This window comes from Mus caroli, unplaced genomic scaffold (assembly GCF_978045245.1).
Source record: "Mus caroli unplaced genomic scaffold, Mus_caroli_1 scaffold_12, whole genome shotgun sequence".
Taxonomy (NCBI): Eukaryota; Metazoa; Chordata; class Mammalia; order Rodentia; family Muridae; genus Mus; species Mus caroli.
The window spans coordinates 2,878,138-3,022,316 of NW_028227267.1; the positions used below are offsets into that span (position 1 = coordinate 2,878,138).

General features: G+C 39.9%; 2 protein-coding genes and 1 pseudogene across 8 annotated transcripts; 1 reads left to right on the forward strand and 2 right to left on the reverse strand.

Annotated features, from left to right (window-relative positions):
- Nucleotides 1–11,256: 11,256 nt before the first annotated feature.
- Nucleotides 11,257–77,301, reverse strand: Ngly1 (N-glycanase 1). 5 transcript variants are annotated; one of them, XM_021182229.3, is made up of 12 exons: nucleotides 77,086–77,296; nucleotides 71,908–72,022; nucleotides 65,884–66,120; nucleotides 56,137–56,302; nucleotides 49,379–49,601; nucleotides 46,497–46,618; nucleotides 45,403–45,548; nucleotides 43,823–43,933; nucleotides 37,819–37,983; nucleotides 28,013–28,198; nucleotides 12,288–12,465; nucleotides 11,257–11,919 (listed from the first exon to the last, which is right to left on the reverse strand). In XM_021182229.3, the coding sequence occupies exons 1-12, from the start codon at nucleotides 77,214–77,216 to the stop codon at nucleotides 11,744–11,746; spliced, it is 1,956 nt and encodes a 651-aa protein (XP_021037888.1). In that variant the 5' UTR covers nucleotides 77,217–77,296; the 3' UTR covers nucleotides 11,257–11,743. The 5 variants fall into 5 exon arrangements, with proteins under 5 accessions (XP_021037888.1, XP_085684475.1, XP_085684476.1 ...); XM_085828349.1 differs by lacking the exon at nucleotides 77,086–77,296 and adding an exon at nucleotides 72,660–72,840; XM_085828350.1 differs by lacking the exon at nucleotides 71,908–72,022 and having other exon boundaries at nucleotides 77,086–77,301.
- A 58-nt stretch (nucleotides 77,302–77,359) lies between these two features.
- Oxsm (3-oxoacyl-ACP synthase, mitochondrial) lies at nucleotides 77,360–88,242 on the forward strand. Of its 3 annotated transcripts, none has more exons than XM_021181716.3 (3): nucleotides 77,360–77,452; nucleotides 83,745–84,752; nucleotides 85,457–88,240. In XM_021181716.3, the coding sequence occupies exons 2-3, from the start codon at nucleotides 83,776–83,778 to the stop codon at nucleotides 85,857–85,859; spliced, it is 1,380 nt and encodes a 459-aa protein (XP_021037375.1). In that variant the 5' UTR covers nucleotides 77,360–77,452; nucleotides 83,745–83,775; the 3' UTR covers nucleotides 85,860–88,240. The 3 variants fall into 3 exon arrangements, with proteins under 3 accessions (XP_021037375.1, XP_029325081.1, XP_021037373.1); XM_029469221.2 differs by lacking the exon at nucleotides 77,360–77,452 and adding an exon at nucleotides 82,181–82,578 and having other exon boundaries at nucleotides 85,457–88,242; XM_021181714.3 differs by lacking the exon at nucleotides 77,360–77,452 and adding an exon at nucleotides 83,193–83,253 and having other exon boundaries at nucleotides 85,457–88,241.
- Nucleotides 88,243–102,899: 14,657 nt separating this feature from the next.
- LOC110309641 (large ribosomal subunit protein eL31 pseudogene) lies at nucleotides 102,900–103,262 on the reverse strand (annotated as a pseudogene).
- Nucleotides 103,263–144,179: the final 40,917 nt, after the last annotated feature.

Sequence of the window (144,179 nt, forward strand, 5' to 3'; positions counted from 1 at the left end):
GGGCATTCCCATTCAAGCCACCACATGTGGCTTGTCTTGAGTGTCATTTAGGTCTGGGCTAGTCTACAAGGGTGCTTGAATCTGGGTGGCACTATTTCATAGGCTGTGTCCTGCAATGAGTGAAAAGGGAAAAAAGGAAAACACCATGTGAACATCTCGGTTTTGTGACTATGCACACAATGTACAGCCACCTCATGTGAACATCTGTCTTCCCTGCCATGGTAAACTGGGTTCTAGCAGATGGCAAGTTCAAAGAAACCCTTCCCTTGCTTAAACTATTTTTGTCACAGCAGTGGGAAAGTAACTAATACAATGCTTAAAATCCATAAGCTCATGTATTCAATTGATTTGCAAAACATCTATCCAGTAGTGCAAAACCCAACAAAATCCATTGTATGTGTAACAGATGACAAGCCCATTGGATGAACCTAAAAAATAAAACAATAAGTCACATTGAGTCTGCACAAGGAAGCAGAACATGCTGACTTTCAAGTGAAGGTTGTTGAAATCATCACCTCCATACTCAATGTGGTCCAAGTTGTGATTCCAAATACTTCACTAAGAAGAAGTGCAGTTGAAATGTTAATCCCTCAGGTACTTCATTGTCATACCAGTAATGGCACAGTGCTTTTAGCAATAGTAATTTTCCATAATTAAAAGTTCATGCTCAGGACTCACAGGCACAAGTTAAAATGGACCCAGAGGCTCGTGTTTGGAAACCTGTCCATGCTGTGGTCTAGCCAGCAATCACCATTTGGGGAAATTCCTTGCCATAAGTGGGATGGGGAGTTCACTTGTGAAGAACAGAAGAAATGTTTGAGCTGAGAACTAACATGATTCAGTAGACTTTTTGTTTGTTTTTGTTTGTCAAGACAGTTTTCTCTGTGCAGTCCTGGCTGACCTGTAGCTCTGTAGACCAGGCTGACTTGGAACTTGCAGAGATCCACCTGCCTCTGCCTCCTGAGAGCTAGGATTAAAGGTGTGCATCATCACCACTCAGTTCAGTAGACTATTTAAAAGATCATGTGCTTTACAGTGCTATGTAGAATGTTCTGGAGAGAGACACCAGCTACAGAAACAAAACGAGGAAGTATGAGGGATTGTTTCTATATTGTGAGATTGGAAAGGAATGCGTGGAGGATAGTAATGTTTTAGAAACACCCAGAAGGGAATTGAGGAGGCACAACTGATAGTGAAGGGAATTGAGGCAAGGATTTGCCGCAAGTTAGCCTGTGGGATGCCTTGCTGGTGATCAGTCATCTGGCTATGTGATTTTTTAAACTTTAAGTGTCTACTAGGATTTCATTAGATAAGGCTACTAGGAACAGGCAATCTCTTAATTAACACACTTACTTCCTGCTAATTATGACAAGCAAGGTATAATATTTATTGCTTATTTATTTATTTATTTATTTATTCATTTATTACAGAAAGCTGGGGTTTAGCCTTGTCTTTAAGACCTCTCTTTCCTAAGCAGTGTTGACTACATCTGATCAAAGTACAGCTGCTACACGGAAGTGCTGCCTCCACTGGCAAGTTATAGGAGATAGGGGCCCATTCATGACAACCACCATCTTGCACAACCTCTGGCAGCTCTAAGAGCTCTGGGGAATAAAAGATGGGGGTAAAAAGATTTACAGTCACACGTCCTTGCAAAGTTACTGCCATCCTGCAAGGCCAAGCATATCTTCCATGGGTGATGGAAGCCCTTTCCTATTCTCAGTATATTCAATTCATCTTTACACTAGAGTGAATAGGCAATGGTAAGAGGAAGTGCATTCCTATACTAATTGCATTCAAAAACTCCAGCTGCTTTCACCCAAAAGTGCAATCCAAAAAGAGTCCAGGGAAGACCCAGTACTGAGTGTGTAGCAGAAGCCAGCGGTCTCAAACCAGTGAACCTTTGCAAGTGAAGATGTTTGGACAAAGGGGTATACTGTGGGACACACTGTAACATACTGCAGCTTCCATGGAGAGATTTTTTTCTTTTCTATTTTTATTTTTTGTTTTCTTTTGGTGTGGGGGAGGTTGCAAGAGTGGAGGGAAGATACAAAGGGATGGGGAGATGAGTGGGATGGGGTGCATGATGGGAAATTCACAAACATTCAATATAAAGTTGTTTTTTTTTTTTTAAGGCCTCAAACTTTCTGCTTACACACTCCCACTGTGATCTTGGTGCTGCACGGAGACTGAGTGGCTTATTAGGGTTCTCTAGCACGCAGCATAGGAAGGCACCCAGGCCGAGCAGGAGAGAAGAGAGGAAGACATACAGCGCCCTGCTGTTGGCAGAGCATAAAGGTGACGTCCCCAGGTGTTGCTAATACAGGAAACTGGGCTGCTAGTGACAGCATCTCAGAACTGTTCTAGGTATTTTTTAAATACTGAATTTTTTTAAAAAAGTATTTTCTTTTCTTGCCATTTATTATTTTGTCTTAGGAAATCTGGCACAAACAAAACAGGAAACCAATCAAATTACTGACATTTTTAGCTTGCATGAGTTCTTGACTAAATATGACATTTGAAATTAGGGGTCTACCCACTTTGTGTCTCTGCAGAGTAGCTCCACAGAGTGTGAACCAACCAAGCAAAGGACAAGTGGGCAGGTACTCAAGCGTAGTCTCTGCTTTCTTATCTCCTCTGCAAGCTTGGTCTGAGAGAAGAAACTACAAAAGGCTGGAATTACACCTTTTTCATTAAAACCAACAAATAAGCAAAGACAGCCAGAATGCCATGGGAAATCACAAAGACAAAGCCCATTGGTAAACTATCGAGGAAACCAAAAATAACCAAATTTAATCACGGTAACCATTGTAATCTCCCAAATGTTATCTATTAGTCTGGAAATGGCTGGCTTGTTGAGAGCACAACTTCTTCCTTGAGAAAAGGAAAGCACCAGAGACAGGGTGTAGGAGTTCCAGGCTCTAATCGTAGCTCTCACAGACCAAGGCAGGAGGATTGCCATGTGCTGAGTTCCAGAAAAAAAAAAAATATATGGACCAAGCATCTGGAAGAGCCTGAGAAGATTGAGTGCTCAATGTGCTGTGAGTACCTCAGTCTGAATATTCAAAACACACATAAACTTGGGTGCCATCACACACATGCAAAAACACTACTCCTGAGGCAAGACAGCAAGCAGGGACAGAGTTCCCGGATGCTTGCAGGTCACATCCCCTGGTATATGCAGGACCACACCAGAGAGATCCAAACTCCAGGCAGGTGGAAGGCAAGGACCAGCAGCTGAACTTGTTCTCTGAACTCCATGTTCTGTACTGTGGCACCATGCACCTGCTCGTGTGCTCGCTCCCCTCCCTTCCCACACACTCAAGACAGGGACTTCTTAATAAATTCACTAGCCTAAGTCTAAGAATTTTGACACAAAATCACTGGTGTAGCCCAGAGTTCTATCTCTCTAATGCCTCCTCCTTCTGGTGAGCAGTTCTGGTGCTATGGGTGGGATGCAATCCTCATCCTATGGTCTGATATGTCTAATGATCCCAGGCTCTAGGCACCAGCAAAATAAACAAAAAAAGGAGCAGAAATATCAAATATACATTTTCTTTTCTTCCTGGTTCAATTTATGCATTCTCATTGTAAAATATACTAAAATATACACCAACAGTTCACAGAAGGAATTATTTCATAAATAGAAGTATAATTTACTCAGTATGTAATTCATTCTGTGATGAGGGAACTAAAATTTTTATTTTTATCAGGAAGCAAGGCTTAAATACATTCAATCTGAGAAAAACAATTAACATACACTCACAAAGCAAAATGAAGTTTCCATAAATAAACTTAAAAAAAAAACCTCATGGTTTATTATGTGAAGCATTTGAGAAATCAGGTGTCGAATGGTTCTAGTTATAAGAGCCATTACTTTCTCTAAATCTGTGAACACCTAGAGTTAAGAGTCTATGGAACAAAGAGGGAGAGCAGAAAAAATGGTGCTGAGCAACCAGGGGCTGAGGTCCTCACACCCACCTATCCGGAGAGCAGAAGTCTGGTGTTTAGAGTAGGGCATGCTGGCATATATCTATAATCCCAAGGGTGAGACTGCAGCAGGAGAGTTGTGCCAGGGCAGACTCCATGCCCCAAAGGAGGGCACACATTAGGTTCTCACTGGGTCTTTGGGTAGCTCCTCTGCTTCTTACTATTTTCAGAAGACATTTTATTAAGGAAATGCTGGGCCTTCCCCCAGCAGCAGAGGGCAGGCACTCCGCAGTCAGTGTCATGAGATGCTTGAGTCCCAGCAAAAGTGCAGCTTCATTTCCTCAGCTACAAAGTTCTGGAACTCACTACCTCACAACTCATGCTACAAAGCTCTCCATCACTATTCCTCTTCAGCATTTAAAGTTTCAAATTTGAGATTACAAGAATTGTGAGATCCTTGCTGGCTATGTTTATTAATAGGAGATCAAAGGCTATCTTTGTTCCTTAAGTCTTTTATATCTGCAAGGGATATCACCCCATTTCAGACAACAGTGTTTCTCCATCCAGGAATTCAGTATGAGAATATGCCTTTGTTTCCAAACATTTACTTCCATGAAGCCTAGATCATTCCCAAAGAGTAAGCTCACTGATGTCACACAGGACATCCTGCTCTAGGTTATATTTAAGAGCAGTCTTCAGCATACTATTTATGGCTGCCAGGCTGCTTCCCTTTCTTCCTGCTAAGTCTCTTTCCTAATAGGAATGGCTTCGGTACTTATAAAGTAGTGGAAGGTATTCATCTTCCCAAGTACACTTGATAGAGAGGATACATTCCATTGTGTGGTGTTTTCTGATAATCATAAACTGGCAAGCAAATATCAAGGTGGGGACCTTATATTATAGGGTCTCTCCTGCATTGAGGATGACAAACTTCAGGTCCAACCAAATGACTGGAGCATCAGCTTGCAGAAGGATGATAATTCATTCCATGCACACAGGCTTAAACATATTCAGATCAGTAGTGTCTTAGTATTTATTTGCACAGCCAGAGACCATACAATAAACAAACTCTAAATTTCTGATGGCAGGTGCTTTTCGAGAAGGGGGTACCCAACTACCTGGGTACCAACAAGATAATGAGAGGTGCCTCTGGAGAAGGGAAGAGAGGAACAAGAGAAGAGGGTCCCAAGGAGCTCTTGGTACTGTTGTTTTTAATTAGAAGATGTAGATGAAAGCAAAAGTTTATATTACTTAAGGATTTCTTGTATCATTTATGTTTGGGGGTATATGCTCATGAGTGACAAACAGCAGGAAGCACTCTTAACCACAGAGTCATCTCTCCAGCCCCAAGTTCTTCATACTCTTGAGAGGAAAATGCATTGTTTCACACTGTACTATCTTTAGTTTTATTATTTTTGCAATTTCTTGTATTAGTTTTTAACAGTAGGATAATTAAATAATGGCAGAGGTATCTGGAAAGAACAATAAAGATAGTAATGACTTTCTTCTTTTTTCCCTTTGGTTTTTCAAGACAGGGTTTCTCTGTGTAGCTTTGGCAATCCTGAAACTTACTCTTTACACTAGACTGTCCTCAAGCTCATGGAGATCCACCTGCCTCTGCTTCCCAAGTGCTGGGATTAAAGGCACAGGACACCTCACCACCCTTTTTAAAAATAGGGTTTTTCTATGTAGTCAAACTGACCTGGGCCACTCAGTCCTGTTTCAGTTTCTTGATACTGGAATTACAACTATGTGCCACCATGGTCATAGCCTAATGATGATTTATTTTTCTTTAAACTGAGAATGCTCTAGAGGGCTGGCCAGCTCTGTAGAGATGGTTTCCCAAAGTGCAACAAGAATACACTTTTCAAAATACTCTGAGCCACTTATAGTTTGAGTTTAAAGACAGCAACAAAAACTGAGTACATTTGTTTCACAGGCAACTGGAAGAAACTGAGGAAAGACAGGAACTAACACACAGACTCTTATTTTGGTATTGATAAGAACGATTGCTGGCAGCTTTAACAACCTTTTCGTGGGTCCTACGTAGCTGCAGTGTTAAGGATGGCTGCTGCCTCTTCACAAACCACTCAGCATGTCTAACTATCTTTCCTTAAGCAACTTGTATTTTTAAAAAAATATATTAAATGGATGAAATATAAACATAAAGCTGTAAAGTGAAGATTCTCATAGGGCAGAACACTTTTACGCAAGTAACTCTTAGATGGGACTGTGCACAAAAATCCATGATCAAATAAAATGTGGGATGTATTGGTTTGAATTCGATTTTTACATTTGATCTACATGGAATCAGAATATTTAAGAACATGGGTGCAAATATATTAGAAAAGAGTGACTGAACACAATCACAAAGGAACTCACACAATATGTATTCACTGATAAGTGGATATTAGTCCAGAACTTAGGATACCCAAGATATAAGATACAATTTGCTAAACGCATGAAACTCAAGAAGAATGAAGACCAAAATGTGGACACTGTGCCCCTTCTTAGAATTGGGAACAAAACACCCAGGGAAGGAGTTACAGAGACAAAGTTCGGAGCTGTGATGAAAGGATGGACCATCTAGAGACTGCCGTATCCAGGGATCCATCCCATAATCAGCTTCTAAACGCTGACACCATTGCATACACTAGCAAGATTTTGCTGAAAGGACCCAAAGATAGCTGTCTCTTGTGAGACTATGCAGGGGCCTAGCAAACACAGGAGTGGATGCTCACAGTCAGCTATTGGATGGATCACAGGGCTCCCAATGGAGAAGCTAGAGAAAGTACCCAAGGAGCTAAAGGGATCTGCAACCCTATAGTTGGAACAACATGATGAACTAACCAGTACCCCGGAGCTCTTGTCTCTAGCTGCATATGTATGGAAAGATGGCCTAGTCGGCCATCACTGGAAAGAGAGGCCCATTGGACTTGCAAACTTTATATGCCCCAATATAGGGGAATGCCAGGGCCAAAAGAATGGGAATGGGAGGGTAGGGAAGTGGGGGGTGGTATGGGGGACTTTTGGGATAGCATTGGAAATGTAATTGAGGAAAATATGTAATAAAAAAAAACAGTGAAAAAAAAAAAAAAAGAAAAGAGTGACTGGCACGAGATGTCACTGAAGCTGGGGGTTTACAGTGGGAGGGATTGGGGCCTGAGGGATTCTTGTCCTAGAGAAGGCTTTGCCAGCTGCTCCTATATGGGAGTGTAGGCCTGTACAGATACAGGTTTTGCCAGCTACTCCTGTTTGGGGTATGGGTCTGTACCGATAGACTACAGCAGCCACCACATATCACTTCTTAACATGCATGCAAAATCCAGATGTTATCTCAAATATCTTCATTTAAAAGTTTCAGTTGAAAAATACTGGAGAGTTTGGAGCTGTGACGAAAGGATGGACCATCTAAAGACTGCCATATCCAGGGATCCATCCCATAATCAGTTTCCAAACGCTGACACCATTGCATACACTAGCAAGATTTTGCTGAAAGGACCCAGATATAGCTGTCTCTTGTGAGACAAGGCTGGGGCCTGGCAAACACAGAAGTGGATGCTCACAGTCAGCTATTGGATGGATCACAGGGCTCCCAATGGAGGAGCTAGAGAAAGTACCCAAGGAGCTGAAGGGATCTGCAACCCTATAGGTGGAACAACATTATGAACTAACCAGTACCCCAGAGCTCTTGACTCTAGCTGCATATGTATCAAAAGATGGCCTAGTCAGCCATTACTGGAAAGAGAGGCCCATTGGACTTGCAAACTTTATATGCCCCAGTACAGGAGAACGCCAGGGCCTAAAAGTGGGAGTGGGTGGGTAGGGGAGTGTGGGGGGGGAGTGTATTGGGGACTTTTTGGATAGTATTGGAAATGTAAATGAGGAAAATACCTAATTTAAAAAAAAAAAAGAAAAAAAAAAGAAAAATACTGGAGACATGCCATCACTGTGGATTGTACACAATGCCAGGAAAGAGGAAGAAAGCTGGGAAAACTATGAAGCTAACAGTTGTGGCACAGAGCTACAGAAGAAAATTCCTGGAATTTCCAAAGCTTAGGCAGCAGGATCCAGAGTTCAAGGCTAGCTTGGGCTACCACCGACACTCTGCCTCAAATCCCAATAAAACAAAATAGAAAGGCAAGGTGAGGCTCTTACAGTATTTTATAATGACTATAGTGAATTGAGGAGAGAGGTGGGTTTGGTTTACATCTTCAAAAAAGAAAATGGAAGAAACTCAAAAGAATATATAAACAGGAAATTAAACAGAAAGCAAAACTAGCTAAGGAAAATGGCCTCTGAAATGGCCACTGCATTTAGTGGCACCCGAGAAATGGACCTCACAGTAAATCTCCAGGGTTACATATGGCAGGATTGTAAACATGGCACACTTACTGTAGTTATCCATTGCTGTGTAACAATCGTTCCATGTCTCTTAAGGTCACTTATTCTCAAGGCTCTGGTACATGCTAGGAATACAGCAGTGCTGGTCCTGAGTGGCACAGCTCTGACCTGTGCAGCACACTCTCAGGAAGTGCAGCCTCAGAGCCCCTGCGAAAGGGCTAGTCAGTACTGGCTTTTAGAGTGAAGGGCCATCTCTTCCTTTTCTGGAGCTGGCTGGATTATTCCAGAGTCACAGAGGCAAGCCTTTCCAGAGTCAGCAGCCTTTAATGACGGACCTCAGAAGATCACAAGCATACATTCATCAGCTGACTGGACACAGAGCCTGCTCTAATTTTGTGTGGAATGGGAACAAGGGACTTCAGAGGCAGGGAACACTGGCTGGCTGCCACCACTGCAATTTAGCTTTTGCAAAAAAGGGAGGACATAGCTGTTCGTTAATACCATTGTTAAGTGTGTAGCCACCAAAATATTAAATGCACATATCTTTGCATATATTCTATGTGAAATATGTATAAGGATGTTCTACACAGTAAATCTAGCAATAAAAAAAGAAAACAACAGTCTGTAAATAAAGGGACAGTATAAATTACAAAACAGTGTGGTATAAAATGAGATTAATGACTTGAAATGAACAGATTTCTAAAAGTGTTAATAAAGCTAGCAGAGAGAGGCTGCACATCCATAGAGAAAAAACCCCAAGACATGAAAGCTGATCTATGCACACAGGTGAAGCCCACAGGAAGTCTTGGGAATCCCACATCAGTAGTCTTGCTGGTCACCTCTGGAAATAGTATAGGGTTGGGGGTGGAGGCAGCAATTTTGATTTTCATGACTATCTTGTTTGAATTTTTAGCTAAAATAACTTTACTAATTGAAGCATTGGTGTAGCTGCCTGTGGCCACGTGAACTGGGTTCCCCTGAAAGGTGGGCTGGGGCTGAAAGAGATCAGATGTGGAGAAAAGAGGCCAAGACAACCCTTTCTGTGCAAAGCCTCTGAAGTTTACTGAGAGTCTGTGTTAATAAAGAGGGTAGGGCCATCCCCTGCCAGCCCAATCTTGGTGCCTGGAGCCAGCCCGTAGGCGATCTACAGGGTGTGTCTCCGGAACGTCTCAAGGACCTTTCAGCAGTAAGCAGAGTCTTGGAGAAGAGCAAATAGAGCCATCAAGGTCAGAAGGCTCTACCCAGGTAATCTCCTTCTTAGTGGCAGCAAGGTCAAAGTCTGGATCAGCCTGCTTCAAGGCTGAGGGAGGCTACACATTTGAAGACTGATAAGCTAGCCTGAGTAGCAACTCATAGTGTGACATTTCTGTGACATACCCTGTCAGGCCTTACAGTAGCAGCTATTTAGTTTTTCAAAACTTTCTAGATTACTTATGAATTTCCTGTTAATTAGACTTTGCAGATTTCTAGAGTCTTGGGGATAAATGTCAAGTGTGGTGGTTCATCCCTGAAATTCTAGCAGGTGGGAATCTGAAGGGAGAGGATTGTCCCCAATTTGAGGCCAGCATGAGTTACAGAGACTCTATCTCAGAACAACATAGGCTTTTGAGGGAAGAGCAAATTAAGAAGGAAAATTAAGATCTCACTTGTACAGTTAGCTCCCACTTAGCTTTTCAATTTGGTATCTATACATTGGGGATGAGATAAAGTAGTTTTAGCCAATCTAGAGGAAACACCCATGTGTAATAAATCAACTGGACTTCGTAGTGGCTTAGTCTTCATTTCTTTCAAAAGCATTTAAGGAAGGCATGCTTGAATCTCCTAATTTATACATAAATAAGACAAAAAAACCCCCAAAACTTCTATTATTATAGACTCTGCAAATTTAGAATAGCTTATGTTGAAGTAACTGGTTCTAAAAACACTGCTGTTGAGTATCCTAGAATATCCATAAAATGGTACCCACAAACTCCTGAGTCTATGGCCTTACACTTCAGAAAGATGGGTTTGGGACAGAATCCTGCCTGTAGTGACATTTAAGAAACTGTTTGGATGGGTCAAGACTAGCTTCGTTTGTTAATGAGGGTTTTTGTGGTGAAACTATGACAAGCCTAAACTAGCTTACTGCTAATTTTATGGGCCTCAAAATTCCATGACAAGGTGAATGTTCCCTAGGGGTCTGTCATTCAGAGGCACTTAGTGTTTTGTAAAGTGCCTGACCATTTATGCTGCTACAAAAAATTTGAAGTTTGAGACTTCCTGAATATTGATACTTAAGACATAACAAGTTCAGCTACATAAGCTACTTGAAAAATTAAACAAGGTAGGTTTATTTTTGAGATAGGGTCTCATGTAGCCAAGCATAGCTTTGTATTCTTTCTTGATCCTCCTTTATTCAGTTTATCTACTCTTATATCTATTCTATTCTGTGTGTTATGGTAGAACATATTTATGAGGAAAAGCGAAATACAACTTTTTAGGAAAGGAATACTTCTCAAAAGTTGGCCTACTATTTACTGGTAAACACCTAAAGATGCTGATTTTAAATGGGAGAGATGAGGTTTAGAGACAATTGCTACTCTTTCGCTCTGTAAGATTCTAGTATTTTTATTGATTTGGTATTAAATCCTATAACTAGAAACAGATTCACGCAGCTTAAACTATAGTGACCTACTCTATAGTATATCACAGCATGTCTCAAATAGTATCTGCTTTCTGCTTAATGGTTTCGGATTTCATTCACATCACTTAATTTTCTCATACAAGACAGTTTCAAAGCCAAGAATATTTTATTCATTGATGTATCTTATAATTCAAAGGTAAAGAATATCCAAGTTTCCATGCATTATGGAACTTGCAATATATCTTTAAATAAACTGTTAGTAATAAATGTCTGAAAAACCAGTATATATTGAGGTAGTTTTCAATGTTCTTCATACCCAGGAAAGCCAATTTTTAGGCAAGGTAAGCACTGAAAAGGTATAAAGCAAAAATAATCCATTTTATTTTTTAACTGTCCATATATTTACAATGATAAAAATCTTCATGCATCATATAACATAAGAGATACTTGACTTGACAGTTATTCAAAGTTAAGAATGTTTGGACAATCTAATGAGAAAATGTTAAGTAACTAGTAGCCCCAGATCGTATCACAGTCATGAACAGCATTTAATCATGAATACCATCATTTTCACTTACAACTTTAGTAACAGTGCTTAGATTAGAATTTCATAGTTACTTTATGCCAAATTCTAATCACAGGCAGAAGTTAGTATTTAATTGAAGATTTCTTATGGTCCACACTATGAAGATATACTTTAATGAGGATTACATGATGTACAGCCAACAAAAGAAACCTGTTGCACAGGGTGGTGAACTGCCAACTAGATACACACTGAGCTAATGCACTACTGGAGGCCATGGTGGGTCGGTGATTGTAGCCAGCATTACCCTGAAGTTCAGGCTTTCAGAGGTCATTGAATGTTATAATTATTTCCAAGCCATTTTCTCCACTGTCATTTAAGCTTTGTCTAAACAGTTGGGTATGTTGCCAAGCAACATCTCCATCTCCTCTGCTTAGCTCTGCTTCTAAGGTAACTTCTGTGGCACCAGAAAAATCATTATAGGAACGTAGATTTTTATCTGTTGGAGGGAAAAAAAGAATTTACACTTGAGTTTTGGTAGTTTGAAAAGCAAGGAGAAGTTTCAAATGCACCTCTTATAGGACTGGTAGAGTTTAAAATCCCCCCTTTAAAAACATGTATTTTTCTTTATAGAAGAAATATATTCTTTGTAACAAAGAGGTTATTTTTCTTCCTGAGTTTTTTCACCACACACACACACACACACACACACACACACACACACACCAGCCTGTCTAATACAAAATGAGATGAAATGAATTTTAATACAGTTATATGAGGGACTCTTCGGTACACCTCAATGAAATGCATACAGCCCTGAGTGTCAGGCCAACAGTCACTTCCTGTGAACACTCCAGTTGGACCTACCTCCCAGCAGGTTGACTTGAGCTGTCTCAGATCTCAGTTTCCACCTCACTGATCCAGTCTCAAAGCTTTGGCTACTTGTTCTGATGGAAACAGTATCTACTTTTAGACCAGCTGACCCACATTCAAACTTCCAGGAAATATAAGCAAAAGATGATCCTTCTTTTCGGGCCAAATAAACCTAGAAAATTCGGGGCAAGTGGGAGGAACTTTCAGAAGAAATTAAATAGTGGAGAAAATGAGAGTCTTATCATTGCAGAATACTTTGAACAAAGGGTAATTAAAAATGAAAATTTCTCCACTAAAAAGATGCTTAATGCTATAATTTTTCTTGCTATTAGCAATATTTCCTTTGGTATCTTTTTGTGCATATAAAAAGTTATTATAATACATATGTCCCCTAAAGTATAATCTGTTTAGAGGTTTATTACTTAAAGCAAGCACTGAGAAGAACAATGCTGAACATGACTGTTCTTCCAAATAACTGCCCCACTGACTAATCTCAAGTCAGTATTTTAAAACATGCTTCTGATGACAGTGATGCCACAGGCTCTCAAAGAACACGACACAGCTCAGCCACCACCAAGGGCTGTGGAAGTGACATACAGGCCTGCCTTTCCAGTGACCCCCGCCCCCTTCTCACTTGAAACAGTCATAGCTTAAGGTGCTCAGGTCTACTTGCTGTTTCCAGTATATCCCTGTCACAGCCAAACTTCCTTATGTGTCATGAAACTCACATCTCTACCTGGGTTTTCTGTAGCTCAACCCCCTTACTCAGGCCTGACTGTAAGAATCTCACTCTATTCTCTTACTCTGTGTCTGTATGAGAAGAGATGTTCTATAAGAGGCCCTTTCTCACTATGCTGCACTAGCTATGCATGATAGCATCTGCTCTTGCTGCCCAACACCTCTCTCATCAGGTTTGAGTTTTAGGTCCCACGTCCTCCATGGCATCTGCCTAGTCTATGAACCTCAGACAGAAGGCTCTTGCCTTAAGTCTGTCAGTGTCCATGGTCCTTCAACACTTCATCATGCCTGGACTTGCCAAACTTTCCTTACTTCAGTGTAATTATTTGTGTTTTGTCTAATGGAACCACATCAAAAGGACTCTGTGGGTATAAGCTCTGGATTCATGGGGAAGGGGAATTTCTAATAAACATGAAGTACTTATTAGGCATTAAAGGTATGTAATTTATATAATACACACAAATGGACAGATATGCAAATTAGACTGGTTCATTTAGAAACACAACTGATAGTCTTTAGATGTAGGGCAAATGGCTGAAGGACCAACTATGGACTATCTTCCTGTATGTGCTACTCTGTTGTCTACTTCTATCATCAGGTAAGAACAACAGCGACTAGCATTTACTTGCTGTCCTTCCTCCTGGTTAAATATGCTTGTATGGACTGTTTTTGTCAACTTGACTCAAACCTAGATATATTTGGGAAGAGGGAATCTTAATTGAGAAAATTACCCTTCCAGAATACTCCAAATGACAGAAGAAAGTAGAATTTAAAGAAAAACATGTGATTCTATAGTTCTTAGTTCATATTCAACAATGTAATTAAGGTTTACATTAATATGCAAGTGGCTGAAAATAATAACTTACCAATGTAAGGTAATGTTGCCAAGTAGAAGATGAGATAGATAGTGTTACTAAATACTATGTTATGTTTATAGAAAAAAGATTCAAGGACACTAATCTGACAACATATGACAGAAGCTGTAGCTAATGATGACAATTGTATTCTATAATGAAGTATCTGGAAAATGAAGTTGCATTATTACAGATAAGGAATGATGGGGATGCGCTGAATACAAAACTCAATCATACAATCAGTGTTTTGTACCAGATATTCCAGGCTACCAACAGTTAGAAATATGGAGTAACTGAGTCCACATATATAAACACAACACCTGTCAGTTAAAAAAATACTAGAAAAATCAAGTATTGAGCAAGATCTCTGGCTTTAAACACATCTAACCTGAAAAGCTGAAAAACAAAAAGCAGTTCGCTTAGAAGAAAAAAAAAAGCAATTTAAGTTCATTGTATGAAAAATGTGAATGCTAGAGAAATTAATTTATGAAAAAATGGAGGGAAACTTTTAGCCAAGGCCACAAAATAAATTGGTTACATATATATGCATGAAGGGAAGTCTATGAATATTGCCTTGATGAGAATGTGGTAGGGCCCATGTCAGGGCATGTTGTACTTTGTTGTATAAGAAAGCAAACTGAACTAGCCCTGAGGAAAAAGCTAGTGAGCAGCAGACCTCCATGCCTCTGTTTGAATTCCTGACTTAAATGTCAGATGGACTACAAAGTGGTAAGATGAAGTACCCTTTCTTCTCCAAGCTGTTTTTGGCACCGTCTTACAGCAGCAATAGAAAGTCTAGCAAGGACAATACTCGTTAATGTGAGATGTTATCAAAATGATTAAAATAGACATACTGCATCTACTGAACAATCCGGCTCTAAGAAGGCGGTCTTGGGGGCTGGAGAAATGGTTTTGGCTCAGCTGTTAAAGAATTTCTTGTTCTTTCAGAGGACCTGGATTTCTTTCCTAGCATCTACATGGAGTGGCTCACAACTTCCTCCGTCTCTAGCTGTAGGAGATCTGACTTCGTCTTCTGCCCTCACTGCCACAGGCTCCTGCACTTATCTGCCTAGATAAATACACATAATTTAAAAAATAAATATAGGGGCTGGAGAGATGGCTCAGCGGTTAAGAGCACTGACTGTTTTTCCAGAGGTCCTGAGTTTAATTCCCAGCAACCACATGATGGCTCACAATCATCTGATCTGATGATCTGAGGATCTGATGCCCTCTTTTGGTGTGTCTGAAGACATCAACAGTGTACTCATATACATAAAGTAAATAAATCTTAAAAAAGACTTGAAAAAAATAAAAATAAATAAATATAAATCCTTAAAAGACAGCAGGAGGCAGAGGCCAGCAGATGTCTACATCTAAGGCCAGTCTAATCTCCATAGAAAGCTTCAGGACAGCGATAGCTAGACAGTAAGACCCTCCCTCAGAAGAGCTGTTTTCACCCTCAGATTTACATATTTATAGTCAACTATTGCTTTCTGTTATTGGGGTCAGATGTATGAAGCTATCAAGTGTTCCACTCAAGGTCAAGACAATCTCACTACAACATCCTCTGGTGTTCAAAATTTCCTACAGTTATGGACACTTGATTTTTGACAAAGAAGCCAAAACCATACAATGGAAAAAAGAAAGCATCTTCAACAGATTGTGCTGGTATAACTGGATGTCTGCATGTAGAAGAATGTAAACAGGTCCATACTTATCACCTTGAATAAAACTCAAGTCCAAGTGAATCAAAGAAGTCAAATAAAACTGCACATACTAAATCTAACAGACGAGAAAGTGGGGAATAGCCTTGAACTCAATGGCACAGGAGACAAATTCCTGAACACAACACGAACAGCTCAGGCTCTAGGATCACGAATAAATAAGTGGAACCTCTTAAAACTGCAAAGCTTCTGTAAGGCAAAGGACACTGTAATTAGGACAAAACTGCACCATACAGAATGAGAAAAGATCTTTACCAACCCTACATCCTACACAGGGCTAAAATCCAAAATACATAAAGAACTTAAGTTAGACACCAATAAATCAAATATCTTAATTTAAAAAATGGGGTACATAGATAGACAGAAAATTCTCAACAGAGGAATGTTGAATGGCCAAGAAACACTTACGGTTCAATGTCCTTAGTCACCAGGGAAATGCAAATCAAAACATCCTGAGATTCCATCTTATACTCATCAGAATGGCTAGGATCAAAAACTCAAGGACAGCACGTGTTGGTGAGGATGTGGAGCAAGGAACCACTCCTCCATTGCTGGTGGGAGTGTAGGCTTGTACAACCATTTTGGAAATCAATTTGGTGTTTTTTCAGAACACTGGAAATAGTTGTACCTCAAGACTCCTGGGCATATTCCCAAAAGATGTGCTTGCTCAATTATGCTCATAGCAGCTTTATTTGTAATAGCCAGAAACTGGGAACATCCCAGATGTCCACTGAAGAATGGATAAAGAAAATGTGGATCACCATGCCGGATCACCAAGCTTTACTACAGAGCAATTGTGATAAAAACTGCGTGGTACTGGTAGAGTGACAGACAAGTAGACCAATGGAATAGAATTGAAGACCCAGAAATGAACCCACACACCTACGGTCACTTGATCTTCCACAAGGGAGCTAAAACCATCCAGTGGAAAAAAGACAGCATTTTCAACAAATGGTGCTGGCACAACTGGTTGTTAACATGTAGAAGAATGCTAATCGATCCATTCCTATCTCCTTGTACTAAGGTCAAGTCTAAATGGATCAAGGAACTTCACATAAAACCAGAGACACTGAAACTTATAGAGGAGAAAGTGGGGAAAAGCCTAGAAGATATGGGCACAGGGGAAAAAGTCTTGAATAGAACAGCAATGGCTTGTGCTGTAAGATCGAGAATTGACAAGTGGGACCTCATGAAACTGCAAAGCTTCTGCAAGGCAAAAGACACCATCAATAAGACAAAAAAACCACCAACAGATTAGGAAAGGATCTTTACCTATCCTAAATCAGATAAGGGACTAATATCCAATATATATAAAGAACTCAAGAAGGTGGACTCCAGAAAATCAAATAACCCCATTAAAAAATGGGGCTCAGAACTGAACAAAGAATTCTCACCTGAGGAATACTGAATGGCAGAGAAGCACCTGAAAACATGTTCAACATCCTTAATCATCAGGGAAATGCAAATCAAAACAACCCTGAGATTCCACCTCACACCAGTCAGAATGGCTAAGATCAAAAATTCAGGTGACAGCAGATGCTGGCGAGGATGTGGAGAAAGAGGAACACTCCGCCATTGTTGGTGGGATTGCAAGCTTGTACAACCACTCTGGAAATCAGTCTGGCGGTTCCTCAGAAAATTGGACATAGTACTACCAGAGGATCCAGCAATATCTCTCCTGGGCATATATCCCAAAGATGTCCCAACCGGTAAGAAGGACACATGCTCCACTATGTTCATAGCAGCCTTATTTATAATAGCCAGAAGCTGGAAAGAACCCAGATGCCCCTCAACAGAGGAATGGATACAGAAATTATGGTACATTTACACAATGGAGTACTACTCAGCTATTAAAAAGAATGAATTTATGAAATTCCTAGCCAAATGGATTGACCTGGAGGGCATCATCTTGAGTGAGGTAACACAATCACAAAGGAACTCACACAATATGTATTCACTGATAAGTGGATATTAGCCCAAAACTTAGGATACCCAAGATATAAGATACAATTTGCTAAACGCATGAAACTCAAGAAGAATGAAGACCAAAGTGTGGACAATATGCCCCTTCTTAGAATTGGGAACAAAACATCCATGGAAGGAGTTACAGAGACAAAGTTTGGAGCTGTGATGAAAGGATGGACCATCTAGAGACTGCCATATCCAGGGATCCATCCCATAATCAGCTTCCAAACGCTGACACCATTGCATATACTAGCAAGATTTTGCTGAAAGGACCCAAATATAGCTGTCTCTTGTGAGACTATTGGCAAACACAGAAGTGGATGGTCACAGTCAGCTATTGGATATATCACAGGGCTCCCAATGGAGAAGCTAGAGAAAGTACCCAAGGAGCTAAAGGGATCTGCAACCCTATAGTTGGAACAACATGATGAACTAACCAGTACCCCCGAGCTCTTGTCTCTAGCTGCATATGTATGGAAAGATGGCCTAGTCTGCCATCACTGGAAAGAGAGGCCCATTGGACTTGCAAACTTTATATGCCCCAATATAGGGGAATGCCAGGGCCAAAAGAATGGGAATGGGTGGGTAGGGAAGTGGGGGGGGGTATGGTGGACTTTTGGGATAGCATTGGAAATGTAATTGAGGAAAATATGTAATAAAAAAATATTAAAAATAAAAAAAAAAAAAAGAAATTCCAGATAGATGAGATCCTCCACCCAACAGGATGGCTCCAGGAGAGAAGGCTTAGCATTCCCCAATACTGGTGTTCCAAGGGACTCCCAAGCATCAGTGTTAAGTATTCATCATGTAGAGCTTAATTAGCGCCTTCCAAATCACAGCACGTTTTACTGCATTTCTCACTGCTGTAGCCAGTGGGAAAAATCTGACCCACAAATTATTTCATTATCTCACGCACTAAAAGGAGGAACCCAGGCACACTGCTGGCAGGAATTATAGAGGTAGAATTTTGTTGTTGTTGTTTTAAACTGAGATGGAGTATATAAAGCTGCTCAGGTCTAGAGCATAGTGTGCTAATCTGCACTGTTTAAAAATAAATGAGGAATGAATTGGTTAAAAAAAAAAAAAAGAAAATGTGGTACATTTACACAATGGAATACTACTTAGCTATTAAAAACAGGGACATCATGAAATTTTGGAAGAATGGATGAAACTGAAAAATATCCTGAGCACAGACCCAGAAAAACACGCATGTATGTACTCACTTAGAAGTGGTATTAGCCATAAAGTACAGGATAACCAGACTACAATCCACAGACCCCCAAGCACAGAGCCCAAGGGAGGATGCTTGAATCTCACTCAGAAGGGTAAGTGAAATAGACATAAGAAGTGGATAGAGAGAGTTGGTGGGAGAGGGAATAGGAAGGGCAACAACAGAGGTGGGGATCAGATATGGGTAGAGTGAGGGTTGAGGGTGATAGGGCTGAGAGAGAAGGGAAATCATTCAGGGGCATTTCTAGAACAAGATGGAGACCTGGGATGGGAGAGACTCCTGGGAAGATATGAGGGTGACCCTGAGACTCCTAGCAACAAGAGATATGGAGCCTGAAGTTGCTATCTCCTGTAGCTAGGCAGGACTCCTAGTGGAGAGAGAAGGACACCAACCCACCCACAAAACCTTCAATCCAAAATTTTCCCTGTCTACAGGATGTATAGGGATAAAGATGGAATAGAGATTGAGGGAATGGCCAACCAATGATTGGCCCAATTTGAGACATATCACATGGGAGAAAGTCATCCCTGACACTATTAACTTAACTCTGCTATGCTTGTAGACAGGAGTCTAGCTGAGAGGCTTCATCCATCAGTTGATGGAAACAGATGCAGAGAGCTACAGCTGAACATTAGGCAGGGCTCAGGGAGTCTTGTGGAAGAGTCAGGGGAGGGATTGAGGGAGCCAGAGAGGTCAAGGGCATCACACACAGACTTACAGAGCCAACTAATCTGGGCCCCTGGAGCTCACAGAGACTGAACTACCAACCAAAGAGCATGCATGGAATGGACCTGGGCCCTACACATAGTAGCAGATGTGAAACTTGGTCTTCATGTGGGTTTCCCAACAACTGGAGCAGGCAGGGGCTGTGTCTGACTCCAACTCAGACTCTTTTGCCTGCCTTTGGACATGTTTCCCCTAGTTGAGCTGCCTTGTTTGGCCTCAGTGAGAGAGGATGAGCTTAGTCCTGATGAGACTCAATGTGCCAGGGTAGATTGATGCCTGTGCCAGAGTGGGGAGGACTGGGAGGAGAGGAGGAGAGGGATGCAATCCAGATGAAAAGTGACTAATTAATTAATGTGGAAAAGGAAAAACAAAATCAAACAAAGAAATTTTCCTACTGTATGTTCTTCTTGTAGCTATTTGTACAAGGGACCTGGGACTCTGTGATGGCACCATGTTCCCTGGAGTCATTGATATCAATCAATTTAAACTACTGGCTCTCCATTTTAGGGTTAGTCACAACTTGAATACCCCTTTAAGGGAGTGGCAACTAAAGGTTATTTAGCAAAGATAAGCCAAGGAAAGGTGTTACCAAAAGAAAGGCAGTTGGAAAGAACTAAGTCCAGGAGAAGTAGTAAAGACAGAAATAGACATTCTTGTCTCAGTATACATTTCTAAGCCCATCCAGTATATTCTTGGAGCTCACTAGTTATGTTTCCCCTGAAGTATGGGCATAAGGTATCATCATTTAAAGTCAAATTAATTTCAAACTACAAGCGTACTCTAAGAATTAACTTGATATAGTGAGTGGGTATGGGTTATAACTGTAGCTTTTATTGTAACATAAGGGTTATAAAAGCTGCTGAACATGCCTGACAGAACTGCTTGGTTCTATTTATCTATCTATCTATCTATCTATCTATCTATCTATCTATCTATCTATCTTTAGTCTTAAAGGTAGTACCTTTATTTATTTATTTATTTATTTATTTATTTATTTATTTATTTATTGTATGTCCATTACAGGTGGTTGTAAGCCACCATGTGGGTGCTGGGAATTGAACTCAGGACCTCTGGAAGAGCAGTCGGTTCTCTTAGCTGCTGAGCCATCTCTCCAGGTCAAAGGTAGAACCTTTTAAGACCATGGAAACTTAAGATATATTAAGGTTCATAGTTTTAATTAATCAATGCCAAAAATAGACACACTGCATGCAAATAAAAGGTTATTTATACTAAAGTAATATAATATAAACATAAACTAGACCCTATTCATATTTTAAAATTTCTTATAACTTTTCCATGTAGTATATTCTGTTTATAGCATTTTTATCCAATTAAATAATGAAGTGATAATTTTAGACATGGTAAGACTATTTAGTTTGGTAACTTGAAATGCATTAAAATAATAGGATTTATGTAAAGACTTTTGATTATGGTCATGTCTGTAAATAATAAATACCACCAGGATAAGAAATTCTAACTTACTTAGGAAAAAAACATTTATGAAATTTGTAAATATTTACTTGCCTAATATTTTTATATATTTTGATTTTCTTTAAGTTTTATTTTGTTTTTGTTTTGTTTTTTTATTTTTACAATGTGTGTGTCTGTGCATATGTGCATGTGTGTTAGTGTATGCTGTGAGTGCATGTGCTTGTCAAGGCCAGAAGAGGGATTTGGATTGTGTGGAGCTGGAATTATAGGCAGTTGGGAACCACTTGATGCAAATGCTGAGAACTAAACCTGCAGCCTCTGCAAGAGCAATATATGTTGGTAACCTCTGAGCACTCTTTCTGGCCCCTGTGGGTTGTTTTTAACTTCCTACTTCACAGACCAGTTTCTGCTTCCTGGGCTTCATAGTTTACAGGCTTCCTTTACTAGATGCAGATGTATATGTGCTCTGTGTGTCTAATGAGGAGGTAAGTGCTGCTCTCTGACCTCAGCAGGAATGCTGGTAAAATTTGAAATCATGGATCTTTTCTTCAGCAAACCATCCCATCCCTTTTTGGTATCTGCACAGATATCAAGGTATGTACAACCTGTTGGTAAGGTGTATAAATCATGAAATATTCAGAAAGAACTAGTGTTTAGGACTGAGAACTGCAAATCTGCCTCCTTGAGTATTTATGAGGAATGAAGAAGATTCTTGTTAAACTTCTGTGCTTGCTATGTGTCAGGATGCTGGGACTTTCTGGAGTTTGGCTTTTGGTGAGGGCTGAAGTACATATTCAGCTTGACTGCTGAGGTTTACTCTCAGTTCCCTATTCAGCCCACAGGCACCCTGCAGAGCAGCTGTACTTTAAGGGACTTTAATGTGCTGCTGGCACACTGATATTCCCATGACTCCTCTTTGAGTTGCTCTGTATTTAAACCCTCCTTTCTAAGTCACTGTATCTCTAGCTCCTGGAGTCACCTCCTTGGGCACTAGTATAATCACATCATTCACCTGCCTGAGAGCCCCATACTTCCTGACTGCACAGCTGTAAGGTGATTTGAGTTCTTGGGATCTGACACCTTTTACTCTCTAATTTCTATTCCCTTCTGCTCTGCATACTCCTCTCTACCTACCTGTCTCTGCACATGGCCTGTGTTTTCCACTCTGTGCTTTTATATTCACTATTCCCCTGTTTCTAAACACTCTGCTTCATGCCTTGTCCTGAAGCTGAGAGACTCCAGCTGCTTTTGTTTTTCCTTACAAGAGCCTACTCACATCTTATGTCTTCTGCAAAGACTTCTCTGAATCAGGAAGTTAGTGACTTTAAACAAAAATCTTCCCTCTTTCAACATCTCAGAGATTCAAATTCTTCTAGAGCGTATGCTATCATTCAAACAGCTGGCATATCTAGGCCACTTAAGGTCTTACTTAAGGTTACTATTGCTGTGATGAGACATCATGACCAAAAGCAACTTGGGGAAGAAAGGATTCCTCCTCAAGTTTAGAGTTCTATATAACAATTCATCACTAAAACAGTGAGGACAGGAACTCAAGTAGTTGATGCAGGGGCCATGGAGGGGTGCTGTTTACTGGCTTGCTCCATGTGGCTTGTTCAGTATGCTTTCTTATAGAACCTGGGACTACCAGCCCAGGGATGGCCCCACATACAAATGGGCTGGGTCTTCAAGACCCATCAAGAAAATGCCCTACAGCTGTGTATAGTGTGATCTTATGTAACAGTTCTTATTTGAGGTTAACTCTTCTCAGATGACTTTAGCTTGTGTCAAGTTAACATGAAACTAGCCAGGACAGTCATGGCCCCTTGAGGTTTACTACTTCTTTCATTCCATCCTGAATACCAAGCACATTCTGTATCTTTGTTAAGTGACTAATTGGAAAGCTTCTGACCATCTTCCGCCTGAACCCGCCTGAACCACCAAGGGCTCCAGAGTACTCTCCACGCCACAGGACCTCGGGATCACCTGGGGATCATGGGTGAGTGGAATAAAACATCAGCTCCAAAGAATCGCAGAGGGTCTTGTGACAGCAGGAACAGGGACAAAGGAAACCCGCCCGACCAGAGGCTGGAATCCCTTCTAGTCTGGGCCAGCCCCACCATCCTCTGCGTGAACCAGGCCCAGAGCGTCTAGGGCCACAGAGGACTCTGCATGCCGCAGGACCCCTAGCATACCCAGGACCTTGTGATCACAGGAGAGCACGTGGGTGACAGAAGCAACAGAGCTTCTTGGACAGGGTCCCTTCAGGCCTTCATCCTCAGCCAGGAGGTGGAGCTGAGACCCATACCCTTGGGCGCCTTTCTTGCCAGAGGAGAGTTGGCCTACAGGGAGGGCTCTGACCCCAGGACTCAGGAGGTGGATCAGAGCTCCAGACTTCTGGACACATGCCCTGTAAAAGGAGAGCTTGCCTACAGAGAGTGCTCGGACCACTGGGACTCAGGTGAGAGTTGGACTCCCAGGAGTGCTGACAGAGGCTAACAGAATCACAGGAGGAACAAACTCCAGCTAGAGACAGCTAGAACATTAACACCACAGATTGCCAGATGGTGAAAGGCAAACATAAGAATCTTACTAACAGAAACCAAGACCACTCACCATCATCAGAACCCAGTACGCCCATCACAGTGAGTCCTGGATACCCCAACACACATGAAAAGCAAGACTCGGATTTAAAATCATATCTCACGATGGTGGTAGAAGATTTTAAGAAGGGCATTAATAACTCACTTAAAGAAATATAGAAGAACACGGCTAAACAGGTAGAAGTCCTTAAAGAGGAAACACAAAAATCCCTTAAAGAATTACAGGAAAACACAACCAAACAGGTGATGGAATTGAAAAAAACCATCCAAGATCTAAAAAGGGAAGTAGAAACATTAAAGAAACCCCAAAGGGAGACAACTCTGGACATAGAAACCCTAGAAAAGAAATCAGGAACCATAGATGTGAGCATCAGCAACAGAATACAAGAGGTAGAAGAGAGAATCTCAGATGCAGAAGATTCCATAGAGAACATGGACACAACAATCAAAGAAAATGCAAAATGCAAAAAGATCCCAACTCAAAACACCCAGGAAATCCAGGATATAATGAGAAGACCAAACCTACAGATAATAGGAGTAGATGAGAGTGAAGATTTTAAACTTAAAGGGCTGGCAAATATCTTCAACAAAATTATAGAAGAAAACTTCCCAAACCTAAAGAAAGAGATGCCCATGAACATACAAGAAGCCTACTGAACTCCAAGTAGACTGGACCAGAAAAGAAATTCCTCCCAACACATAATAATCAGAACAACAAATGCACTAAATAAAGACAGAGTATTAAGGCTCTGAACAATACAGGGCAAAAGAAAAAAAAAGATAAAACAGTATACTCAGGGGGCAGATTCACTGCACATATCCAATCATGCCTTCTAGCCTTCCCTAGTCTCCACTACAAACTGACTATGCATTAGGCATCAGATATATAGCCATGACAGGATATGGCAAATGACAACGGGGCTCTGACAGAGACTAGTCTACTCTTACACACAACTGCTAAATAAAGGGCCAGGGTACAGAGTGAAAGGAATCTAAAAAGCTGACCTGTAACATTCAGTTGGCTGGGAATGGATATTAAGCCAAGCTCTGATGACAAGATGTCAATCAAAAAGGAAAATAAAGTAGGTTCTGAGAAGGAGGACAGATAGTTACAAAGAGAGCACAGAAGAAGATGAGGCTGGACAAAGAGCTAGGGTGACTTCTGGAAGAGCACCGAATTCTGGAGCAACTGAAATCTGGAAAGCATTTCTCCATGATAGAATAGAGCACATACAGGTACCATGCAGATGGAGACAAATTAGGTAACTGTTCATTTTGCTTTTAAAGGTGAGGTGCTATCACTTGCCTCCCAAAGTTGCACCAGCCTTGGTTTGATTTTCCTGCTCTTTTTAATTTCTATATTACTGAGCAATGAATTTGGAAACTATAAAATGTAGTAAGTCTCTGTGGCCTTGGGAGGTAAGAGTCTCTAACACTGTGAGAAGAGGTTGCTTGTTATCCATTGTGTGGAAGTGGAAGAGTGCTGGGAACTAGCCTACTATTCAAAAGAGCTGGCAAACAACCAAAGATGGCTGATGCCTCTAAATGGGAAAGACAAGGTTTAATGACAATTGATTACTACTCTGATTTTCTTTCATCCCTCTCCTCTCTTTCCCTTCTCTCCTCTATTCCTCTCTCCTCTGTCTTCCTTCTCTCTCTCCTTCCTCCTCCCTCCCTTATACCCCTCTCATCCTTCCTCCCCACTCCCTCCCTTCCCCTTCTCACCAAGACTCTAGTATTTTTATTGACTTAACACTAAGTTTTATAGTTAGAAACAGATTCACTCAATGATGTATTGTGCTATACTCTACATTAAATTAAAACCAGGTCTAGAATAGGCATTTCTGCTTTCAGTTTAATAGCCTTTGTAATGCATCATATCACTGAACTCCTCCTACAATGTACCCACTCTGACTACAGTGTTCTATTTTGATTCATGCACCAAAACAGAGCATGTATCCCTGCTGTTTTGAACATCTACTAATCTTGCTCATGTCCAGCTCAAATACTGCCTGTTTTGAGGAGATCTGCCCAACTCCCACATCTAGAGTTAATTACCTCAGCGTTTCCATAGCAATGCACTGCTATCCTTATTATAGCACCCTGTATGGTTGTTAAGATGGCTGTTTATGTTTTCCCTGTTAGACAGTAAGAAAAAGGACTCATATTCACTTATTTAGCTGAGAAGAAGCCTAGTGTATATAACAGGCACACAACAAATGTCTGCAGATGAACACAGGAGCATGGAAGACAAAGGAGAAGTGTGCCAGCAGAGTTGCCCTGTTTCTCAAACACTGCACCTTTTGTCACATGCCATCATTTTCTCTATTATTTTCCTTAGCAACACTGCTGGTTAGAGAGAAACATGAGTTTCAGTTTAGGAAGTACAGACTAGTTTCTGCATAGGCACAACTTCTATTCCATTGTGCTTTCTGCTTGGAAATTTAGGCTAAGGGCAGTCTTTACCAACTACAGAATCACACAGACACTGTGAAATTCTAAGTTCTTTTGCTGTTCTGTTTTGTTTTTGCTTTTTTCAATACAGGGTTTCTCTGTGTAGTCATGGCTGTCCTGGAACTCACTCTGTAGACCAAGCTGGCCTAAAACTCACAGACATCCACTTGCCTCTGCCTCCCAGGTACTGGGATTAAAGATGTGTGCCACTACCACCTGGAGATATTCTAAGTTTTCTTGTTTGGTTTTTATGCATTTCTTTAGCTAAGTAAAAATATTTGCAAAATTGCAAGCTTAACAATCCCATAACCTATTCTCAGTTCAGCAAAGGGAATCCCCACTTTATGGTTAGATGCAATCACTCATTTTTACAGATGGTGTATGTGTGTATGTGTCTGTGTGAGTGTGCATGTGGGTGCTTGTGCCTATGAGTGGGTGTGGCTCTTCCTTCATGATCTGTCTGTTTCTTTTGAAGCAAGGTCTCTCCCTGAGTGTGGGCTCATTATTTCTCAGTTAGGCTGACAACCACAAAGCCCCAGCAATATACTCCAGGTTCTGCCCACCTCAAAGCTGGGTTATAGATATGTGTGGGATGCTCAGCTTGTTTCATGGGTGGCTGAGCTCATGATTGCATACTAAATGCTCTTAACTCTTAAGCCACCCCTCCAGCCCTGAATAGAAATGATTTAGCTCAACTGTGTAATAGTGCAGCTATAGCTAAGTTTAGATACAAAAGCCCATAATTGAATTTGAGAAAGAGAGCAGACCTTCTTTGTTTCTTTGTACTGTATGGTAGATGCTCATGAACATGGCATCTTCATTCTATGACTTATTTTTTGATCTATCCAATGTCTTACAAGTGAAAATGTCCAATTAAATATTTTGTATGCTGATTTTAAAGCTCCCTATGAGGTAATTAATGTCTTGGTAGGAGTTGGGGACAGCTATCGATATGTTTGAGGCATCAGACAGATGGTTCAGTGGGCAAAGGCATCTACTGAGGAAGTGTGCTGAGCGGTGCTCAATCTCTGGAACCTACATAAAGGTGAAAGGAGAGAATCAACTTCATAAAGTAATCCTCTGACCTTCACACGTGGCCCGTGGCATGTGTGTACACTCCCTGTCCTCCAACATTATTAATAAAAAATACAGTATTATCTATTGTTGTCATGTGGTAACAGATTATTTATGGTGTTTCCATGGAATGGAGATGTTTTAAAGCAAAGCTCTCATGCCTTGTGGGTAATATGACAATGGTGTACAATCTAGGATGTATAAGTGAATGGGACTCAAGTGTAGCCTTCAGATCTTTACATTTTTAGGGTACAGACAGGGAATAACCAATACTTGAGCTCAGCTACTCACGTCCTTATGTCATTTGTGAGATATTTAGCTTTCTGGACATTGGGTTAAATCTATTAAAACTCACTAGAACCTGGTAACTAGTAGGCTGGTAATCTATGGTTGTGAAGGCATTAAATGGCAGCACTCTTACATAGTTACATGGCAGTCATGAGAGTTATTGGTCACTTGATTATTTTTTTCCTAAAAAAGAATCCAGGCAGTGGTTTAAAAACATTTGTTGCTTTGCAGAGGACCAGGATTCAATTTCCAACACCACATGGTGGTTCACAACCATCCATAACTTTAGTTTCATGTGACCTGATGCCCTCTTCTGACCTCTGTGGGTATGAAGCATGCACGGGGTGCACATACATATATGCAAGCAAAATAAAAACATAAAGTAAATGAAAAAAAATCTAATAGAAATTTAAAAGTGTTACATTTGAATACTGATAAAATAGAAATTTCCAGGATATAAGAATCGCTAATGCATTTTTGATTAAATACTGGGAACATGACTTTCTTTTCCTACTTCAAGAATTACCCAAAACAATTATATCAGTTTCATATTATATATAATTGGAAAATGAAGGCAATCTATATCTGCTTAAACAATGACACAAATTTTAAACAGTTTCATGCATTAAATTACCATGTTCCAGTCTTTCTCGACTTTTCTGAATATGGATTCCATTTTCCACACACCATTCTCCCATCCAGAAATGTTTGTGTTGTTGTCTGAGACACGAATGTAACGGTCTCTCACAATATCATAACGGAGATGAAATTGCTTAGAAATCTTTTCATTTTCAGAAGGGATGAACAGAATCTCCTTTCTCTTAAAAAAAAGGCAGAAATTCAATATTCAACATTGTGGAGACATGAAAACAAAGAGATACTATGTACAGTATAGTAAAGTATAAAACTATATAAACTCACATTGCACACAACAAGTCAAATACTGATATAACACAAGGCACTGCTGGAAAGGAAGTGTGACTAAGTGTGATTTAAGGATTACTTTTCATCATCCACTCTGGTGATCTGAACAAGAATGGCTTCTATAGATTCATATGTTTGAATACTTGGTCTCCTTTACTGAAACTATTTGTTAGAGGAGGTGGGTCATGGGGAAAGGGTTTGAGTCTTCAGAAGTCCCTTAAGATTGTCAGAGGAGACAGCTTCTGGGACAGGCGGGAGCCACAGAGCCGCTGAGGCAGCACCCTTTTGGGACTGCAGACATCCGGCACCCTCCCAGCTGGAGGACAGTGATCTGCCCTGCAGGGAGCGCCATCTTGGCTCCTGGACTCCGCCGAACTTAGTCTGCAGAGGTGAGAGTGAGGACCACAGAGGCAGACAGCTTCTGGGACAGGCGGGAGCCACAGAGTCGCTGAGGCAGCACCCTTTTGGGGCTGCAGACATCCAGCACCCTCCCAGCTGGAAGACTGTATTCTGCCCTGCACAGGAGCCCTCTGCCTCAGGAGCAGGGAGCACATCTTGGATCCAGGACTCCTCTGAACTTAGGAACGTAGTCTGCACAGCTGAGAGTGTGCACCACAGAAGCTGACAGCTTCTGTGACCTGCCAAAGCAACACAGCATCTGGGAAAGGTCCTGTTTTCCGCCTTCTTCTTCGGCCAGGAGAAGGTCCAAACGCCAGATATCTGTACACCTTCCCTTTAAGAGGAAAGCTTGTCAGCAGGGAGTGCTCTAACCATTGAAACTCAGAGGAGAGAGCCTGTCTCCCAGGTCTGCTGACAGACGATACTCAGAATCACCAGAAGAACAACCTCTGAACAGAGACAACTATAACAACTCCAGAGATTACCAGATGGCGAGAGGTAAACGTAAGAATCTTACTAACAGAAACCAAGACCACTTACCATCATCAGGACCCAGCACTCCCACTTCGCCCAGTCCAGGGCACCCCAACACACCTGAAAAGCTAGACCTGGATTTAAAAGCATATCTCATGATGATGATAGAGGACATCAAGAAGGACTTTAAAGAACTACAGGAGAACATGGCTAAAGAGTTACAAGTCCTTAAAGAAAAACAGGAAAACACAACCAAACTGGTAGAAGTCCTTAAAGAGAAACAGGAAAACACATCCAATCAGATGATGGAAATGAACAAAACCATACTAGACCTAAAAAGGGAAGTAGACACAATAAAGAAAACCCAAAATGAGGCAACACTGGAGATAGAAACCCTAGGAAAGAAATCTGGGACCATATATGCGAACATCAGCAACAGAATACAAGAGATGGAAGAGAGAATCTCAGGTGCAGAAGATTGCATAGAGAACATCGGCACAACAATCAAGGAAAATGGAAAATGCAAAAAGATCCTAACTCAAAACATCCAGGAAATACAGGACACAATGAGAAGACCAAACCTACGGATAATAGGAGTGGATGAGAATGAAGATTTTCAACTCAAAGGACCAGTAAACATCTTCAACAAAATTATAGAAGAAAATTTCCCAAATCTAAAGAAAGAGATGCCCATGAACATACAAGAAGCCTACAGAACTCCAAATAGGCTGGACCAGAAAAGAAATACCTCCCGACACATAATAATCAGAACAACAAATGCACTAAATAAAGATAGAATACTAAAAGCAGTAAGAGAAAAAGGCCAAGTAACATATAAAGGCAAGCCTATCAGAATTACACCAGATTTTTCACCAGAGACTATGAAAGCCAGAAGATCCTGGACAGATGTTATACAGACACTAAAAGAACACAAATTCCAGCCCAGGCTACTATACCCAGCTAAACTCTCAATTAACATAGATGGAGAAACCAAAGTATTCCACGACAAAACCAAATTCACACATTATCTCTCCACGAATCCAGCCCTTCAAAGGATAATAACAGGAAAAAACCAATACAAGGACGGGAAACACGCCCTAGAAACAACAAGAAGGTAATCCCTCAACAAACCTAAAAGAAGACAGCCACAAGAACAGAATGCCAACTTTAACAACAAAAATAACAGGAAACAATTACTTTTCCTTAATATCTCTTAATATCAATGGTCTCAACTCCCCGATAAAAAGACATAGATTAACAAACTGGCTACACAAACAAGACCCAACATTTTGCTGCTTACAGGAAACTCATCTCAGAGAAAAAGATAGACACTACCTCAGAATGAAAGGCTGGAAAACAATTTTCCAAGCAAATGGTATGAAGAAACAAGCTGGAGTAGCCATTCTAATATCTGATAAGATTGACTTCCAACCCAAAGTCATCAAAAAAGACAGGGAGGGGCACTTCATACTCATCAAAGGTAAAATCCTCCAAGAGGAACTATCAATCCTGAATATCTATGCTCCAAATACAAAGGCAGCCTCATTCATTAAAGAAACTTTAGTAAATCTCAAAGCACACATTGCACCTCATACAATAATAGTGGGAGACTTCAACACACCACTTTCACCAATGGACAGATCATGGAAACAGAAACTAAACAGGGACACAGTGAAACTAGCAGAAGTTATGGATCAAATGGATCTGGCAGATATCTACAGAACATTTTACCCTAAAACAAAAGGATATACCTTCTTCTCAGCACCTCATGGTACCTTCTCCAAAATTGACCACATAATTGGGCACAAAACAGGACTCAACAGATACAAAAATATTGAAATTGTCCCATGCATCCTATCAGATCACCATGGACTAAGGCTGATCTTCAATAACAAAATAAATAATAGAAAGCCAAAATTCACCTGGAAACTGAACAACACTCTTCTCAATGATACCTTGGTCAAGGAAGGAATAAAGAAAGAAATTAAGGACTTTTTAGAGTTCAATGAAAATGAAGCCACAACATACCCAAACTTATGGGACGCAATGAAAGCATTTCTAAGAGGAAAACTCATGGCTCTGAGTGCCTCCAAAAAGAAACTAGAAAGAGCACACATTAGAAGCTTGACAACACACCTAAAAGCACTAGAACAAAAGGAAGCAAATTCACCCAAAAGGAGTAGACGGCAGGAAATAATCAAACTCAGGGGCGAAATTAATCAAGTGGAAACAAGAAGAACTATTCAAAGAATCAACCAATCAAGGAGCTGGTTCTTTGAGAAAATCAACAAGATAGATAAACCCTTAGCCAGACTCACTAGAGGGCACAGGGAAAGCATCTAATTAACAAAATCAGAAATGAAAAAGGAGACATAACAACAGATCCTGAAGACATCCAAAACACCATCAGATCCTTCTACCAAAGGCTATACTAAACAAAACTGGAGAACCTGGATGAAATGGAGAAGTTCCTAGACAGGTACCAGGTACCAAAGTTGAACCAAGATCAAGTTAATGATCTAAACAGCCCTATATCCCCCAAAGAAATAGAAGCAGTCATTAATAGTCTCCCAACCAAAAAAAGCCAAGGACCAGATGGGTTTAGTGCAGAGTTCTATCAGACCTTCAAAGAAGATCTAATCCCAGTTCTTCACAAACTATTCCACAAAATAGAAACAGAAGGTACTCTACCCAACTCATTCTATGAAGCCACAATTACTCTGATACCTAAACCACAAAAAGACCCAACAAAGATAGAGAACTTCAGACCAATATCCCTTATGAATATTGATGCAAAAATCCTCAATAAAGTTCTTGCTAACCGAATCCAAGAACACATCAAAACAATCATCCATCCTGACCAAGTAGGTTTCATCCCAGGGATGCAGGGATGGTTCAATATACGGAAATCCATCAACGTAATCCAGTATATAAACAAACTCAAAGACAAAAACCACATGGTCATCTCGTTAGATGTGGAAAAAGCATTTGACAAGATCCAACACCCATTCATGATAAAAGTCTTGGAAAGATCAGGAATTCAAGGCCCATACCTAAACATGATAAAAGCAATGTACAGCAAACCAGTAGCCAACATCAAAGTAAATGGTGAGAAGCTTGAAGCAATCCCTCTAAAATCAGGGACTAGACAAGGCTGTCCACTTTCTCCATACCTATTCAATATAGTACTTGAAGTCCTAGCCAGAGCAATTCGACAACAAAAGGAGATCAAAGGGATACAAATTGGAAAAGATGAAGTCAAAATATCACTTTTTGCAGATGATATGATAGTATATATAAGTGACCCTAAAAATTCCACCAGAGAAATCCTAAGCCTGATAAACAGCTTCGGTGAAGTAGCTGGATATAAAATTAACTCAAACAAATCAATGGCCTTTCTCTACACAAAGAATAAACAGGCTGAGAAAGAAATTAGGGAAACAACACCCTTCTCAATAGTCACAAATAATATAAAATATCTTGGCGTGACTCTAACTAAGGAAGTGAAAGATCTGTATAATAAAAACTTCAAGTCTCTGAAGAAAGAAATTATAGAAGATCTCAGAAGATGGAAAGATCTCCCATGCTCATGGATTGGCAGCATCAACATTTTAAAAATGGCTATCTTGCCAAAAGCAATCTACAGATTCAATGCAATCCCCATCAAAATTCCAACTCAATTCTTCAACGAATTAGAAAGTGCAATCTGCAAATTCATCTGGAATAACAAAAAACCTAGGATAGCAAAAACTCTTCTCAAGGATAAAAGAACCTCTGGTGGAATCACCATGCCGGATCTAAAGCTTTACTACAGAGCAATTGTGATAAAAACTGCGTGGTACTGGTATAGTGACAGACAAATAGACCAATGGAATAGAATTGAAGACCCAGATATGAACCCACACACCTACGGTAACTTGATCTTCGACAAGGGAGCTAAAACCATCCAGTGGAAGAAAGACAGGGTTTTCAACAAATGGTGCTGGCACAACTGGTTGTTTTCATGTAGAAGAATGCTAATCGATCCATTCCTATCTCCTTGTACTAAGGTCAAGTCTAAGTGGATCAAGGAACTTCACATAAAACCAGAGACACTGAAACTTATAGAGGAGAAAGTGGGGAAAAGCCTTGAAGATATGGGCACAGAGGAAAAATTCTTGAATATAACAGCAATGGCTTGTGCTGTAAGATCGAGAATTGACAAGTGGGACCTCATGAAACTGCAAAGCTTCTGCAAGGCAAAAGACACCATCAATAAGACAAAAAAACCACCAACAGATTGGGAAAGGATCTTTACCTATCCTAAATCAGATAGGGGACTAATATCCAATATATATAAGGAACTCAAGAAGGTGGACTCCAGAAAGTCAAATAACCCCATTAAAAAATGGGGCTCAGAACTGAACAAAGAATTCTCACCTGAAGAATACCAAATGGCAGAGAAGCACCTGAAAAAATGTTCAACATCCTTAATCATCAGGGAAATGCAAATCAAAACAACCCTGAGATTCCACCTCACACCAGTCAGAATGGCTAAGATCAAAAATTCAGGTGACAGCAGATGCTGGCGAGGATGTGGAGAAAGAGGAACACTCCTCCATTGTTGGTGGGATTGCAAGCTTGTACAACCACTCTGGAAATCAGTCTGGCGGTTCCTCAGAAAATTGGACATAGTACTACCGGAGGATCCAGCAATACCTCTCCTGGGCATATATCCAGAAGATGTCCCAACCGGTAAAAAGGACACATGCTCCACTATGTTCATAGCAGCCCTATTTATAATAGCTAGAAGCTGGAAAGAACCCAGATGTCCCTCAACAGAGGAACGAATACAGAAATTATGGTACATTTACACAATGGAGTACTACTCAGCTATTAAAAAGAATGAATTTATGAAATTCCTAGCCAAATGGATGGACCTGGAGGGCATCATCTTGAGTGAAGTAACACAATCACAAAAGAACTCACACAATATGTATTCACTGATAAGTGGATATTAGCCCAAAACTTAGGATACCCAAGATATAAGATACAATTTGCTAAACGCATGAAACTCAAGAAGAATGAAGACCAAAGCGTGGACACTGTGCACCTACTTAGAATTGGGAACAAAACACCCAGGGAAGGAGTTACAAAGTTCGTAGCTGTGATGAAAGGATGGACCATCTAGAGACTGCCGTATCCAGGGATCCATCCCATAATCAGCTTCTAAACGTGGACACTATTGCATACACTAGAAAGATTTTGCTGAAAGGACCCAAAGATAGCTGTCTCTTGTGAGACTATGCAGGGGCCTAGCAAACACAGGAGTGGATGCTCACAGTCAGCTATTGGATGTATCACAGGGCTCCCAATTGAGAAGCTAGAGAAAGTACCCAAGGAGCTAAAGGGATCTGCAACCCTATAGTTGGAACAGCATTATGAACTAATCAGTACCCCGGAGCTCTTGTCTCTAGCTGCATATGTATCGAAAGATGGCCTATTCGGCCATCACTGGAAAGAGAGGCCCATTGGACTTGCAAACTTTATATGCCCCAATATAGGGGAATGCCAGGGCCAAAAGAATGGGAATGGGTGGGTAGGGAAGTGGGGGGCGCTATGGGGGACTTTTGGGATAGCATTGGAAATGTAATTGAGGAAAATATGTAATAAAAATATTAAAAATTTAAAAAAAAAAGATTGTCAGAGAACTCTGTTTCCTGTTTATGACTCTCAGTTGCAGTGTCAATGCCACGTCTACCTACTTGCCTGCCTGCTGCCATGTTCCCCTTCCCTGAGGGTGGTGGACTCCTTTCCTTCTGGAAATAAAAGTCCAAATAAACCCTATCTTCTGTAAGTTACCTTGGTCATACTGATTTGTCCCAGCAATAGAAAACCCATCTACCTACATACACTCATTCCCTCATTTCTACTCTTCTACCTCCATCTGTAACTATGACACTAAAGGTTACTACCAGCTTTACACTCTTTCAACTTCTCTGTCTGTGCTCCACACAGATAATAATGATCCCAAGGTGAAAACTTGATGATTGAATTGTCTCCAGATCCTGCCAAGGCCCACAAGAAGGCAAAACCATACACCATGGAGAATCAGCAATCTTTGTACTCTCAACTTGATATAACAGTTAATACTCCATCACAACATTGGGACACACTATGAAAATATCTAACAAAAGTGTATATATGCATACATGCATGTGTGTAATGTTTTAAAATATTATCATTTAGTGGGTGTGGTGGAGCAAACAATTGCAGTCAGTACTGGGAAGGCTAATGAAGGAATAAGATAGCAAGTTTGACACCAACCTGAACTGCACTGCAAGACCTTATCTTTAAAAGACAAAAAAATAGCAAAACCCCTCATCAGTCTACATATGAAAGAGAATACCTCTCTTTAGCAGAAACTGTTTATTTGCTCTCAAAGGTGAATATAAGCAAGTTATTATTTTTTAGAATTTGATTTTAGCAAGTTCTGTTTTAGCATTCTCAATTCTTTTCCCATCTTCTTCCTTTCTCCCACCTTCCTTCTTTCCTTTTGTTGCACTGAGGACCCATCACCTCAGTACCACAAAACATGAGCATGCACTTCTACAACCCAACATCTTCTCTGTTTTCTCAAAGATATTTCAGAGTGCTAACACAAACCACAGAAAAGTGTTTGGAATGATAACCTATTCTCTCATAAAGGATAACTAGCTGTCAAAATTTTAAAAAAGTATATTACTGAATATAGCATGTATGGAAAGAAGCAAAGCAACATGTAACAAGATTAATATTTCATTAAAAAAAAATAGAGACCACGCTGGTCTCAAAATTGAGATCCTCCTGTCTCAGTCTTCCTAGGGCTGGAACTACAGGCACGTGCCATCCCTCTTAGTCTTCATAAAATGAAGTTAAGATAAAACTTTCCTTTCTGGAAACAATATCAGCAATATTTTCTTCTTGCTCCAAATGTCTGTGAGATCAAGATGCAATTATTATTTAGGGTTAACACTCCTTTAAGCTCACTTTTAGAACATCCATTTGTAAAGTGAGAATCAGTGGTTTCTTTTTAAATCCATGGCAGTAAGATGGTCTCCAGTAACTGAGAAAAATCTCAAAGTTTTCAACAGGGAAAAATAAGCTCATCCTATGGCCCAGTTTGTATTTTTAAAGTTTAATTAGTGTATACCCATGTAAGAGGAAGCACACTCACTCCAAAGGAAAGGAACTGAAGACCTAAATAATGTCCCGGTTTTCAGCTGAACACAGCTGTGAGTTAAACGAGCTCTTTAATGGCTAAATCTAGATTCAGACTCCTAGCTTGCACTGTGTCAGCAGTGACTGGAACTATTTGTTGAACTTGGCTGTTATAATTCTACAGCTAAAGCAACATTACTAGCAGCCTGCCACAGATGATGGAATGAACTAAAAAGCAAACACAGAATTTACTGGGACTCTGGGACATGAAAAATGAACAATGGCATATTTAGATAAAGGTGACATAAAAGTATAATTTGTTCAGAATTGTTGAGTTGTCACTATGTAATGGGTCATTTTCCTTTCAGGCACTTTCATTATGTAGCTTCCTAGGCTCTATGTCTGCTGAATAATGCAGCAATGCTTCTTGAAGCTCCCTAGATAAGAGGCAATCTAGTGCCCTATGTCTCCCTGCACATGGACTTTCACCATACAGGTCAGTTCCAGTGTTAGGCCCTCCATTTCCATAGATTAACTGGGTGAGAGCAACCCTACCCTCAGTACTGAGGCTTGAGGACAGAGCCTCACACACGCTTGGCAAGTGCTGTTCTGCTGAGTTTCTTTCTCACACTTCTTTCCCTTTGACAAAAGTTTCACTATGGTCATACTGAACTTGAAATTTTCCTGCTTTAGCCTCCCTAATATCTAGTGATGCAGGTGGGTGGTAACAGAAACAGGTACATAATAATTCTTAGACTAAATAAAGCTGATTTTGATAGCCTTATCCACTAAAGAAACTGACTGATTGTTAGAAATGTGAGCAGAGACTGAAGGAATGACCAGAGACTCCCCCACCTGGGGATCCATCCCATCCATCCCCCCACTTTTTTTTTTTTTTTTTTTTTTTTTTGGTTTTTCGAGACAGGGTTTCTCTGTATAGCCCTGGGCGTCCTGGAAGAACAACAATATGAACTAACAAGAACCCCGGAGCTCCCAGGGACTAAACCACCAACCAAAGAGTACACATGGTGGGACTCATGGCTCCAGCTACATATGTAGCAGAGGATGGCCTATTCTGTCATCAATGTGAGGCGAGGCCCTTGGTCATCCTGTAAAGGCTCTATGCCACAGTATAGGGGAATGCCAGGGCCAGGAAGCAGGAGTGGGTGGGCTGGTAAGCATTGGGGAGGGGATAAGTGGAGAGGATTTTTGGAGGGAGACGAGGAAAGGGAATAATATTTGAAATGTAAATAAAGAAAATGTCTAATAAAAACACTAAAAAAAAAAAGAAATGTGTCTAGTTTTACTTTTAGATGGAAGAGAAAAATGAGATTTAAATTGTGCTACATATTATAAATCTATCCCTATATACTACTCATAAAATCTCCCAGGAAGAAAACTTTCATCACCGAGGACTTCAGTACACACATAGTCTAAGTCAGCCTTCTTGTCTAGAACACATACCTCTAGACCCGTCTCACCTCGGGCCACTCTCCAAGCCAATGACCCGGATACCCTTCCACCAAGTTCTCCAGGTCTTGGGGTTTTAGGAGATATAAATTCAACGAGCTCCACAATTATCCTCTGGAGAAGTTCTTTCCTTCTGCTTTCTGATAATGATAGCTGTCTCTGTAATTAATGTTTAAAATTAGAGTTTATGAGAATACAGAAGTATACCTTTAAGCAAAATAAAAACTGAAGAGTTCTTGAAAGAAATAATAAAGTTTACTAGTTAGAAAATTTAAAACTATGGAAAACTTAATTTTATATATTTTATTTTAATAAATCATTTAGCATCTATTTTAAACTCTCATGACCTGGATTATTGCAGCTTTAAAATGGGAGGTAGCACCTTCTGTTCTGCTTGTGACAGACTAGCTTGTGTTGTACCAATGGCCTCGCTATAAAAAACTATGAGATGTGTACATGTGCGCACACATACATAGATAAAGAGGGGATGGGGGAGATTGACTGGGTATATAAAGTAGGAAGCTACCAAGGAGCCAGGATGCGAGATTCTTTCAGGGGAAAACGAACTAATGTGAAGGAGCCTACTGTACCTCTTCCCCTCCCAGGGACTTGCCAGTTAGTAAGCACTATGAGAAGAGGCTGAGAAATCAGGAATAAACTGTGGGCCAAAGCTCTGAGAAGCAACACAGAATTCCTAACAGAGTGGAAGGCAGGCAAATCAAATCATACAAAATGCTCCAGCCATGCTCTCCCATTCCAGGCTAGGGTCTCTATCAAGCCTCTCTCCTAAGACTGAAAGCGAGTTCAAACTAGGCAGAGACGTTACCATACATGTCAATCTAGCATCAGATTTAGGTAGTTGGCTTCATTTTTGCTGTCAGGTAGAACAAAATTGTTTTTGAATGTACCACAAAACTGCAAATATATACAAAATACGACCAAAAGGTTATAAAAGCCTCTTCCATCTCAGATCCATTCTTTTTTTCCTCAGTAGTCAGTATAACCATTCCATGCCTTATTTTAAAAAATTATGTACATGAACATGTAGGTACATTTATATATACATATGTACACGAGTACAAGTACATCATCATACTCAAGATACAGTTTGAAAACTAAACAGGATACTTTTCCATTCTTCAGATGGGGTCTCACTACGTAGTTCATGTTAGCCTGTTAGCCTGAAATTCACTATCCTCCTACTTCAGCCTCCCAACAGCCCCAACGGCTAAGAATGCTAAGATTACAAACATTCACCAACATGCCCAGCAATGATGTGTGTGTGTGTGTGTGTGTGTGTGTGTGTGTGTGTGTGTGTGGTGTGCACATGTGCCTATCATATGTTCCAGAGAGAAGTTCGAGGTTAACATCAGGTATCTTCCTCTATCTTTCTCCATGTTACTTTTGAGAGAGGATTTCTAATTAACCCACATCTCACCATCTTGCCTAGATCAGCAGCTGGAAGGTTCCTAGGATCTATCTGTGTGTAACTCATCAAGTTACAGGTACAACCTATCACATTTACAGTTTACCCATGTAAACTATAAATTCTGGGGATCCTCATGTTTATACAGCAAGCACTTTAACTACTGAGCTATGTCCCAAGCCCACAACTGCATATTTTCTATGCAAATATTATGAATACTGAAATGATGTTTTATTCATTTTGAGAAGGAATGTGACATTTAACATATAACACCCTATAACACTTAAATGAACCATGCAAAAATTTCCATAAATAAAAAGACACTGGCCCTTCTGAGCAGACCTTGGGCACACACTCCACAGCCAGTCCCACAACACCCAGAAAAAGCTCCATTCTCAGGTGCTTTAATACACCCAGGCCCACAGGTTCACAGGACCCCAGGATCCCTGGAACTTGGCCACACCAGAATCTCAGGGTTCCAGAGGCAGCTTGACTCCTAGGAACTCTGACACACCCAGTATCTTAGGATCACAGGATCCCAGAATCACAGGATTACAGAGACAGCTGAACTGAGGAGTTCTGACACAACTAGGATCACAGGAAGGAGAGGTTCCAGTTATATATAGCAAGGGCAGGTAGCACGAGAGATAACTGGATGGCAGGAGGCAAGCTTAAGAACATAAGCAACAGAAACCAAGGTTACTTGGCATCAGCAGAACCCAATTCTCCCAACATAGCAAGTCTTGGATACACCATCACAGTGGAAAAATCAAGATTTAGATCTAAAATCACTTCTCATGATGGTGATAGAGGACTTTAAGAAGGACATAAATAACTCCCTTAAAGATATACAGGAGAACACAGGTAAAAAGCTAGAAGCCCTTAAAGAGGAAATACAAAAATCCCTTAAAGAATTACAAGCAAACAACCAAACAGGTTAATGAAGTGAAGAAAACCATCCAAGATCTAAAAATGGAAATAGAAACAATAAAGAAATCACAAAGGGAGACAACCCTGGAGTTAGAAAACTTAAGAAAGAGATCAGGCAGAATACAAGAGATAGAAGAGAATCTCAGGTGCAGAAGATACCATAGAAAACATTGACACAACAGTCAAAGAAAATGCAAAGAACAAAAAGCTCCTAATGTTTTATCCAGGAAATCCAGGACACAATGAGAAGATCAAACCTAAGGATAATAGGTATAGAAGAGAGTGAAGATTCCCAACTTAAAGGGCCAGTAAATATCTTCAATAAAATTATAGAAGAAAACTTCTCAAACCTAAAGAACGAGATGCCCATGAAAATACAAGAAGCCAACAGAATTCCAAATAGACTGGACCAATAAAGAAATTCCTCCTGTCATATAATAATCAAAAACACCAAACTGTACTAAATAAAGAAAGAATATTAAAAGCAGTAAGGGAAAAAGGTCAAGTAACATATAAAGGCAGACCTATCAGAATTACACCACACTCACCAGAAAGCTAGAAGATCCTGGGCAGATGTCATACAGAAACTAAGAGAACATAAATGCTAGCCCAAACTATTATACCCAGCAAAACTCTCAATTACCATAGATAGAGAAATCAAGATATTCCATGACAAAACCAAATTTACATAATATCTTTCCATAAATCCAGCCCTACAAAGGGTAATAGATGGAAAACACCAACATACAGAGGGAAACTACACCCTAGATAAAGCAAGAAAGTAATCTTTCAACAAACCTAAAAGAAGATAGCTACATGAACAGAATCCCAACCCTAACAACAAAAATAACAGGAAGCAACAATTACTTTTCTTTAATATCTCTTAATATCAATGGACTCAATTCCCCAGTAAAACAACATAGACTAACAGACTGGATATATAAACAGGACCCAATATTTTGCTGCATACAGGAAACACACCTCAGTGATGAAGGCAGACACTACCTTAGAGTAAAAGGTTGGAAAACAATTTTCCAAGAAAATGGCCCCAATAAACAAGCTGGAGTAGCCACTTTAATATGGAATAAAAACAAATTTCAACCAAACGGTATAAAAAAAAAAGAAAAGGAAGGACACTTCATATTGGTCAAAGGAAAAAATCTACCAAGATGAACTCTCAATTGTGAACATCTATGCTCCAAATTCAAGGGCACCAGCATTCATAAAAGAAACTTTACTAAAAAGTTCAAAGCACACATTGCACCCCACACGATAATAGTGGCAGACTTCAACACCCCAGTCTAATCAATGGACAGATCATGGAAACAGAAGCTAAACTGAGACACAGTGAAACCAACAGAAGTTATGAACCAAATGGATCTAACAGATATTTATACAACATTTCATTCAAAAGCAAAAGAATATACCTTCTTCTCAGCACCTCACAGTACCTTGTCCAAAATTGACCACATAATTTGTCACAAAACAGGCCTCAACAGATACAAGAAGACTGAAATAATTCCATGCACCCTATCAGATCACCACAGACTAAGGCTGTCCTTAACTACACAAAAATAAATAAATAAATAAAATAAAAAAAAAAAAAAAGAAAAGCCAACAGAAAGCACATAGACACATGGAAGCTGAACAACGCTCTACTCAATGATAACTTGGTCAAGGAACAAATAAAGAAATTAAAGGCTTTCTAGAATTTAATGAAAATGACACATCATACCAAAACTTATGGGACACAATGAAAGAAGTGATAAGAGGAAAACTCATAGCTCCAAGTGCCTCCAAAAAGAAACTGAAGAGAGCTTACACTAGCAGCTTGACAGCACACCCGAAAGCTCTAGAACAAAAAGAAGCAAATATGCCAGAGAGGAGTGGACTGCAGGAAACCAAATAGAAACAAAAAGAACTATACAAACAATCAACCAAACCAGAAGCTGGTTCTTTGAGAAAATCAACAAGATAGATGAACCTTTATCCAGAAGAACCAGAGGCACAGAGACAGTATCCAAATTAATAAAATCAGAAATGAAAAGGGAGACATAACAACAAAATATTATCTTAAAATAACTATTCTGTTTGTTGAATAGCAATAGCTGAAACATTAAAATCATGTTCTACAAACATCATGAATATTTATAATTTTTCTCAGTGTCCCTGAAATTAGCATTTTCTTAATGTTTAACTTCAAAGAGATTTTGCTATTTTGAAATTTTTCATATATACTTAATGAAAAAATAATTTCTCTCCTAGAAACATTGATAATCTTTTTAATGTAAACTTATTGTTAGACAATGTACACAGATACATAATGCATTTTAAATACTCTCTCACTATGTCAGGTTGTATCATATAAGGGCTTTTGAATATAATTCTTAATGATTCATTTATAATATTTTATCCTCTTTTATTATGCTTAACTCCCAAAGAATATTTTACATGTTTTGAAACAATTTAGTATTCAACATTAGATATAGGATCCTCAGTTATAGATAGTATTAAATATTCATTAATGATATTTTTAGGATATGAAAGGATATGAATATAAAAGATGAACAAATTTTTATGTATTTTTTGATTCTTTAAATACTCAATATTATTAACATGTTTGATGTATAAAATACATTTAAATAATAAAAAATTAAGAATAAAAAAGACACTGCGTTATTAAAATAGTCTTGGTAGAAAGATGTTACTACTTCAGAAATTTCAGTGGTGGATAAGAATTAGCTCACTTGGTAAACTGCCTAGAATGCCTAAGGCCCTGGGTTCCATTCTCTGAACTATATAAACTTGGGTGTGGCAGCTAGTTAACTCGAAGCGAATAAGAGACTGCAGAGTTCTCAGCACACAGTGAACACCTGTATCATACCTCTCCCCTCAAGGCCTGGGGGGTCACCGAAGAAGAAGGGGCAGAAAGTTTTTAAGAGCCACTTGTGGCTGACTGACTATAATTAACGTGTTTTCCAGACACAGCAGAGAAGCTGTACGTGTAAAACTCACAGTAGTCATGGCAGCATGCACAAGACTTGTGTATACACTCAAGCTGGCAAAATCCCAGCACTGAAGTAGGGAGGTAGGGATGAAGTCCCACCATTATCTAGGGAGCTACTGGTAATTAATAATTGCTGGGGTGAAGACAGTTTTCCTGAAGGGTGTGACACCTGGTGTAGATCAAGCTCCAGGTCAGGCCTCACATCAAGAGCACTCAGGAGGCAGAGGCAGGCGGATTTCTGAGTTCGAGGCCAGCCTGGTCTACAAAGTGAGTTCCAGGACAGCAAGGACTATACAGAGAAACCCTGTCTCGAAAAACCAAGAGTATCTGGGCAGCACACATTAGGACCAAAAAAAAAAAAAGATGATAAGAAGCGGGTGGGTAGGTGGGGGTGAGGGAGGGAAGGTGAATCTGGGGATAGTTTTGGGGTGGTAAATATCAAAATGCACTGTAGGAAATTCTTAAGGAATAAAGGTAATTTTTAAAAACTAGACATGCTGTTGCACATATTATCCTAGCACATGAGGTCAAGGATACATGAGATCTTTCTCAATAAGTAAATAAAGAGTTAAAACAGACTATCCCTGATATGTAAAATTTCAAATGTCCCCTTTACAATGACAGCCACTACATACCTGCTTATTAAGCCCATTAATAGTTTCTCGAAGTAACTCTTCTTTAACCTTGGTCCTCCTGGATAGCACCTCATCATGTTTACAAGAGTATCGCCAGGTGACATCAACTACCTGGGGTCAGTTACAAAACACAGCTATTTAACAAAAATCACAATGCTCCTTTAATTTTTTTTAAATAGCTTTATTTTTTAAATAGCTACAATGCAAAGAACTCTTACAAGTAACTAAGAAAAATATCCTGTGTTAGAATTTAAAAGCCAGAGTTGAGGGTATTGTTCAATTAAAAAAAATAAGAAAGAAAAGCTGAGCATGATAGATTACCACCATAATCCAGGAATAAGGAGGCCGAGGCAGATCCGTGAGTTCAAGGCCAGTCTCACAAGCCATAGTAAAACAAAATGAAAGTGAAAGACATTGAAAAGAATATGCTTTAATTTTTTTCAATAAAATAGTGATAAATAAAAATATTTTCACAATGTTAGATTTTCATATTGTAAAGATGCTGCCATTGCAGAATTAAACAAACGAAACTTTACCCTCTTTGCTGTATTATTACAGAAGTGATTTCTGACAGAGAGGACAAGAGAGAAGCCCAGTCTCCTCAGCCATCTTTGGCAGGGCAGTTCATTAATGTAGATGCTCAAAATAAGTCTCAACTAACTAAAACATAAAACGCTCTAAGAAGAAAATAAGAGAAAATCATTGTCACGAAGCAGCAACACTTTTCCATATAATGTAAAAGCAAAATCTTAAAGAGAATTTGACTGATTTCTTTTCTTTTACCATTTAGAACACACGAGGCAAATATTAACAACACAAAATTCTAAAAACAACTTACATAAGAACTTAAAAAACAATAAAAGAAACCTCTAAACTCAGAAGAAAAGAGGCACAGGTTTAGAAAATGAAACCTAGCACATGCTCCAGGCAGGACACTGTGTCATTAAGGAAGCACACTTGGAAAGCACAACCATGCTCTCATTGACAGGGCTGAATTTTAAAAAGTAAAGCCACAAGGCTAGTGTTAAGGAATGACAAGGACAGGAGTGGGTGGGTGGGTGGAGGAGCACCCTCACAGAGGCAGGGGAGGGGGGAATGGGATAGGGGGTTTCTGAAGGGGAGACCTGGAAAGGTGAAAACATTTGAAACGTTAATAAAGAAAATATCCCCACCCCCACCCCCGACTCAAAAAAAAAAAAAAATAGTAAAGCCACACTAAACTTTGGCAAGGATATGGAGAAACTAGCAAATCTCATGTACTACTGGTAAGAAAATAAAATGGTGCCACTGCTTTGCAAAATAATCTGACAATGACCCAGCCATTCCACTCCTAGGCAACAAGAAAAAGCAAGTATATACCTGAATGTTTGCAGCAGCTTAATTTAAGATTAAAAAGTAACTCACCCACTATTCATCTATACATAAATGGATACAAATATCCCTTGGACACCCACAGGGGACACACTGATTCCAATGACTTTATGGTGTTTACAAATGACAGAAGAAACAGCACCGTACAAATGAATGTAGCCCATATGTCAAGTACACTTTGAAGGTGTGCATTTTCTCTGATGTCCTACCTCATCTTTAGAGAATGCTATTATATAGGAAAGCTTCTTGCCCCATCCTATTTCATAAAGGAGGGGTTTGTCGCAGACATCCTCACATGCATCACAGTGTAGCCACCGCTGCTGAGATGGAGAATAGACTTCTGTCCAAACATGGTCTACTCATGTGGGAGAAGAGAAAGAAAAGGGAAGTAGAAGTTAAGTTTATAAAACAAGAATGGCTTCCAATAACTGTAAGTAATCCTCTAAGAATCATATAATAAACTAACTTATAATACTTAACATCGAGTTAATTAGCAAGAACATTTTGTGGCACACATAATTGTACAGTATTTGTATTTAAAATGTAGTCAGTTTAAGTCTTAACTAAAAATGATGTGTGCTGTGACCCTAAGGCAGGTAAAGCTTTCAGAAGAGCATCCGAACTAGCGGGCTGTGAGGAATAGATGTGACTTCTGAAACAACCTCTCCAGACTCATAGGATGCCTGACAGAGTACCTGGTTATTCATGGTCTATACTGAGTTTTGAAATGGAGTCTCATTAGTAGGCAAATGGATACCCAGGCTGGTTTCAATCCTCCTGCCTTAAACACCCTTGAGCGCTTGAGGCTCTATATTTGATTCTGAGAGAAGACTATCAGCTGAAGGTTTCATCTAATTCTAAAACAAGGAAAACCCTGGGACAGGGAAAGAGACTTTCAACACGAACCTGACATGAGTTTTTTTCTAAATGAAGAGCAAGTCCACAAGTTTTCCTTAGTGTCTACAGAATGTAGTAGAGGCTTACTACATCAACTACAGCAATCCTTTACCATGATCTCTATAGCATGTTACTACACACATTTCCATCCACACAGAACAAGGTACTGTTAATGTCACCTATAGGATAGAGTCCAGACACTGGGAATGGGGCAGCTGTGGTACAAATGTTACAGAGTCTTGAGATCTCCTGTGAGGCTGCTACTGCTGTTACCTTACAGAAGGTTAACAGAGAACTCAGGTGATATGAAAAAGAGAAAATGAGGGGCTCAGGCTGTAAACCTCAACTCCAGGTTTACAAAGCTCCTCTCTTCTCTGTCTCTTCTTCTCTCCTACTCACGCTGTACCTGTGTAATCCCACACATATCGAGCTTCAAACCCTAATGCACGGCAGCACAGAGTAAAACAATTGGCCCATTCACCACAGCGTCCACATCTTGTTTCCAAAAGTTTCTCTGGGTTGTTATATCTGGTTTAAAAAACAACAAAGATGAGAGCTGTGATTCATGATCAAAATCAAATTTTTAAAGAACTTAAATCATTTGTATGCTAAAACAACAATAATGACTTTTAGTGTCTTATTTTAAAATACTGACTTAAAACACATACCCTATATATACAGGGTACTGTGCTAGTCTTTGTGAACCATGCTTAAAAGGTAGAACTGTCTTCAATGAGTGTAGTTTACTATATGCAGTCAGTTTTAGTCTTAATTAAAAATGGGTGCTACCACTTCAAAGAAGGTAAATGCACTGATTAGCCTATCCATACTGCCACACTCAGAATCAGTATTACAAGCCATGTAACAGCTAAGATGTAGGAGAATGGCTGCACAGGGGAGTTTTCATCTTGACTGGATTCTAAAAATATTTAGTATAGGCAGGTTTTCTAAAAACTGTGATTAGGATATTCAATGGTTCTCTTGCAAGTAAATAAGCTTGCTTTGTAATTACCTTTAAAAATTACTCAATGGATTTTAGCTTAGGGCAGGGGCAGGGGCAGGGGCAGGGCAGGGGCAAGGGCAGGGGCAGGGATTTAACTCAGTTGGTAGGATACTTGACTATCATACATGGTTCAATTCCCATCACCACAGAAGATGTACATGTGTAATCCCAGGGTTTGGAAGGGAGGAGGAGACTAGGAAGGCAAAGTCATTCAAGGCTAGCCTGTGCTATGTGAGACACTGCTTCCAAACTTGAAAACCAAAACTAGGGCTGTGGGGATTAGGGATGGAGAGATGGCTCAGGGCTTAGGAACACTTGCTGTGGAAAAATAAGGAACTGATTTTGGATCCAGTACTCATGTAAAGAGCTGGGGGTATGACCATGCATACTTGTAACCCCAATGCTGTGGGTGATGGAGGCAGGATTTTGGGGGCTTGGTAGACACCTGACTCCCGGGAATAAGGTAGAGAATGGTTGACAAGACTTCATTCTCTCTGTGTGTAAACACAGCTGGACTCCTCACTCATATGCAGATATTTTAACTTAGTATAAGTTCCAGTTTTCTTTTTAATAATGACTTTTGATTAATTTCTGGACCCACTTAAAAATGTTTGCTAATTTACAAGCAAGATGTGTGCAGCATTCTCCCAAAAGTTATTTCAATTACAAATGTATCACAAGAATAGAGAGCACTGAGATTTTTACTCTGCACTGAGAAAAGCTGGTGCGTGTCTTGCGCTCTAGCTAGGCAGAAAGGCTAGCTCCAGACCCGGAAGAAAATGAATGAATTGGCTCTGCATTGAAAAGTGGGCTAAGCAGCTGCTTTGCTTAAGCTTAAGTGAATTCAGCATTCTAACTGAAAAGGGATTCAAGGTTACATTAAGGCATATTAATGAGCTGGAACATTCTGGTCTTGGGTCAAGTCAAATGGAGTAGAGCAAGAGCAATTCCTCAGTGGTGAAGCAGTGCACCAGCAACATGGAGGCCTCGAGGCCTAGCTCTGGTACTAAAACCATAATAAAACACCGCCCCCCCCCCCATGTGTTGATTCTCCAACTTTGCACAAACAACTAAAAGTAAAGCAAGAAATGATGGCATAAATACCATAAATAGCACTAACCCATACTATATTGTTAGTTTAATTCTGTTGCCTAGGGAAAAACAAACAAAAAGCCTTATAAGAGGGACTTAACTAGATATGGTACTGTAAAGGTGTTGTGTAAGTGCAAGTTGAAGAACAACAAAACAAAGCTGGTTTTATATCAGCATTGGGTACAATATTCCTTTATGTATAATGTAGGGCTGGTTCCAAGTTAAGACAAAACTGAGTACTAAACTCCACCAGAACAGGCTTTTCAAACATGTGGCATCTTTTCTTGCTGGGCAACAGAACTAAACTTCGTAACTATTGCCTATTAAGAAAATCTAACACGGAGCTTATAAGCTACAGGTTGAAAAAAGTAAATTGAAAAATTTTAATTTCCCAAGTTTAAAATGGAGATATGATTATTCAGGTTTAGTGTGCACATGTGCAATTTTGATATGTAAAAGGATAATTGAACTACACAGCAGGACTCAGTCTCAAATGAAACCAAATAAACAAGAAAAATACAGAGATTGAGATAGATTTGAAAGGCTGGAACAGAGGAAGCCCTAATTAAAACAATTTCTGCTCTTACTTTTATCCCCGTATCTGATTATTAAAGGCAGCACTATATTTACTATCATAACGGCATCACTATCACTAATATTTTCACTGTATACCACAGCACTTTCATACTTTAAAATGCTATGGATATATGTAAAAATGTATGCCTTAGAATAGGAGTCAGCTCCTATTCAAACTGCATAAAGGAGACAGTAAGGACTGGAGATTAGCTCAACTGATAAATTGCCTGCCTAACATGCACAAAGCTAGAGGCCTAGTCCCCAGCACTGGCTACATTGTGATACATGCCTACCATCTTAGCACTCAACAATTTGAGGCAGAAAAATTAGAAGTTCCAGGACAGCCTGGGCTACACAAGACACAGATATACACACATGAGGGAGAGACAGAAAAGACAGCCAGAAAACTGTCACAGGACCCATATGTCAGAGGGCTGTGTCCTAACAAAACCAGAGAATGTGGATATGGCTGGGTCTAGTCTGCCAGTTTAGTCTGCAGACTTTTGTCCTAAAGAAATATCAAGTCCAGTTAAAATGGATATTAAAAAGCTAATTTAATAATAAATCTGTTTACTATTCCACTGAGAGAGCCCCCACCTCACTTGGCAGGTACCCACCTTGGGAAGCGGTTGCTCAACTGGCAGGCATCACAGTAATGATCCTCCACATTCTTTGCACCCCACTTCAGTTCATCATCATTGGGCAGCAATGCCTCATCTCTAGATCTAGTCTCTCCACCACATTTGCTGCACACAATGTTATTCACCCAGCGAAAAAACTCCTCTTTAAACCAGTGTAGGAGCTCCAGTAGAAGGAAGTCCTCATCACTTACATTAGTACCTTGGAAGTTAGAAGAGAAACCAGTTAAGGTTTAAAGCCCCCAAAATTCAAAACTTCCTATATACTTTATGCTCAGATTGGGAGCAGAAATATATGAAAGTGTAAAATAATAAAAGCGTTCACAAAGAATATGCAAGGAATGTTAGATGCTGTGGACAGGGCTAACACACACACACACAGTAAGCTGTGTGACTGCAGTTACAGCAGAAGTGACTACTGCAGTCTCTGCTATGCAACTGACCAGAGCATGACATTGTCTCAAGGAATGGGGGTCAACATGGAATCGACCCATAAAACACAAGGGAGATAGAAAAATACGATTTTGAGAAACACAGCTTAAGTGGTAGCACACTTGCTTGATGTGTGCAAGGTCCAGAGTTTTGTCACTAGCACCATCAAATATTAATTTTGGCCGTATTAAATTTGCTATTGGATATATGCATAGGTAAACATGAAATGATAAGAAAATTATAGGTAGATGTCTGAGTACCAGATATGGTAAATATCATGCTGTTAGCTTTTTAAAGATTTATTTTATGTGTATTGGTGTCTTTCCTAGATCTAGTTTCAGATCCCACAAAACTAGACTTACAGAAGATCGTAAGCTTCTATCTGGGTACTCCTCTGTAAGAGCAGACAATGTTCTCCACTATCTATTTTTTTTTGTCAGTGCTTCAACTGTGTAATAGAATTTATCCATGGATATGCACACCAAAAGACAAACACCCAGCATATCTAGAGTGTACAGAACAGCCCCAGCAAGTAAGCATGACACAAAATATTTTGCCTAATTTATCAATAAAATATCATCTCCTATTTAAAAAATTACATTTACTCATGGATGTGTGTGTGTGTGTGTGTATGCTCATATGTGCCAGAGTATACTTGTGTACAGATCTGAGGACAACTTGTGAAAATTGGTTCTTCTTATGTGGGTCCTCAGAGAAAATCCCCAGCTTGTTAGGATGCTGGCAAATAACTCAACTTGCTGAGGTATCTTGTCAGCCCTGCCTACCTGTCCCACTGGGCTATCTTGCCAGCCTTAATCTCTACATTTAATGTTTTGAAATTAAAATAAATAAAAAAAAATCTATGAAAAAAACACATAGTATAATGTTATCTGATACATCTGATATTCATCACAGGTGTCTGAAATAGTATTCTTTAACAATACTAGGAATGATGATATAATGGGACATCTGCAAAATTGTTTCTTAAAAAGTAATTTAAGCCCTTCAGTAACAGGTATTTGCAATGCACTTACTCTTTTAAAATCAAGTAGTAAATTTACATTAAGTTGTTAAAAATCTCAACTTGTCTAGATATGAAGTAATTTAAAAATCTTGAAAAGTGTATTAAAATACAAACCATTAAAGTAAAACAAAAAAACCAAAACCAAAACAACCAAAAAAAAAAAAAAACCAAAAACAAAAAAAGTAAAACATGCTGAAAGAGGTCTTCACGGCTGCACACTTGGCTATCAATGCCATCTCATTCCTTTCCTTATAAAGAAGAGCTGGGCCACTGACACCAATACTATGGCTAGTTTTAGTTAGAATAGAATATTGCATCTTTCTATTTGCTTCAATTTCTTAAGTATGACTGGTCACACTGAAGTCTAGATTACGTGAGTTAACTTTTAATAAACGATACTTTTAAATTTTAGTTCTAAGTATAAACCACAACCCAAACGAACTTTAACTTTAAAAAAATGCGTGTGTGTGTACAGCAAAACAGAACCAATGGTAAAATGAATTATGATACATATGTGTGGGACATATGAAAAACACTTTAATTTATAGACCCATTTATAGGTGGACCAGTATAGTTCAAACCCATGCTGTCCAAGGGTCAGCTGGATTCCAGTCTCTCCTAGCTTTGTTTGATATATTTCACAAATGTAAAAGCATGGGGGAGGCGCCTACAGTTCAGCAATACGTAGTATCTCCAGGAAAGTTTATTGCTTTTAAATTTGTTAATCCCCAAATTATTTTGTAATTAAATATAATCTCAAAATTATAAAATAATTTTTCTCAAAAAACTATTTACTACAGAATTTATATGAAAAGAAGAAGATGTTACCTAATAGGCAATAGAGTCTGGCAGCTTAGCTCAGGGAACATTTGTCTGAAATGTGCAATGCAAGCCCCAGTACAGCAAACAAACACAAAACAGCTAGTACAGGTCTCCTTAAGAACTACCATGGCAGTGAGTCCTTGTCTACTGTTGAGAAGATAATCAGCACTGCGTATATCATCTACACAGCGTAGGTTTATCTGTCATTTTACTCAAAGACTAATGCACTGTGATAATAGTGCATGTTTAAAGTTTTTTTAAAGGTAAATGAACTTACTGATTTTTAATAATCAAATATCATACTCCTATAAGAAATCAATGAAAAAAGAAAGAGTACTGAAAGACAAACCTTTTTATTCTTTTTTGAGACAGGTCTTCTGTATCAGTCAAAAGATAGTTTAAAAGTGAATAAAAGGCATTTAATAAAGGTGTCACTGCATGCAATGATGCAGGCCTGTAATCTTAAGCACCCAGAGACTGAGGTAAAAAGCAGTCCAGGCTAGCCTAGATATACAGGAAAACAGTAGCTCAAAACCCAAACCAAACTCATTAAATAGAAAAAAAAAAACATTAAACACCAAGACAATATTGTCATGTCAAAGAAATTTTAAGAGAATGGGTCACCCATTTAGTTGAGACAAGTGGTTACCTAGATATTTGATACTGTTAATACATTTATGTAAGAAGCCTGTCTTTCTCTATAGTACTACAATAGTTAAGAGTTACAAGAGAACATGTTTATAACTGGACCCCAGAAGGCCTCCTTAGTGTGTGCATGTGTGTGTGCAATGCACATGTGTATGGATGTGTCACAGTACACAGAAGGCAAGCTCAGGTGTTTATCCTCGCATTTCACACTGTTTGAGTCAGCATCTCTTTTTGTAACTTGTATGGTACGAATAACTGAGCTTCTGGAAGTCCACTGTCTCCATCCCCCATCTTCCTATAGGAGTGCAGATTACAGATATATTCCACTACATCAGTCTTTGTGAATTCTGGGTACTCAAACTCAGGAATTCATCCTTGTGTGGCCATTTCCCCAGCCTGCAAAGGTTTTCTTAAAAGCATGGTTCGACTAATAATATAAAATCCAGAAATGGAAAATTATGTTATTTAAAACTTCTGAATTCTAGAAGATCCACCTAATAAATTAACAAGGAACATTGAGATAGGGAGTAGTAAAATTCTAATGTGTCTAGCAAAGGAAAGTATCAATCTAGAACACATAAGGAAAGTATCAATCTAGAACACATAAGGAAAGTATCAATCTAGAACACATAAGGAAGGCATCAATCTAGAACACATAAGGAAAGTATCAATCTAGAACACATAAGGAAAGTATCAATCTAGAACACATAAGGAAAGTATCAATCTAGAACACATAAGGAAAGTATCAATCTAGAACACATAAGGAAGGCATCAATCTAGAACACATAAGGAAGGTATCAATCTAGAACACATAAGGAAAGTATCAATCTAGAACACATAAGGAAAGTATCAATCTAGAACACATAAGGAAGGTATCAATCTAGAGCACATAAGGAAGGCATCAATCTAGAGCACATAAGGAAAGTATCAATCTAGAACACATAAGGAAAGTATCAATCTAGAACACATAAGGAAAGTATCAATCTAGAGCACATAAGGAAGGTATCAATCTAGAGCACATAAGGAAGGTATCAATCTAGAGCACATAAAACTGTCCTACAGATCAGTGATAATAATCCCTCTTAAAGTAACATCAACATCAGAAGCACAAATCTTCTCTCTGTGAAACAATGCCACATGCCATTGGCAAGAGGGAATTTGTCCAAGCAACAGGAAGCTGGTTTCATGAGCACCTCAGTGGATGGCATTCAGCACAAATAAGAGCAGACAGTAATCTCAGTGCCCATCCATGGGGAACTGTGCAAGTTAAATATACACGCAGTACAGTGTTTAAATATATCTGTACTACAACAGTTTATAGAGACCTAACAAGATGTCCCTGATATGAAAATGAAAAGTATAAAGGAACTGAATGTACATAAGATGATAAATTTTGAATAAACTCCACACAAATTAAACTACTTTCTCCATAGAATTACTTAGAAGAATGAATTTTAAAGAATTGCACCATATGTGGGACCAAGGATTGATTGACTGGGAGAGAATCTTAAGTTTTCTTTAATAATGTTAATTTTTTCTAGAACAATAATCATGACATAGTCACATTCAAAGTAAACTGAGACTTGCTAGCATTAGCATCTTCCTCAGCTTTGTCCCTACAGGTAACAGTATTCTCACTGGGAAAGTCTAGTTTGCTGAAGGCCCTGGGTTTTATCCTGAGACTGGGGGGGGGGGGGTACTATGGAGATGGGAGTGTAATTACTGAAAAATAGGATGTTAATCAAAACACTTCAATATATTTCTCATCTCAGAATATTAAAAAAGAAAATGATACATGTTAGAAACTTAATTTTACAACAAGAAATGAGGAACACAGGGAAAGAACAGATTAAGGTTAAAAAAGAACATTCCTTTTCCTAATCTTGATCCAAAACATAACAACATTGCCTGAGTAATCACAATGTAGGACAGTGAAATAAATTTCAGCACCACCACTGTGGGGGGAAGAAAGGCAAGGTGCCTTTCACAAGGTGCCTGCAGTGCACACAAGTGACTAGGACTCTGAAGATACAGTACTAAAAAATGCTTATTATAAAGCATGGCAACCACTTTCCCCCAAATACCCAGTGCGCTAATAAACAGAGTACTGAACAATAACTGGATAAAAATCAATTACATAAAAGCAAAAACCCTATAGACATAAAACTACTAACAACTAAAATCCTGAGACTTATTAATGTTACCAAACGATTATAAAGGTCAAAACTATTGTTCTGGGCTGTTTAAATGTATTAACTCATTTGTTCTTTTAATTATTTGTATTTCCAAATGGAGGGACAGAGGCAAAGGGGATGCTCAGTGTAAGTAGCAACCCTGAGCTTATACAAAAGCAACTGTTGTGGAATTATTCTGCACCAATAAATAATATCTAATAACAAAAGTGAACCTGTGTCTACCTTTAGGGGTGAATTCTGTTAGAGTCACTAAAGCTAGACATGGTGGAGCATGCCTGTAATGCCAGTACTTGAGATGCAGACGCAGTAAGATCATGAAGGCAGTGCCAGCCCCAAGCTATACACTGAGACCCTGTTTTAAAATCTAAAGAGTGTGGGTGAAGTTCCATGGAGGACCACTTGTCTCACAGATGCAATTCATAGTGTTCAATCTGTAGCACAATAAAAAAACAACACATACAAATAATACTGGCTGTATATTCCATAAAGTTCTACCTTTCCCATAAACATACATATACCAATATTATAAAAATTCATATCCAGATTAAAAATACTTTTAAGAGCAATGTTAAATAGACATTTTCCAAGGACTATATACAAATGCCCATTAAAAGATGTTCAACAATATTGGAAAGGCAAATCAAAACTGAGATGCTACTTCAGCTCTATTAACATGGTTATATATATATATATATATATATATATATATACATACATATATGTATGTATATATGGAAATATTTTGTTTTATGTAATTATCACATATATTACTATAAATATATATGACTTTATAGGTATAAACCTATAAAATATTATATATATGTATATATAATAGCTGCTGACAGAGATAAGAACTGAAATCCTGTGCACCACTGATAAGAAGGCAAAAAAAAAAAAAAAAAGGGAGCAGACACTGAAAAAATTTGGTAATTTCTCCAAAAAAAAAAATAATAAAATTAGCATATTAGCACCTTCAAGTTAAAATACCAAATAATTATAACTAGGTCTCAAAGTGATATCTGTTTATCCATTTTCACAGCAGCATAAGAGCTATACATGAAAGCAACACACGTGTCCACCAACAGATCACTAGCAAGGCAAGACACGGGTGTACACATAATGGATCACCATCTATCGCACAACAGAAGACAGCTCTACAGCATCTTGTAACATGAACACATCTTGAAGACATTACACTAAATCAAATAAGCCAAACACAATGCACTTCCATGCAATAGAGCTGTCAAGATCAGAGACAGAGAGTAGAACAGTGATTGTCAGTAGCTGGAGTTAGGGAAGGGCAGGGCATAACCATTTATTGGGTAGGTTTTCCATTTTATATAACAAAAGGGAGGATGGTGATATGGGTCATGTAGCAGCAGAAACATACTCAATAGAATGAACTGTACACTTAAAATGCTAGGATAGGAAGATTTCTACATTACTGTTACCACAAAATACTTTTTTTAAAAAGCAAATATATGTCCATTATTGTTATGCTTCTTAAAATTCCACATAGGTGTAGGTTATGTATTTGTAGTGTGCACACGTAGCCAAAGGCACTACTACCTAGCAATGATGCATACTTAGCAATAAATCATTATGGAAGCCACTACCTTTATCTAACTTTCTAGCTCTGAATAACTTTTCTTGAGATTTTCTTTTTAGTTCACTGACTGGGATACAAGTCAATGCTTTCTCCTGGAGGACAGGGTTTTCATAGAGCTGCACATGCTGAATGTTGGACTGAAGAACTTTTAAGATGGTTGAATCGCCAACAACCTAAGAAGAAAAAAACACTACAGTTAGCTTTTTGCAATACCATGGAAATGATATAATAATGCTGTGGTTCTCAGATTTCATTAAGATGATGTGAATTCATCAAAAACAATTACATGGATACCTTTACAATACTAAGATCGGGGCCTGTCTATTTTCCACTGTGTATATACTCATATGCTCTGAACAAGACAGTGCTCTGAGCAGTGCATCTTTAAACCCTTGTAACATAAGGCATCACAAAGGAGGCATGGTTTTATCAGACAGAGAATGTCAATACATACCTAAAAGAGGAAAGATGTATGCATGGACTAGAGGGGGAAAGCAAGGCAGTATGACTACCTGTCAAAGTGTTGACAGAAAGTGAAAAAGTTTCCAAAATAACTGTAAGGTGTGAGAAGCTAAAGACTGAACCAAAGGATGGGCAGGGTCTACAGGAGGAACAGTGTTTCTTCTTCTTAGTCATCTCATCACCAAAAAAGCCTGCCTCTTGACACTGCATGCTTAGAGTTGTGAAAGAAAGGTTAGTCATCAAGTCCATACCAGGTGCTTCCGTACAGATGATGGAAACAAATGCAGCTGGCAGCTCCTAGGCTCTGCCAGGTATGGAGGGGTCTATAAAACTGGCATGAGCCATGAGAAATGAAAAATGTGTTAGTATCAGAAAAGCGAGCCCTACTGAAACAATGGAAAACACAGGTGAAATTGAAAAGAAGTACATTTCGAAGACTAGAACACATATCATAAAGACATTCCTCAAATGGGGTTATATCCTGGAAAACATGTCACAAGTTGACAATATTGTGAGTGAAATTGGTGACGTAGCACACTGTGGACCTTAGGATGCTGAGTCTAGTGGAGGTGCAGCTCACTGCCCCTGTTCATCATTGCTAGAAAGTGTCTGCCATACATCTCCAGTCCAAGAAGACAAGAACACACTTAGTTTTTAGGGATGGTTTCTCCTGAATGTGCACTGCCTTTCTTTCATACTACTGTAACACAGAAAACTCAAACCAAACCAGTAAGTTAAAGACTGTAAAGTGGGAACCACCAGTTTTCAAAAAGCTGTAGTACAGATCTTAGTAATAAAATTTTAAACGCTAAAATAAAGAAGCCACTGGTATGATCAAACAGCAGAATAAATGCATCAAAGAAAGATCAATCAGAAGTCTAAGACATTTTCTAAGAGTAATGTATAAAAAGTACAGGCATTCAAGATAAATCAGTTTCTTAGTCTAGGAGGAATTCTAGAAAAAAATTACAAACAATGGAAAAAAAGAAACATCCCAAAGGGGGCTGGGAGCTGGAGAGATGGCTCAGTGGCTAAGAGCATTGACTGCTCTTCCAGAGGTTCTGAGTTCAATGCCCAGCAACCACATAGTGGCTCAGAACCATCTATACTGAGATCTGATGCCTTCTTCTGGCATGCAGGTATACATGCAGATACAGCAGTCATATATAAAAAAATTAATGAGTAAATCTTTGGGAAAAAGAAACATCTTAAAGAAATAACAGAAGCAAATCTCACATACCTGAAGAGGTAGGATGAATGGAAAACTAACTAGACTACAACAGTGAATAGCAGTGGGTAAAAATTGAAACCCTAAAAGCCTTTAAGCAGTAAGAAAAATTAAATGTGTATGGAGAATAGGGCAGAGAGTCTGGTATTTTACTGAAAACACATGAAGCACATGGTTTGAAATTCTGATGAAAAATGACTAGGAACATAGAACTTATATACAACCTAGCTAATTATGTAGAAGGGTAAAATTAATATACTTTATAAAATATCACAACACAGAAACCATTAATCAGGAGGCAGGTGCTACTCAACAAGAGCAATCAAAAGTAAATATGACTGGATTAGCAAATCATTACTGAATGTAGTGTGCCAGGCATTGTGTTAAGCACTGGGATATGTGTACAAGAAAGAAATAGTAGCTAAGCTCAGTGGCACGGGCTTGCATCCCAGCTACTGCAAATGTTCAGGTCACAGAACTGTTAGGTTCAAGGCCAGGGTGGACAACTAGGTGACACCCTGTCTCAGCAGGTGTAAGGTAAAAAGAGGTGAGGACATAGAGTTCAGTAGTACAGTTCTTGCCTAACATGTATGAAGCCTACGTATAATCCTCAGTATCTCAGACTTATATACAACACACACACACACACACACACACGTAAGAAGAGAAAGAAGAGGAAGATATAATGAAGAAATAAAAAATGAACAAAAGAAAGAAAAAGAATAAATCATATATTCATAGATCCACCACAGTGAGTTAACAAATATCTGTTTGTGAATGAATCAGAAAAGTAATTAAGACTGAAACAAACAAGGCCACAGCCTCAAAGATCAAGTAGCCTATGGTGTACAGGAATCCAACGACACTTCTGTAAATGTTTACTGATTCCCTATTTACTAGGATACTAGAAATTAAATGGTAAGTTAAACAATTTATTCTTAAGTACCAAAGAAGGCTAGGGATGGAGCTCAGTGGATCGAGTGCTTTTCTAGTATGAATAACTGGACATAACCTAGAATCACTTTGGGAGAGTATTAATGAGGGACCATACAGTGAAGTAGGTGGTCTGTGGGGGGGCTGTCAGCCCACCATGGGAGGCACCAAGGAATGATGGGTAGGTTTTTCTCATGAGAAGCTAGATTAGCCGCTAACAACTTACAATAAGGAATGACCAGCTGAAGTCAATAGTGAGCGATCAAATGAAAAGAGGCTGAGCTAAGCCCTTACAGCCAGGTGTGCTGCTACAGACCACAGTATTAGACTTGGAGGACAGAGGCAGGCAGCTCAGTTGATTACTCTTGGTTACACAGTGAGTTCCAAAGCCAGCCTGGGATATACAAAAGCCCGACTAAAACAAACAAAAACAACTGAAGAAATGTAGCAGAACAATGGCTCTAGATCTTAGAACAGTTTGTAATAATAGAAATAGGGAAAATAAGTTACAAGGGACCAAGCTGTCCAAGTGGCACCGAATGTGGGCTGACTGCAGGCACTGATGAATTGTACCGAATGGTTCAATGGGAAGAAAATGCTAGAACTATCATCAATCTTAGTCAAAAATTTAAAGCGATGAACTTATAATACTGGTTAATATTTAAATGAGAAGTGGCTCCCTCATGAGCTGCAGAAGTACTCAGAGGAAAATAAAAGACTGGCAGGAAGTAGAGGTGCGGCCTGCACCTACCGTGTCTATGATGTGTGGCAGGGTTATAGTTTCCGGTGCTCCTGGCTAAGCAAATTTATAGGTATGGAGGCTTTTGGTTTGGTTTTCAAGACAGGATTTCTCTTTATAGCCCTGGCTGTACTAGAACTGGCTCTGTAGACCAAGTTTGCCCCAAACTTAGAGGTCTCCCTGCTTCTGCCTCCTGAGTGCTGGTTTTACTAAACATCATCCCTGGCTTTTAAATATTACAAAGAACTAGGACTATTAAAGCTAATACAAGTAGACAGGCAAAAATGAGAGGGCATTCTAACATGGATTCCTTCCCTTCTTCATCATTCACCAGCAAACTCTGCATCATAATGTACCAACAACAACATCAACAAATCATGAGCTCTATCAAAATTACACCCCCAAATCCAAAATTATCAGTACTATGTAAAATGGAGATTTATGTTCATAGTTAGAAAGTAAGCAATGTATTTCCAATTTTTAGAATTACAAGTGAGTTTTTCACTGCATTGTTGTATAATGTACACTGTATTCATGAATAAAGCAAATAAAATGTATTCAGAATACACGTCCATATCTTACATATCAGACAAGTGTTTGAGAGAAATGAGACAATGAGAGGATGGGAGAGCAGCAGCAGCTGTGATGCCAATGCCACCCGGGAGAGAACAGGCCTAGGAAAAGGTACAAGTGCCACAAGAAGCCTTCCTGAGAAGAGAGACCAGAGTGTCAGAGGATGAGATCCCAGTTAACAGCTATATTCAATAGTTGAGAAGAAAGCAAACACAGGTTCAGTTGTAAGAAATGAAGCAGTAGAAAATCCAACAGGGAGAACATGCTGACTGACACAAACAGAAATTACTATAAAGCAAAATTTATATAAAACTCTCCATTTTTATTTGAAAAAATTCTTATTAAAATGATACATTTAAAGTGGTGTCTTTTTCCTAAATGCAGATTTTCATTTACTGAGAGGACAAGAGCTCATTTAGAGTATTTTTATTTTCAATTTATTCCTTTCTATCTGGAAATTACCTCATTCATTGTAGTTTAAATAGCACTCAAATGATCTTCAACAATAAACTTTATTTTCTTACCTTATCTCATTAAATACTCATTGGCCCATAAAGGGGGGCTTAAACCATAGAAATAGAAGGCTGTTGATTGCAGGGCAATTACAGCAGCTGGGGAACCATGTACTAAGGCAGGAGTTAATTGCCTGACGCAGGAAAACTTATTTGGAGTATAAGTGGAAGTTTAAAATGTGAAATCTGTTTGGGACCAAAAAGGTTTCTTGCACTATTCATACTTCCAGTTATTTTGGCTCTGATGTGAGATATTTAAGACTCTGTAAGAAAGTACAATGCTCAGGATTCTGACAAATCAGTGATGCTGGATGACCACCCTCAGTTTCCTAAAAAAGAATCAACCATCTCCAAGCCCACCAGTTCTTTTCCACCTTTCATACCATCCTTTATATTTGTGACTTCTCGATGGGAACCTATTTTTAAGCATGAAAGTTCTGTATAATAATACATTTTAAGTGACAGTTTTAATTCTTTTTGGAATTAATGAACATTTCTTACAAAAAAAGAAATTTTTCTGTGTGAAAGCTATATATTGTTGCAAAAAGAAACCCAATGAACTACTAAGAGGTGTAAATATCACCTACAATGTTACCACTTTTCAGAAGATTATGGTTATGTGTATGTGTTTTTCCAAACTTTAAATTTCATACTTGTGTGTTTTTGATAAGAAAAATTGAAATGTTACATACATATATAGTGTTTAGTTTTGCCAGTCTCAGTTTCCCTGTCTTCCCTAGCTGGTCTCAAACAGACTATAACTTATTGTTTTGGCAGGGTCTTCCTATGTAGCTCAGGTTATCTTGGAATTCATGATCCTTCTGGATGCTATAATTAATGTCCCACCTACCACATTCATCATCATCACCAAAAAAGATGTATTTTTAACTTGTGTGTAGGTGTGAGTGCATGGGTATATGCATGAGGGAAGGTGCCTGTGGAGACAGAAGAGCTTACTGGATCCCACAGAGCTGGAGAAACTGATAGTTGTAGGCCATCTGATATGGGTACTGGGAACCAATGTAAGACTAATACATGCTTTTAGTTATTAAGCAATCTTTCCAGTCCTAGCTTCATCATTTTTAATAGAGACTAAATGTGCAAACATTAGGATCTACCGTAATTGAAGTAATCCCCTTAAGGATGTAAAGGTATGTTTGACATTTAAGAATGGTAGACTAGCAAATTACTGAACATTAAAATTCTTATACCCAAATAGATTTCTCTCCTATTAAATAGATCCAGATTAAGAAATTGCCTTATTGTTGGTTTATGAGACAGATAAATTTAAAAATTAATGAGCTCAGAGAGAATATAGCTCAGTAGTATAGCATCTATCACTTGAAAAGCCTTGGCTGTCAACCCAATACTGTAATAAGAACAAATATGTAGGTGACTTTATTTTCCCATTATTGTATTATTTAATAATTTCAATGGAATAACCATAAATTATGATAATTGTCTTAAATATATCCTTATATAAAACAGGCAGTAATTTCTAGTGGTTAAGAATTTATGAAAAATTCTTAACAATTTTATATGCATCATGACTTAAAACTTTAAAAACTAACTTGATATAGCTACAGAAACAGTTACAAAGTTTACTAGAATTTATCTTCAATGGAAGCTACGTTTTTTCAATTTGATGTTAGTTCATTATAAATCTCAATTGGTGTTAACACTCAAAATGATGATAGTAAAAATAATTGCTAAGTTCTCCTACAGAATAGAAACTGATGATTAAAAGTTTAAATGAAATGATATTTAGAGCCAGAGAGATAGCTCAGGGGTAAAGAGTGCTTACTGCTTTTACAGAGTACCTGGGTTCAGTTTCCAGCACCTACATAGCAACTCTCAGTTGCCTGCAACTCCAGTTTCAGGGGATCTGATGCCTTCTTCTGGCTTACACTCATATAGGCTCACAAACATAAAGATAAGTAAAACTTATTTTGTAAAATGTATTCCAGATGCCTGTTGGTAATCTCAACACTTGGGATGTGGGAACAGGAGGATAGGAAGTTGAAGGTCACTCTTAACTACACACCAAGTTTGAGGTCAACTCAGGTTACCAAAAAACCTGTATTCTAGTAATTCACAGACAACCAAAAGATGTTCATAAATTACTAGAATTTCATAAAGTTCATAAAGAAGTAAGAACCAAGGGGGAGTTGATAAATACTATCCCACCAATAGTACATGTCTCTAGAGGTTTTGTTGGTAATAATGCAGTTTGTCTTGACTGACAGTATCTTAAAGCTGTCATTATTTATGCCTTACATAATGTCTGAACTGCAAGGTTAGGAGCAAACCATGATTCAGAAAGTAGGAAGAGATCTCCTGAGCAACAACACTAATGAAGTACTTAGTTCAGGAATATTTTTAAGATTTTAGAAGAATGGTTAGCATTGAACATTTTAAACTTTTAACACTAATTAAACAAAAGAAAGTAGAAAAATTTAAAAATAATGTACTCTAACACTCTAATTAGAAAACTTCAAAGCCATTAAAAATCAAAAAAAAAAAAAAAGGTAAAGTCAGGCTCTGTATATGTATCAATGTATCTGGAAACTGATAAAGACCTAAGGTGTGTCTGATGGGCTGCTTACACACATGGAAGGGATATGAGAATCCACAGGGGGGGTTTTAAATTTATTATTTTCTACTTAGTTTTTACATGATTGATACATGAAATATTATTTTAGAAGCACACAACCTAGAAGCAGACAGTGATTATATTATGTTCAACATTCTATTACAGGTAAAATGCACACTGAAAAATGTGACCTATCCTATAACCTCAGCATCTTGTGGGTGGAGGTAGGAGGATAGTGAGTTTAAAGCCAATCTGGCTCAAGTGAGGCCTTGTCTCAAACAAAACAAAAAAAACCAAAACAACAAAAGCAACAACAGCAACAACAACAACAAAAAAAAAACCCATAAAACACAAAACACTGCTTGTAAGGGGTGAAATGACTGGAGTTATACCCTGTCAGTCAAGTAGGTCTACTGTTCTGTAACTGACAATTTTGTCCTGAAGATGTGAAATGTTACATAGAGAATAACTGTTTCTAAAAGCAAACTCTGAAAGCTCCAGACTTTTCAAGGCTTTCACTTCACATATGCTGGCTCCTGTATGTTTGATGATTCAACAGTTACCTTTCTAAGAACTAGCTGAATTTATTACTATAAACCAATGAAATGTATGAAGCAAAGGAAAGGAGAAACAAAGACTTGAAGTACTTACAGGTAAAATAAATCAAAGGAGACACAAATGAGTATGGATAGAGGAATTAAACCTTCCCTAGAAGTAAGAGGAGTTAAATCTTTCACAAAATCAACCAACCAACCTACCAACCAACCAACCAACCAAAACCAAGCAACCAGGAACTATTAATACAAATTACAAGAAAGGGTGAGACACATCTATCTTTAGCTGGCCAGGACACCTTTAATATTTTCAAAGGAGCGTCGTGGGGTCTTCTAGGATGAGACAAAGAAAAGAGCTTAAAGCATCCAGAATTAGGCAATTTGAATAGATGATGGGTGGATTTAAGAACTGATCCAGTAAAGTTTTACTGTATGGAGGATATTGACTACTAAAATTAAAATAAGTGTATAAGAGTTTAAACTTGTTATTCATAAAATTACTATGGAAATAGCAGAAAAACTTGACAGTGAAAATTGAGAGCATCTAATAACATTTATCAAAAGGAGTTTTTGCAAACAAAGTATCTCATAGAGAATATTGTCCTCTAGGTATGACATGGCCCATGTTATCTTAGAATCACAGAAGCTATGATGACCAGCATTTGGGAACTCTTCACAAGACTGGGCTAGTCCCTCACAGAAGGAAAAAGTACGAAGGATATTAGAACCTGTGGTGGTTTGAATGAGATGTTGTCACCGGTAAGTCTTGGGCATTTATTTGAATATTTGGCGTCTAATGTTGGTATCCTTTGGCTGTTTAGGAGGTATATGGCCTTGTTGGAGGAAATGTGTCAATGCAGGCAAGCGCTGACATTTTAAAAGATATATGCCATTCTCAGCCCTCTTTCTGCTTCCTGTTTATAGTTCAAAATATAAGTTCTCACAAGCTGCATGTCTCCCACCTTGTCGTTATGAACACTAGCACTTTTTTACCCATAAGCTCTAAATAAACCTCCTTGTCTATAAATTTGCCTTAGACATAGTGTTTTATACAGCAACAGAAAAGGAACTAATACAGACTGTCTCCTAAGATTCTACTTTCTCCCGGCCTCTCCTAAGACCTAGCCCAGCTGCATGTGCTGCCAGGAATGACCAGAGTAAATGAGGAGTGGAAAGCTAGCTTCCACGCAGATTCCATCTATGCAGCTTCTGGGAGGAGTGCACCCATGACCCACACCGGGTGGACCTTTTCTGTGATGCAGCTGTTTGCATATTCTTCATAAGCCTATAAGTAAGCCCAATAAATTCAGTAGTTCAGCAAGCTAGACTTGGATGAACTCATTTTCTTGGTCTGCTGCTAGTGAGGTATAGTTGATATTTGTTTGTATCTCCCCAAGAAAAGACACACAGCTATTTTAAATGGGATCATTTAAATTTACCAATATAGTCCTGCTAAGGCATCAAAAACCTTGACTTCAGTTCTTCATGTTAACAACTAAATTTCACTGAGTTTAAGTATTCATTGTCAGTTTATTAATAGATTATCATTTACTTAAAACCTAAAGAACACATTTTTTTAAATTTAAGATATATATAATAGTTGGAGCAAAACAATTAAATTCCCATCAAGATTGGCAACAGGTAAAATTTAGATTACAAGTGTAAACACAATAGAGGCAACCAATTAATCTAATTACCATAATACACACAGGTTCAGTAATTTCATTTGTTTGAGGTTAAAGACATACTCATTTGTGTAACTGATTTAAATACTGAGAAAACAAGTAGATTATAAGTAATAAACAAAACCTAATTGTTTCAGAAGAAGTATGTCACAAATTTTATTTTAAAATGTAAATACAGCAGCTGAGCACGTTTATACACAACTATAATCCCACTGCTCAGGAGGCTGAAATGTGTGGATCATGGCTTGAAGGTCAGCCAGGATACATAGAAACTGCAAGAAACGGAAGGAAGATGGAAAATAAAAGGTGGCCATCTCCCTCGCATTTGCTACAACTCTGACAATTTTCAAAATTCTTAGCAAATTTAACGATGTTAGAGTTCTAAACCCAAGATCATTTGAGACATGACTTGGGAATGCTTCTCTTTTGCTGTTTCAACACTGACAAAAGTAAGGAATGTTGGTTTTCACAGTACCATTGGAGCAGAGGGTAGGCTTGGCAGCTGCCCTGTTTGGTTTCCTGAGTGCTGTATTAACCCAGCAGGATCTTCAGACTGCTCCAGAGGAAGCTTGACAGCAGCAGGGTGCTGAGAGAACTCCACCTTCTTACTGGATCCATCCAATCTGCTGCTTCTCTCTATGGCAATCAGATCACGGATTTTCTGTAACTGTTCCACTGAAGCTTTTTTAGGAAAGATAAGATGTGTTTCTCCCTGGAATTTACAGAAGTGAGAAAAATCTTAATTTCTGCTCTAAAGTGACAGTCACTCTTATATACAGTGGTATTGATACTGTTGAGTATATCATATATTTAAAAAATATGTTTTTATATGTATGGGCATTTTGCATATATATATATATATATATATATATGTGTGTGTGTGTGTGTGTGTGTGTGTGCGTTGTGCACTGTGTGTGTATGGTGCCAGAGAAGACAGAGAAGTGTCTGCTTCACTGGAGTTGGCATTACACATGTTTTTGAGCTGCTATTTGGTTGCTGGGAGTCAAACTCTAGTTATTTTTAAGAGCAGACAGTACTTTCAACCATGGCACCATCTTTCCCGCCTCAAATGTATCATATATCAACAAATATGCTAGTTTTTAAACTAAAAGAAAATGCGTTTCCTTATTAGCATATAAAGCTTGGCATATTTAATGTAATCCAGGGACCTTTATTATTTGTTTTTTGAGACAGGTGTCCTATATCCCAGGCCAGCCATGAATTTGTTCTCCAGCTGAGGATGACCTTGAACTTCCTGGCCTTCCTCCTTCCATTTCCTAAGTGCTGGGGTTATAAACCTGTGCCACCAAGTCCAGTCTATGTAGTGCTGGGGCAGCAGTGCTCTACCAACTGAACTACATCCCTAGCCTTAAGAAAGCTTTAGAAAATTATAACACTTTACAATATAGCATACGAGCAGCAAAATATATATTCCTATATCCTCTGCAAAAAATTAAAATACTATCATTTTCTATTAATTCCATGCAAAGTAATGGTAGAAATACTGCCATGGAAAAGGCTTGAGCCAAGAGGCTGAGGCTTATAATACCAGCTACTCAGAACGCTGGGCAGCAGAATTCCAAGATCAATAAAGGCCTAGGCAAGTTAGTAAGATGGTCTCACAAATACAGTTTAAAAACAAAAGCACAACAAAAAGAAAGTCTTAATAAAACCAATAAGAGGTTATGTAACACATAGTAAGACAAATATGGTTGACAATTGACTATCTCAAAATAGTCAATAGTATTTTCAATGTTCCCAAAGAAACTATGTATGTCTGAGATGATATGAATGTCAGTTACCTTGACCTTGTTTAATAAATTATATATAATAATTAGATGTATACAATTTTAAGTAAAACATTTTTTATAAAAGTTATAAAACAATTTCTAACCCAAGTCTCTAGAAAACAGTTACATAATCAGAAGTGTGTTCTCTTGGGGCATCATTTCCCCCAAACAGTTAAAAGTATACATTAATAGTAAATTTTATTGTGGTGCTAAGAGTCTTGCACACACTAAAATAGAATAAAATGGTGAGAGTGGAAAAGTATTTATTTGTATATTCTCTGCAATAAAATAAAGTACTATTATTTTCTGTTAAATTCCATACAAAGTCATGATGGTAGAAATACTGCCATACAAAAGGCTGAGTCAAGAGGCTGAGGCCTATAATCGCAGCTACTCAGGATGCTGGGCAGCAGAATCTCAAGATCAATGAAGGCAAGTCCTCTACCCTCAAATGACACTTTAAGTTCCAAACTATAGACTGATTTCTTATTTTTTAAATTTAGGGTTTCATTGTGTAGCTTTGGCTGGTCAGTAACTCATTATATAGACTGGGTAGGCAACAAATTCACAGAGATCTGCCTGCCTCTGCCTCCTGATTCAAAGAATGTACCACAATGCCTGGTACTACAGAATATTTTCTTAAAGATGCATTTTTATTTATTTATTTATTTATTTATTTATTTATTTATTGTTTTTTTGAGACAAGGTTTCTCCGTGTAGCCCTGGCTGTCCTGGAACTCACTTTGTAGACCAGGCTGGCCTCGAACTCAGAAATTCGCCTGCCTCTGCCTCCCGAGTGTTGGGAATAAAGGTGTGCGCCACCACAGCCGGCTAAGATGCATTTTTAAAAATAATTTTATTTATGCATCTGTGTGTATGCATGTGAGTGTGGATACTGACAAAGACCCTTAGAGGTCACTGGATCTCCTGGAGTTACAGGCCTTGGTGAGCTTTTGTATGTGGGTGATGAGAAGCAAAATTAGGCCCTCTGAATAAGCAGCAACTGCCTTTAACAGCTGGGCTGTCTTTCCAGCACCTGCCACTGCCCCAATCCCTGTTGCTGCTCCCCCAACACAGATATACAGTATTAATAAGGCTTCTAGCAAAACACATCAAAATAAGCAATATTTGTTGATAGCGGTTAAGTGCTTATCTGCAGCACAGACAGCTTTAATATAAAACTAATTTAAAATAGTAAATTATAAACCAAGAGACCAGGTGATGTGAAAATATACCCAATCAAGTTCCGAGGAGTTGAGAAGCAGCTGTGGCAAACAGTAACTCTACAAACTGTAATGTGACTAAAAGCTGTTACCACACCTCTTGAGCCCAGGAGAACAGATGCCCTGCCTTCTCCTCTAACCAATCCTAAAAACTGTTATCTACAGGCCAACATGTTCTGTTCAAAATCTACAGCATCACATTTTCATCACAAGTTCCAAATTACAGGATAAATATAATAGCTCCAAGAATGTTTTTAAAAATTAGGGATTCTAAGATTCAACAAATCTGCTTATCAAAACATTTTTCCATGACAATTCTCATTGCCCCATGACAACTAAATGACAGCAATGTGTTTCAGAAAACCAAACAACCCAAATTGTTCTGAAAAACTGCCCTGCTTCATTCCTACTGAAGCCTGGGAGAGGGGACACAGCAGGAAGACAGGTGTGGCTCCCAGCTGAGAACTGCCCTGCTACACTAAACGTCAGGGTCACAAAGTCATTTGGATCCCATTTTCCTCAACCTCACTCATAATGTTCAGGATTTTAATATATACTGGTAAATTTCAGGGTAAATATTAGATATATCTTTCAACGTAAAAGCCTACCAAAACGCCCAATACAATTTCAGCTCTATCAGTCCATCACACAGCTTAGTGACATGGATGAGACAGTTGCTTCTGGTCTGTTTTAAAGTGTGAAATCTAAAGATGGCCAAAAAAGCAAATATAGTATCATTTTATCAGAACACTGTAACTCTACTTACATCAAATACTATTCCAAGTCTTGGAACAGTTTGTTATCTGGCATGGAGGAAACCAACCATGATGAATGCCTGACACTGGGGCATTTTCTGGGCAAATTAGATCAGAGGGTTACCCTATCTAGCAAACAAATATTTGTTACATAAAAAACAAATATTATCCCCTGGACTCCATGACTTCAACAATGAGAAACTGATATGGCTTTTAAACACCAAAAACTAAGTTTTCCTGTCTAGTTTTATCTTCATCACCATGCAAAGAATCAGCAGTGTTCTCATTTTTATCACTCTATAGTCTGAAATTCCCCATATTCAGATGTTTATTTGGAACCTGCAATCAGATGATACCATGCTTTATAATCCTGGCCAGGTCTCATTTGAGCTGTGGGCTCATCTTATTCCACTAAGAAATATTTTTACTTAAAAAGTATTTAATAGTAAAGTAGCCCAAACTGTCAAAAAGTCAGGCAGTGCTTTCTCCCATAAAACCTGCCACTTTACAAGATTTTTTTCATCTTAATTAGTGGTACTCCTATTTACTTAGTGTCTGAAACCTAAACCTATTCTGTCAGAAATTTCTTCCTTTCCCCTTGTTAAATTCAAGACCGATTCATTCCTCTACCCATGTATACACACACAATTCCTGAATCCATTTACATCTTGTCTCTATGTCATCAGTACTTTGTTTAACAACTGTTTATAGCCTACTAACTGTGCTGTAATAGCAATACTCTCAGAACTAGCTACATTGGAGCAAACAAACAAAGGCTCTTCAGAAATATATATATAACCACTGCCATGCCAGTGTAAGAAGCCAAATGGTTTCTCTGTATCATCCCTTGCCTACACTCTAGATTATCCAGAATATTCTCTTTACAATAACTGAAATAATATTTGGAAATTGTCTTCCATTCTTTAGACTTTCCAGTGGTGTCAATACTAGTTCCTTTTCTTGTCTCTTTGAGAAAATAGCTGACAGAAACAATTTAAAAGATGAAGGATTAATTTTGGCTTAGGTTCAGAAGGCTCAGTGACTAAGGAGTGAGTCACTTGGCAACATGTTTCTGAGTCCACGGCCAGGCAGAATATCATGATGGTGGGACCACATGGAGAAGGCATCCTTTCTAGGAAGACAGGATGTGGTCATCGTAAGAAATAGCATCCAAACATATTTTCCTAGAGAGCTACTTCCTCCACAGAGGCCACCATTTCCATAGTTCTAATTAATCAAGTCAAAGGTTGAATCCCTCAAGAGATTAAACCATTCATTTAGTATGGACCTCCTGTTCTGTAATCTCTGAGATAAGAAGAACGTTTTATCAATCTCCCAGGTGTTTAATCTATCTAATCAAAATGATAACCAAGATTAATTAATGTTAACAGTCTAAGTGTTTACCTGATGTGGTCTGGTCTCTGTCTATACGTATAGCTATTTCCCATGTCAAAACTACTGCAGCTAGAAGCCCTTTGCCCAAGCCAATCCCCTGTATGAACTGAGTTTCAGGTACCTGAGTGGTTTCTTGCCACTCAGGTCCTTTTCTTTACCACCTCAGAGGCCTTCTGTGGTCACTTCACTGCTATAGCAGCTGCAACTCTAATTTCTGTGAGTGCAGAATCATGTCTTGTTGTCTCTTTCCTGTTTTCTAACCTATTAGAACATAAGCTGTGGGTGCGATATTAACTTACTTCACCGTTACATCTTCACAGTGTGCATCACAATTGGGTTCGGAATGGTAGACAGGAAAAAACCCCTATATCCTATTTCTTTAACAACATCTACAAATGGGACCTGTATTCCTGCTCAACTTTTTAAAAAATATTCTATACACCAGAAATAGGGGTACATAGAAGATTCAAAATCCTCAGTCTGTCTGTCTGTCTGTCTGTCCATTTTACAGTATGTAATAGGCTGCCCTGAACTCATGTCCTCCAGCCTCAGCTTCCCAAGAAGATAAGACTACAGGATGTATCAGTATGCCTGGCTAGAATTCACAACTTTAATAATGACATTTACTGTATTATAATAGTAAACTGTGTGACAAGGTTTGAGAGGATGGAAACACCAAACTCTTCTTGGGAAATCAAATGGTAAACTATCTTGAGATTACTGTTGCAGGAGAAAAGCATTCTGTGAGGCAAGTGACTTTTCTGTATTTTACTTTTTCTACTTCTTACTGGAGACAGTGGTGACACTGTAGTATTCAATGCGCACTCACAGATCAATCAAGTATGCTGCTGGAAGACTGAAGGGGCCGCATTTGATCCTTGGGTTGTATTTCATGCTCTTTATTCTAAACTTTGAGATTTTAAAGAATCTATAGAGACTTGTTACACTTTATCCTGACTTCAATATACTTTAAAAATATCTAAGATGTTAAAAAAACAAATAATTCTACACATTTCCAAAATGACCAATTAATTAAAAAAAAAATGTCATTCAAGGGGGGTGGGTAGAGAGATGGCTCAGCAGTAAAGAGTACTGGCTGCTCTCCCAGAGGTCCTGAGCTCAAGTCCCAGCAACCACATGTTGGCCCACAACCATCTGTAATGGAATCCGATGACCTCTTCTGGTGTGTCTGAAGGCAGATAATGTGTACTCATATACACTAAATAAATAAATCTTAAAAAATATATTTAAAAAAGTGTCATTCAAACAACTATTCACAGTCAGTACTGTTTGCTTTGCACATAAAGAATGGGGAGGAGACCTTTCAAATACTTACCTCTTCAAAGCCCATTTCAAATAAACACTCAACAGCTCCTCTGACAGGCAAGAGTCTAGTAGAAAACGCTGTGTTCCCAATACGGATGGATCTGTATTTTTCATCACTGGGGTTTCTGATTAAAAAAAAAAAAAGATAACATAATGGGTAATATACCACAACTCATCTTTTTAAGAGTTTATATATGTTTCTTTCACATTTTCTATCAGCTGTACTCCTACACATGGAAGTATAGATTATAACTATAAAGAATGAGCAGTCTAGACAACCATTTACACGTCATGATTCGTATACTTCAGTACCACTGAATACTTGTACTGTCCAACTTCATGGATGGCAGTATCATTGTTGCCATAGGAAACTGTGTGGCTGTTACAGATAAGCACATTTTTAGTCTTTTAATTTTCTAAAAGTCGCCCCAGACAGAGGGTAGCACTGTGTCTGCTTGTTCTGAGGGGTCCTGTCATCAATAATGGTGCTCAGGGTACAACGACTGTGATTAAGAAGCATTTGTGAATTGAAACAGCTGAAAAGCTTTGCTTCCAGCATAATGAACCTTAGTGGTCACTTAGCTTCCTTTCCTCCCTGTACCAAGGACTGTTTTTTACTATAAGTTTCTACCTTGTTTTAAAATGTTTTTAGCACAGGAAATAAGGTAATTGTCTTAGTTAGGGTTTTACTGCTGTGAAAAGACACACACCATGACCAAGGCAAGTCTTATAAAAGTCAACATTTAACGGGGTCTGGCTTACAGGTTCAGAGGTTCAGTCCATTATCATCAAGGTGGGAGCATGACAGCATCCAGGCAGGCATGGCACAGGCTGAGCTGAGAGTTGAGAGTTCTATGTCTTCATCCAAAGGCTGCCAGTGGAAGACTGACTTCCAGGCAACTAGGGTGAGAGTCTTAAGCCCACACCCACAGTGACACACCTACTCCAACCAGGTCACACCTATTCCAACAAGGCCACACCTATAAATGGTGCCACTCCCTAGTCCAAGAGTACAAACCATGACAGTAATAAAATAAAACAAAACCACAAATATTCAAAGACAAAGCTCTAAATATTACTGTTTAACTGTCATACATTAGTGTTGGCCTACAAACTCCTTCCCACAACAATTCCAATACTGTGTGTTCAATAACTTTTATAATAACTTGATAATACTATGAGATTTTCACTGTGTTCTATAAAATTTGTAGGTCCACAAAAAAGTAGAAATTAAAAAAAAAATCTTTTCACCAGTGATTTCAGAAGCAAGCACTGATTGCTGGCAGCTTGGGCGTGTTTACCTTCTCTACATTTACTATGTATTAGGGGCAGAGTTTCTCAGTCTTGACCCCATGAAATGTAGACCACAGCTGAGGGGAGACTTCCTATGCACCACAGAATACTCAACATCCCTCTTTTCCCTGAGACACCATTTAAAATCTAAACTACAAAATGAGCCTAGCATGTGTCAATGCTAACCACAGATGACTTTTCATGATGCACATCAGCTATCATCATTGCATACCCAATTAAAGCCACAGATGTTCACACCTTCACAGCTTCTCAGGCTCTCCATGCCTGCTGCATGTTACTTACTGGGGTCTGTCATGTCATAGCAAGCCCAGCAGAGACAGGCACACCCAGTTCCCAGATCCCTCTCTAGTTTCCTTTGCCTTGTTTCACCTCAAACTCACAACTCCCCTTGTTTCAGAACTTAGCTGCTATGAATGTTTAACCCATTTTTAAATTAAAAATGCTAAGCAAACTTGCTTGAGTTCAAGCATAGACTAAGCCCAAAGTCAGCCCTGCCTTTCTATGGTATCCTAGGCATTGAATTGAATTTTGCTTGATTCTCTATCAACTTAATTTTCTCTGTACAGTTTTTTGTTTTTGTTGTCATGCTTTGATGCTTCCCCCATCCATCTCTGTTGTCTATTAAATATTCTTGTAAGTTATAATATTTACTTCATTTTTTAGCAATTATCTTGTATCTTTTCTTGGGACATTTTTATTTCTTGTACTGTGCTCAACTTTAACTTTGAAAATATTTTTGTCTTTTTAGTTGTTTTACTGTCATAGTTATCTACCAAACTATTTAATTTTCAGAAAAATAATATTTGCTTTTGTATTTGAATCAGTTATGGAAAGTCACATTCTCCCTCCCACTTTTTCTAAAACAGCTCTGCCTTAGGAAGGATACAGGAACTATCACTGGCCCCTCCTCTAGCATCCACTTTTCTTTTGAGCAAAGACTGAATACTTATCAAGGTACAGTAGTGTATACCTATAATCCCAACATGCCAAACCAAAAAACCCAACAAAACCCCCACTGTAGGGCACAAGACAAAACATAACAAAAATACTTGAAGGTGGGAGAAATTAGTACACTAGAGGGGATGGTGACAGGGAACGAGATGAAGAATAAACAATGGGCTGCAGACATGAAATTTCAAAGAACAAACTTAGTCAAACACTCCACCAAACTTTTCACCTAATTTAACAGAAATGATAATCATAGCAACCACCTCAGTCGTAGCGATATATGTGCCAGGCCATTTATGGTGTGGTAATCCTAGAATAGAGTATTTTTCTTCCTTTTATAAGGTAAACTTAAACTTGGAAATTATATGTAAATTGCCTATAATGACACTTAAAATAGTTGATTAAAATTGAAACTTTCTGCTCTGGTTAAAATGTTTATACATATTCCACCACACAAGCTGCCAGCAGACTCACCAACTTTCAATTACACTCAATTTCTCTACATGTCAGTGGCAACCTACATTAAAAATTAGAAGTTTTTGTCTTCTAGTACTTCTTGCGTTGTCATTGAAAATTCTCTTTCTCCATTCCATTGGATTTATCGTTATGATTATGGAATGACTTCATAATCAATGCCTGTTTCTTCTAATGGTATCCTTCAGGAAACTCCACTCCAGAAACTGTGAGTTACCTTTGTCTACCCCTTCACTAAATGCCTCGTTTGGTCTCCCTAGTAGCTCCTAACATAAGAATATAAAGACAGAGACATTAACACTATCTTGGAATTGTTCTTTGATGTTACACTATAGCTGTTTTTCAAACCTTTCTTCTCCCAAATATATTTATATTATTTGAACAAAGAAACTATGTTTGATTCTTGGTTCTTCACTCAGTACAGTTAATAGTCAAACATTATGTGTGCTTTGTAAACAAAACAGTACAATATCAAATATTTATATTAAAGAAGAAATGAATTAGGGACAGGGGATCCATTTAGATGGTAGAGTGCTTGCTTCCCATTCATGTAGCCCTGGCTCAATCTGTGGCAGCTCATAACAGCAATTGTGGTAGCCCACACCTGTTAACTTAGAAGTGTACGTAGGAGGATAAGAAGTTCAACATTATTCTTAGGTACATGAAAAGTTCTAAACCAAACTCTGGTTCATGAATCAAATTAGCTAAGCAGCTCACCTGTGATGTCAGGAAAACTAATATAGAGTTGCTTTGTTTTGCTCTTGATAAAGTCCATAGTAAGCTCATCTTATCTAAAATGGGTGGCAGCTTTTGCATACAAATTAGCACACATTTCTTTTGTAGCTTATTTAGATTTATTACTGTTGGGGATATGATAAATATCACTCAAGCAGAAATTTAAGAGTTATTATTTCATTGTAGATTTCAGTAACAAGTATCTGCGTCAAAACAAGCTAATGCATTTTTATTTGCATATTCATTCTATAAACTGTTCTGAGACTGAGGCAGATGAGATGCTGGGACAATATGCCTTCAATAGTGCCTCCACTATGCCACTAGTGGGTTTAAAAGAAAATAGCAATGCAAAGAGAAACCTGATTTTCTCTACCAAATTACAGAAGTATAATTATAATGTGCGGTCAGGGACCAGGAAGACATGGAGCTTTTCCTTAAGAGTTAAGAAGTCACTGGATTTGGAAAGGATATCATCTCCCAACCAAGCCAGACCTTGAATTCTAAGAACACAAGGACACTGTTGTTGAAAACAAACTAAAGGAGCATTTTCTCACATCAACCTGAATCATTTCTCTTACAAACTTCTCTAATTTCCTTTATAAGACAAAAACTCAAGATCAGAAATGTAAACCACAGTAAAAGCTGTAAAATGAACCAGTTTCTTTTAGAAATTTAGTAAATATTCATAACGATGGTTATAATCCGAAATAACTGTCTGCATGCAAAGCTGCCTTTCAAAGTACTCTGATCTTAGCATCTTTGGTTTCAGTGTACTGAAAGAATCAAAATGTCTTTACAAATCCATCCCTCTCTTATGTATGGGGGTGGGAGGTGGAAGACTTAAAGAATTCAGTATGAAATGTCAGCTGTGGGCTCTGGAGAATCAAGCTTATGAGTTCTTTCAGACAACTTGTACTCTGAGGTGCTGTGAGATCTCAGGGTTAAGCTGAGGTGTCATAAAGGAGGAAGGCGATCTTCACACAAGTCACAATTATGTGCAAGCCCAAATGCTGCATAACATCTGCCATAGAATCACATTATATTCTCTTTTCAATTTATTTTAAATATCACTAATGTTACCTAAATGAACAATTATGGTTGTGGTGGCACACACCTGTAATCTCAGCTTTTGGTAGGTCGAGACTGGCATGAGTTCTGGGGTACAGATCAAGTTCCATGCCAGTTTGGGGTACAGGACAACACCTCAAACACCTCAATGTCTCTAACTAACAACTAACTCTCTAAAGCTGGGCCGCATGAATTGTACACCCTTTAAGCTAAGGATTCCTACAGACTTCGGGTCGGTGTGTTTGTAAGAGCCAGCGCCCAGGGGCTTAACTGAAGTGACCTCCACTGTCTGCCCCTCCGCATCCCTTCCCCACACTCTTGGACCTGAGCGGCCATGGGAGGCGCTGACTCAAACTCCCAGCCCTGGGACGAGCAGCTGTGGAAAGTGCTGCACTCAGTACAAAGGTGACTGACACAAAGTTCGTAACTTAAACTACAAATGTGTCAACCGCCAAACTCGGCGTGAACGTTTAACTGGCACTCGGGCTGAGCCACAGCGCCGGGATCCTGCAGCGAGTTGGGACAGCACAGTTGTCAAACTCAGTGACAGCCTCGGCGAGCCCTCGTCGCCCAGCCCGCCCCGCCTCAGGCCCCAGGGTCCGCGGCCCCGCCCGCCTGCGGCCCTCAGGCTCGAGGGCCCCGGCTGCACCTCAGGATGTTGTCGGCGTAGGTGAGCAGCAGCTTGGAGGCCTCCAGAAAGGTCTCCGGGGTGTTCTGGCATAGCTCGGCCACGGCCGGGGACGCAGAGCTCGACGAGCTGCCCAGTGTGGCCGACGCCATGGCTGCGCCGCGGCCTTCGCCACCTCGCGCACCGCGGCCCGCACTGAGCAGGCGCCGAGGAGCGCCTAGGCCGCCGCAGAGGCCTGAGGCCAGAGGGCGGGGCGAGGCGCCGAGGGGCGGGGCGTTCCGGGAGGGGCTGGGGCGGGGCGAGCCGCGGAGAGGCCGGTTGCGAACGTTGGGGTCCAGGGGCCGAGCCAGTGGAGGGGATCTCGAGCTGTGGCGGCTGCTTGTGTCGGGTAGGGTCCCAGAGATAATTGCACAGCCTTCTTTTTACGGTAGATAAAAGTCTTTTGTGGAAGAAAAGACTCCAGAAGACCGAGCAAGTTTTTGTTTTGTCGTTTTTTGGGGGGTGGGGTGGGGTGAGGGAGGTTATGGGAAGGGGGAGTGCTCATGGTCTGTGGCCTAGGCTGGGCTCACACGGGAATTTACTGCCAGTCCTGCCCTTTGGTTACTAGTGTCCGGCTTCAAAAACAAAGCATAGCTCAGAACTCTTCTGGGTTTCTGATTTGTGTATTTTCCGAATTCTGTTGATGAAGAACTATGTTGTTGCTCACAAGGTATGATTCTGATGTAAAGAGCATTTTAAAGCAGCATATTGTACCCCATTAATGGGTTGGGGAGTGTCCTGTGGATACTCGCATAAAACCCATATACAATAATAGAATAAAGTGAGGAACAAACAAGAAAATAAAGTTTATATACACATTGTATCTTTCGACTCATACTGGCATATCGCTTACCAGTATCCTTAATTTATCTTTGAAAGGGAATCACTAACCTCCTTAGCTGATGCCCTTGTCACTGACATCAACCCTGGGAACTGGCTCCAGCACTGAGCTGCATACTCAGTCCTCATTACTTCTTTTTCTTCTTCAGAACAGGGTTTCTCTGCATAGTTCTGGGTAAACTGGAACTCCAGCTATAGATCAGCTTGAACTCAGATCCACCTGATCTCTGCCTCCTGAGTACTGGAATTAAAGACTTGTCCACCACTACCTGGCTTTTTATTACTTTTTAATGTTGAAATGCCACTAAAAGTGCACTTGACCTTGATTTGTAGTCAGACCTGGAGTTTTCCATGCTCCACTGACCTTGAATAGCTGGAATTACATATATGAACCACTAGCACGTAGTAGGTACTTGTTGGCTTTGGGTTTTAAAGATATTTACTTATGTGACCTCATTTGACACTTTATTATCTGTTGCTTTTTAATGTTTCTGGGCAATTTCTTCTGAGAATTTTCTAGAACTTCTGAATATTCATCTGTAAAATATACCTACATTTTTAGCATTTAGGTTTGTAGACCTACTTCAAGAATATTGTTTTTAGCTAGGCATGTTGGCAAATCCCAAAACTTGGAAGGTAGAGGCAGGAGAATCAAATATATATATACCACTACTACCACCACCACGAAATACATGAAAGCAGGAGGGAGATGAGGGAAAAGGGGGTTAAAGGGGAGGGCAAAGGTGATGGAAGAGAGATAATGGATGGACTGTGGCCAAAGAACATTGTATATCTGAGACTGTGAAAGAATAAGTCTTAGAAAGAGAATATTATGTTCAACAAAGTATGTTATTAGCTGTTGTTTAAATTTTTCAGTGGCTAACTACTAGCATTTTTTTTCTGGCTCATAACAAAGTAATAATTATGTTTGTGGCCCAACTTCAAATGCTGTGTTCCCAGCTATTTGCTGTGAGTGTTGACTGATCCTTGTAATCCCAGTACATAAAGGATACAGGCAGGCCAGCTGGTGCAGCCTTGTTGGGAAAAGTGCATCACGGGAGGCAGTTAGGTTTTGAGATTACATGCTCCTGCCCTATGTCCAGGTCACTCCCTCCGCTTGTGCTTGTGGTAAAGGATGTGAGTATTCAATTTCCTTCTCTGGCTGTCATGCCTGCTGCCATGCAGTTCTGCCATCACACACTCTAACCTTTGAACCTATAAGCCAAAGTAAATGGTTTTATAAGTTGCCTTGGTTGTTGTGTTTTATCACAGCAATAGAAAACTAGGGTAAGCATGGTTTCAGACATTTTTTGAAAACTTGTGCTGAGCTTGGAAGTAAATTTATCATATTGCGTTATGGAAGTCGTTATTCCTGCAATTCTAGTACCAGCTGCTATTTCCAAAGTGACCAAGAGTGGCATGACCTGAACTGCCCTCTTATGTTGGGCAGCTATCATATCTACAACTAGGATTGGCAGGGGCTCATTTTCCTGGTTTACTCCTAGTTCAGGGAAAAGGAGTACTAGTGTGCAAACTACTGACCAACAGAAACAAGTACTAAGAGAGTGGGAGATTGCTGTGATGAACTTGACCATGTGGTTTTATTTTGCAGGGCTAGAGGAATATTTATGGAAGGCTTTGGGAAGACTTGGGCTAGAAAACAAGACAAATTGTACTGTTTGTAGAGAAAAGGAGATCTAGGGAGCTTAACATTACAGCCAAGGCATGTGCTAGAGAGAGGAAGTTTCACATAGTTGAGAAGTTTGCCTTGTATTGGAACAAAGGTAAAGGGTACTCTCTAGCCAAGACCTCACTCAGCAAAACTTACAGCTTGTACAGTAGCCTAAAGCCTTTTCTGATCCCAGAAAGTTACTGAATAAAAAAGTATTGCTGCTAATGTGATTCAAGTGACCCCATCCCTGGCTGGCAGCCACAGTGCCAGGTTTAGACTTGAAGGATGCAAGAATGAAGTGTCACAGATCCTACCTCTGTGGCTTCTGAGAGCCTCTGAGGCCAGGCAACATGTGGTAAGGAATTCTCTGCATGAAGATACTGAGAGAATAAGAGTCATGACAGGCCATTTTGTAGAGCTGTGGAAGGGAAGCTTGGGTTCCAGTGGAGACCATAAGATTTTGGCAATATCAATGCTATGAGAAATCTGCCAAGGAGGTCAATAGAGAAGGACCAGCCCAAGAGAGAGATGCAGGCTACTGGCAGGAAAGCTGAGGTGTGGAGCCCTTAACAGAAGTCATGAAGCTACAGGATTTGGTGTTTTGTCCTGCTGGATTCTAGTCATAGTTTGGTCCATTATGTTCTTATGCCCCACTTGGACCTTTTGGCAATCTGTGTCATATATTGGAAATATGTGATTTGCCTTTTTATTTTACTGAAGGTTGAATTCTGTGATGCTTTGCATCTTAGAAGAGACTTTGGGATTTTAAACAGTATTAAGACTGTGAAAGACTCCAGGGCATCTATGAAGACCAGAGAGTAGAGTGTGGTGGTTTGAATGGAAATATTCCCCACAGGCTCTAGTATTTGGACTCATGGTTTTCAGTCAGTAGTTCAGTTTGGGGACACTTAGGTGGCACATCTTGCTGGAAGAAGTATGTCACCGAAAGTAGTAGAGAAAACAACTTTGTTTGCTCTCTTGGCTTCATGCTTATGGTAAAGGATTTGAACTTTCCATTTCTTCCTGTAGCCACCATGCTTGCTGTCTGCTGATATGCTGTCACCACAACCTTCTGGAAATATCCCTTTGCCTCTACGCCATTTCTCCCACACCTCATTTTTATTTTTAAGTGTGTGTGTGTGTGTAGCAAGTGCATTCCCTTGCCATGGCATTTGGAGATCAAAGGACACTTCCTGGGAGTTGATTTTTTTTCCTTCCACTGTTAAGAGTTCTGGAAATGGTTGCAAGTCTCAATGGCTGAGCCGTGATGATGCACACCTTTAATCCCGACCCTTGGAGGCAGGGGCAGATGTATCTCTGTGACACTGAGGCCAGCCTGGTCTACAGAGTGAGTTCCAGAACAGCCAGGGCTACACAGTAAAACCCTGTCTTGGAAAAAGAAAAAACCAGAGCAAAGAACAACAACAATAACAACAATGACAAAAAAAAAAAAAAAAAAAAAAAAAAACAACCCAAACCAAAATACACACACACAAACACAGAGGAAGAGAGAGAGAGAGAGAGAGAGAGAGAGAGAGAGAGAGAGAGAGAGAGGAGAGAGAGAGAGAGATGGAATTCAGTTTATCAAGCTATAAAGCTTAGTGGATGATAACTTTATCTACTAAGTCCAGTTTCTCAAATTTGGCACTGGTCCCAAGAGCCTGGTGTTTTGTCCGTATTGTACTACTGTCTGTTGAAATGCTTGCTTCCCCCCAGTTACTACACATGTATTCACCCAGACACAGATTGAAGTCTAGGTCCACTTCTTTGAAGCATTTCATGACTTAATGAGATAGCACTGACTCCTTTGTGTTAAAATAATATTACAAACAGAAGTTTAATTGTTTGGATAGAAAGTGTATTTAATTGAGAACTGTATTTGGAAATAAAGCTTTGAACCAGAGAAATAATAAGAGGAGGCAATGATAACCAAAACCAAGTTGAAGATTTGTATTCATGAATACACCATGATATTTTAGCAAACAATATGGTAATAATTCATATATAGTTGTTATTATGACTTTAAAAACTTAACCCTTTCCAGATGGAAATAAAACGATCACAGAGAGAAATATAAATATACATTACGGTCTTGTTATATCACTTTTTATGTGTGTACATTGTTTTGAGAATTCTTTCCCTGGGAAGATGTAAACAAATACCCAGCCTCTTTATAAAGCAACAACAATAAATCAAAGCAAAATTCCCCAAATCCAACTTAAAGTACCTCTAAGTTTATTCAGCTTACCTTCAGAGCATGGGTGAAGGGTTCCTTACAGGAGTGTGGGATAGCCCAAGGCATCTGCACTACCAGAAAGTTTCACTGCAGCATGGATGATGTCATGGCTGCATAGACAGAGTTCCCCGTTCAGCTAACCTTCCACAGTCCATATACCCCAATGCCTTTTGAGATAGAAATTTGTATGTAAAACAAATTGCCAAAAGGTACTGGAGGAAACAGCACCATTTTCACTGCAGGGAGATCATACTAAGCAAATGGTGAGCTACTGGATCAGGAACAAGTTGAATTTTCTTAAACATTTTAGACAGAGTAGACAATAAATCATATCCAGGAGTAATGAGGAAATAGCTTGAGAAATAGCTCAGATTCTTTTCTACAGTTGGAAAGCTAGCATATGTGGCAACGATGGCCTGAAGAGGTTATCACCCACAAGAAAATATATAATCATGACTACAAAATAGCATAGTCAATCCTTTATCTGAAGAAAAAGCAAAGCTCACACGTGGGACAGACTTGAACAGTTAATAGACATCCCCTGGCTGTGTTGCTACTTATCCTACTTATCCATTACAGATTTATCTCTGAGCAAATAAAACTTTTCGTAAGCTCAGAAATTTCCCCTTCAGATATTGGGCAATATTCTGTGCACTTCCTGTCATGAGTCAGCCATTTTTATTGTTACAGAAGTAGTTGTTTACATCATTTGCTAAGATAAATAAAGGTAAGGAAAAATGGAGGTGGAGGGGACACCATAAACACTGCAGATCACTACAGATGTTAGGTTTTGTTTTATTTTAAAGACAACGTCTTCAGGTTGGTAGCCCAGGCTCCCTTTGCACTCTCTCCACAGCTGAGGACAGAGCTCCCTATCCTCTGCCTCCTAGGTGCTGAAATTGCTTGGTTCCATTATCCGATTTCTTTGCAAACCTTTAAAAGTTTTGTAACTAACGTCTCCTAACAAATTCTCAACGTCTTTGCACATTTCTAAGTATTCAGCCATAGTATTATTTTATTGTCTGCGTGGCATTTAGATGTTTCCCCAAACGACCTCGGTTTCTTGGTGACATTCTGAAGTGTTCTATGAATATTTTCTACAGAGATACCAGGGAGGCTACAGCTATAGGTCCTCCCCGGAATGTCCTGGGGAAATGATAGCCTCCCTTCTCTGGCAGCACAGGGATATCTAGGCATTATCGCTGTTGGCTAGGTGAGGTTTCCCAAGCGATCAAAACAGGCTCTGGGGCTGGAGCGGGGGCACTCACAACCCTAAACCCGGAGGAAGCTCTGGTCGGAGCGTCTGACCTCTGACATCCGGCACCCTTCTCCGGGCGGAAATGCTGCGCTGTGGATGAGTGCGCATGCGCACTCGGTGAGCGCCCACAAAGGCTTGTTTCAGGTAGTGGCTGCAGTGTGCACCCGGGTTTCAGGGTAGGGGTGGAGGGCGTCGCGTGGCTGTGAATCCCTGAGAGCTCTTAGAGCTCTTAACGCTGAGCTGGGGAAGTAACACCCGGCCTTCCTAACGCGGCGGTGCTGGGCTGTGGCGGGACCGCCTTAAAGGTTATCTGCCCTACACGGAAGTGCACAATGCAGAATGGGCCTGAGGCGGCCTCCTGTGCATTGATCTTAGAAATGCCACGTGGACTCAGTCCACACTGTACAGTAATCTTCCGTGAGCCTGAAGAAGGTTGCCCCCTGTAGGTTGGGTTGGCGTTGTAAAACCCAGTGAGCTAGCTATCAGTTGACAGCCTGAAGGACCTCATAGATTACAAATAAAAGTTAAGTCCAAGCGAGGGTTGCGTTTCTCTGTGACCACACTCACACCTAGGGTGTGTGTAAGATTCTTCTGTTGTTTAAATGATGCTTGCTGTCTTTTGTGGTCTATTCCAGGAATGTGTTTCTGATCTTCTGAATTTCAACCATGTTGTCAAAGTGCTTGCAACATTTTCTAAAAGCCACAATCTCCCATCCATATCCAGCGTCATATTCTTGGTTAATAAGCAAACACAGGTTTTATGGAACTGTGCCAGCAGCCATGTTGCGCAGACGAGTTGTCATCACAGGCATTGGCCTAGTGACACCACTTGGCGTTGGGACTCAACTAGTTTGGGATCGGCTTCTCCGAGGAGAAAGTGGAATTGTTTCTGTGGTTGGTGATGAGTACAAGAACATCCCTTGCAGTGTAGCTGCTTATGTACCAAGAGGTCCACATGAAGGTCAGTTTAATGAACAAAACTTTGTGTCCAAATCAGATGCCAAGTCCATGTCTTCTTCCACCATCATGGCCGTTGGGGCAGCAGAGTTGGCCCTGAAAGACTCCGGCTGGCATCCGAAACGAGAAGCAGATCAGGTGGCTACTGGCGTTGCCATTGGCATGGGCATGGTTCCTCTTGAAGTTATTTCTGAAACTGCTTTGCAGTTTCAGACCAAAGGTTATAATAAAGTCAGCCCATTCTTTGTCCCTAAGATTCTGATCAATATGGCTGCAGGCCAGGTTAGCATTCGCTACAAACTCAAGGGCCCCAATCACTCAGTGTCCACAGCCTGCACCACAGGTGCACATGCTGTGGGAGACTCCTTTAGATTTATAGCCCATGGTGACGCAGATGTGATGGTGGCTGGGGGCACAGACTCTTGCATTAGTCCATTATCTCTCGCTGGGTTTTCCAGAGCCCGGGCTCTGAGCACAAACCCAGATCCTAAGCTAGCCTGCCGGCCATTTCATCCAGAGAGAGATGGTTTTGTCATGGGTGAGGGAGCTGCCGTGCTGGTGCTGGAAGAACATGAGCATGCTGTTCAGAGAGGAGCTCGGATCTACGCAGAAGTTTTGGGTTATGGACTCTCAGGTGATGCCGGTCACATAACTGCCCCCGATCCCGAAGGAGAAGGTGCTTTAAGGTAAAGAATGGTTGTTCTTTTCAAAATATATTTTCCTCTTAAGATACTATATTAAGGCACTATTGGAACTTCAAATTAAAAAAAAAATTACCTGGTCTTGGTGTCTCTTAGATGAAAGGCTTTTAAAAAAGTCTTTGCTTGAAATGAATGAAAACATTTGAAAATATTTAAACAAAAATTGAATGGACTTTAGTTAAAGCCAATAGAGTGTCTTTGCTAGCTTCTTATACCCCACCTTCTGTTTGGAAATCATGAGTGTGCTCCCTTCCTCAGCCTCCCTCTGAACACTTATCAGACCTGGAGAATAGAGAAAGACCTGCTAGATGTGTCTAGGTGTATTCTGTTCTTTTCAAAGCAGCATTTCTTGGCCCTGAATCACTCAAGAGTCTTGTTAACATGCCAGTTCTGACTGCTGATCTAGATTGATGCTTAAGACTCTACATTTCTAACTAGCTCCAGTCTAAAGACCACACTTTGAAAAAAAGTCCTTGATTATGTGATGCCATCTAAGCTTAAACTGTATTATGTTTATCCAATTAAATCAGCCAGAAGTTTAGCAGGCTTTCCTATAAAGGGACAAAAACTAGCTACTTTTAGCTTTGTGAATCATAGGGTCTTTGCTGTGACACTGATCTTATACAAGCTACTCAGATGAAAAATCTCCTGTTATTAAACTTTATTTGATAATTTTCTTCTCTTACCAGATGCATGGCTGCTGCTGTAAAAGATGCAGGCGTATCACCTGAGCAGATATCCTATGTCAACGCACATGCCACTTCCACACCACTGGGTGATGCTGCTGAGAACAGAGCCATCAAGAGGCTTTTTAGGGACCATGCTTGTGCCCTTGCCATATCCTCCACAAAGGGAGCCACTGGGCATCTTCTGGGTGCTGCAGGAGCAGTTGAGGCAACTTTTACTGCACTGGCTTGTTACCACCAGAAACTACCACCAACTTTAAACCTGGATTGTACAGAGCCAGAATTTGATCTCAATTATGTTCCACTGGAGTCACAGGAATGGAAAAGTGAGGGTCGGTGTATTGGACTCACCAATTCCTTTGGATTTGGTGGTACTAATGCGACTCTTTGTATTGCTGGTATGTAAACACTGGCTTTTAATGGTCATACATTTATAAATATTATATACTTAGATATGTCTTATATCAATACCCAGATGACTTTAGCACAATTGGTATTTGTATAGTTCTTTGGTAGGGAACAGGGTGCCCAGTACTTGTTATTTTATAGCATCTTGGTGTCTCCTTTGAGATTTCAGTGGCAACTATTGACAACCAGAAATGTCTATGGAGGGCAGAATAATCTGCACACAGAACCATTGATTTATGTTTTTCTCATGCACTATTTCATCCATCATGGTCCTTTTCAGATATTTATTTAGAGAGCAGCTTCTCTGAGCAAGGCTGTGCTGTTCCATGGTGTAACTAACTCTAGGGTCACCACTGTTGTACAGCATATAAACAGGACTTCAATACAAGTCCTACCATTTGTATCAGCAGTCAGCATCCCTTTAGGACAGCTATCAGCCAGTGATGACCTATTCACCCCTGACCCATGGAGTGTCCTTGGTGGAATTTCCCCAAGCTCCCAAGATTTCATTTCTCTGACGGAGGACATAAAACAGGATTTCTTTTTTCTTGCCTGTTCTTGACTGACCTTCCTTCCTTCCTTCCTTCCTTCCTTTCTTCGTCATCTTTTTTTCCCCTTCTTTGAGACATAGTTACTTAAGTAACCCTAGCTGTATTGGAACTCACTCTATAGATCCTGGCTGACCTTGATCTCTATAGGGATCTGCCTGCCTTTGCCTCCTAAGTGTTGCAATTAAAGGTGTACACCAGCATAGCCTGGCTGGTTTGGCTTTTAAAATTCTGGATATGTTTGTGCTGTGGTGAATGGACATAAAGATCTTTGGAAAAAACTCTTGTTAAATTAGGCCAGCTCCTCTCTAACTTCTAACTTTGTGACTGTGACAATGTTCTCCAAGCTTCCTACTACTAGGGTAGCAAGTTCTTCAGAGGTGACAGCCATCCAGGAAAGCATTTGGTAGGCAGGGCTTTTATCTCTTCTGAGTAAGTGTTTTCATGTATTTGCAGGTCCACAGTGATATGGAGCTTCAGTCAGGTGCCTACATTTCCTAGGCTCAGTAATACCTTTAATGGCTTTCTGTCCTTGTACTGTTTAATGCTTTTTATTCCAATTCCATGACAAACTGCCTTTTGGCCTCTGCTTTCATAGTGGCACACACACAGACACACACACACACACACAGTGCAAGAGAGAGGGAGATAGTAAAAAAGGAGATAAATGGCTATATGCCTATGTGCCTTTCTGCAGAATGAGGAGCAGTCTCACATTTTACTTAAAACTTTTTGTTCTTGTTTTAATTTAAAAAAATAAAATGTGTATGAGTGTTTTTCCTGAGGTCAGAACAGGGTTTTGGATCTCCTGGAATTGGTGTTATGGATGGTTATGAACTACCCTGTCAGTGCTCATGTCTCTAGCTGCATAAGTAGCAGAAGATGGCCTAGTCGGCCATCATTGGGAAGAGAGGCCTTGGTCTTGCAAACTTTATATGCCTCAGTACAGGGGAACACCAGGGCCAAGAAGTGGGAGTGGGTGGATAGGGGAGTGGGGGGGGGTAGGGTATGGGGGACTTTTGGGATAGCATTTGAAATGTAAATGAAGAAAATACCTAATTAAAAAAAAGAGCTAAAAACAAAGGCAAAAACAATTAGAGGATTATTCTGTATACTGTACATGCATCCTTGGGAAGAGTACTAGCTAATAATCCAAACAACACATACAATGGTGATCCTCTCCCTATGGTAAATGTCATTTAAACATTGTCAACAATTATATCTCTTTTCAAAACTGTTGCCTGTAAAATGATTGAAAAGCACTAAGTAGAATATATCAGAATGGGAATGAAATCTAGACAGTGTGATTCTTTTTAAGCTGTGGTCAGTTAAGGGGAAACCAATCTGGGAAAGAAAAATTATTAGTTTTAAAATTCACTATTTTGAATGTAACTAATATTGTATGAACTCAAAAATGTACTTTAAAAGAAAGAAATTGTTTTTAATGTGTAATTCATGGTTGTTGAATGAAATTTTTATTTTTGGTACAGTAATATAAATGAAAATAAAAATGTTGTAAGATAAACAACAAAAAAAGTCTTCATCAGCTGATTCTGTCAGCTGTGTTTGAGATTCTCCCTTCTGCTATACATCATGCACAGAAGTTTTCCTTTTGATTCTTTAACTGGCAGAGAAAATGAAACCAATCAAAACCCCTAGATGGTAATGTCAGTCACCCTCAGCCATCATCTTGGTAGGTCTTGGTAGTCTCCCAGGTGGCGAAACCCAAGATTTCATTCCTGAACAATGTGAGCCATAGGTGTTAGTCATCTGTTTCACACATAAGTGTGGGGGCCAGAGTTTAGATTCCCAGTATCCATGTACACACCAGGCAACCGTTGTCTGCCTGTAATTTGAGCATGTGGTTACAAACACTTCAGTTTGAGACCCTGCCTATTCAGTTCTTTTTAAGTGTCTGTTGGTCACAGATACTGAACCTGTGTGACAGTTCTGAGGTTCTGCCTTGTGTATGTGTCATAAGACACTAGAATGCAGACTTGAGGGAATTCCATAAGCTATGCAAGTAGGCCCCTTGGATATTGTTAGGTCCATTTCTGCCACTTTTGTTAGCCAGATGCATCTTGTGTGTGCTTTGGAATAGCTAGTGACTAAGACTTGTTAATGTAAATTGGCAGCCATTTGCATCTGTGCTATGCAGGTGCTTCTGGGGAGTGAGTATACATGTGGCCCAGAAGGCTTCACTCTTACCCTAATTGAAATATTCCTCTCTTGTTCCAGTCCATGCTTCCTAGACTACTAACCAAAAGCCAGGCCTTATATATATACATTTTTTTTTCTTTTTTTCACTTTGGGGCTACTGCTACCAAAGGGCGGTGGTTAAATGAGAAATGTACCTCATAGGCCCATGTATTTGGACACCTGGTCTCCAGCTGGTGGTGCTGTTGAGCTATGAAACCTTTAGGAGGGATAGCCTTGCTGGAGGTAGCATGCCACTGGGAGTGGGCTTTGAGAGTTTATAGCTTGCCCCATTTCCACTCTACTCTCTCGTTTTCTATGAGGGATTGAATTTCACAACCTTCTGCACCAGCTGTTTTGAGGGAAGAAGAAGGAAGGAAGGGAGTAAGTCGAGGGTTAGTTGCCCAGGAGTCCCTGTTCTTCTCAGAGTCCAATAAGGAACCAAATGCCCGGGAATGAAGTAAGTAAAGACACAGAAGAGATGAAAACAGGCAGAAAGCACCATTAGGAAAGATAGTGTCTCAGAGCCAGAGGACCATCAAGTGGACTCCGGGCTGGTCTTTTACTAGATCTTGGTTCTCCCCCCCCCCCACCTTTTTAAATCCCCACTTTTTCTTAACTTCTTCCTCCTCTTTCATTACTTCTCAACCTAGATGGCCCTTGGTCCAGGGAGATTAAACCCTGGGAGGAAACATCCCAGCTTCAGAGTCCTGATATTACTTCTCTTGATTGTTCAGCTGCTTATGTGGGAATTTTATCTCTTTCCCTATGACCTCTTCCCTGATTGCCTATTCATGTTAAGTCCTCATACATCCACCTGGTGCCACAATTCTCTGTCAATTTAGTCATCCCATTTGGAACCATAAGCCAAAGCAAACTCTTCCTTCCTTTTTTCTCTTCCTTCCTTCCTTCTTTCCTTCCTTCCTCTCTTTCCCCTCTCTCTCTCCCTCCCTCCCTCCCTCCCTCCCTCCCTCTTTCTTTCTTTCTTTCTTTCTTTCTTTCTTTCTTTCTTTCTTTCTTTCTTTCTTTCTTTCTTTCTTTCTTTCTTTCTTTCTTTCTTTCTTTCTTTCTGTCATGGTGTTATTATCAGAACAACAAAAGTAACCAATACACAGAGAGTCACCAGTGCAGCCTTGCCTGCTTGTGATATCTCCCCCACCACCACCACCCCCTGGCCACTTCCAGTTCATTCTCAGCATCACTGCAAGGTAGCTCCCATTCTTTTCAATGTGACTTCCAGCAAGAACTATTTAGGAAGTAAAATCAGGATTCAACAATTTCCTTCTGATCCAAATTCCCTGTTTCGTGTTTCATTTGTTTTGTTGTTTTCTTCTGTGTTCCCATCCCTGCTATCTTAGTTTGTTTTCTGTTGCTTCTTGTGGTGTTAAACACCACAAGAAGCAACTTTCAGAGGAAATGATTTATTTTAGCTTATACCTTACAGTTCATCATGAAGTCAGTGTAGGAACTCAAGGCAGGGACTGAAGCAGAGGCCATGAAGGAGTGCCAGTTACTAGATCATTCCCCATGGCTTGTTTAGATTGCTTTCTTATACGATACAGGCCTCAACCACCCAGGAGTGGCAGTACCCACAGTGGGATGACTCCTCCTTCCCACATTAATCATTACTCAAAAAATAGCTCCCCAGACTTGACTATTGGCTAATCTCTTGGTGGCATTTTCTCAATTGTTGTTACCTTTTTCCAGAAAATCCTCCTTGTGTCAAAGTGACAAAAACTAACCAGCATGCCTGAAGTTATTTCTATGGCATATAACAGTATCTGGCCCAGAATTTGGTGATGGTTGGTGTTATCAGCTGTATGGACTTTAGAATCACCTGGGAAAGGCATCTCAATGAAGAAATACTTGGGTTAGGTTGGCCTGTGAAGATGTTTCTGGGGATTATCTTGTTTACCTTATCTGAGGTGGGAGTATCTGCTTACTTGCTGAGGGACAGTGGGGAGCTGTGCTTCTTGTGCCTGCTCCCCCAAATGCTGAAGGTCTGATCAAGAACACACAGTAGTTACATGCTTCATTAACATTGTTGTCTCCATTTTATGGATAAAGCATCCAAAGGCCCTTTACATTTTGGTATTTTGAGACAGGGTCCATGCCATGTGGCCCAGGCTGGTCTTAATTTCCAAGATCCAGGCTTACAGACATGCACTTTAGAGTCCAGTTTAGGAATCTGAAAGTTCAATGGGTTGGTAACAGGACAGGAGCTCAAAGGGACCTTATGGGCATCAAAGAGCAAACTCTTGACATCAGAAACATAAGACCCTCTTGAAGAGCAAACTTGAGCCTCCCCACTAAGAGTGGCCTTACACTCACAGAGAGGAGCAGAGCTTTCCTAGACCCTGTTTTGAATTGAATGAAATAACTGAAGAAATACATTGTGTATCACATGTATTCACTTAATAAAAATCAAAGTATGGCTATTTTGTTTTTGCAGATACTGATGGTTATATTAGAATTTGTAAACCATGTTAGCCAAATCCCAGCCCTCAAATTAAAGAGATACATAGATAGAGGTATTTGATAGTCTCTGGATTTAATAATACATGTTTTTAATTATAATTTAAAAAATACCATAAAACCTTAAAGAAAAAACCCATTGTTTACAGATAAAAATATAGGTTTTTATACATTAATTTATGTATATTTGCATATATATAAAATAAGCTTTAAAAGAGAACTTAGCACAGTGCGGAAGCTGTATCACCTCTACACCCCACCCCTCCTCACCATGCACAACCGAATGGATGGGGATCACAAGTGGGACTGAAATATTCATGCTTTGTATAGCCGTTCTATTTTTTCTCTCAATATATTTTAAATGTCTTTTGGTTGAAAGCAAGAGAAGAAAGTTTGGCTAGAAACAGACTCAGATAGAGGAAAAAATTGGAGATTTCTAATTACTGATCTAAGCTAACACATTGCTGAAACCATTGTGTCAGATTTTCATTGAATAAATGGCCAATGAAAATTGCCTTTATGTCTGTGCTGTTTGGTTCTGCTGTGGCCATCCCCTGTTAACGATAGACTTGTGGGGAGTGGCTGACCACAAAGGCTATTTGCTGTTCAAAGTGGCATCCTGAGATGAGAGGAAGGCTCAGTAGATCTGGATCTAAGTTCCTAGTCTAGGCCCTAAAGTGAATTTAATAGTACCTGTACAACAAGCTAGGCAAAGTGGTACCTGCCTGTAATTTCAGCACTGGAGAGGCTGAGGAGGGGAGAATGTTGTGAATCTGAAGTATCACGAGTTATGAGAGCATTCCTGGCCATACTGGGCTACAGAGTGGTACCCTCCCAAAACAGCTATAATAAAATAATAGTAAATGATAATGTATCTAACAGTGGTCTCTAAGCTCTAGTAAGGCTGGCTAATGGAGCATAGGTAGTTCTTCTCAGGGACATTTCTATATTTGGGAAATTAGTTGTTAGGTTCACAAAATGTTTTTATAGTGTTAATATCTATATAAATATCATCATCATTATCATCAGGCATCTTTATTCTGTTATTGTTGGGATTCACTGGGGATTTGTACGTGAGAATGGTTTGCTACAGTATAAAGTGCCTGATCTAGTCTTCAAGAAAATTGTCCTGAAAAAATCAGCATGAAGCATTGAAACAATAACAAAGCAACTTGGAGAATTCTTCCTGAAAAGACGAAAGGTGGGAGGCTCCCTCTCCAGCCGGGCTGCGGGTGATTCTTTCTACCTGATATTTTGTTTTTAAATGTTTATTCACAGATTATGTTAAAGTCACTGATATGGGACCCTTTGCACACAGGCCTGGTTTGTGTGCACGCTTGAGATGAGCAGGGTTTGCATGCTCATGGTTTGCACAGCCCATTGCCCTGCATCTCCTTCTTTCTCCTTACAAAGGTTATTTTGGAAATTGTCCTTTGGTCTAAAGCAAGAGAGAGGTATTTGATTGAAAATGCATTCAAAAAAGCAATTAGAATATTTTAATAACTAAGTGCTGTTCTTACATTGCCATTAAGAGAGAGAAATGTAAAACAGCATAATCCAGAGATCCTGGAAGGAATCCCCCAGACAAGCCAGTGCTGGTGCTGTATAATAAGTAGAACAGCACTGGGAGGGAACAGAGAGAATTCTTCAAACATCAGTATCCTGCAAACCCTCACACAATAGTGAGACAGGCTCTGGAAAAGTGTGGGGCTCTGTGGAACCTTTAGAGGCAGAACTTTGCTAGAGAAAGTGGCTGACTAAGAAGGCAAGAAACCTTGAGGATTACAGCCCAGGCTCACTTCCAGTCCTAACCTTCTTCCTTTGTGATCTACTCAGACGTGAGTGAGCATTATCCCATAGTTAGCAGCTACACTTGCCACCATGCCCCCTCTGGCATTGTGTAGTAACATTATCACAGAAATGGCAAAAGCAGTTAATACAAGAATGTCCCTGTAATAAATTCTCTTCTGTTATTTTTGAATTCTTTCACTTTTAAACCATAACACTGAGTCTCTTGGAGGAGCTCATTTTGTATAAATCTTCCCTTGAATTCTTGTATTATTAAGGATGGATTCCTGGAAGATAGGTTGGGATAATACATAAAAAGAAATAGTACCACAAAGTTCTACTCTGTCTCTCCAGATTCATTCTTTCTTTCTTTCTTTCTTTCTTTCTTTCTTTCTTTCTTTCTTTCTTTCTTTCTTTCTTTCTTTCTTTCTTTCTTTCTTCCTTCCTTCCTTCCTTCCTTCCTTCCTTCCTTCCTTTTTTTCTTCTTTCCTCCTCCTCCTCCTCTTCTTCTTCCTCCTCCTCCCCCTCCCCCTCTCCATCGCCCTCCTAGGAATTTTTCTCCCATAAGTACCCTTGTCTTCCCCACTCTGAGATGACATTTCAATGGGAGATTCTGAAGAGCACCCCCAGTCACATTTTCTGTAACTAATCTAAACATAGATGATAAAACTGTGTCATTTATCTTGTCAATCTGCCTCATATCAGCTTGATTTGCATTCCTTTATGAAACAGGTGCAGAAAGCAGCAGAGAAGTTCTTTATTGATGACAAGAGCAGCACCATCCATTTATGTATGTACTGTGAGTATCTCTCTTGAGCCAGGGTATTTGTCACAGAAGCTTGGTTACCAAGCCCAACATTTTCTATACATGTTCTAGTTGGTGACCAGGAGGCCAACAGAGGGCATCAGATCCCCAGAGCTGGAGTTACAGGTGTTTGGGAGCTCCTGCCATGAGTGCTGGGAACAGAGCTCTGGTCATTTGTAAGAGATTCAAGCCTTCTCACTGCTGAGCCATCTTTCCTCCCTACTATCTGCCTTTTGTAGAATATGTTGTCAATTCTCACTCTAGATGACAAGTAGACTCATTTAAGGTAGTAAGTTCAATTCTTACACAATAGCTAATAGCACACGAATGCTGCTTTGCTATAAAACAGTCTCACCTGGACTAATGAGGTGACTAAAGGCAGGAAGTCTGAAAGCCTCTCTCAGGCATGTTAGTCACTCAAGAAGTGTCTGCCTTACCTATTTCATCCCGCTTCAAGGCTGGCAGCACAGAGGTTGGTCATGGTCCTGAACCTTGAACTCCAAGAGGACCAGAGCCTCATAGCGAGATTACCAGTTGAGGGCAGTGACACAGGTCAGCGAGGCTGCACCCAGAAACAGAAGCAGCATCCTGAGTGACCCCTAAAGGCTTCTATGGAACACCTTGCAGAACAGGAACTGAGATAATGTCCACACCTTGACCAGAGCTGTTTAACAACACACACCTCTGTCTCAGTGCTGCTTGTCACAGTCATTTCTCTGATCACTAGATAGAATCTTTTTTTTATAAACTTCATTGATTCTTTGTGAGATTCACATCATGCATCCCAGTCCTCCTCATCAAACTGTCCCCTCGTATTCATCCTTTGCTTTTGCAACCTCCACCAGAAAATAGCACAAATACACAAACATCAACAAAACCAAAGCATAAAAAACATCTTATCATGTAAGCTGTAGTGTGTCACAGTGTATCCATGTATCCTACAGTATATCCATCTGTCCACACATCTTCACTTGTGAATACTCATTGCAATGAATCATTGGTCTGGTTGAAACTCTCTGGCTTCTGTGACACCATCAACATTGGATCCTCATTGGAGCTCCTCCTGTTTATTCAGTTATTGCACTGTGTCATGGAGATCCTGTAGTTTTAGAACAACAGGACTGATCCTTTCACACAACACAACTGTTTGCAGATAATTGTGTTTGATTTTGGGTTGGGCCAATTCAGAGCCCTGGAAGTGGGCCTGGGTAGTAGCTGAGCTGGTTGGACTTAGGCTGTCCTTTATCAGCACCACCAGGTTAAGCTCTAGATCTCCCAAGCTCATGACCCCATGGGTAGCTTTCCTGACTGCCAGGGGTGGCAAGGGGCAGGGGAGGCATTATCTCTGCATTTCTTCCACTCCATGGCAGATAAGTGGCAGTGTCAGCTCTCCCACACTCGTGCTGTCAGGGCTGGCACACCCATATCCTGCTTCTAGAACCAGCTCCACCGTGCTGCCCTTTTTTAGGTGCAGAGCCTGTTCTTCTGAGTGCTGCTGCAAGTAAGAGATGGGGCCAGCTCTCCTGATTACCACATCCAATGAAGGGCAGGACCAGCTATGTACAGCCCTTGGAAAAATGGAGATGTCCTGACCAGGGATATCCCCATGTTCTCCAGTGGTAATTTGAGACACAGACATCAATACTGACCCTTGTTGCTGAATAGTCACAGACTCAGAAATAGCGCTCAGTGGCAGCTTGGGCTGGGACATCACCAAGACCTCAGGTGGCAGGGCTAATAACAGGCTACTCCTCTCCACACTGAGTATCCAGTTCCACCTCTTCACAATGCTCAAGCTGCTCCACATTTTCTCTGTCATATGACCAGCACATACTTTCACTCTGTGGTGGCTTCCACTGCAGGCTAGCCACATGGCTGAGGGGCCATGAGTGACATCCTCCATCCTTGCTATACATCATGGCAGCAAGTGGGTGTCTATGGCCCACCTGTATCATAGCTGGAGGTCAGGCCTGTAGGTGGAATGGTATTCACAGGTCTCTGTCTGTTTTCTTCCTCCTGTGATGTACTGCCTGGATTTGATTTGATTTGATTGATATGTTTGTTTTATGAGTTCTAGGCATAATACTACATTGGCCATCAAGCCAGGCATCAAACTAGTACCAACAAAGGACTGCCATCTGCCCTGCCCCTGATTGATATAAGAAAACCACCAGCAACAAGGTGTCTCTTTGCCCATTGCCCATTGCCTTCAGGGTTAATGAAGGAGGGTGCTCTGCTGTCTCTATGGCAAATACAAAAGGGAACTAGCAGGTATCTATTTTAGGGAACAGAAAATCATTTTAGAGTCATTGAAAAAATATATTCATATGGAATATATTTTTTTTTGCCCAAATTGTCAAGATTATCTATCTGATTTATCTGGATGAATGATCCTGTCTGATTATTTTTTTCCAAATTTTTCTGTTTAGAATCATCTTTACTTTGTAATTGAAAAAAACCAAGGATCAGAATCATTTTGAGACATCAGTCAGTCATCATGTGAAGAATATAGATACACATACACATACATACACATATACACACACATACACATACACACATACATACACATGCACATGAACATGCACATGCATATACACATATACATACATTTATATACTTATACACAGACTTATACCTGGCATAGCTGTTTTTCTAGATGTAGCCAGTATTGTTATTAATTCCAATGTGTAAGTCAGCTCATAAGTGATGTCTTTGGAGTGATAGTTGTACAGATAAAACATCAGTTAAGTCAAGTTTCCAATCTTGACTCAAGAGCATCCTGCCTGGTCTCCCTGTGAAGTGTCTCTGACGAAGAGAAACATCTGCTTTCTTCTCTGACCTCTGCTTTCTTCTCTGACTGGAAGCACCTCATCTTTCTGAAGTGGTTATGTCATCGATGATCCTGGTCAATCATATCCCAACAGTAAACTGAACTGATTGCTCTTCATTCAGTTAGCTCAGGCTTGCTATAATTTGAATCTGAAAAGAAACCAGTCAGTAGATAATTAGAATGTTTAATGAGGGCTATTATCAGCTATTACTCATAGGCAAAGTTGTAAATGCAAGACCGTTTTTGTCCCAGTGCTCACAAGTAATTCTTTAGTGTTTAGATATTGCTTTATATTTCTTAAATTATTTTTCTCATTACCCTTTGGAGAAAACTACATCAAACTACAAACAAACAACACTTTGAGTTTTTTCTTGCATATTAATTTCCAGTGAACAGATGGAAATATGAAACTCTTACAGAATTTCAAACACTAATTTATCCTGCTACATTAATAAAAGTAAATGCAAAACAGTCTTCTACTGAGTGGCCACAACAACAGCCACAATCCAATAAGTAACATCTGCAGCCAGAATGTAACTGAGAGAAAAGAAATTCGAGGGGCTGGGGACATGGCTTAGCAGTTAAAAGCCCTGGCTGCTCTTCTGGAGGACCTGGGTTCAATTCCCAGCATCCACATGGTGGCTCACAGCTGTCTGTAACTTCTGTCCCAGAGGACCCATCACCCTTACACAGACATACATGCAGTCAAAACACCAAGGCTTGTAATAAATAAATAAATAAATAAATAATTAAAGATATTCTGGGGCAGATGCTTGTAATTTTGGGAGGAGAAAAGAGCACTTTCTTCCAGACAGTTCATGTGTTAAGCAAGATTCAGTAGAAGCACTGAGCATCCCTGACTGCTGATGTTTGTGCCCTTACTTCCCTTCAACCTCTACTTTAACACATGTTGACTTTTCTGTGTAATGAGCATATAACTGGAGCTACATACCAGAGACATTTGTTTCTGACTCACAGATACACTGGCCAGTCAGTCATGGTTTGAGACTCAGACCCACAGGCCATCTGTTCTGCCTCAGTCTGAGGACATGATGTTGACCCAATTCTTAGAGGTCTGTTTTCTCACAGCAATTTCAGTGCAAAAATATAGACTCAACACACAAACATAGTCCTTTCTTTGTATGTTTTCCATGACCAGAGCAAGATACTGTGAGAGTCAAGAGGCAGGAAATTTGCCTACCAAGCATGTGGTCATACCAAGGATCTTTTGGATATATGATGATTGTAGGCTAGAGGACAATGAAGTCCTGCAGACATAGATAGCATCTTCCTTATATTCTCTTGGTATGTCCTTTATGTCATTTGCCATTAAGAATACAGCAACATGCAAAATAGGGCTAGAGCAGGTGAAACCTCCGAAGAGCATGGGCCCCAGCTGAACACAGTAGTGAACATCTGTGATCTCTGGTTCTGAGAGAACTGAGGAATACTGGGGGTTGAGCCAACCTGGACTACACTGTGAGATTGAGTCTCTAAAACTCAAAAGCAAAATACCAAAGACAAAGAACATAATTTCCATGTATGCCAAGCAGACAGTGACACTCGACAACAGACCAGGCATTTTCCTTTGTTGGGAAATCAATCACTGTAATAGGCTAGCTTCCTACCTCTGTACTTAAGGACTTTGAAATGTAAGTTTGAAAAGGATGACTGGTAGCATTGATTAGTGACATGCAATGCCTGTGGTAGTCATCATTTCTAATCCTGAACATGAGGTAGCCTTGTATGTGTTGTTCTGTGTTACTGCATTGCAAATTACAATTCCAGCTTTCTAGAAGAAAGAAGAGTATGTGAAGCAGAGCTGAGGCCTTTGAGATGTTTCTGCTGACCCATTGTTGGCCAGCAACTTCATAGGGAACCTACAAGCTGGCTGTGACTGAGAGTAAGTTCATATTGACACCCTGATGGGTATGGAGCTGTGGAGGCATGAGACACAGCACATGTTGCCTGTTTCAAATCTCCAAGTCTTCCTGGGGTAGAATGGAGCTTGTCAGAAATACTAACTAGAACACCAAGATGCCCCCCTTTGTCTGTCTTGGGCCTGTATCACCTTTCCAGATCCTCAGTGTTCTTTCCCTCGGTGTCTCTTCTCAGATGTCAACCCATATATGTCTATCCACATTTCCTGATGTTTTTGATACAGTGCATAGTCTGTGGGGTATTACTTTTTAGGAAGGCTATATTATAATTGGTTTTGAACAATATAATTACTGGTGCAATAACAAGGCAAGAAAGCTTACTGTTTTCTGTTAAAGATGCTTGATGCATTTCAATTTCTGCAACAATTGTATTTAATTTTAGCTGGTTGGAAAATCCATTTTCTTTGTGGACTTCAGTACACAAACAAGAGAAATTTGTCAGCAGCCATTGTTTGGAATTTTAGTCTCCACGTGGGAGGCACAAAAATTTCACTCTGACAGCAAATATATTGGGAAACCAACTCAAGATGGAAAAAAAAAAGATTTGGCACTATTGTGTATTTCTGGAAATAATGTGATTAACATCTAAAAAAAAAGGCTAAAGACCTGATATTAAGGCTCTGCTTTTCTTCAGTATTTCCTTTTCTTTTTTTTTTTCCCCACACTTATATACAATATTAAAATAGGAATGTAGACAGAAAAGAGTGATTCACAGTTCAAACTTTTATTGAACTGAGTTAAATGTGAGACCTTTGGAGGTTTAAAAGAAACATAACTTTATGTGTCAGGGGACTGGGTCCCATTCTTTTAATTCCATAATTCCACTAAAATATTTTGTGGCTTATTTATGTGAATGTGTATGTCTGTATGGTTAAGTGCATGTTTGACACATGCAGGTTTCAAAGGAGTCTGAAAGATAGCTTTAGATCCCTGGGAACTGAGATTAAAGGTGTTCATGAAATGCTTGATATCAATATTTTTCTGCTCACAAATAAATTCCAGTTGTCTATCTTCACATCTGTGGGTGACTCTGTGGTACACTATAATACTTGTTTAAGTCTATCAGGATGGTGGTGGTGGGGTGAATTACAAATAATCCCTGTATGAAACACACTGGTGACATGCATGCCTGCCAAGTCACACATCTGTTTGGAAAGCCTTCTCAATTGGTGTCTTCTTTGCTTCATATTTCTTCTAGAGAGCAGAGATAGTCTTGATTTGTCACATAGTTACCATGTAGATATTGAACACAGTCATCTGGGGTTGAAAACCAGATGGATTTCTATAGGCTTAGATTGCTCAAAACCTATAAGGTTTCTTAAATGTTTTAACCTCCCTTCTAGCCCACCAACCACTAGAGATAGTGGAAAACAAAGGTTAACAGAGAAAAGAAGAATGTAGACCTTTTTAGAAATATTTCTTTGGAACAAATCCAGTCTGCATTGTCAGGACTTCAGCAGTTTAGTTCACATGAGTCAGCCATGGTAGCGTGATCCACTTGCAAACACCATTCACTAATCAGCAACAGGAAGACTCACAAACACCACTTATGAATCAGCAAAGGCAGGTAAATCCAAAAGAGATCACAAGGTTCTGCCAATTAGCCCAAGTCTGAGGATGTGTCAAGAAGCCTCTGGAACACCACCAAAGATTTTTGGTACATTTCTCTCTATGAAGTCATGACATGACAAACAAAGAATGGTAAGGTGTACCAATACCATCTGGCATCATTTGAAATGACCAGCATTAATAAAGCACAACGATGACCAGCAAAAAGTGGCAAGGCATACCAATACCATCCAGTATCATCCACTGTCCATTGGGCTATATTTATATCCTTTACAAACACCACATGTTCTCTCAAGCATCCAGTCTAGCAAAACATATGCCTCTTTCTCAGGTGGCCTCCAGAAAAACACCATGTGTCTGTTCTTAGAAAAACATCCTTCCATGAGTCAAGCTTCAGAAAAAGCATCCTCTCATAATGGTAGTTTCCAGAAAAAAAATCACATGACACAATAGAGTCTCTAAAGAAATCAGAAATTTCCACTTCTGGCTTCCCTCAAAAGGACAAAGGGAGAGCAATGCACCCCTGTCTTCTTCCCCTAGTGCTTATACATTTCCATAATCTAAGGTGAGCAGTGGCTCTAGTGATGTTGGGAGTTCTTTATAAGCCCTCCAGTTGACAGAGACTTGATCACAATGGAGCTCATCTTGTTTGACTCCCTCTTTTTAGATGACTCTTTTTTAATTATTATTATTATATCATAGATTTTATTTCATAGTCTTTTTTTAAATTTTTATTTATTTTTTTTATTATGTATTTTCCTCAATTACATTTCCAATGCTATCCCAAAAGTCCCCCATACCCCCCGCCCACTTCCCTACCCACCCATTCCCATTCTTTTGGCCCTGGCATTCCCCTGTATTGGGGCATATAAAGTTTGCAAGTCCAATGGGCCTCTCTTTCCAGTGATGGCCGATTAGGCCGTCTTCCGATACATATGCAGGTAGAGACAAGAGCTCCGGGGTACTGGTTAGTTCATATTGTTGTTCCAACTATAGGGTTGCAGATCCCTTCAGCTCCTTGGGTACTTTCTCTAGCTTCTCCATTGGGAGCCCTGTGATCCATCCAATAGCTGACTGTGAGCATCCACTTCTGTGTTTGCTAGGCCCCGGCATAGTCTCACAAGAGACAGCTATATCTGGGTCCTTTCAGCAAAATCTTGCTAGTGTATGCAATGGTGTCAGCGTTTGGAAGCTGATTATGGGATGGATCCCTGGATATGGCAGTCTCTAAATGGTCCATCCTTTCATCACAGCTCCAAACTTTGTCTCTGTAACTCCTTCCATGGGTGTTTTGTTTCCAATTATAAGAAGGGGCACAGTGTCCACACTTTGGTCTTCATTCTTCTTGAGTTTCATGCGTTTAGCAAATTGTATCTTATATCTTGGATTCTTCAACGAATTAGAAAGTGCAATCTGCAAATTCATCTGGAATAACAAAAAACCTAGGATAGCAAAAACTCTTCTCAAGGATAAAAGAACCTCTGGTGGAATCACCATGCCTGACCTAAAGCTTTACTACAGAGCAATTGTGATAAAAACTGCATGGTACTGGTATAGTGACAGACAAGTAGACCAATGGAATAGAATTGAAGACCCAGAAATGAAGCCACACACCTATGGTCACTTGATCTTCGACAAGGGAGCTAAAACCATCCAGTGGAAGAAAGACAGCAAATGGTGCTGGCACAACTGGTTGTTATCATGTAGAAAAATACGAATTGATCCATTCCTATCTTCTTGTACTAAGGTCAAATCTAAGTGGATCAAGGAACTTCACATAAAACCAGAGACACTGAAACTTATAGAGGAGAAAGTGGGGAAAAGCCTTGAAGATATGGGCACAGGGGAAAAATTCTTGAATAGAACAGCAATGGCTTGTGCTGTAAGATCGAGAATTGACAAGTGGGACCTCATGAAACTGCAAAGCTTCTGCAAGGCAAAAGACACCACCAATATGACAAAAAGACCACCAACAGATTGGGAAAGGATCTTTACCAATCCTAAATCAGATAAGGGACTAATATCCAATATATATAAAGAACTCAAGAAGGTGGACTCCAGAAAATCAAATAACCCCATTAAAAAATGGGGCTCAGAACTGAACAAAGAATTCTCACCTAAGGAATACTGAATGGCAGAGAAGCACCTGAAAAATGTTCAGCATCCTTAATCATCAGGGAAATGCAAATCAAAACAACCCTGAGATTCCACCTCACACCAGTCAGAATGGCTAAGATCAAAAATTCACGTGACAGCAGATGCTGGCGAGGATGTGGAGAAAGAGGAACACTCCTCCATTGTTGGTGGGATTGCAAGCTTGTAAACCACTCTGGAAATCAGTCTGGCGGTTCCTCAGAAAATTGGACATAGTACTACCGGAGGATCCAGCAAAACCTCTCCTGGGCATATATCCAGAAGATGTCCCAACCGGTAAGAAGGACACATGCTCCACTATGTTCATAGCAGCCTTATTTATAATAGCCAGAAGCTGAAAAGAACCCAGATGCCCCTCAACAGAGGAATGGATACAGAAAATGTGGTACATTTACACAATGGAGTACTACTCAGCTATTAAAAAGAATGAATTTATGAAATTCCTAGCCAAATGGATGGACCTGGTGGGCATCATCTTGAGTGAGGTAACACAATCACAAAGGAACTCACACAATATGTATTCACTGATAAGTGGGTATTAGCCCAAAACTTAGATGACTCTTGATAGGGACAAAAGTAAAGATTTTTAGCAAAGAATATAATGACATTTTTTTTTTTGTCATTCCATCACCTGGGATAGTATGTGACATAATGAGAAATCAATGAAGACCTGTTTGTTTGTTTATTTATTTATTTGACAGATCTGCAACTTTATTTGGCATTCAGGAGATTAGTTCTCATCCACATTGACTGATTGTAGATTTTTAAATGTGGTAACAGGCACATAAGTTATCAATATGTAAAGCTTGTTTGGTGAATCTTCATCCTCATTACGTTTTCTGTACAAACTTACTCGGATGCGATATGGACCATTCCTTATTTCCTTGGCTCAGATGGTTTTATTGAGCCTGGTGTCAATGCACACATCTGGTGTCCCCATTTCCTTCATGACAAACTTCTGAATTTCTATGAGTGCCTGAGAAGAACACTTCTTGTGAATGTTGATGGTATATTCTTGGGTCACCACTTCATTGATGGCGGAATGGCCCTCCTTCTTCTTGCCACCTTTCTTTGTGGAAGCCATTCTGCAGGACCCAAGTTGGAAAGGAAGGGCTTGAGGGATTGTGGGAAGGAAAGTCCTGTAGCTGTACAACTTCTGGATCACAGGTTGGGGGTGGGGAGTGGAGCTGTTCATTGATTTAAAAGGGAGCATAGAGAAGAAGAGATGTGGGTTAATTCTCACACAAGCTGAAGTGATTCATAGTAGTCAGGGATCCCTTAGGTTCCCTGCCAGGAGACTTCTGTCTTGAAAGAAAGGGCTAGTCACTCACTTTAGAAAGTACACATGGTTTGGAAAGATGGCTCAGTGGGTTAGGAAGGGTGCTAGAAACAACATACACAAACTTATGAGACACAATGAAAGCAGTCCTAAGAGAAAAACTCATAGCTCTGAGTTCCTCCAAAAAGAAGCTGTTTAGAGCATACACTAGTAGCTTGACAGCACACCTGAAAGTTGTAGAACAAAAGGAAGCAAATTCAACCAAGAGGATTAGACAGCAGGAAATAATCAAACTCAGGCTTATATCAACCAAGTGGAAACAAAAAGAACTATACAAAGAATCAACCAAGCCAGGATCTGGTTCTTTAAGAAAAATCAACAAAATAGATAAACCATTAGCCAGACTAACTAGAGGGCATAGGGACAGTATCCTAATTAACAAAATCAAAAAGGAAAAAAGGAGATATAACAACAGAATCTTCTGAGATCCTAATAGAAAAGCCTATATTCAAGAAAACTGGAATATCTGGATGAAATGGAGAATTTTCTAGACAAATATTAGGTACCAAAGTTAAATCAGGATCAGATTAATGATCTAAACAGTCCCACGTCCCCTAAAGAAATAGAAACATTTTCCCACCCCCACCCCCACAAAAAAATCAAAAGCACAGGTCCTGATGGGTTTAGTGCAAAGTTCTATGAGACCTTCAAAGAAGACCTAATACCAATACTCCTCAAACTATTCCACAAAATAGAAACAGAAGGTACTTTACCCAATTTGTTCAATGAAGCCACAATTACTCTAATATCTAAAACACAAAAAACCAACAACAAAAGAGAACTTCAGACCTATTTCTGTAATGAATATCAATGCAAAAGTATTCAATGAAATTCTCAAACAGAATCCAAGAACACATCAAAATGATAATCCATCATGATCAAATAGGTTTCATCCCAGGATTTTGGGATAGTTCAATATTCATAAATCTTTCAACATAATTCACTATATAAACAAACTCAAAGGTAAAAAACCTACATGATCATCTCAGTAGATGCTGAGAAAGCATTTGAAAATCCAACACTCTTTTATGATAAAAGTCTTGGAAAAGGTCAGGAATTAAAGGCCCATACCTAAACATAATAAAAGCAATAAACAGCAAATTAGTAGCCAACATCAAACTAAATGGAGAGATACTTGAAGCAATCCCATTAAAATCAGGGAGTAGACAAGGCTGCCCACTCTCTCCCTACCTATTCAATATAGTACTTGAAGTCCTAGCCAGAACAATTTGACAACAAAAGTAGATCAAAGGGATACAAATTGGAAAGAAAGAAGTCAAAATAATCACTATTTGCAGATGATATGATAGTATATATAAGTGACCCCCAAAAATTTCACCAGAGAACTTCTAAAGCTGATAAATTACTTCAGCAAAGTGGCTGGATATAAAATTAACTCAAACAAATCAGTGGTAGTAGAGAACTACACAAAGGATAGACAGGCTGAGAAAGAAAATACAGAAACAACACACTTTACAATTGTCACAAATAATATAAAATACCTTGGTGTGACTCTAACAAAACAAGTAAAATATCCGTATGATAAGAACTTCAAGTCTTTGAAGAAAGAAATTCATGAAGATCTCAGAAGATGGAAAGATCTCCCCTGCTCATGGATTGGCAGGAGTAAAAATGGCTACATTGCCAAAAGCAATCTACAGATCCAATGCAATCCCCATCAAAATTCAAACTCAATTCTTCACAGAGTTAGGAAGGGCAATTTGCAATTTCTTCTGGAATATCAAACCTAGGATAGCAAAAACTCTTCTCAACAATAAAAGAACCTCTGGTGGAATCACCACCCCTGACCTCAAGGTGTTCTACAGAGCAATTGTGATTAAAAACTTCATGGTACTAGTACAGTGACAGACAGATCAATGGAATAAAACTGAAGACCAGAAATGAACTCAAACACCTTTGGTCACTTGATCTTTGACAAAGGAGCTAAAACCATCCTATGGAAAAATGACAATATTTTCAACAAATGGTGTTGGCTCAACTGGCGGCTAGCATGTAGATGAATGCGAATTGATCCATTCTTATCTCCTTGTACAAAGCTCAAGTCCAAGTGGAGCAATGACCTCCACATAAAATCAGAGCCACTGAAACTTATAGAGGAGAAATTGTGGAAGAGCCTCGAACATATGGGCACAGGGGAATTTTTTCTGAACAGAACACCAATGGCTTGTGATGTAAGATCAAGAATCGACAAATGGGACCTCATAAAATTGCAAAGCAGCCGGGCTTGGTGGCGCACGCCTTTAATCCCAGCACTCGGGAGGCAGAGGCAGGCGGATTTCTGAGTTCGAGGCCAGCCTGGTCTACAAAGTGAGTTCCAGGACAGCCAGGGCTATACAGAGAAACCCTGTCTCGAAAAACCAAAAATAAATAAATAAATAAATAAATAAATAAATAAATAAAATAAAATAAAATAAAATAAAATAAAATAAAATAAAATTGCAAAGCTTCTGTAAGGCAAAGGACACTATCAAGAAGACCAAAATGCCACCAACAGATTGGGAAAAGACCTTCACCAATCCTACATCTGATAGAGGGCTAATATCCAATATATAAAAAGTACTCAAGAAGTTAGACTCCAGAGAAACAAATTACCCTATTAAAAATGGGATACAGAGCTAAACAAAGAATTTTCAACTGAGAAATATCAAATGGTTGAGAAGAACCTAAAAAAAATGTTTAACATCCTTAGTCATCAGGTAAATGCAAATCAAAAAACCCTGAGAATCTCCCTCACACCAGTCAGAATGGCTAAGGTAAAAAACTCAGGTGACAGCAGATGCTGGCAAGGATGTGGAAGAAGAGGAGCACTCTGGAAATCAGTTTGATGCTTCCTCTGAAAATTGGACATAGTACTACCTGAGGATCCAGCAATACCACTCTTGAGCATATACCCAGAAGATGCTCCAATATGTTATAAGGACACATGCTCCACTATGTTCATAGCAGCCTTATTTATAATAACCAGAAACTGGAAAGAACCCAGATGTTCCTCAACAGAGGAATGGATGCAGAACATGTGGTACATTGACATAGACTCCTCCATAAGAAACTCAAATTTAAACATTGAGATTGCATTACCCTGCAGGTAGAATAGCAATAATTTACAAAAAATAATAAAAAGAAAACAAGTTACAGATACTAGTGAGGATGGAGTAGGAAGCAGACACATCCTTTCAGTGGGCAGGTAAATGAGCCCAGTCACTTCAGCTGGTTTCAGTCCTCAGTGAACTAAAACCAAAACTTGCCTCTAATTCAGCTCTCCTGCTTCTTGGTATATTTCTCAAGTTCACTAAGTCAGAATGCCATGTCTGCATAACCATGTTTATTATTGCATTATTCACTATGACCACACGGTGGCATCAGCCTGGATGTCCATCAGCAAATGAATGGATGAAGAAAATATGGAGTTTGGTTCAGCCATAAAGAAAACTGAGACTATATTATTTGGAGGTCCTCATATTAAGTGAATCAGAAAAACATATAGAGTTTTTTCTTTTGTGTATGAGAGGGGTTGGGGAGAAAGTGGGAGAGCGAGAGAAGAAATAAAGAAACATTATTTCTAGGGAATTAAATGTGAATAATTGAAAAGAAAAGAACTGGATGGGGTAGGGAATGGATATGGTTACAGTATATTGCATACTTGAACAACTTTATTTACAATGAAGGTACAGCAACAAACCTTGTATGACAACAAAACAGTGCTGTAAACCTTGACATGGGTTTAGTCCACAGGGAAGAGCTTTGATGACTGTTTCTTAATGGATTCAAGTTAACTATTTAAAATTATCTCAACTATAAACATTTTCCTTATTGGATACTAATAACTTCAAAAGTATTGAAATTGCATCTGAAGTACTAATATATTGACCAATAAACAGGTTTTAAAAAGTAAATCAGAGTCTGCGCAGGTGAGAGTGTGGACAACAGAAGCTAACAGCTTCTGGGTCAGGCTGAAGCCACACAGCTTCTGGGGCAGACCCCATTTCAGGCTCCAGACATCCAGGCACCTTCCCTGCCAGAGGATAGGTGTCCGCCCCACCTGGGAGGGATTTTCCAGAGCACCTGGGGGAGCCATCTGGGTTCCAGGATCCCTCAGAGACTAGTCTGCGCAGGTGAGGGTATGGACTACAGAAGCTGACAGCTTCTGGGTCAGACCCCATTTCAGGCTCCAGACATCTGGGCACCTTCCCTGCCAGAGGACAGGTGTCTGCCCCACCTGGGAGGGCTTTGCTGGAGCACCTGGGGGAGCCATCTCTGGTCCAGGATCTCTCAGAGGCTAGATTGTGTAGGTGAGAGTGCCGACTACAGAAGCTACACAGCTTCTGGGATGGGCCCTGTTTCAGTCCATCATCTTCTGCCAGGAGACAGGTACGAATACCAGATATCTGTGCACCTTCTCTGCAAGAGGAGAGCTAGCCTGCAGAGAGTACTCTGACCACTGAAACTCAGGAGAGAGCTAGTCTCCCAGGTCTGCTGATAGAGGCTAATAGAATCATGGGAGGAACAAGCTCTAACCGGAGACAACTGTAACAACTAACTCCAGAGATTACCAGATGGCTAAAGGCAAACAGATCTTGAAGAAATCCAAAAGACCATCAGATCCTTCTACAAAAGGCTATACTCAAGAAAACTGGAGAACCTGGATGAAATGGACACATTTCTGGACAGATACCAGGTACCAACGTTAAATCAGGATCAAATTAACGACCTTAATAGTCCCATCTCCCTTAAAGAAATAGAAGCAGTCATTAATAGTCTCCCAACCAAAAAAAGCACAGGACCAGATGGGTTTAGTGCAGAGTTCTATCAGACCTTCAAAGAAGATCTAATTCCAGTTCTGCACAAACTATTCCACAAAATAGAAGTAGAAGGTACTCTACCCAACTCATTCTATGAAGCCACATTTACTCTGATACCTAAACCACAGAAAGATCCAAGAAAGATAGAGAACTTCAGACCAATTTCCCTTATGAATATCGATGCAAAAATACTCAATAAAATTCTCGCTAAGCGAATCCAAGAACACATCAAAACAATCATCCATCCTGACCAAGTAGGTTTCATTCCAGGGATGCAGGGATGGTTTAATATACAGAAATCCATAAACATAATCCAGTATATAATCAAACTCAAAGACAAAATCCACATGATCATCTGGTTAGATTCAGAGAAAGCATTTGACAAAATCCAACACCCATTCATGGTAAAAGTCTGGAAAGATCAGAAATTCGAGGCCCATATCTAAACATGATAAAAGCAATCTACAGCAAACCAGTAGACAACATCAAAGTAAATGGTGAGAAGCTTGAAGCAATCCCTCTAAAATCAGGGACTAGACAAGGCTGCACACTTTCTCCCTACCTATTCAACATAGTACTTGAAGTCCTAGCCAGAGCAATTCCACAAAAAAAGGAGATCAAGGGGATACAAATTGGAAAGGAAGAAGTCAAAATATCACTTTTTGCAGATGATATGATAGTATATATAAGTGATCCTAAAACTTCAACTAGAGAACTCCTAAACCTGAAAAACAGCTTCCGTGAAGTAGCTGGATATAAAATTAACTCAAAAAAGTCAATGGCCTTTTTGTACACAAAGGATAAAAAGGCTGAGAAAGAAATTTGGAAAACAACAACCTTCACAATAGTCACAAATAATATAAAATACCTTGGCGTGACTCTAACTAAGGGAGTGAAAGATCTGTATGATAAGAACTTCAAGTCTCTGAAGAAAGAAATTATAGAAGATCTCAGAAGATGAAAAGATCTCCCATGCTCATGGATTGGCAGGAACAATATAGTAAAAATGGCTACTTTGCCAAAAGCAATCTACAGATTCAATGCAATCCCCATCAAAATTCCAACTTAATTCTTCAATGAATTAGAAAGAGCAATTTGCAAATTCATCTAGAATGACAAAAAACCTAGGATAGCAAAAACTCTTCTCAAGGATAAAAGAACCTCTGGTGGAATCACCATGCCTGACCTAAAGCTGTACTACAGAGCAATTGTGATACAAACTGCATGGTACTGGTATAGTGACAGACAAGTAGACCAATGAAATAGAATTGAAGACCCAGAAAAGAACCCACACACCTATGGTCACTTGATGTTTGACAAGGGAGCTAAAACCATCCAGTGGAAAAAAGACAGCATTTTCAACAAATGGTGCTGGCACAACTGGTGGTTTGTCATGCAGAAGAATGCGAATTGATCCATTCTATCTCCTTGTACTAAGGTCAAATCTAAGTGGATCCAGGAACTCCACATAAAACCAGAGACAGTGAAACTTATTGAGGAGAAAGTGGGGAAAAGCCTCAAAGATATGGGCACAGGGGATAAATTCCTGAATAGAGCAGCAATGGCTTGTGCTGTAAGATCGAGAATTGACAAATGGGAGCTCATAAAATTACAAAGATTCTGTAAGACAAAAGACACAGTCAATAAGACAAAAAGGCCACTAAGAGATTGGGTAAGGATCTTTACCGATCCTAAATCAGATAGAGGACTAATATATAATATATATAATGAACTCAAGAAGGTGGAATCCAGAAAATCAAATAACCCCATTAAAAATGGGGCTCAGAGCTAAAGAAATGTTTCTCACCTGAGGAATACCGAATGGCAGAGAAGCACCTGAAAAAATGTTCAGCATCCTTAATCATCAGGGAAATGCAAATCAAAACAACCATGAGATTCCACCTCACACCAGTCAGAATGGCAAAGATCAAAAATTCAGGTGACAGCAGATGCTGGCAAGGATGTGGAGAAAGAGGAACACTCCTCCATTGTTGGTGGAATTGCAAGCTTGTACAATCACTCTGGAAAACAGTCTGGCGGTTTCTCAGAAAATTGGACATAGTACTACCAGAGGATCCTGCAATACCTTTCTTGGACATATATCCAGAAGATGTTCCAACTGGTAAGAAGGACACATGCTCCACTCTGTTCATAGAAGCCTTATTTATAATAGCCAGAAGCTGGAAAGAACCCAGATATCCCTCAACAGAGGAATGGATACAGAAAATGTGGTACATTTACACAATGGAGTACTACTCAGCTATTAAAAAGAATCTATTTATGAAAATCCTAGGCAAATGGATGGACCTGGAGGGCATCATCCTGAGTGAGGTAACAAAATCACAAAAGAACTCACAGGATATGTACTCGCTGATAAGTGGTATTAGCCCAGAAACTTAAAATACCCAAGATACAAGATACAATTTGCAAAACACACGAAACTCAAGAAGAATGAAGACCAAAGTGTGAACACTTTGCCCCTTCTTAGAATTGGGAACAAAACACCCTTGGAAGGAGTTACAGAGACAAGCTTTGGAGCTGAGATAAAAAGATGGACTATCTAGAGATTGCCATACCCGGGGATCCATTCCATAATCAGCCTCTAAATGCTGACACCATTGCATACACCATCAAGATTTTGCTGAATGGACCCTGATATAGCTGTCTCTTGTGAGGCTATGCCGGGGCCTGGCAAACACAGAAGTGGATGCTCACAGTCATCTATTGGATGGAACACAGAGTCCCCAAATGGAGGATCTAGAGAAAGTACCCAAGGAGCTAAAGGGGTCTGCAACCCTATAGGTGGAACAACAATTTGAAGTAACCAGTACCCCCCAGAGCTCGTGTCTCTACCTGCATATGTATCAGAAGATGGCCTAGACGGCCATCATTGGGAATAGAGGCCCCTTGGTCTTGCAATCTTTAAATCAGTAAAGCGGAACGCCAGGGCCAAGGTGTGTGAGTGGGTGTGTAGGGGAGTGGGGGGTGGAGGGTCTGGGGGGACTTGTGGGATAGCATTTGAAATGTAAATGAAGAAAATACCTAATTAAAAAAGTAAATCAATTATTAGGAAATAATTAAAATATACTGAAAAGTGGGGCTGGAGAGAGGCCTCAGTGATCATGGCTATTTACTGCTCTTCCAAAGGACTGGTATTTGGTTCCCAGAACTCTTAGCAGGCAGCTTAGGACCCCTTTAACCTCAATTCCCAAGCATCTCAGGCCCATTTCCAGACTTCTTTGACATCTGAATTCACATGCACATACCCACACATATATACACACATTCACGTAAACAAAAATAATAAAATGAATCTTTAAATGATACACTAAAAAGTTAGAAATATAACATAAAATCTTTGTGTTTTATACAGTTCAATAACAAAGTTAGAATGAGTATTTACTTTGTCTTTTATACATAAAATACAACGTCTAGTCTTTATTGATGTTGTTTTTACTGGGAATTGAATCTAAGACCTCAAACAAGCTAGCCAAGCTCCCTGCTGCTGGACTGGGCCTCAGGCCCTCCTTTCACTTTTCACCTTTACCTTATACTTTGGAGACATGGTTGGTCCTGATAAATTTCCCCAAGAAGGCCTTGAAGTTGTATTCCCCTTCGTCAGCTTCTCATGTAGCTAGGATTACATGACTCCACCACTAGGCCCAGATCAGTTTCAGAATCTTTTTTTTTTTTTTTTTTACTTTTTTTTTCTAAAAATTAATTATTTTATTTGTTTAAATCCCAAGCCCCCTCCCAGAGTTCTTCATCCCATTCCCCCCAACCCCTTCACCTCTAAGTGGGTGCTTCCCCCCAGCTCCCCAGGAATCCCTCTTCTCTGGGGCATCAAGGCTCTACAGGATTAGGTGCATCCTATCCCACTGAGGCCAGACAAAGCAGTACTCTGATACATTTGTGCCAGGGGCCTCAGACCAGCCCATATTTGTTCTTCGATTGGTGGCTCAGTCTCTGGGAGCGCCCTAGAGTCCAGATTAGTTGACATTGTTGGTCTTTCTATGGGGCTGCTATCCTCTTCAGCTCCTTCAGTCCTTCCCCTAAGTCTTCTATAGGGGTCTTTGACCTTAGTCCAATGGTTGGCTATAAGTATCTGCATCTGTCTCAGTCAGCTGCTCAGTCAGGTAGAGTCTCTCAAAGGACAGCCATGATATGCTTCTGGCTGCAAACACAACATAGAATCAGTAACAGTGTCATGGTTGGTGCCATCACCAGCCCATGGGATTGATTCCCAAGTTGAACTGGTCACTGGATGGCCTTTTCTTCAGTTTCAGCTCCATATTTTATTATATATTTATTACATTTACATTTCAAATGCTACCCCAAAAGTCCCCCAGACCCTCCCCCTGCCCTGCTCCCCAACCCACCTGCTCCGGTTTCCTGGCCTGGCATTCCTCTGTACATATAATCTTTGCAAGACCAAGGGCCTCTCCTCTCATTGATGGCCAACTAGCCCATCCTCTGCTACATATGCAGCTAGAGACAAGATGTCTGGAATTACTGGTAAGTTCATATTGTTGTTCCTCCTATAGGGTTATAGACCTCTTCAGCTCCTTGGGTACTTTCTCTAGCTCCTCCATTGGGGGCCCTGTGTTTCATCCAATAGATTACTGTGAGCATCCACTTCTGTATTTGTCAGGCACTGGCATAGCCTCACAAGAGATAGCTGTATCAGGGTCCTGTTAGAAAAATCTTGTTGGCATATGCAATAGGGTCAGGGTTTGGTGGTTGTTTATGGGATGGATCCCTGGCAGTCACTGGATAGTCATTCCTTCTATTTCAGCTTCAAACTTTGTCTCTGTAACGTCTTCCATGGGTATTATGTTCCCCATTCTAAGAAGGATCGAAGTATCCACACTTTGGTCTTCCTTCTTCTTGAGTAGCATGTGTTTTGCAAATTGTATTTTGGGTATTCTAAGTTTCTGGGCTAATATCCACTTATCGGTGGGTGCATATCATGTGATTTGGATTACCTCACTCAGGATGATATCCTCCAGATCCATCTATCTGCCTAAGAATTTCATAAATTCATTGTTTTTGATAGCTGAGTAGTACTCCATTGTGTAAATGTACCACATTTCTGTTGAGGGACATCTGGGTTCTTTCCATATTTTGGCTATTATAAATAAAGCTGTTATGAACATAGTGGAGCATGTGTCCTTATTACAAATTGGAACATCTGGGTATATGTCCAGGAGAAGTATTGCTGGATCTTCTGGTAGTACTATGCCCAATTTTCAGAGGAACCATCAAACTAATTTCCAGAGTGGTTGTACCAGCTTGCAGTTCCTGCATTTATTTCAGACATGAAGAGTTCTGGTTCCCATAATTTGAGGGTGGGTTGGGGACCCCATCTCTCCACTGTCTGTGTATTAGAGGTGGTCTCTTCAGGTTCCATCTTTCTACTTTTGGACATTTTGTCTAAGGTCACCCCAATTGTGTCCTGGGAGTTTCTCACATCCCAGGTCTCTGGGACAGTCTAGAGGTTAACCAATCCCCACTCCAGGCAGCTGCATATTTCCATTCAATCTCCTGGTTCTCTGGATTTCTTTTCTGTCTCCCCCCATAACTGATCCTGCCCTCTTTCCTTCCTTCCCTCCCTTACTCAGTTCCTTTCCTCCCTCTTCTTCTCCTTCTCTGATTATTTTGTTCCATCTTATAAATGGAATTGAAGCATCCTCACTTGGGCCTGTAGGTGCATCATGGGTATTCTGTACATTTTGGCTAATATATGCTTCTCTTTGAGTACCTATCATGCATGTCCTTATGGATGTGGGTTAGCTCACTTAGGATGATATTTTCTAGTTCAATCATTTGCCTGCAAAATTCATAATGCCCTCATTTTTAATAGTTGAATAGTATTCCTCTGTTTTAATGAATCACATTTTCTTTATCCATTCTTCAGTTGAGGGATATATAAGTTGCTACCAGTTTCTGGCTACTATGAATAAGGCTGTTTTCTTTTTTTTTTAATTTTTAATATTTTTATTACATATTTTCCTCAGTTACATTTCCAATGCTATCCCAAAAGTCCCCCATAGCGCCCCCCACTTCCCTACCCACCCATTCCCATTCTTTTGGCACTGGCATTCCCCTATATTGGGGCATATAAAGTTTGCAAGTCCAATGGGCCTCTCTTTCCAATGATGGCCGACTAGGCCATCTTTCGATACATATGCAGCTAGAGACAAGAGCTCTGGGGTTCTGGTTAGTACATCATGTTGTTCCAACAATAGGGTTGCAGATACCTTTAGCTCCTTGGGTACTTTCTCTAGCTTCTCCATTGGGAGCCCTGTGATACATCCAATAGCTGACTGTGAGCATCCACTCCTGTGTTTGCTAGGCCCCGGCATCGTCTCACAAGAGACAGCTATATTTGGGTCCTTTCAGCAAAATCTTGCTAGTGTTAGTGGAGCTAGTGTCCTTGTGGTATGGTGGGGTGTGATGGTTTATATATGCTTGGCCCAGAAAGTGGAACTATTAGAAGGTTTGGCCCTGTTAGAGTGGGCGTGTCATTGTGTGTGTGAGCTTTAAGACCCTTATCCTTGCTGCCTGAAAGTGAGTATTCTGCTAGCAGCCTTCAGATGGAGATATAGAACTCTCAGCTCTGCTACAACATGACTTCCTGGACTCTGCCATGCTCCTGCCTTGATAATGTGCTGAACCTCTAACCTGTAAGCCTGCCACAATTAAATGTTTTCCTTTATAAGATTTGCACTGGTCATGATGTCTGTTCACAGCAGTAAAAGCCTCACTAAGACCTGGCATATCTTTTGGGTATATGCTCAGAACAATATAACTGAGTATTCAGGTAGAGCTATTTCCAGGTTTTCTGAGGAACCACCAGATTGATGTTCAGCATGGTTGCATCAGTTTGCAATCCCACCAGGAATAGAGGAGTGTTCCTCTTTCTTTACTTCTTTGCCAGAATCTGCTGTCACCTGAGTTTTTGATCTTAGCCATTCTGACTGGTATGAGGTGGAATCTTAGGGTCATTTTGATTTGTATTTCCCTGATGACTAAGGAAGCTGAACATTTCTTTAGGTGCTTCTCAGCCATTCAAGATTCCTCAGTTGAGAATTTGTTTAGCTCTGTAGCCCATTTTTAAATAAGGTTATTTGGTTTTCTGGATTCTAACTTCTTGAGTTCTTTGTATATTTTGCATATTAGCCCTCTGTTGGATGTAGGGTAAGTGAAAACTGTTTCCCAATCTGTAGGTTGCCATTGTCCTGTTGACTATGTCCTTTGTCTTACAGAAGCTTTTCAATTTCCTGAGGCCCCATTTGTCAATTGTGGATTTTAGAGCCTGAGTCAATGGTGTTCTGTTCAGGACATTTTCCCCGTGCAGATGTGTTCAAGGCTCTTTCCCACTTTCTCTGGTTCTAGATTTGGTGTATTTGGTTTTATACACTTAGACTTGAGCTTTGTTCAAGGTGGTTAATATGAATAGATTTGCATTCTTCTACATGCAGACCCATTTGTTGAAAGTGTTTTCATTTTTCTATTGTATGGTGGTGGCTTCTTTGTCAAAGATCAAGTGTCCAGAGGTGTGTGGGTTCATTTCTGTGTCTTCAGCTCTATTTCATTAATTGACCTGTCTGTCTCTGTACTAACACCAGGTGATTTTTATTACTATTGCTCTGTAGTACAGCACAAGGTCAGGGATGACAATTTCCCCAGAAGTTCCTTTATTGTTGAGAGTAGTTTTCACTATCCTGTGTCCTTTTTTTTTTTTTTTTTCTATATGAAGTTGAGAATTGCTAATTCTATGTGTGTGAAGAATTGTGTTGGAATTTTGATATGTATTGCATTGAATATGTAGATTGCTTTTGTCCAGATGGCCATTTTCACTGTTAATACTACCAATCTATCGTCATAGGAGCTTTCCATTTTCTGAGGTCTTCTTAAATTACTTTCTTTAGGGATTTGCATCTCCTTTCATCTTTCACTTGTTTGGTAAGGGTTACCCCAAGATAGTTTATAAAATGTGTTGCTATTGTGAAGAGTGTTGTTTCCCTATTTTCTTTCTCAGCCCATTTATCATTTGTATAAAGGAAGGCTAATGATATCTTTGTGCTAATTTTATATCCAGCCACTTGGCTGAAGTTGTTTATCAGCTTTAGGAGTTCTTTAGTGGAATTTTTGGGGTCGCATATTTCTACTATCTTATCATCTGAAATTAGTGACATCTTTTTCCTTCCCAATTTTTACCCCCTTGATCTCCTTTTGTTGTCTAATTGCTCTGGCTAGAACTTTAGTACTGTATTGAATAGATAGGGAGAGAGTGGGCAACCTTGTCCTGTCCCTGATTTTAGTTTGCCTCAAGTTTCTCTTCATGCAATTTGATATTGGCTGTTAGTTTGCTGTATATTGCTTGTATTAAACTTAGGTATGTGCAATAAGTTCCTGATCTCTCCAAGACTTTTAGCATGAAGAGGTGCTGGATTTTTGTCAAAGGCTTTTGCAGCATCTAATGAGATGATCATGTGACTTTTCTTTGAATTTGTTTATATAGTTGATTATCTTTTTTTTTAATTTTTAATATTTTTATTACATATTTTCCTCAGTTACATTTCCAATGCTATTCCAAAAGTCCCCCATAGCGCCCCCCACTTCCCTACCCACCCATTCCCATTCTTTTGGCACTGGCATTCCCCTATATTGGGGCATATAAAGTTTGCAAGTCCAATGGGCCTCTCTTTCCAGTGATGGCCGACTAGGCCATCTTTCGATACATATGCAGCTAGAGACAAGAGCTCCAGGGTTCTGGTTAGTACATCATGTTGTTCCAACAATAGGGTTGCAGTTCCCTTTAGCTCCTTGGGTACTTTCTCTAGCTTCTCCATTGGGAGCCCTGTGATACATCCAATAGCTGACTGTGAGCATCCACTCCTGTGTTTGCTAGGCCCCGGCATCGTCTCACAAGAGACAGCTATATTTGGGTCCTTTCAGCAAAATCTTGCTAGTGTATGCAATGGTGTCATCGTTTAGAAGCTGCTTATGGGATGGATCCCTGGATACTGCAGTCTCTAAATGGTCCATCCTTTCATCACAGCTACGAACTTTGTCTCTGTAACTCCTTCCCTGGGTGTTTTGTTCCCAATTCTAAGAAGGGGCACAGTGTCCACACTTCGGTCTTCATTCTTCTTGAGTTTCATGCGTTTAGCAAATGGTATCTTATATCTTGGGTATCCTAAGTTTTGGGCTAATATCCACTTATCAGTGAATACATATTATGTGAGTTCTTTTGTGATTGTGTTACTTCACTCAAGATGATGTCCTCGAGGTCCATCCATTTGGCTAGGAATTTCATAAATTCATTCTTTTTAATAGCTGAGTAGTACTCCATTGTGTAAATGTACCATAATTTCTGTATCCATTCCTCTGTTGAGGGACATCTGGGTTCTTTCCAGCTTCTGGCTATTATAAATAGGACTGCTATGAACATAGTGGAGCATGTGTCCTTCTTACCGGTTGAGACATCTTCTGGATATATGCCTAGAAGAGGTATTGCTGGATCCTCCGGTAGTACCATGTCCAATTTTCTAAGGAACCACCAGACTGAGTTCCAGAGTGGTTGTACAAGCTTGCAATCCCACCAACAATGGAGGAGTGTTCCTCTTTCTCCACATCCTCGCCAGCATCTGCTGTCACCTGAATTTTTGATCTTAGCCATTCTGACTGGTGTGAGGTGGAATCTCAGGGTTGTTTTGATTTGCATTTCCCTGATGATTAAGGATGTTGAACATTTTTTCAGGTGTTTCTCTGCCATTCGGTATTCCTCGGGTGAGAATTCTTTGTTCAGTTCTGAGCCCCATTTTTTAATGGGGTTATTTGACTTTCTGGAGTCCACCTTCTTGAGTTCTTTATATATATATATATAAAGGATATTAGTCCTTTATCTGATTTAGGATAGGTGAAGATCCTTTCCCAATCTGTTGGTGGTTTTTTTGTCTTATTGATGGTGTCTTTAGTCTTGCAGAAGCTTTGCAGTTTCATGAGGTCCCACTTGTCAATTCTCGATCTTACAGCACAAGCTATTACTGTTCTATTCAAGAATTTTTCCCCTGTGCCCATATCTTCAAGGCTTTTCCCCACTTTCTCCTCTATAACTTTCAGTGTCTCTGGTTTTATGTGAAGTTCCTTGATCCACTTAGACTTGACCTTAGTACAAGAAGATAGGAATGGATCGATTCGCATTCTTCTACATGTTAACAACCAGTTGTGCCAGCACCATTTGTTGAAAATGCTGTCTTTCTTCCACTGGATGTTTTTAGCTCCCTTGTCGAAGATCAAGTTACCATAGGTGTGTGGGTTCATTTCTGGGTCTTCAATTCTATTCCATTGGTCTATTTGTCTGTCACTATACCAGTACCATGCAGTTTTTTATCACAATTGCTCTGTAGTAAAGCTTTAGGTCCGGCATGGTGATTCCACCAGAGGTTCTTTTATCCTTGAGAAGAGTTTTTGCTATCCTAGGTTTTTTGTTATTCCAGATGAATTTGCAGATTGCACTTTCTAATTCGTTGAAGAATTGATTTGGAATTTTGATGGGGATTGCATTGAATCTGTAGATTGCTTTTGGCAAGATAGCCATTTTTACAATGTTGATCCTGCCAATCCATGAGCATGGGAGATCTTTCCATCTTCTGAGATCTTCTAGAATTTCTTTCTTCAGAGACTTGAAGTTTTTATTATACAGATCTTTCACTTCCTTAGTTAGAGTCAAGCCAAGATATTTTATATTATTTGTGACTATTGAGAAGGGTGTTGTTTCCCTAATTTCATTCTCAGCCTGTTTATTCTTTGTGTAGAGAAAGGCCATTGATTTGTTTGAGTTAATTTTATATCCAGCTACTTCACCGAAGCTGTTTATCAGGCTTAGGAGTTCTCTGGTGGAATTTTTAGGGTCACTTATATATACTATCATATCATCTGCAAAAAGTGATATTTTGACTTCATCTTTTCCAATTTGTATCCCTTTGATCTCCTTTTGTTGTCGAATTGCTCTGGCTAGGAATTCAAGTACAATGTTGAATAGGTATGGAGAAAGTGGACAGCCTTGTCTAGTCCCTGATTTTCGAGGGATTGCTTCAAGCTTCTCACCATTTACTTTGATGTTGGCTACTGGTTTGCTGTAGATTGCTTTTATCATGTTTAGGTATGGGCCTTGAATTCCTGATCTTTCCAAGACTTTTATCATGAATGGGTGTTGGATCTTGTCAAATGCTTTTTCAGCATCTAACGAGATGACCATGTGGTTTTTGTCTTTGAGTTTGTTTATATACTGGATTACGTTGATGGATTTCCGTATATTGAACCATCCCTGCATCCCTGGGATGAAACCTACTTGGTCAGGGTGGATGATTGTTTTGATATGTTCTTGGATTCGGTTAGCAAGAACTTTATTGAGGATTTTTGCATCAATATTCATAAGGGATATTGGTCTGAAGTTTTCTATCTTTGTTGGGTCTTTTTGTGGTTTAGGTATCAGAGTAATTGTGGCTTCATAGAATGAGTTGGGTAGAGTACCTTCTGTTTCTATTTTGTGGAATAGTTTGTGAAGAACTGGGATTAGATCTTCTTTGAAGGTCTGATAGAACTCTGCACTAAACCCATCTGGTCCTGGGCTTTTTTTAGTTGGGAGACTATTAATGACTGCTTCTATTTCTTTGGGGGATATAGGGCTGTTTAGATCATTAACCTGATCTTGATTCAACTTTGGTACCTGGTATCTGTCTAGGAACTTCTCCATTTCATCCAGGTTCTCCAGTTTTGTTGAGTATAGCCTTTTGTAGAAGGATCTGATGGTGTTTTGGATGTCTTCAGGATCTGTTGTTATGTCTCCTTTTTCATTTCTGATTTTGTTAATTAGGATGCTTTCCCTTTGCCCTCTAGTGAGTCTGGCTAAGGGTTTATCTATCTTGTTGATTTTCTCAAAGAACCAGCTCCTTGATTGGTTGATTCTTTGAATAGTTCTTCTTGTTTCCACTTGGTTGATTTCACCCCTGAGTTTGATTATTTCCTGCCGTTTACTCCTCTTGGGTGAATTTGCTTCCTTTTGTTCTAGTGCTTTTAGGTATGTTGTCAAGCTGCTAATGTGTGCTCTCTCTAGTTTCCTTTTGGAGGCACTCAGAGCTATGAGTTTTCCTCTTAGAAATGCTTTCATTGTGTCCCATAAGTTTGGGTATGTTGTGGCTTCATTTTCATTGAACTCTAAAAAGTCCTTAATTTCTTTCTTTATTCTTTCCTTGACCAAGGTATCATTGAGAAGAGTGTTGTTCAGTTTCCACGTGAAGGTTGGCTTTCTATTATTTATTTTGTTATTGAAGATCAGCCTTAGTCCATGGTGATCTGATAGGATGCATGGGACAATTTCAATATTTTTGTATCTGTTGAGGCCTGTTTTGTGACCAATTATGTGGTCAATTTTGGAGAAGATACCATGAGGTGCTGAAAAGAAGGTATATCCTTTTGTTTTAGGATAGAATGTTCTGTAGATATCTTCCAGATCCATTTGTTTTATAATTTCTGTTAGTTTCACTGTGTCCCTGTTTAGTTTCTGTTTCCATGATCTGTCCATTGGTGAAAGTGGTGTGTTGAAGTCTCCCACTATTATTTTATGAGGTGCAATGTGTGCTTTGAGATTTACTAAAGTTTCTTTAATGAATGTGGCTGCCTTTGTATTTGGAGCATAGATATTCAGGATTGATAGTTCCTCTTGGAAGATTTTACCTTTGATGAGTATGAAGTGTCCCTCTCTGTCTTTTTTAATGACTTTGTGTTGGAAGTCAATCTTATCAGATATTAGAATGGCTACTCCAGCTTGTTTCTTCATACCATTTGCTTGGAAAATTGTTTTCCAGCCTTTCATTCTGAGGTAGTGTCTATCTCTTTCTCTGAGATGAGTTTCCTGTAAGCAGCAAAATGTTGGGTCTTGTTTGTGTAGCCAGTTTGTTAGTCTATGTCTTTTTATCGGGGAGTTGAGTCCATTGATATTAAGAGATATTAAGGAAAAGTAATTGTTGTTTCCTGTTATTTTTGTTGTTATTAAAGTTGGCATTCTGTTCTTGTGGCTGTCTTCTTTTAGGTTTGTTGAGGAATTACCTTCTTGTTGTTTCTAGGGCGTGGTTCCTGGCCTTGTATTGTTTTTTTTCTGTTATTATCCTTTGAAGGGCTGGATTCGTGGAGAGATAATGTGTGAATTTGGTTTTGTCGTGGAATACTTTGGTTTCTCCATCTATGTTAATTGAGAGTTTGGCTGGGTATAGTAGCCTGGGCTGGAGTTTGTGTTCTTTTAGTGTCTGTATAACATCCGTCCAGGATCTTCTGGCTTTCATAGTCTCTGGTGAGAAATCTGGTGTAATTCTGATAGGCTTGCCTTTATATGTTACTTGGCCTTTTTCTCTTAGTGCTTTTAGTATTCTATCTTTATTTAGAGCATTTGTAGTTCTGATTATTATGTGTCGGGAGGTATTTCTTTTCTGGTCCAGTCTATTTGGAGTTCTGTAGGCTTCTTGTATGTTCATGGGCATCTCTTTCTTTAGATTTGGGAAGTTTTCTTCTATAATTTTGTTGAAGATGTTTGCTGGTCCTTTGAGTTGAAAATCTTCATTCTCATCCACTCCTATTATCCGTAGGTTTGGTCTTCTCATTGTGTCCTGTATTTCTTGGATGTTTTGAGTTAGGATCTTTTTGCATTTTACATTTTCCTTGATTGTTGTGCCGATGTTCTCTATGGAATCTTCTGCACCTGAGATTCTCTCTTCCATCTCTTGTATTCTGTTGCTGATGCTGGTATCTATGGTTCCAGATTTCTTTCCTAGGGTTTCTATCTCCAGTGTTGCCTCATTTTGGGTTTTCTTTATTGTGTCTACTTCCCTTTTTAGGTCTAGTATGGTTTTGTTCATTTCCATCATCTGTTTGGATGTGTTTTCCTGTTTTTCTGTAAGGACTTCTACCTGTTTGATTATGTTATCCTGTTTTTCTTTAAGGATTTGTAACTCTTTAGCAGTGTTCTCCTGCAATTCTTTAAGGGATTTTTGTGCTTCCTCTTTACTGTCTTCTACCTGTTTACCAGTGTTCCTTTGTATTTCTTTAAGTGTGTTATTAAAGTCCTTCTTGAAGTCTTCTACCATCATCATGAGATATGCTTTTAGATCCGTGTCTAGCTTTTCCGGTGTGTTGGGGTGCCCTGGACTGGGCGAAGTGGGAGTGCTGGGTTCTGATGATGGTGAGTGGTCTTGGTTTCTGTTAGTAAGATTATTACGTTTACCTTTTGCCATCTGGTAATCTCTGGGGTTAGTTGTTGTCATTGTCACTGTTTAAAGATTGGAGCAGAAGCTGTGTTCCACTCACCAGCAGTCTCAAAATCCTGTGGCGGGGGTCGTGGGTAGCTGGCGGGTGTCAGCCGACCCTGTGCTCTAGCTACCCTGGTGCTGGTCTGGCAGGAAGAGGCCTGTGGTCCTATTCAGGCTGGTTTTCTGCTTCCCTAACTAATGCAGTCTCAGGTCCCGCGCGCAATTGGATTGGAGCAGAAGCTGTGTTCCACTCACCAGAAGTCTTAAGATCCTGTGGCGGGTGTTGTGGGTAGCTGGCGAGTGTCAGCAGACCCTGCGCCCTAGCTAACCCAGCGCTTTTCTGACCGGAGGGGCTTCTGGCCCTATTCAGGTCGGATTTCTGCCTCCCCAACCAAAGCAGTCTCAGGTCCCGCGTGATTGGACTGGAGCAGAAGCTGTGTTCCACTCACCAGCAGTCTCAAAATCTTGTGGCGGGGGTCGTGGGTAGCTGGCGGGTGTCAGCCGACCCTGTGCTCTAGCTACCCCGGTGCTGGTCCGGCTGGAAGAGGCCTGTGGTCCTACTCAGGCTGGTTTCCTGCTTCCCTAACTAATGCAGTGTCAGGTCCTGCGCGCAATTGGATTGGAGCAGAAGCTGTGTTCCACTCACCAGAAGTCTTAAGATCCTGTGGTGGGGGTCGTGGGTAGCTGGCGGGTGTCAGCCGACCCTGCACTCTAGCTACCCTGGTGCTGGTCCGGCCGGAAGAGGCCTGTGTCTATAGTTGATTATCTTGATGAATTTCCGTATACTGAACAATCCCTGCATCTTCGGGATGAAGCCTACTTGATTGTAGTGAATAAAGTTTTTGATGTGTTCTTGGATTTTGTTTGGAAGAATTTTATTGAATATTTTTACATTGATATTTATAAAAGAAATTTGTCTGAAGCTTTCTTTCTTTGTGTGGTTTAGTATCAGTGTAACTATGGCTTCATAGAATGAATTAGGTAGTGCTTATTCTGTTTCTATTCTGTGGAATATCTTGAGTAGTATTGGAATTAGCTCTTATTCAAAGGTCTGGTAGAATTCTGCCCTAGAATCATCTGACCTTAGGTGTTTTATTTTTTTGCAGGGCAGGGGAGTGGTGGTGTTTTGGGTTTGGATGTTTTGAAATGGCTGCTTATATTTTCTTAGGGGCTGTTTAGATAGTTTATCTGATCTTGATTTAACTTTGGTAAGTGTTATCTGTTTTGCAAAACATTCCGTTTCATCTAGATTTTCCAGTTTTGTTGAGTTTAGGCCTTTGTAGTAAGAGCTGATATTTTTGAATTTCCCCAGTTTCTGTTGTTAGGTCTCTTTTTTTTTTTTTCATTTCTATTTTTTTTTTTAATTTGGATATAGTATCTCTGCCTTTTACTTAGTTTAGCTAAGGGTCCTGTTGATTTTCTCAAATAACCAGCTTTTTGTTTTGTTGATTCATTGAACTGTTCTCTTTGTTTCTAGTTGATTGATTTCAGCCCTGAATTTGGCTATTTCTTGCCATCTACTTCTCGGTGTGTTTGCTTCATTTTGTTGTAGAGTTCTCCGGTGTTCTGTTAAGTTGCTAGTATAGGATCTTTCCAATATCTTTATAAGGCACTTAGTACTATGAATTTTCCTCTTAGCACTGCTTTCATTTTGTCCTATAAGTTTGGGTATGTTGTGCCTTCAGTTTCATTAAATTCTAGAAAGTCTTTAATTTCTCTATTTCTTCCATGACCAAGTTATCATTGACTAGAGAGTTGTTCAGTTTCTATGAGTATGTGGGCTTTCTGTTGCTTCTGTTGTTACTGAAGTCCAGCCTTAGTCCATGGTGATCTGATGGAATTCATGGGATTATTTCATCTTCTTGTATCTCTTAATACATGTTTTGTGTCTGATTATATGGTCAATTTTAAAGAAGGTTTCATGCAGTACTGAGAAGAAGGTATATTGTTTTAGGGAGGGCTGAAGTATTCTGAAGAAATCTGTTAAATTCACTTGTTTCTGTTAGTTTCATTTTGTCTTCGTTTAGCTTCTGTTTCAATGGCCTGTCCATTGGTGAGAGTGGGGTGTTGACATTTTCCAATATTATTGTAAGAGGTTAAATTTGTGTTTTGAGCTGAGTATCATTTCTTTTATGAATGTGGGTGCCCTTCCATTTGGGGCATAGATTTCAGAATTGAGAGTTCATCATCTCGGTGGATTTTTCCTATGATGAGTATGAAATGTCCTTCCCTGTCTCCTGATTACTTTTGATGGAAAGTCCATTTTATTGGATATTAGAATGGTCACTCCTGCTTGTTTCTGGGACTGTTTGCTTGGAATTTTTTTCTAGCCTTTTACTCTGAGATAGCATCTCTTTGTATGCAGCAAAATGATGGATCCTGTTTACATATCTGGTCTGTTGGCTTATACCTTATTATTGGGGTATTGATTCCATTGATGTTGAAAAATAATAAACACAAATAAGTGTTAGTTATTCATATTTTGTTGTTGGGGGTGGTATATGTATGTGTAATTCCCTTCTTTATGGGTGTGTTGTGAGATGATTAATTTCTTGTGTTTTCATGGGATGCAGTTTTCCTTCTAGTAGCCTATGTATGGCTGCATTAGTAGAAAAATATTGTTTAAATTTGGCTTTGTTATGGTATACCTTGTTTTCTCCAAATATGGTGATTAAGAATTTTGCTGGAATAGTAACCTGGGCTGGCATCTGTAGCCTCTTATCATCTGTATGACATGTGTCTAGGATTTTCTGGGACTCAGGAATACCACCTGACTAGTGGCTTGGGTTCCTTCCTTTCTGTGCTGGTTTGCCTTGGTTGTGAACTCTGCAGACAGCCCCAGAGCACCCAGAGGAGGTTCAAATCCCAAGTGCTCTAACACACCCAGGATCCCAGGAGCTTGTTCACACCAGATTCTCAGGGTCCCAGGAACTCTGACACACCCAGAATCTCAGGATCACAGGACCCCAGAAACACAGGATCACAACAACAGCTGGACTGTGAAAACTTCTGACACAACAAAGATTACAGGAAGGACAGGCTTCAGGCAGGTAACACTAGAGCTAATCAGATGGCAGGAGGCAAGCATAAGAACATAAGCAACAGAAACCAAGGTTACTTGGCATCATCAGAACTCAGTTCTCCCAACATACCAAGTCCTGGATACATAATTACATGGGAAAAGCAAGATTCAGATCTAAAGTCACTTCTCATGTTGATGATGACTTTAAGAAGGAAATAAATAAGTCCCTTAAAGAAATACAGGAGAACACAGGCAAACAGGTAGAAGCCCTTAAAGAGGAAACACAAAAATCCCTTAAAGAATTACAGGGAAACGTAAACAAACAGGTGAATAAAATGAAAAACAAAACAAAACAAAACAAACAACTAAGACCTAAAAATGGAAATAGAAACAATAAAGAAATCACAAAGGGAGACAAACCTGGATATGGAAAACCTAGGAAAGATATCAGGTGTCATAGATGCAAGCATTACCAACAGAATACAAGAGGTAGAAGAGATAACCTCAAGGACAGAAGATAGCATACAAAACATTGACACAATAGTCAAAGAAAATGCAAAGAGCAAAAAGCTCCTAATCCAAAACATTCAGAAAATCCAGGACAAAAATGAGAAGACCAAACCTAAGGATAATAGGTACAGATGAGAGAAAAGAGTCCCAATTTAAAAGGCCAGTAAATATATTCAATAAAATTATTGAAGAAAACTTCCCTAACCTAAAGAAAGAGATGCCCGTGAGCATACAGGAAGCCAACAGAATTCCAAATAGACTGAACCAGAAAAGAAATTCCTCCTGTCACATAATAATCAAAACACCAAAATGTACTAAACAAAGAAAAAATATTAAAAACAGTAAGGGAAAAAGATCAAGTAACATAAAAAGGCAGCTCTATCAAAATTACACCAGACTCACCAGAAAGCTAGAAGATCCCGGGAAGATGTCATACAGAAACTGAGAGAACATAAATGCCAGCCCAAACTACTGTACCCAGCAAAACTCTCAATTACCATAGACAGAGAAACCAAGATAATCTATGACAAAACCAAATTTACACAATATCTTTCCACAAATCCAGCCCTACAAAGGATAATAGACGGAAAACACCAACACAGGAGGGAAACTACACCCTAGAAAAAGCAAGAAAGTAATCTTTCAAGAAAATTAAAAGAAGGTAGCCACATAAACATAATTCCATCTCTAACAACAAAAAAAACAGGTAACAATAATAACTTTTCCTTGATATCTCTTAAGACCGATAGACTCAATTTTCCAATAAAAAGAAATAGACTAACAGACTGGATATGTAAACAGGAACCAATCTTTTGTTGCATACAGGAAATGCACCTCAGTGACAGACACTGCCTCAGAGTAAAAGGCTGGAAATAAATTTTCCAAGAAAATAATCCCAAGAAACAATCTGGAGTAGCCATTCAAATATTGAATAAAAAAGTCTTTCAACCAGAAGTTATCAAAAGGAATAAGGAAGGATACTTCATACTGGTCAAAGGAAAAATCTTCCAAGATTAACTCTCAATTCTGAACATCTATGCTCCAAATGCGAGGGCACCCACATTCATAAAGGAAACTTTTTTAAAGCTCAAAGCACACGTCACACCCTACACAATAATAGTGGGAGACTTTAACACCCCACTCCCATCAATGGACAGATCATGGAAAAAGAAACTAAACAGAGACACAGTGAAACTATTAGAAGTTATGAACCAAATGAATCTAACAGATATTTATAGGACATTTCATCCTAAAGCAAAAGAATATACCTTTTTTCTCAGCACCTCATTGTACCTTCTCCAAAACATGTCCACACAATTGGTCACAAGAGAGGCCTCAACAGATACAAGACTGAAATAATCCCATGCACTCTATCAGATCACCATCTAGTAAGGCTGGTCTTAAATTCCAACAAAAATAATGGAAACACACTATATATGGAAGCTGAACAGCACTCTACTCAATAATAACTTGGTCAAGGAACAAATAAAGAAAGGAATGGAAGACTTTTTAGAATTTAATGAAAATGAAGACACATCATACCCAAACTTATCAGAAACAATGAAAGTAGTGGTAAGAGGAAAACTCATAGCTCCAAGTGTCTCCAAAAAGAAACTGGAGAGAGCATACATTAGCAGCTTGACAGCACACCTGAAAGCTCTAGAACAAAAAGAAGCAAATACACCCAAGAGGAGTAGATATCAGGAAATAATCAAAGTCAGGGCTGAAATCAACCAACTAGAAACAAAAAGAACTATACAAAGAATCAACCAAACCAGGAGCTGGTTCTTTGAGAAAATCAACAAGATAGATAAACTTTTAGCCAGATGAAGCAGAGGGCACAAAGACAGTATAAATTAATTAAAATTAATAAAATTAATTAATAAATTAATAAAATCAGAGATGAAAAAGGAGAAATAACAGGGGAAACATTTGAAATCCAAAAAATCATCAGATCCTACTACAAAAGTTTATACTCAACTATATGAAAAATCTGGATGAAGTGGACAATTTTCTAGACACATACCAGGTGACAAATTTAAAACAAGATCATATAAGCCATCTAAACTGTCCCATAACCCCTGAATAAATAGAAGCAGTCATTAATATTCTCCCAACCAATAAAAGCCCAAGACCAGATGGGTTTAGTGGAGAATTCTATCTGACCTTTAAAGATCTAATACCAATACTCTTCAAACTATTCTACAAAAATGAAACAGAAGGAACATTGCCCAATTCCTTCTATGAAGCCATACTTATGCTTATACCTAAATCATATCAAAGAAAGAGAACTTCAGACCAATCTCCCTTATGAACATTGATGCAAAAATACTCAATAAAATTCACGCAGACGGAATCTAAGAACACATTAAATGATCATTCACCATGATCAAGTAGGCTTCATCCCAGGGATACAGGGATTGTTTACTATATGGAAATCCACCAACATAATCCACTAAATAAACAATCTCAAAGAAAAAAAAACACATGATCATTTCATTAGATGCTGAAAAGCATTTGACACAATTCAGCACCCCTTCATGTTAAAAGTCTTGGAAAGATCAGGAATTCAAGGCCCATACCTAAAGATAGTAAAAGCAATATATAACAAACCAGTAGCCAATATCAAACTATGATGGAGATAAACTTGAAGCAATCTCATTAAAATCAGGGTCTAGACAAGGTTGCCCACTCTCTCCCTGTCTTAGTCAGGGTTTCTATTCCTGCACAAACATCATGACCAAGAAGCAAGTTGGGGAGGAAAGGGTTTATTCGGCTTACACTTCCATACTGCTGTTCATCACCAAAGGAAGTCAGGACTGGAACTCAAGCAGGTCAGAAAGCAGGAGCCGATGCAGAGGCCATGGAGGGATGTTCTTTACTGGCTTGCCTCCCCTGGCTTGCTCAGCCTACTCTCTTATAGAACCCAAGACTACCAGCCCAGGGATGGTCCCACCCACAAGGGGCCTTTCCCCCTTGATTACTAATTGAGAAAATGCCTTACAGTTGGATCTCATGGAGGCATTTCCTCAACTGAAGCTCCTTTCTCTGTGATAGCTCAGCTGTGTCAAGTTGACACAAAAATAGCCAGTACAATTGACCCCTTGTCAACTTGACACACAAACACATCACGAGTAAGCCTCAACCCTTACATTCTTATTCATCCCCAAGATCTAAATAACTTTAAAAGTCCCACAGTCTTTACATATTCTTAAAATTTCAATCTCTTTAAAATATCCATCTCTTTTAAAATCCAACGTCTTTTTACAATTAAAAGTCTCTTAACTGTGGGCTCCACTAAAACAGTTTCTTCCTTCAAGAGGGAAAATATCAGGACACAGTCACAATCAAAGCAAAAATCAATTTCCAACCGTCCAACGTCTGGGATCCAACTCACGATCTTCTGGGCTCCTCCAAGGGCTTGGGTCACTTCTCCAGCCATGCCCTTTGTAGCACACACGTCGTCCTCTGGGCTCCAGATGCCTGTACTCCACTGCTGCTGCTGCTCTTGGTGGTCATCTCGTGGTACTGGCATCTCCAAAACACTGCATGACCCCTTCAGTCCTGGGCCTTCAATTACAACTGAGGCTGCACCTTCACCAATGGCCTTCCATGGCCTCTCACAGTGCCAAGCCTCAGCTGCTCTGCATGACCCCTTCATGCCTTCAAAACCAGTACCAACTGGGTGACCCTTACACATTACCAAGTCCCGCTGCAGAAGGAGTACAACCTTGCCTATCTCTGGAACACGGCCTCTTTGTGCTTTCAGAAAACACTTCCCAGAAGATGTCACCTTAACTATGCTGGTCTCTTCTTAATCACCGCTAATTTCTTAGCTCCAGCTAACCAGCATCAATAGTCCCAGTAATGCAAAGTTTTTGCTTTAGTAGTTCTGGTATCTTGTTAATCACAGCTGATTCTTCAGCCCCAGCTAACCAGAACCACAGAATCTTCACAACCAAAGTAACAATGGCCCTGAAAAGAGTCTTTAATTTTCCCTCTGAAATTTCACAAACCAGGCCTCCATCTTCTGCACTGTTCTCAACATTATCTTCCAAGCTCCTACACAACATCTGACAGAGCTCTTAACAACAAATGGATCTTCAAGCCCAAAGTTCCAAAGTCCTTCCACAGTCCTCCACAAAACATGGTCAGGTTGTCACAGGAATACCCCACTCTGCTGATACCAATTTGTCTTAGTCAGGGTTTCTATTCCTGCACAAACATCATGACCAAGAAGCAAGTTGGGGAGGAAAGGGTTTATTCGGCTTACACTTCCATACTGCTGTTCATCACCAAAGGAAGTCAGGACTGGAACTCAAGCAGGTCAGAAAGCAGGAGCCGATGCAGAGGCCATGGAGGGATGTTCTTTACTGGCTTGCCTCCCCTGGCTTGCTCAGCCTACTCTCTTATAGAACCCAAGACTACCAGCCCAGGGATGGTCCCACCCACAAGGGGCCTTTCCCCCTTGATTACTAATTGAGAAAATGCCTTACAGTAGGATCTCATGGAGGCATTTCCTCAACTGAAGCTCCTTTCTCTGTGATAGCTCAGCTGTGTCGAGTTGACACAAAAATAGCCAGTACACTCCTTATCTATTTATTATAGTACTTGAAGTTCTAGCTAGAGTAATTAGACAACAAAAGGAGGTCAAAGGGATACAAATTGGAAAGGAAGAAGTGAAAATATCACTATTTGCAGATGATATGATCTTATACTTAAATGACCCCCAAAATTCTACCAGAGAACTTCGAAAGCTGATAAATGACTTCAGCAAAGTGGCTGTATATTAAATTTACTCAAACAAATCAGTAGCCTTCCTCCACTCAAAGGATAAACAGGGTGAGAAAGAAATTAGAGAAATGACACCCTTCATAATAGTCACACATAATATTACATACCTTGGTGTGATTCTAACCAAGCAAGTGAAAGATCTATATGAGAAGAACTTCAAGTCTCTGAAGAAAGAAATCAATGAAGATCTCAGAAGATGGAAAGATCTCACGGAAAAGATCATAGAAGATGCTTATCGATTGGCAGGATTAATATAGTATAATTGGCCATTTTCCTGAAAGCAATCTACAGATTCAATGCAATCCCCATCAAAATTCCAAATTAATTCTTCATAGAGTTAGAAAGGACAATTTGCAAATTCATTTGGAATAACAAAAAACGCTGGATAGCAAATACTATTCTCAACAATAAAAGAACCTCTGGGGAAATCACCATCCCTGACCTTAAATTGTATTACAGAGCAGTAGTGATAAAAACTGCATGGCATTGGTACAGAGGCAGGCAGGAAGATCAATGGAAGACAACTGAAGATCTAGAAGGGGTAAACCCACACACCTATGGTCACTTGATATTTGACAAAGGAGCTAAAACCATCCAGTGAAAAAAAGATAGCATTTTTAACCAATGATGTGGGTTCAACTGGCAGTCAACATGTAGAAACATGCAAGTCAACCCATTCTTAAGCTCCTTGTACAAAGCTCAAGTCCAAGTGGATCAAGGATCTCCACATAATACCAGTTACACTGAATCTTACAGAGGAGAAAGTGGGGATGAGCCTCGAACATGTGCGCACAGGGGGAAAAAATTCCTAAACAGAACACCAGAGGATTATGCTCTAAAATCAAGAATTGACAAATGGGACCTCATAAAATTGCAAAGCTTCTGTAAGGCAAAAGACACTGTCAATAGGACAAAAAGGCAACCAACAGATTGGGAAAAGATCTTTACCAATTCTACATGAGATAGAGGGTTAATATCCAATATATGCAAAGAACTCAAGAAGCTAGATTCCAAAGAGTCCAATAACCCTATTAAAAATGAGATACAGAGCTAAAGAAAGAATTTTCAACTGATGAATATCAAATGGCCAAGAAACACCCAAAGAAATGTTCAACATCCTTAGTCATCAGGGAAAGGCAAATCAAAACACCCCTGAGATTCCCCCTCACACCAGTCAGAATGGCTAAAGTCAAAAACTCAGGTGACAGCAGATGCTGGTGAAGATGTAGAGAAACAGAAACACTCCTCCATTGCTGGTGGGATTGCAAGCTGCTACAACCACTCTGGAAATCTGTTTGGTGGTTCTGGAGAAAATTGGGCATAGTATTACCTGAGGAACCACCTATACCACTCCTGGGCATATACCCAGAAAATGTTCCAGTATATAATAAGGTCACATGGCCCACTATGTTCATAGCAGTCTTATTTTTAATAGGCAGAAGCTGGAAAGAACCCAGATGTCCTTTAACAGAGGATTGGATACAGAAAATGTGGTACATTTATACAACGGAGTAATACTCAGCTTTAAAAACAATGAACTCATGAAAATTTTAGGCAAATGGATAGAACTAGAAAGTATCCTGAGTTAGGTAACCCAATTGCAAAAGGACACACATGGTATGCACTCAGTGATAAGTGGATATATCAGCCCCAAAGCTAGGAATACCCAAATGCAATTCACAGACCACCTGAAGCTCAAGAAGAAAGAAGACCAAAGTGTGGGTGCTTTGGTCCTTCTTAGAAGGAGGACAAAATAGTCACAGGAGCAATATGGAGATAAAGTAGAGCAGAGACTGAACTAAAGGCCATCCAGAGACTGTCTCGCCTGGGGATTCATCCCATATACAATTACCAAACCCAGACCCTATTGTGGATGACAAGAAGTGCATGCTGAAAGGAGCCTGATATGGCTGTCTCCAGAGAGGCCCTGCCAGAGCTTTACAAATACAGAAGCAGTTGCTGCCAGCCAACCATTAGACTGAGCGTGGAGTCCCCAATAGAGATTTAGTTAGAGAAATCACTGAAGGAGTTGAAGGAGTTTGTAACCCTATAGGAAGAACAACAATATTAACCAACCAGAACCAGACTAAGTCATCAACAAAGGAGCACACATGGCTCCAGCTGCATATGTAGCAGAGGATGTCCTTGTCATGGATAAATGGGAGGAGAGGTCCTTGGCCCTATTAATCCATACATTCTATTTTTTCCATACAGTAATCAGTATGTTTGACACATATATTTGTCTTGTTGAAATGTGTCTTTGAGTAAGTTCTCCAAAGTGGATATAATGGTTTGTGGTAAAGGCTGTGGGGACAATCTCTCACTGTGGATTGGTTGCCATGTTTGTCCACTTTGGTCTCATGTATCTTGCTTGGACCAATGGGATATCAGGAATATGAGTCCAACTGAGTTCTGAGGAGTGATTTTCCTTTGGGAAGCTGCTGGTGCCATAAGATCAGTGTCACCAAGGGGCAGGAACAGGATGGTCTCAACTGAGCTGACTGAACCATGTTCTCTCATTCAGTGGACTCTCAGAATCCATGTTCTTCAAAAGTCACGAGGACGGTGGCTACAGAGGAGTAAAGTTTTTTTTTTTTTTTTTTACTTTTTTATTTTTTGAGATGTGAGGTATGTGAATGTACTTATAAGTCATCTGGGATGACTGCCAGTTTACTTGTACTTATACCAGACTCTTCAGCCCTTCTAAACACTGTGTGCATGAGTTTCTGACTTTGATAAGATTATTCTCCCTGACTTTAGGGTCATGGGGCTGAATCTTGTTTTTAGTAGCTATTAAAACTCTTCCTTACCAGTTCCTAGTTTTTCTGTTGTCTCTGACCACATTATTCTGGCCATATAGCCATGGACCCATATTAACATTTACATAAAACAGTAGAAGTTTGGTTCACTTTAGACTTCAAGATCATTTTCGATTTTAAAATGAGACAATTAGTGGCTATAAATTAAACATGACTGAATTATTTGACACAATTTTTCTTTAAATTTACAACTAATTCCCAACCTTGTAGAGTGATTGGCACCAATGTTTTCTATCCATATCTCCCCTTGAGAGAACAAAATAGATTCAAAGAACAAATAGATTCAGAAGTATTTGAAGACACGAACCCATCTACCCCTTAATTCCCAGGAGTTGCACTGCAGTTTGAAGCAAGTGCAAGTCAGTTGTCCCTGTGTGGATGAGGTCGAAGCTGTATCGAGTTTGTAACATGGCAGCTGTTTAAGAAGGAGAATCTCGTAGCTCGCTGTACTAGAAGGACTTAAAGTACAGATGGGAAAGGAGGAACCTAGGTGCAAGTCCCCTAGTGCCCTGAGTACACTGAGAGGAAAGCACAGCTAGAGGGAACGCCAGAATCCTAAAACCTCCAGGGATAAGCATAGCTGTTTAGAGAATCCAAAGAACCATGGTGATACCAGACATTTCAGTCAGCACAAACCTAATGTACAGATCTACTGGGAAGGTTCAGTGGCCAGCAAGAGCTCACCAGTGAACTGGTGGATATACGTGACTCTGTTTGTGTACATGTGTGTATATATCTGTATATGCACATGTGTGCATGTATGCACATGTGCACATATATACAGATATATATGTATGTGTACATGTGGATATATGTATGTGTGTATGTATTACATCATTTGGCTAAGAGGACTTAGCCTATAAATATAGACTTAAATGTAGAATGCCGGGCGTGGTGGCGCACACCTTTAATCCCAGCACTAGGGAGGCAGAGGCAGGCAGATTTCTACAAAGGGAGTTCCAGTACAGCCAGGGCTACACAGAGAAACCCTGTCTCGAAAAATCAAAAAACAAAACAAAACAAAACAAAAAAACCCCAAACAAACGTAGAAAACTAGTGTATAGTCAGGCAGGGAACATGCCTTTGATCTAGCATTTGCAAGGTAGAGGCAGGCAGTAATCTATACAGAAAGTTCTTAACCACCTGCAGTTACATAGGGAAACAGTCTCTTAAAAAAAAAAAAAAAAGGGCCCAGTCGGAGGACAGTGACCTGCCCTGCAGGGAGCGCCATCTTGGCTCCGGGACTCTGCCAAACTTAATCTGTACAGGTTAGAGTGAGGACCACAGAGGCAGACAGCTTCTGGGACAGGCGGGAGCCACAGAGCCGCTGAGGCAGCACCCTTTTGGGGCCGCAGACATCCGGCACCCTCCCAGTCGGAGGACAGTGACCTGCCTTGCAGGGAGCGCCATCTTGGCTCCGGGACTCCGCAGAACTTAGACTGTACAGGTCAGAGTGAGGACCACAGAGGCAGACAGCTTCTGGGACAGGCGGGAGACACAGAGCCGCTGAGGCAGCACCCTTTTGGGGCCGCAGACATCCGGCACCCTCCCAGCCAGAGGACAGTGACCTGCCCTGCAGAGAGCGCCATCTTGGCTCCGGGACTCCGCCGAACTTAGTCTGTACAGGTTAGAGTGAGGACCACAGAGGCAGACAGCTTCTGGGACAGGCGGGAGCCACAGAGCCGCTGAGGCAGCACCCTTTTGGGGCCGCAGACATCCGGCACCCTCCCAGCTGGAGGACAGTGACCTGCCCTGCAGGGAGCGCCATCCGCCGAACTTAGTCTGTACAGGTCAGAGTGAGGACCACAGGGCAGACAGCTTCTGGGACAGGCGGGAGCCACAGAGCCACTGAGGCAGCACCCTTCTGGGGCCACAGACATCCGGCACCCTCCTAGCTGGAAGACAGTGGTCTGCCCTGCACAGGAGCCCTCTGCCTCAGGAGCAGGGCACACATCTTGGATCCAGGACTCCACTGAACTTAGGAACTTAGTCTGCACAGCTGAGAGTGTGCACCACAGAAGCCTACAGCTTCTGTGACCTGCCAAAGCAACACAGCATCTGGGAAAGGTCCTGTTTTCCGCCTTCTTCTTCGGCCAGGAGGAGGTCCAAACGCCAGATATCTGTACACCTTCCCTTTAAGAGGAAAGCTTGTCAGCAGGGAGTGCTCTAACCACTGAAACTCAGAGGAGAGAGCCTGTCTCCCAGGTCTGCTGACAGAGGATACTCAGAATCACCAGAAGAACAACCTCTGAACAGAGACAACTATAACAACTCCAGAGATTACCAGATGGCGAGAGGTAAAGGTAAGAATCTTACTAACAGAAACCAAGACCACTCACCATCATCAGGACCCAGCACTCCCACTTTGCCCAGTCCAGGGCACCCCAACACACCTGAAAAACTAGACCTGGATTTAAAAGCATATCTCATGATGATGGTAGAGGACATCAAGAAGGACTTTAAAGAACTACAGGAGAACATGGCTAAAGAGTTACAAGTCCTTAAAGAAAAACAGGAAAACACAACCAAACTGGTAGAAGTCCTTAAAGAGAAACAGGAAAACACATCCAATCAGATGATGGAAATGAACAAAACCATACTAGACCTAAAAAGGGAAGTAGACACAATAAAGAAAACCCAAAATGAGGCAACACTGGAGATAGAAACCCTAGGAAAGAAATCTGGAACCATAGATGCAAGCATCAGCAACAGAATACAAGAGATGGAAGAGAGAATCTCAGGTGCAGAAGATTCCATAGAGAACATCGGCACAACAATCAAGGAAAATGTAAAATGCAAAAAGATCCTAACTCAAAACATCCAAGAAATACAGGACACAATGAGAAGACCAAACCTACGGATAATAGGAGTGGATGAAAATGAAGATTTTCAACTCAAAGGACCAGCAAACATCTTCAAGAAAATTATAGAAGAAAACTTCCCAAATCTAAAGAAAGAGATGCCCATGAACATACAAGAAGCCTACAGAACTCCAAATAGGCTGGACCAGAAAAGAAATACCTCCCGACACATAATAATCAGAACAACAAATGCACTAAATAAAGATAGAATACTAAAAGCAGTAAGAGAAAAAGGCCAAGTAACATATAAAGGCAAGCCTATCAGAATTACACCAGATTTTTCACCAGAGACTATGAAAGCCAGAAGATCCTGGACAGATGTTATACAGACATTAAAAGAACACAAATTCCAGCCCAGGCTACTATACCCAGCCAAACTCTCAATTAACATAGATGGAGAAACCAAAGTATTCCACGACAAAACCAAATTCACACATTATCTCTCCACGAATCCAGCCCTTCAAAGGATAATAACAGAAAAAAACCAATACAAGGACAGGAACCACGCCCTAGAAACAACAAGAAGGTAATCCCTCAACAAACCGAAAAGAAGACAGCCACAAGAACAGAATGCCAACTTTAACAACAAAAATAACAGGAAACAACAATTACTTTTCCTTAATATCTCTTAATATCAATGGACTCAACTCCCCGATAAAAAGACATAGACTAACAAACTGGCTACACAATCAAGACCCAACATTTTGCTGCTTACAAGAAACTCATCTCAGAGAAAAAGATAGACACTACCTCAGAATGAAAGGCTGGAAAACAATTTTCCAAGCAAATGGTCTGAAGAAACAAGCTGGAGTAGCCATTCTAATATCAGATAAGATTGACTTCCAACCCAAAGTCATCAAAAAAGACAGGGAGGGGCACTTCATACTCATCAAAGGTAAAATCCTCCAAGAGGAACTATCAATCCTGAATATCTATGCTCCAAATACAAAGGCAGCCTCATTCATTAAAGAAACTTTAGTAAATCTCAAAGCACACATTGCACCTCATACAATAATAGTGGGAGACTTCAACCCACCACTTTCACCAATGGACAGATCATGGAAACAGAAACTAAACAGGGACACAGTGAAACTAACAGAAGTTATGGATCAAATGGATCTGGTAGATATCTACAGAACATTTTACCCTAAAACAAAAGGATACACCTTCTTCTCAGCACCTCATGGTACCTTCTCCAAAATTGACCACGTAATTGGGCACAAAACAGGACTCAACAGATACAAAAACATTGAAATTGTCCCATGCATCCTATCAGATCACCATGGACTAAGGCTGATCATCAATAACAAAATAAATAATAGAAAGCCAACATTCACGTGGAAACTGAACAACACTCTTCTCAATGATACCTTGGTCAAGGAAGGAATAAAGAAAGAAATCAAGGACTTTTTAGAGTTCAATGAAAATGAAGCCACAACATACCCAAACTTATGGGACGCAATGAAAGCATTTCTAAGAGGAAAACTCATAGCTCTGAGTGCCTCCAAAAAGAAACTAGAAAGAGCACACATTAGCAGCTTGACAACACACCTAAAAGCACTAGAACAAAAGGAAGCAAATTCACCCAAGAGGAGTAAACGGCAGGAAATAATCAAACTCAGGGGCGAAATCAATCAAGTGGAAACAAGAAGAACTATTCAAAGAATCAACCAATCAAGGAGCTGGTTCTTTGGGAAAATCAACAAGATAGATAAACCCTTAGCCAGACTAACTAGAGGGCACAGGGAAAGTATTCTAATTAACAAAATCAGAAATGAAAAAGGAGACATAACAACAGATCCTGAAGAAATCCAAAACACCATCAGATCCTTCTACCAAAGGCTATACTCAACAAAACTGGAGAACCTGGATGAAATGGAGAAGTTCCTAGACAGATACCAGGTACCAAAGTTGAACCAAGATCAGGTTAATGATCTAAACAACCCTATATCCCCCAAAGAAATAGAAGCAGTCATTAATAGTCTCCCAACCAAAAAAAGCCCAGGACCAGATGGGTTTAGTGCAGAGTTCTATCAGACCTTCAAAGAAGATCTAATCCCAGTTCTTCACAAACTATTTTCACAAAATAGAAACAGAAGGTACTCTACCCAACTCATTCTATGAAGCCACAATTACTCTGATACCTAAACCACAAAAAGTCCCAACAAAGATAGAAAACTTCAGACCAATATCCCTTATGAATATTGATGCAAAAATCCTCAATAAAGTTCTTGCTAACCGAATCCAAGAACACATCAAAACAATCATCCATCCTGACCAAGTAGGTTTCATCCCAGGGATGCAGGGATGGTTCAATATACGGAAATCCATCAACGTAATCCAGTATATAAACAAACTCAAAGACAAAAACCACATGGTCATCTTGTTAGATGCAGAAAAAGCATTTGACAAGATCCAACACCCATTCATGATAAAAGTCTTGGAAAGATCAGGAATTCAAGGCCCATACCTAAACATGATAAAAGCAATCTACAGCAAACCAGTAGCCAACATCAAAGTAAATGGTGAGAAGCTTGAAGCAATCCCTCTAAAATCAGGGACTAGACAAGGCTGTCCACTTTCTCCATACCTATTCAACATTGTACTTGAAGTCCTAGCCAGAGCAATTCGACAACAAAAGGAGATCAAAGGGATACAAATTGGAAAAGATGAAGTCAAAATATCACTCTTTGCAGATGATATGATAGTATATATAAGTGACCCTAAAAATTCCACCAGAGAACTCCTAAGCCTGATAAACAGCTTCGGTGAAGTAGCTGGATATAAAATTAACTCAAACAAATCAATGGCCTTTCTCTACACAAAGAATAAACAGGCTGAGAAAGAAATTAGGGAAACAACACCCTTCTCAATAGTCACAAATAATATAAAATATCTTGGCTTGACTCTAACTAAGGAAGTGAAAGATCTGTATAATAAGAACTTCAAGTCTCTGAAGAAAGAAATTATAGAAGATCTCAAAAGATGGAAAGATGTCCCATGCTCATGGATTGGCAGGATCAACATTGTAAAAATGGCTATCTTGCCAAAAGCAATCTACAGATTCAATGCAATCCCCATCAAAATTCCAAATCAATTCTTCAACGAATTAGAAAGTGCAATCTGCAAATTCATCTGGAATAACAAAAAACCTAGGATAGCAAAAACTCTTCTCAAGGATAAAAGAACCTCTGGTGGAATCACCATGCCAGACCTAAAGCTCTACTACAGAGCAATTGTGATAAAAACTGCATGGTACTGGTATAGTGACAGACAAATAGACCAATGGAATAGAATTGAAGACCCAGAAATGAACCCACACACCTACGGTCACTTGATCTTCGACAAGGGAGCTAAAAACATCCAGTGGAAGAAAGACAGCATTTTCAACAAATGGTGCTGGCACAACTGGTTGTTAACATGTAGAAGAATGCGAATCGATCCATTCCTATCTCCTTGTACTAAGGTCATGTCTAAGTGGATCAAGGAACTTCACATAAAACCAGAGACACTGAAACTTATAGAAGAGAAAGTGGGGAAAAGCCTTGAAGATATGGGCACAGGGGAAAAATTCCTGAATAGAACAGTAATGGCTTGTGCTGTAAGATCGAGAATTGACAAATGGGACCTCATGAAACTACAAAGCTTCTGCAAGGCTAAAGACACCATCAATAAGACAAAAAAACCACCAACAGATTGGGAAAGGATCTTCACCTATCCTAAATCAGACAAGGGACTAATATCCAATATATATAAAGAACTCAAGAAGGTGGACTCCAGAAAGTCAAATAACCCCATTAAAAAATGGGGCTCAGAACTGAACAAAGAATTCTCACCTGAGGAATACCGAATGGCAGAAAAGCACCTGAAAAAATGTTCAACATCCTTAATCATCAGGGAAATGCAAATCAAAACAACCCTGAAATTCCACCTCACACCAGTCAGAATGGCTAAGATCAAAAATTCAGGTGACAGCAGATGCTGGCGAGGATGTGGAGAAAGAGGAACACTTCTCCATTGTTGGTGGGATTGCAAGCTTGTACAACCACTCTGGAAATCAGTCTGGCGGTTCCTCAGAAAATTGGATATAGTACTACCGGAAGATCCAGCAATACCTCTTCAGGGCATATATCCAGAAGATGTCCCAACCGGTAAGAAGGACACATGCTCCACTATGTTCATAGCAGCCCTATTTATAATAGCCAGAAGCTGGAAAGAACCCAGATGTCCCTCAACAGAGGAATGGATACAGAAATTATGGTACATTTACACAATGGAGTACTACTCAGCTATTAAAAAGAATGAATTTATGAAATTCCTAGCCAAATGGATGGACCTGGAGGGCATCATCTTGAGTGAGGTAACACAATCACAAAGGAACTCACACAATATGTATTCACTGATAAGTGGATATTAGCCCAAAACTTAGGATACCCAAGATATAAGATACAATTTGCTAAACGCATGAAACTGAAGAAGAATGAAGACCAAAATGTGGACACTGTGCCCCTTCTTAGAATTGGGAACAAAACACCCAGGGAAGGAGTTACAGAGACAAAGTTCGGAGCTGTGATGAAAGGATGGACCATTTAGAGACTGCCGTATCCAGGGATCCATCCCATAATCAGCTTCTAAACGCTGACACCATTGCATACACTAGCAAGATTTTGCTGAAAAGACCCAAAGATAGCTGTCTCTTGTGAGACTATGCAGGGGCCTAGCAAACACAGGAGTGGATGCTCACAGTCAGCTATTGGATGGATCACAGGGCTCCCAATGGAGAAGCTAGAGAAAGTACCCAAGGAGCTAAAGGGAACTGCAACCCTATAGTTGGAACAACATGATGAACTAACCAGTACCCCGGAGCTCTTGTCTCTAGCTGCATATGTATCGAAAGATGGCCTATTCGGCCATCACTGGAAAGAGAGGCCCATTGGACTTGCAAACTTTATATGCCCCAATATAGGGGAATGCCAGGGCCAAAAGAATGGGAATGGGAGGGTAGGGAAGTGGGGGGCGCTATGGGGGACTTTTGGGATAGCATTGGAAATGTAATTGAGGAAAATATGTAATAAAAAAAAACAGTGGAAAAAAAAAAGGGAAAGGAAGGAAGAAAATCACAAAAGGAAGGAAGGAAGGAAAAGAGAAAAAAGGAGAAAGCAAGCAAGCAAGCAAACAGGAAAGTAAATGTGTACAAAGTTGAAGGCTAAATCCTGTTAGTTGATTTTATGTTGTTTTAAGAAAACATCTGAGACTATAATTTTAAAGAAATATAGGTTTGTTTTAGGTGTAGCCCTGGAGGTTGGGTCTTTTATGACCAGGGACCGCATCCCACATCCCACGTAGCCAGGAACACATGCTGCTTTGTGATAATGGAAAACCAAGTGGGTGAGTGTGTGCCTGGAGAGATGGTGAGAACAAGAGGAGATACCAAGCATCCAGCAGCAATTTCCCCTTCTAGCAGAAAGCATAAGTTAACTTATGAAGGCTCCCTCTGATGACCCATATAACCTTCCTCTGGCTCAGCTCCTAACATGCTTGAACCAATAATCAAGTGTCAACATGAGGCTGACCGTGTGATTCAGTAGTGATGCATATGCTTGGCATGTGCAAGGTCCTGAGTTCAATTGCTGATGCCCCCAGTAACTTTCCAAAATGAGTTCCAGAGGGGACAAGTCCTATTCACATTAGAGCAGGTGAATAATAACTATTTCAGAGAGACATAAAATCAGATATGCTAAGTATAAAATGATTAGTACATTCAAATTGGCTAGACTAATTAAATAATTGAGTCTGACTACCTATAATTTTCTCAATTGCATATTTATTCTTTTTATATCATTTGTGGCAGTGCAGCTATCAAAGATATTCATTTAGTCCCGGTGTCACAGTGTACTTTCTATACAACCCAGGCAGCTGCCACAGTTTACTGTAAAGAAAGATCTGGTCAGTGTGATTGCTCTGAGCCTGACAGCTCCTTCTGCCATAAGACATGATTTGAATAGAAAGCTTTTGCTCAGAAACAATGAAGTTTAGCCTCATCGGTTAATCAAGAAGTATGAGGCTGGGAGATGTGATTTCATCACGTGGAAAATGCCTGGTGCCCAATGGCACCTGCTTGCCAAATGTGGTCTTCCAGTAAAATTGTTCAATATGCCACCAGCTGGGATCTATGCAAACACTCCTGGATGTGTGCCAGGAGAGAGTGGGGGAGGGAGGGTCCAGCTGCCAGGGCTGCCCAACACAGGATTGAAAGGATCAAAACTGGAAGTGCTGCTTCCAGATAGCAGACCTCCGGGTTCAGCCAATTATGTAAATGCTGGGTAGCCAATTATGTAAATGAACTTGAAGCAGGATTTATAGTGTGCACTTTCAGATGAAGTCCCGGTTCTTATAAAGCCCATCCTGTGTCTAGACTATTTCAACTTTTAAGCTTCTTTTCCAGTTTTTGTTTTATTTTTCCCAACTTTCGGAGAAAAGCACTGTAAATACAGAAAGCAAGACCTTTCTCTGATGAATAACTCTCACAAAGACACAAAGCCAGCAGAAACAACAGGATTTTAATCACTCGCTGTGCGATGCTTTAAAGCTCAGCAGGTATGAATTCTTCAGAGCTGGTTCAATAGATTTTTTTAAACAAAGAAATGCCATGCATAATATTTTCTCTTTTGATTCCACAAAGCCAAACCAAACCACAGGATATTATGGAGATGAACATTACATGGGGCTGCAAGAAGATCCCTCAGGTATTTGTGTTCACAAACTGTCCTGAAGCCTTTTATGGCAGATGAGAAAAATAGATTGTAGAGAAAGGCATTTACTAAAAATAAAAACAGTTCCGAGCTCAGTCCTGAGAAATGCTTGGTGACAGAAAGTAGGTGGCTGTAGGGGACTAGACTTCCTGTGCAGATCCAGAGAGATCTAAAGTTCTGAGGAGAGACCCTATACCCTAGATGCTGCAGCTACCCTACCAGGCAACTGTCAGGAGGAATCAGTCGGGTCAAATGCACTAGCCCATGCTTTTGTCTCCAGAAAGAGCTGCTGGTTGAAAACCTCAATTAGGGTTGGATGGAAAGACAGCTCAGTGGTCAAGACTGTCTGCCCCTTCAGCAGAGGACCTGAGTTCCATTCCCAGCATACACCCAAACTAATTTTGTTTCTTCTGTAGTGAAATAATTTTCCTCACTTAAAAGATCCCTAGCAGATATATCTTGTGTATGTCCTTAAAGTGGCTTCAGCCACAATAGTATGAGGGGCATGAAAGGACAAAATATAGTAGTTTCATTTTGGGAGTTCTGATACATAATCATCCAGTTATCACAAAGTTCTATAGGGTATCTGTTATTCCCTGTTTAAAAAATAAGGTTGCTTATTTTCTACTAAAAAGTTAGTGCAAACTGTTTCTCTCCTCTCTCTTCTCTCTTCTCTCTTCTCTCTTCTCTCTCTCTCTCTCTCTCTCTCTCTCTCTCTCTCTCTATCTCTATCTCTATCTCTCTCTCCCTCCTTTTGGTAATTTTGAGCCAGGGTCTCTGT

Excerpts from the sequence above, each read along its gene's own strand:
- Ngly1 (XM_021182229.3), bottom strand. The coding sequence starts at position 77,216 with ATGGCGTCGGCCACACTGGGCAGCTCGTCGAGCTCTGCGTCCCCGGCC. Across the intron at positions 45,549-46,496 it reads ATATGTGTGGGATTACACAG|ACCATGTTTGGACAGAAGTC; the intron begins GTACAGCGTGAG and ends CCACATGAGTAG. Across the intron at positions 43,934-45,402 it reads TAGCATTCTCTAAAGATGAG|GTAGTTGATGTCACCTGGCG; the intron begins GTAGGACATCAG and ends AACTGACCCCAG.
- Oxsm (XM_021181716.3), top strand. The coding sequence starts at position 83,776 with ATGTTGTCAAAGTGCTTGCAACATTTTCTAAAAGCCACAATCTCCCAT. Across the intron at positions 84,753-85,456 it reads GAAGGAGAAGGTGCTTTAAG|ATGCATGGCTGCTGCTGTAA; the intron begins GTAAAGAATGGT and ends TTCTCTTACCAG.